The sequence below is a fragment of the Scophthalmus maximus genome, chromosome 4 (assembly GCF_022379125.1).
Source record: "Scophthalmus maximus strain ysfricsl-2021 chromosome 4, ASM2237912v1, whole genome shotgun sequence".
NCBI classification, from domain to species: Eukaryota; Metazoa; Chordata; class Actinopteri; order Pleuronectiformes; family Scophthalmidae; genus Scophthalmus; species Scophthalmus maximus.
Window position 1 is genome coordinate 11,982,665 of NC_061518.1, and position 106,593 is coordinate 12,089,257.

Here is a 106,593-nt window from a genome sequence, read left to right on the forward strand (position 1 = left end):
CTTGACAGCCCCAGCTTTGTTTCCTGATGTGTTTAGCTTCACTGGCACAGCGCATTGATTACTCATGTGTGGATCTTCCTGACAAACACATGATCCCATTCTTCCCCGGCTGGAACAGCATCCTGCTATCTGGAATGCACTGTTTAATTTTTCTCTCATAGCTTTACAAACACCACGAGACCGACGTGCAGCGCGACATGTCATGTTATGGCCACTTGAGTCAATCCATCAAGTCATACAATTAAAATGCATTCTTTCATCTCTCTGTGGTGACTAACCAAGGCTGTGGATTGTGAGCAATGCAGTTAAGCTTTGTCATGATTTGCCTACCAGCTCTCAGAACAGAGGCCAGATGAATGACTCTCAATGCGAGTGAACTGAACCAGGCCTAACCCCAGAGGCTCAGGTCCTCCTGGAGTCAGGTCTTCAACTTCTTTTCCGGAAACAATGTGTATAAAGAAGTCACTCCTAAAATGTCTGTTCCAATTTTTCCACCCCAGCAATAAACTATCCAAATGACACTAGCAGTTTACAAATCTTCTGGACAAATTGAACATCCTTCCTGGAAGGACAAGCCACGTTCCTCATTACAGCGGGGCTTTGGGGAAAGAGGAGGAGTTCAAGACAAGAGAAACGAAACCATCCAGCGTTTTAAGTTTGTTCAAGTTAGGCCAATTCCTTCATAAGAGGAAGTTTAGCCTATTTATAATATTACTAATGTTGCAACCATCTGAAGAAGATATTTATATCACGATTAAAAGAATGTACTCCTCCCTACTTTGAAATGATAGATTGTTAAAGAGTATATTGGGGTAGCGTCTGTGCTGAAGTATTGTTGGGTCCAGTGTTTCCCCTGGGATGGAGTTGAAGAAGCGGAGGTGAAGCACGTGTGCGGGCAAAAAGAATTGTGAGCCGGTACTCTTATCGAAACTGCTTATAGACTTTTTATACTAGGTCTTTCACTATGAACCTGGTTACAGAGAAGTAGAACTCATTCGACCTCTCCTCAGTCATCCTCCCACCGGCTACAGCTGTGAGGGGCTTCGGGCTTAGATGTACTTTCATTTTCACAAAATGTTTTCGACATAGCACTCAACTCCCAACCATCCCTGCACCCTCCACCACCCTGCTCAACCAGTTCATGACTCACATCTACAACCGACCTTGAATTGCCCCTCGGGGACAAATAACGTTTCTTGATTGATTGATTGACACTGCAAATTAAATAAGCTATTATATTGAATTATGTCTTTAATTTGGCTTTAGCTTTTGGCCACTGTGGTTGTCATTTATATAAATGTCTTTCACTCAGTAACAATCATGGCTACCAGCATACTGTATGTCTGTATGAGTTAGCAGCAGTGGGACATAAAAAGCAAATGACCGACATGGTATGTGTTCAGGGAAACAAGTCAGCTTGCTTAGCTGACTCGGTGGAACAGAAAACCCACATCGCAAAATGTGTGATGGACTAGACGAGTACAGGACAACTATTGTTCAGCGCTGCAGCATCTCGCCCACAGCCACAACATGTGGGATTACGTAGAGATGGAGCCAACTGAATTTTAGGGTAAAACTCCCACTGTTTTTACTCTTGCACACCAAAGGCTAAATGACACGCACCTTTAAAGGTGAGTTGGAGAGAGGTCACCCAGCAGACTTTGGAAACAAACGAGGAAGTAGTCAAGGAGGGACAACATGCGACAAATGGAAGGTCAAGGTTTTTGAATCAACAAATCCTTTCACAATGTTTCAGCTGCTGTGTTGAGAGGTCAACCTCAAACTGCTGACCAAGGCCATTTAAAAAAATGTCTGACCCACATAAGTATTTGTTTTTAAGGGGCAATAAAAAAAACATAAATATGATAATTATTGCATGCACCAATTAAATCAAATTATGGCTGAGAGACACCAAAATGTACTTTGTTATATTAGAGCAGTTACAAAGTATCATTTTAATTACTGATGAATAAACAATATATTTTTGTATCAATTATTTCATTCAAAGTGCTCATTGAAAGTTCCTGTAGCTAAGAACGGTGTAAAGAATAGCTGCTTGTATTATGTATTTAAAAAAATCAAATAATATATCAACTTTGCATACTTTCATATTGGAGAGATGGAGCGAGCAAATTTGTATCTTACTGTTTAGTAATTGATTTCAAAGACTATTTAAGAGGGTAAAAATGTCTGTCAAGATCGACTGATAAACTGATTGAGAGTTTCCAATCTTTGACGTGCTCTATAGATGGAGGTCCTCTTCCCTTACGCTGTGACTTCGTCTTAAAAATGTAGAGCTGATCGAAGCTGACTGTGCCGCGGCACCTCAAATCAGATTTTCCTTTGTTTTGACTGATTTGCACCTACGTATTCAGAGGAGACAGCAGGAATAAGTCTGTTGACAGAACATCGTCTGTGTGGACTGACCCTCATGTTCAATGCTGAACTTTGTGGTGCTTTGAAATGTGTTTGACCTCTCAGGTATTGTTGTCAAGACATCTCCCTCACAACACACACACACGCACCGAGCACACACACACACACACACACACACAAACACAAACACACACACACACACACACACACACACACACACACACACACACACACACACACACACACACACACACAGAGAGAGAGAGTAAGGGTCAAACAAAATCATAACAAGCTATCCTTAAGTAGGGGCTCCTACTGAGCTACTTTTTGGCTGGATTCGACTGACAGAGTAATGACATTACATCATTGGTCAGTTTAATATCAACCTTAAGTTACAGAGTAATGGCCTTTGGGCATCAATGGCAACGTAAATAAATGACACAATATTGAGAATAACTCAGAGACGAATTTCGACGCACCTGGTGATTTACATTAAGTACGGCGAGATTTGGCGAATGAATTATAAGGATTGAAGATCTCACATGGGGAAAAGAATGATAAAAATCAACATCAAGGGATGATGATCTGATGCTTCTTTTACTTAATAAAAAGAAAAAAACACAAAATACCTGGGTGCACCCAATATTGACAAAGAGGGGATAACGTCAAGATGTCAGTCGGACAGTTTGAAGAACTGTCAAGAACAGCTGGCACCAAGTTTGAAGAAGCAGAGGAGTAATTTCAGAGAGCCGATTGATCCGGAGCAGCAACTAGGCTTATGTCTGAGGTCATCCCAAAAAACAAAAAACTTTGTCATGAAAATACACAACATGCGTCCTCACGCTACAGTCATCTTGCTTTTTTACTAATGCAACACAACGCCGTGACGCCGTTGGCAAAGGATGTAGTTACTTTTCAATTTGCCAGATTCTGTCACAATGACGACCGCGGGTTGATCCAGTTTGCAGGAGCCGTATAACTGCGAATTGACCGAACTCTATCGGTTGAATGAGAACGCAAAGAGGGAGCAAGAAAGAAAAATTAAACTGCATCTTGTAATCCTCTCACAGCTACCCTGTCGTCTCCGTCCATTCAACACAACCACGTGATGATGGAACGGATAATCAATCCATCTAAAGTCAAACTCAATCCGTCTTATGTACCTCTATCATTTAACACAACAAACAGCAGTAAACATGAACCTTCCTGTCATAAACTGGAGGCCTATTACTTCCACTGTGTTAAAGTGCAAAGCATGAAGATTTGATTTAGTCGGAGTTAGCAGTAAAAATTTACAACTCTGGCAAAATGCTACCCACAAAAGCGGTCTTGGACAAGATTTGGTATTTGTTACTTCAAACGCTCACTAACGCTTAGATTAGATAGATTTAGAGAGTTTACTGTTCATCTGGTTCTCTCACAATTCAGACTTTACACCTACAATTAGTATTATAGTAAAAGATAACATTAATAATAAATTACATTAGGTTAAAGTTCAAGTAAAGCTAATTGTGATTGTGTGATTTCATGATCAATGAAATGAGAACAAAATGAGTTAGAATCAAGGAAATGCTGAGTGAATACTAAATACTCCGACTACTGTTCAGAGAACAATGGGCTCACACCAGCCTGATAGAAGAAAACGCTATGCCCATTTCGGTGGCAGTGACTAATACATTTTGAGGAAGCGATCACGGCACCTTCTGAAATTTGAAGGTTTTGTACATGGAAATCCTCCGACATGATCCTACTACCACATCCAGAACCTCTGTCCTTGGGGCTGGGCAGTACGACCTCAAATTTACATGAAGCCTTTGTTCGTCTGAAAAATCGCTACAACTACAGTCTTCCGACATAATGTGCAGATGATCAGTTCCGGCTCATTGTCCCACTTTTTAAACCAGAGCCATTTCCATATACAATGGAAGTTACAGCACCAACTATGCCATTTCTTTAGCCTCCTTCACACAGCGTGTCCAAGGTGGGAAAGTTGCATAATTATTCTGCCTTGCTGTTCTGTATAAAAGGTACAAATAAAGAATGGGGGGCTTTGTTGTGTCACTGTTAAGCCACAGGGGAGGTAGTCAAGGAGTCTCATTTGACATTTGTGTAAAAGGGACAGCCGGCATGGCGGGACTGACGCCAACCCTGTTGTGTTTAATGTTATGCCTCTGATTCCAGAACGCCATCTATAATCACACTCTGAGTCGGCATTATGCCGGCTTCATTTTCAAACAAAGCAGCGTGTGTCCTTACGTTTCCAGGGGATTCACTCACGCAGGCTGATGATGGCGAAGCTTGCGTGATGCCTCTGTCCGTTTACAGTACACCATGTGGACTGTGTCTTGACACTTGAGGGCAACACTGTGGAAATGTACTAGGTGCTCAACTTGCTGACCTCCAGCTACACGCCCAGCTCATCCATAACAGATGAGGATTTGAGCTGGTTCCTATCATCATCACTTGCCTGAAAAGATGAGAAACACATTTTTCCAAGCACAAGTTGTAAATGCTTTTTCTTGGTGCATTCCTCATCTGTGGTCATTTAGTTTGCTGGGGGCCTGTTGTGACCGCAAAATGCTTTTCGTGCTCAGCTTCATCCACTGTTTTCTACAGATGTGCTCCTTAGTGTTTGTAAATGAGTCATTTTCGTTTTTTTCATGGAGTAGAGAAAATCTGCAAATAATAATGGTTTACATACCAGCCCAAAACAGAGCCAAAATGCAAATTGCTTAGTGGGTCTGTTAAACACTATGGTGTATCTTCATTAAAGCTTCAAAGCTGGAATTTCAGTCATTTGGCTCTTGAGTTTGTCACACACCACGTACGAGGAAAGGACATTTCTGGAACAAACCCCTCTTTCCCGTTCTTTCTCACTCCTCTGGGTGTTGTTTCATATATGAATCTTATTCAGCGAGTTATTCAATACCATACTTGTCCATATGGTTGTATCTCAAAAGAACATATTGTGTGTAAATTTCAGCAAATATGCTGGGTATTTGCCAGGAGGCACTTGAATGCATCCTTGGGCGGAATGACTTCAATGAGAAACATCATGCTTTATCCTTCTTTACACACATGGGATCGCAGTGTGTCTCAATTTCAGTCCACGCTGACACATAATGAAGAAGCATTGGAACGAACACTTCAGCATGATGGAACACAAAAATTTCACACACACACACACACACACACACACACACACACACACACACACACACACACACACACACACACACACACACACACACACACACACACACACACACACACACACACACACACACACACACACACACACACACACACACACACACACACACACACACACACAAATGGTATGCAGGTCCTGATGACATCTGGAAACACTAAGATAATAGATTTAGCTAAACTTGTGGCAGTGTTTCTATATTTAAACTATGAAACCACGAAAGGATACTTCATCATGCAGAGTCAGTGCAAGGTTAATATCAATATAAGGGTTCAAGCCTCATTTCAACAAAGTTTCAACTTCTAAAATTACTTTATCTGGATATGGCATTCTTTCATTTTTTTTATAGCTTTAGCAGTCACAATTTACATTTGTTGGTGGCTGTGACAAATCATGGTTTGTCTCAAACCGATAACTCACAATCAGACCGACTCTTGATGGCCGCCAACAGACTGTGAGTTACACAGGAAGCACTCGCATGCCATTTAAAGCACCACCACTTCTAAAATGTCTATTTGTGCTCACGTTTTTCTCAATTGCCTTATTAATACCTCTGCATAAACAAGTGTTTGCGTACAACAGTATCTCTGTGACATGTCTGCACAGAGCCAAAGATTTCAGCTGCAACTATAAGACTCTTTGCCATCACTTATCAATCATCAAGTGTAGATTATATTTGTGTTTCTGCAAAGGATTCTGTCCTTGTGAAAAAGTGACTTCATCTAAATATGAGATGTTGAGAAATGTCCAATGTTTAGTGTAACCCTCTCCATTTGTCTTGGCTGAGATTTTTGACCCCTTATTATGCAACTTGTAGGCCTCAACACCTGCTGCTCTGCTCTCACTTAGGTCCTAAATGAAATACATCTTGTTCATGATCTCTGACCCGCATGACATCTACCAAACACAAAATATACTTTCAAATGTGGGGTAGGAATTATGCAACATTTATTTTAGCACAGCACGTCTGATTGTCAGCAGCAATGGATCCTGTAGTCTGGAAGCATAATCTTTATGGTGGTACAGCTGATGGAATGCCAATAAAAAAAAATGGAATAAGAAATCTTCACCCACAGATGCAGCTGAGATGTTAACTGTTCTTAGTGATGTCTACATTGCAGTTGAGTTGTCCGCTGAGAAGAAAAAACATTTGAAATCTGTTTTGCTGGCTGTAATTTATGGCGTTGTTTTGAAGAGACCAGAAAAAGTAGCATTACAAAAGTATGTGATGGATAATTATTTCAAAGGTTTAAGTGCTGTGTTGGGATCTAGAGTCATTTTGCTGTTTTCTCTCCTTGTCGAGTGCCAAAACCTTTCTGCTTGGTCATTAAACTATCTGCAGTAGCCAATATAAATGAACAAAACAGATATAACACAGGCGTAATGTCCTGTGCAGTTTGATACTGTTAACTGCTAATGTTACCCGAGAGAGCAACTGTTTTCCCAGTTCTGATAAGCAAATAGTCGTCCATTGCATTTTCCATATAAGGATAACAGACCCCCTGTCACGGACCCCTTAAATTGGCCACGGAGAGTGGGAAAGAACAAACTATTCCCTTAATTTTCCTGAAGAGGAAGATGGAGACAGACTGAAACGAGGGAAGCACATACTGTACAAGGATTGACAGTATTTGAAAAAGGATTCTGAGGGATGAGGTTTCCAAATTACTGAACATCGATAGGTGTTTCACAGAAACCTTTGAATTAATAAATATTATGAATTCATCTGACAGGAAATGCCAACATCTTCTGCACAACCTCCAAAGGACAGATGTGCTTTTACAATGTGAAGGCTCCAGGGGGGTGTAATCTTTTACTTTGCAACACACAAAACCCTGAAGACAAAATTGTCTTGTATCACAATATTTGAAACGTTTTTTGCCATTTCAGGAAATTGACAGTGGGTAAAGGGCATAAGAACAAGGACGCTCACTAACTAGAAACAAAACACAGTACAACCCGTGACATGACACATTAACTCACAACTGTTGCAGAGATGGTGCTGTCTTGTTATGATCTATCAAACTCTGATAGTGGTCGGCAATGTTCTCAATAATGATGCAACCATTCAGAAACCTGTCATAAATGATTCATCACTGATTTCTCCTCATCAAACCAAGCAAAACCACAGGAGAGGGGAAGACATTTTATTATAAGGTTTGCACTGTAGTATATGTAGAATCAAAACAGACACAAGCGTGATATTTTTGGACGCTCTTCCAACTGTCTCTGTAAAATGCTGTCCAAATACTGTCACATCATCTTTCAACACTGTCAGGTATTCCTGATTCATCAAGTTCTTCTATATTGATTGAAGTAACAGTATTTGTACTTTTCTATTGATAAAAAGCTGCAGCGATGTCAGGTAAAGTCAGAGTTGAGTTTTATGAGTCGGTCTGAATCCTTGACTACCAAACCTTTTTTTTTTTTTATGTCAAATGTTAAAAGAGAACAACATCTCAGTCCCAGCACTAATTAGTTTTAACCTTGGGTAGTGTACTTGAGATACTCAGGTGATTCGGTTCCGTTCAGTTTGAGTTTGAGGAGACTGTTTTCACTCACCATCTCCACCCCCTGAGGAAAGGCAGTTCCCTCCCAGTCCTTCTTGGGGAATCGCTGAATGATCTTCCCACATCCCTCTCCTGAACCTGCAGATAAGAAGATGGAGACCTGTCAGTGCATTGAATGCTCATATGCATATCACAAGATGATCATATTTTTTGCCTGTTGAGTCATCCAATTAACATACATCACATAGGCCTGGTCAACATAGACAAGAATAAATGTGAGGAAATACAATTTGAGTCAAATCTATTAAAAAGATTTGACTCAACATAAAGAGCAATCAACAGAACAAAATACAGAATCAGAATAAAATCAGCCTCTCCGTGAATGTGCACAGAAGTCTTCACAGTATGGAAAACTAAAATAAAATTAAAAACTGTTAAATGAAACTATATGATTTATGTTCATCTTTACCTTTGTGGCAAATTATGGTTGGCTAACACCAGGTTAGTGAAATGCCCTGAAACATTGTACGTGCATTGAAAAATAATTAAAATAAATGCATTGTCCATTATATCAAAAAGACAATTTGTGTGGCAACCGTAATTACAAAAAGACATACTGCTAGTAGAGTCCTGGTGGGACTGATCAAGTCAAGATGTTTCACAAGGAATGTGGTCCAATGTGGTGTGAGATAAAGAACTTACACCACTAACACAAAGCAGATCACAGGAGCCAGAAGACCATTAATTTCTTTTAGATGTCAGATAAAGCTCTGACAAGGAACACTAGGGAGGAGATGTAATGAAACCAAGATACACAACAAGGGGCTAAATTGAATTCTTTGCAGTTCAATCACAAAACCAAGCTGCCACTTGAACAGTATGTACAGTATGTAGTGTACCACAAGAAGGCGTACGCACATACAGTCATGAGTTTTTTGCTGGTATCATGCATAATTGTCTGCTAGGTAAAAAAAAATCAATGACCGAAATGTCTGGTGGGAAATATGCCACTAGGCTTGACTGAAAAAATATGATGGTGCAAGTATAGCAGCCATGGACAGTAAGGCCAAAAAAAAGTGTCAAGCTCCAAAATAGAAGATGTGACAGCCAAAAAAGCCAAACGATAATAAACCAGGATGCCGGGAAAAGTTTAAAGGGTTGATGGACATGATGAAGTGGATGGAACAGACAAATTATTCTGCACAGTGGGAGGGAGGGCACATAAAACAGATGGCTTTACCAGAGGGCAAACTGACAACCACTCATAATTGAACTGAAAGTGGCAGTTCCCAGTGTTTTGCACTTCTTGGTGAGATTCAATTCAAGGCCCTGACCTCAACACATTCAGCTGGTATCTGGCAGTATTAAGTGATAATAGCAATCATTTTCTGTGACTAGGCTAAAAGACAGATTAGTGTTGACAAGGTGACAGGGTTGATGAGAATTATGAGTTGTGCCAGGGGGGTTGGATGACTTCCACTTTGCACAAGCAGCAGAGAACTTCTGTTCAATTAAGTTGTGCTGCATATAAACAGAACATTTACAAAGGGTTTCAGAATTTGGACCGACCGGTCTAATGTTTCATTTAAGATCCAATTCTTCATTTTGCCTATTTTAAGTTATTCAATTTGATGGGCCTGAACTGCAAATGGACACACATTTAATGTAGGCTAATGTCTTTATTTAATTAACAATAGCAAGGCAATTAGATTTATATTATTGTTTTGGCCTATAGGCTATGTTCCTTTCACAAGGTGAGCCAAGAGTTGGAAGAGTTCAGTCATGCATGCTGACTACTTTCAATAAAATACAACTGTTGGATGATCATGTTTGTGTTTTATTACAGTTTAAATGTACACTAATATATGGCTATTTCAAACATATGTCTGGTAGTTGTTCTATATGGCCAGATCTCTGGCTTATTTACAGTCGTATTAAAAAAATTCTGCTCACAGTATGTAGTTAATTCTGCAAGGGAGAAGGATGCTGGATACTGATCTATAGCAGGTGTAGTGACCTTCACATTCAACCACACAGACATGCAAGGTTGACCATCAAAAGCTTCACCAGTCAAATAACAATCTAGAAACCTAATAAATGGACAATTTTTTTCTAATTAAAGAAAACTCCCTCATTTAACATGCCAAAAACAGCATTTTGAAGTCTCTTTCACAATATCCACTTTGTCATTTTGAGTTGTCGGACCCCATGACCTCACCCCGACGTTATATTAAACCCTTAGTCACTCTTTGACAGTTAGGACACTCTTTCTATTCATCAGCCAGCAAAAAAAATGTCCTATCAAGAGACAGAAATGTAATACACGTGGCCCGTTTCTAAGAATTCACTTAACTACAAAGGATAAACAGACATACACAGAGAGTCTTTATGCAATAGATCAATGCAAAATATATATCTATTTTCTTTAAGCAGCGTGTTGTCGACTCCACAGTGCTCCGTTGTTGTGTCTTGTCATGACAAAATAAAAGCCCTCACAGAGTCGTCTAATTGTGACTTCATGACATTTCATAAAATTCTGTAGGAGCGGCGGCAATAATTTTTGCGCAAAATTTGAAGTGGTTAATGTATTGTTACCTGTGTTTCAGCAGAGTGTTTCTTTTATATGAGAGGCCATCCAGATGCGAGGGTGTATGTCATTGGGAAGTGCCAGCACATAGTCATGGACCAGCTGTTTATTGTGGGTAAGTTCTGTTCGTTATATGTATAAATCACTGTAATCAGCAGGCCCATGTGTTATTTTACTATCACAGAAGAGGAATGAACATCTCATTTATGTATGTCATCTCTCGCCAGTGCTAGTGAAGACTCGCAAACATTACCAGCTGCTATGTTACTATTCAGTGGGGGTCCAGCTTGGCCATTTAAAATTCAGATCACATCCCAAAACATTTCGATATAAGCCACCCCGACATCGTTATAGTCCCTCCCCAAAAAAAGTGGTGGAATTAGATCCATTTTGCCCCTCGGGGCATTTTAACAGTCTTATCTGAACACAGGCAAATGTCATGACTCAGCAAACTACTTTTGAAGCCTGCTTATGAACCCCCTATGTCACAGTTTGGCCTGAGGTCAGATGCCATTCACAAGGAAAGCAAACTGCTTCAACAAGCAGAAGAAAGACGTACCACACATCATCACAATGACATGAGGTCCTCAGTGGCTGAGCGCCTCAAGCCTGCTGTCAACAACTTGACCGATGCCGAAGATTAAGGAGTGAGGCTTTTGAGTATACGTACAGAAAGGGAGCTGGATACTGATGGTACATTTGCTTTTGTTCACCTGCGAGTGTCCAGACACTGCATGGAGACCGGCGCTAGCGGAGCACCAGTCTGTCTGACCGTTACGTGTCTTCAGGTCTTTACGGCTCGTCTAATTGAAATCACATGCTCCGAGTGCTCCACGTTCTAATTTTCAGCCACAGATGAAAATAAATGACAGAATTCCTCACATTCCAAGAGGCTGCGCTCTGGTATTAAAACAAGCCGTGCTTTCATATACGACCCCCCGAACAGCTATAAAGAACTCCATCACCGCGGATAATAGAAACCAGGCCTGAAAAAGGAACATGCTAATTTGAACATCCACGAGCAAGACACAAGGGGGGGAATCCAAAAATCAAGTTTATTTATTTATTTTTGCCAGAAAGAGTGTTGAAACAACAAGAATAAAACCTTTCCATGGATGTGGCACACGTGTGCATGTTTAAGAGTAAAGGCTCATTTCCAGTTCGATGCAGCGGAGCCTGTGTGTGGCAGAGCTAGGACGGTTAAACAAAATCATAAAAGTGTTTCATCTTTCTGATGAAACATAATATATATATATAATATTTCTGATGAAACATAATAAATATATATATACTGTATGCTGTATATAGATATATATATACTATATATCTACATATTGAAGTTTTCCTGTAATGGCTTCAGGGTCGTGTTTATTCAGAACAGTAATTACACAGTTATTGCATAGTCCAGTACAAACAGGCCTCTGCCTTATGCACAGATTTTTATCTTAATTTGTGCCAAAACAAAACTTATTGTCAGTGTGTGAGATCCATCAAAAATGTTCTTGGTGCCAAAGTAAAAAGAACAACTAATTTTATGAACTAATACCATGGTATCCACAAGTTCTAACTGAGGTTTGGGCCTTGTTCCAGGCAATAAAACAGCTCATAAAACACAACCAATTGGAAATATCAATCGGAAATAAAATGTTCTAACTGCATTTCATGGTTCCTAACATTATTTTTAATCAGGTTTCCTTGCAGCCCAGTTGTTTACATCATGTAAACAACTGGGCTAACCCTAACCCTTGCCCCTTACCCTAATCTTTATCCTCACCCTAACATAAAACCAATTGTAACCTGAAACCTAAAATCAAGTCTTAACTTTCAAAAATCAGGACCCCTACTTTGTCCCCATGAAAGACACAAGGGATAGTGTGTATTAAGTTTAACGTCCCCACTGGGATATAACACACACACACACACACACACACACACACACACACACACACACACACACACACACACACACACACACACACACACACACACACACTTCAGCAACACTTAGGAAGATGGAATGTACCTAATAAATTTATACCAAGTTGCGTGTTTTAAAATTGTTAGTCATTCTTGATTAGAGCAGATGTTTCTCCTCTTGGGGAAAAAAAAATCTCCATTCATCTTTCTGATTTATCTCGCCGCTGTTACTGTTGATTGAATGAGCCAAATGGTTATTTTACCATGTATGGACACTTCCACCAGTGGACTCTGCCAGTTTGCATAGTATTCAAGTCAGCCTGTAACCTGATTTTGGCCCAGTCGTGCACACAGGTGGAATGTTCTGGAATCAGTTCACAGGTCGCACTAGCACCAATATCATGAACTGAATTTAAAGGGAAAATGCACCCAAAACTAATTTACCCATAACTATTTCAGGTATTAAAATATTGAGGTCCATTATACTTTATCAGTGACTGGCTCCATGAGATCATACGAGTTTTGTTGGACATTTTATGCTTTCATATTGCCTTATTCTTTATTCCAGCAACAGTGTTTATGGAGCAGTTACATGAGTCTGAATATTCTCATACTTTCTTGACTCCTTCATTATGCTGTTTAGCTTGAGAATGGACCGGTTTCAAATACAGTAAGTAAAACTGAGCTATGCAGTATGACAAAGTTCATACGTATAACATTTAAATTAAATCAGATTGTTTCCTTTGAGATTATTAGTGAAGCTTAGGAAAACACAGTTTGGCGTCACGGGTGACCGTCACCCCGGAAACTAATCTGTTTTGAATGTTCTATGTGGACGATATGCAAAAAAATTGGCTGGGGTTGGTTTGCATAGCAAAAAGGCATCAGAGATTGGCAAACTGATGTCATCACAAATATCAAATACAGTAAGGTTCCCAGGTTCCTAAGGCAGCTGTAGAGCAGGAAATATATACGTGACAAAAAAAGCAAGTTCTTGGGGTCATGCCGAGGTCAAAATGTTTAGAGAAAAAAAACATAAATGCCAGGAGAGGAGCTTAAAACAATCAAAAAATAAGCATGTAGTAGTGTCAGTATACCCCCTTTGCTGATGGCCAGAAATATGCAGCACTGTTTTTCATAGACGTTAATAGTTGAGACATACCTCAGACTAATGTTGCAGAGAATAACAATACTAGAAAAATATAGCAATACCCTGCAGTTAAAAACGGTACAATACCACATTTTATGAGTACCTGGACTAGGCCCTTATTTTATATAAGTTGTGTTGTGCGACAACGGGGCTGTGTGTGTGTGTGTGTGTGTGTGTGTGTGTGTGTGTGTGTGTGTGTGTGTGTGTGTGTGTGTGTGTGTGTGTGTGTGCAATGCTGTTTCCACTCCTTGCGGGCAGGGAGTGTGCCACCATTTTCTCTTAACCCTGGTTAAGCGAAAGGGATAACCGATTATCCCCCCCCCCAACTATATTCCACCATGCAATTTCAGCTGTCATATTTAATCTATTCCTCAAATGTCATGCGCAGCCTCGTGCTCCTTTACGACCAGTTCGTTCCTCCAAGGAAAGACGTCTGGCATTGTCATCCCTGCACAAAAGATAGCCACAGTCCAGACTGTTCTCGTTCTTTTGGTTCCTCATGGCGGAATGAGTTGCCAGATGCTACCAGAATAGGGGTGTCCCTCACTATCTTTAAGAACCTCTTGTAGACTCTTTCAAGAGCACCTCCTCTCTTAACACTTCAATCACACTAACTAGCAATTTTATGCACTTCCATACCTGATTTTCCACACTTTCTTACTGAACAGATTTAGCACTTATTTCTTACCTCATGATCACTTGTGTACTGAAGCTTAGGGATGTCCCTCAGTTATTAGTCACTGTGGATAAAGGCCTCTCGAAAGGCCAATAGAGTAAATGCATGTATTATGTCACGTCTACAATGTTTCCTGACATGAACTTTGGCCTAATTTGCATGGCCACAGAAGTCACAAAGCTCTGACTGTATCGCACTTTATCCACAGGCTGACTTTAGTGTAACAGTGGCCGGTGGAGTGCCACCACATATCACTTGTAAACTCTACAACAGAGAGGAAGGAACTCCTCCATTGTGGTCGGGAGGCCTCTCACCACAGAGTCTGAATCCAAACGAGGAGCTGCCAGATGCAGCGTTGAAAAGAACACAATCGATGGAGGCAACAAATCCAAGATGCAAAATAAAAGTGAAAACAATTCCACACCAGCCGTCAATCCTGACTTACAACATTTATGTGTCACCTACGTTGACCACAAGCAGATATAATAGAAAAACTGAAGTATGAAATTTTTCTGATGAATCCCTATAAACATTTCTAGGTAACAGGACAAATCTGAATAAGTTAAAGTGGATATTCTCTTTCAACAGAAAACCTCTGGATAATTTAAATAAATGAATGGTCACAGGAACTTTGTTATTGCAGCTTTTACTGTGCGATTGCAAAGAGAACACAGGTACTCACTCAAATGGTAGATATTATAGGTGTGGTTTCCTATGACAATTTCTCAATTTTTGAGATTATCTCATTATCTATCACCAGCAACCAAGTGAAAAATTAAACAGTTTGTAGAATAGATGATAAAGACATATAGGTTGTTTTGGGGATTTTGGATTCAACGTACAATTATTAATATTTTACTATCAATAATATCCAACAACATTGTCCATTAACATGTGATTCTTTTTTTATCTTAAATAGTAATTACAGAATGCCTCTCAGAAAAAAATATTTAGATTTTAGGGCTGATATCACCTAACTACAAGAAATAAAGAGAAAGCAATTGTAAACTGCTCATTTTGAAGTCAATTATTTTTCCTCATGACATTCTGCAAATTTAGTTACAACTAGGTATACTAATTAATAATCCATACAGTATGCACTGAGCAGACCGTAACGTGTCTATGCTACTGCAAACGAAACAGACTACACGACCTGACTTGACTTTAATAACGATTGAGAAAAACAACCACGACATATGGCATCACTTCAAGATCTGGCATCTATGGATCAACATCTGCAGCTGTCGGAAGAGATACTCTCTAAAGTCAATGTATCCAAACAATATTTAATAAATTCAGGTCTGGCTTTTTTTCTTCTTCCATCTCCTTCAAACAAATAAACACCTTTGTTGCGCTTTGCTGCAGCATATTTCTAGACAAATAATCAGGGGTTATGAATATGAAAAGCCCACATCTTGTTACAGGGTTAGGGTTAGGGATGTGTGACTTGTAAGTCAAGTTTTAGAAAAAAGCTCAACTGTGCAGGAATTTAAAAAAACGGGGTGACAGACTCAAGACAACACACAGGCACAGCAACGTTCACTATTCAATACTATTTCAACAAGATGAAATAATTAAGCAAGTATATATATTTATATATTTATTTTTGCAAAGCACTTTCCTTGTGGATCAGCCAAGAGAGCCAGTACAAAAACAAATACTCTTGGAAAAATGGTAACAGAAAGTGAATTCACCAAAGTTTAGCAGAATAAAATATGAGCTCAATCTTGGTAATAACTCTCAAAATAATGCTTTGAATAATACTTATGAAAATTGAGTCACACAACATTACCATGCAGGCTGATAAAGAAACTATTCCACATCTAAAGCTCACTTGCATCTCTACAGATACACATCTTATGACACATACGCAGTATCACACAGTCGAAAGATATCAGCAGATGGAAGTATTTTGCTTTTGGTCATTTGGAACTAGTTTATGTTATTTTTCTGAATTTGTGCTTTGTTACATGAGCTGTTCCCCAGGTCCAGACCAGCAAATCCAGACCATAAAGTCACATAGAGTGGAGATCGGGCATAGTGTCTGTGAAACACATTCCCAAAACAGTTTGATTCAATAAAGAGGGATGATGTCCATCCAATAAGGTTTTTGAGAAAAGCAGCTGGGGAAAATCTTTCTTTTTCACTAATGCAAATTTGAATTTATGGTCACATCAAACCGTCCCATTGCCAATAAAGAGAAGTTCCTCTGCAAAATAGCACACAGAATGCAGAGCAGGTTCAATACGGTCTGCATCCATCTAAACCAGGAATTTCACATTCCAACATTATTCATGAAAATATGTCCAGGGTTTGTGGCTCGTGACATGGTCCACCAGGGAAACAGACTCTGGTCGGATTTCTGATGGAGGAATCTGCCTCTGGGTCGGGTTGCTTTTTATCACACTCACCACTGCATAACATTTTTCACATATGTGACGCACTAAAATGACAGTGTACCTGCGATAAGGTTTTAAAGTGTTTTAAATGATTTAAGTCTGCTCCAGCAAGCACGACAATTAGTTATGTGATGTTCAATAAATATTTCTATATAGGTCACCCGTCTCGCAAAGAAAATATTCTTGCTGGAGACGTTCACCCTGGATTTATATTTATTCCCAAGGGGCAAAGAAAAGAAAGAAAAGTTCAACAAAGGTAAAATGTAAAACTGGATCGCTGTGATCGCAAAAATAATAATCCAAACAGAATCTAGTCAGGTTTTTTACTACATAGCAATTTATGCGTTAGTTTTTTGCAATGCTTTGTGCTTTTTAGTGATTATCTTTACCATTCAACACCTTCAAGCTTTGTGTTCTGTCTCCGTCTGTATTCCTACCACCACACCACCATGTGTCACCCACAGAGAAGCCTCATCCCCACTAACACAGTTACTTCTGACTGTAGCTACACACCAGGTTTGTCCTACTTTATAAGCAAAGCCTTCTGTTTATTGCACATGGTCAACAATGCTCCCATTCCCTGTTGACAATTTAAGTTGTTGTTTATTTTTTTTTAGCTATAGATTCCGTCAGTTCAGAGACGGGTTTAGTTTTTACAGTGTAATTCTGACTCACTACAACTCACTACAACTCTGCCTATTCCTCAACAGATTGCACGCCTTAGCATTATTTCCAACTGATCCATCCATAGTAAACGAACAAGGAGAACTGGGTCAGGCCAGTGGAGCAAAACCCAGCACGGTGCACGAGGCTTGGTGATGATGGGATCCCTGGTTTGTCTTCACAAGCAAGGTGTTGTCTAGACAACGTACTGCACCACAACCAAACTGGTTTCTATAAGTCAACTTCACTGGGCAACGGCACTCGACAATAAACAGCCATCGCTTTATCTTCCTTCTCTATTTCAAATCAAAAAGCCGTCTTAATTCTGCAGTTCTGAGAAAATCACTCCCACTCGCGTACGAGGGCTTCTCTGGTGGGCTGCGGCCCAGACCAACATACGACGCGCTTCATTACACTGAGCAAAACACAATGAAAGCAGACAAACACAATACAATAAGAAGAGGGGGGGATCATCTCTGTCCTCCAGAGGCTTCCGTGTGGACGGGACATACTGTAAGCCTGTCACAGCGTCCTAATCAGCATCAATCTGCGATGGCAGATTTTCTGTGGCTTGCTCTCTCCACAGACACCTTCATCACCCTCATCCTCCTCATCATCAGCATCATCATCATCATCAGTGGCCAGTGGAGAAAGAAACTAGAGTCTTGGTCCCCGTGTCCTCTTGCGGTGAGGCGGTTTGAATGTGAATCGATTCCGACTCGCTGCTTGTGACGCCAGGAACATTTTATTCCCAGGGCACCACAAGAAAAATTCATTTGTCAGTTGGCCGATTCACAGAGCTAATGACAGACTCTGTTTACCTATTGTGCACTGCAAGCTATGGCGACTAAGAGGTTTCAGCTGCTCTGGCCGCCTCTTCGACACACACATGGTGCTGGGTGGACGCCACGGGAAAGAGGCAAGGAACTTCAATTTGTTCCTCTGTGGCTGAATAGTTCTTACGTTCTGCATGCTGGGCCCTTGCTGGATCCTCACAAGAAGATAGGTGGAAATAAAAATGCTGCTATTTTGGAGATTTTTGGGGGAAATGTGAGCATCTGTGCAAACGCCAGCCGGAGGGCTTTCATCTAGTTCTGTATCAATGTTTAGAAATGCGCGCAAAGCAGTTGCCTGCGTTGGATGAAAAGAATGCGAGGCTGGACCTTCAGGCTCAACGTGTGAGAGGAACTTCCTGCTCCCAGATGTATAACGTTACGCCCATCGTTTGGAGAAAAAAAAAAAAAAAAAAAAGTTGCACACTCTTCCGGCAAAAACAAAAATTAACACAACAAATCACTGACAAAGTGCGCGTAAAAATAGAGCCGAGACAAGCGGGCGTGCAGGGCGGAGGGCCGGTGCACGGCCGCCGTTACGCAACACGAAAACGCCAAACGTGGATGTAAACACTGAGTATCAGCAACAACAGTCGACGATGTCCGACGTGCGATCCTTTGTGTGCTCGGTCGGTGGGCTGTGCGTCCGGGCACCGGGACCTGGCAGGAGCGCGTCCGCAGCGACAGGATGTGACACGAAAATCCCATGAAAAACTTTCGATTGATTAAAGTCAAACATCGTAGCGCGTCGCGCGGACAAATAGCCGGCGATAACTCGCCCCCGGCCGCGCGTGTGCGTCATCCGCGAACACACACACACACACACACACACACACACACCGGGTCGTATCGAGCATCGGGCCGGTCCATGAGACAACAACAAAATAATGAGGACAATGTTCCCCGTTTAGCCTGGTGTTAGCCACACAGCTAACACCAGGCTAAACGCAGAGCTAGTAGCATCAACATCAGCTTGCGCTCGCGCGCGCGCACACACACACACACACACACACTGACTGGCGGCCTGGACACAAGCCCCAGCCTCGCAGTTCAATCTGCGCGCCGCCCCGGACGCCGAACTTACCGGCTTTCTCATGATCGTATCCCACCACAATGAAATAGTCGGCAAATCTCGCCATGTCTGCTGCTTTTCCCGACAAATACCGACACAATTCAGCATTTTCCCCTCTTCCAAGGCACAGCCATGTTTGACAGAAGGAGTGTCAGTGCGCTTGCGCGCAGGAGCGGCAGACATCCATGGGCGTGGGCCCCTCGAGTTTACAAACACAGCACTGTGTCTCAACAGAGGCTCTTTTTGGCCCTAAAGCTCCGGGGCCCCCTCCTCTTTTCTTTTTTTTTTACACCAGAGACAACCAAACAGCCAGAAATATAATACTGTATGTTATTGTGACTATGGGCAATTTATCGATAGAGATCATGCATTTTGGGGATTTGGTGGAGACCTGGTACTTTCTGGGGAACTCTGTAGGTCCACGGACCCTAATTAAAAAAGTAGGGCTGCTAAATACCAGGGCTGCAACTAACGATTATTTTCATTATCGATTAAACTGTCGATTATTTTCATTATCGATTAATCTGTCGATTATTTTTCTCAATTAATCGATTAGCTGTTTGATTCACAAAATGGTGAAAAACGTCGACCGCGTTTCCCAAAACTCCAAGATGATGTTTTGTTTTGTCTCCAGAAACCAAACATATTCAGTTTACTGTCACAGAGGAGCAAAGTCTGCAAAGTAAGGCCATTGCAGTAGTTCCAGAAGCCTGTATTCTCTGCGATGACCAGCAGAGGGCGACTCCACAGGTTGCAAAAATATGAGAAAATGACTCTTATTTCTGACTTGATTTATAACATCAATAAACATTTTTCTGAGTAGTTTATGGTCTCACTCACTATAGTTTCGAGTCTTCTTCAATACAACATGTTCATTTAGTAAATTCTGCTCCCATTTGGAGTAAAATAAACGATAAACCACAATATGCAATGGAGCATGGCCACAGCTTGTACCTTACAATGGGTGCATGGTTGCACGTGTAGATGGACGTGCAGTATACAAGCTCTCAGTCAGGCCCCACCCCCACTCAAATATGGTTGCCTCTGGTTTCAAAAAACCAATATGGCGCTGGTCAAAATTCAGAACTTTAGGTCTTCAAAGCGGAAGCTCACGAGCCAGTGGGTGACGTCAAGGTGTATTGCGACTTTCTTAAATCCAAAGAGCTGAGATTCTTTTCTCCCCTTAATACGAAAGAGCTGTTGAATTTAAACTGGTGGGGGGAATTATTCCATGAATCAAAACTTTTTGTGGCTACAATAGAATTTCTTTTGTTTTAAAAGTTGCTCTATTGAGCTCAAATCTGTTGTGAATTAACACACAGAGTGAGGCACGGGGCTAACTCTTGCGGTCAGTGCATAATCGGGAATATTTATGAAAACGGGAAAAACTGTCACGGGGAATAATTGCACATGTCAACCAGTACTTTTACTAATGTGTGTGAGGAAAACATACAAATCACACAACCATCGTCAACAATAGCAGGAACACACCAAGCAATTTCTACAGCATTTTCTCTCGCTCTTCATCCCATTTTGAATGTATCTTTGATTTGATTATTTCTGTTTCCCTTGGGTCTTTCTCGAGCATACTTATTGCTTTTGCTTGCTTGAAAAAAAGGGAAGATGAAGGCGGAGGTGGTAAAATACTTAAATCATCATATGAGAGAATACAGACCAGGTGTTGACATACAGTGTTCATTGTCACACAGCGGTGATGGGAAAGTCATGGTATGTTTCTAGGTTAATCGTAGCGTTATTAAAATAATGAATCATCTGTCAAATTTGTGCCTTTAACGTTCACACCCTCTTCTTCCTGGCACATAAGACATGAGTTGCTCAGGTTTCCTGCTCATACGTGAAGTACAACACATACACCCTACGGTGGCAACTTCATGGAGGACAACCAAAATATTGCTATATAAGGAGTCAAAAAAGCAACAGCAGGATTTTGTTGTCATTATTGCACAATCTCTTGTTGTAAACTCTGAATAGGGGATTACTTGTCTGCCGGAGGCAATTATCATTATAAAGCGCTTACAAAACATTTGCTGGTTTACAGCACATGTGTTTGTCATTTGTTTGTTTTTTTTGTTGTTTTTTTTGCTGACAATATGACACCATGTGGGGATTGGGGTCGCTAGAGATATAAATAAACTCAGAAAGGTTTCAGAAAGTCCCCCCCAAAAAGTAGTAATAAAAATATGAGAATTACAGGATGCTGGTATGTGAGAGTGGAATGTCAAGAGTTAAGTATGCTGAAAAGTTGAAAGAACTCCGACACCGTATTTCCCCTGATCCGAAACTGAAACCAAAAGGACTACATAGAACTATTCAATTACTGATTTACACCATAACCCATGGAAATATCTACTCTGGAATTTCTATGCTGATAAAATTTCTGGCATTTACAACATTTCGTACGGTGAATGTGAGCATGAGTTCAGTCTTTTTGAATCACATACTCTGAGGTGTAGATGATCTCTTCATAACAATATGCTCATTTCAGACACAGACACCTACACTAGTTATGGGACAAGTAAAAAAAAGCTTCATGCCGCTTTAGAATGACACAGTACTGACCATCTCATGAAGTCAATGATGTCTTCTAAGACATACTGGCAAAGTTGATCATCCACCATTATCACCTGACAGATTCCTAAGGTGAAAAATGAAGTCATATAAGCTATAATCCTTTAGGGCAACAAACCAGCAGCGAATATTTTTCACTGTTTAATTCAGTTTATTGTTGAAGTAAATGCTCTGAGTCCTGATTTATTTTTAGATAATTGTAAAATTCCATTTCGCATTTAACAAAATAAAGAATATGAAGTCCAAATTTCTGGCAAATATTTGCCTTGTACAAACAAATACATTGAGTATATTGCGTTTACAGTTGGGCATTCTTACTATATTTAATCAGTTACTCAATGTTGTTTCTTTCCAAATCTCAAATTCATCACCCAGGGTACTTTCAAGCTGACATGGAAGTTCACTGTGACAGGGAGTGCCCTGAAAAGCGGACTGTGGAGACATTCCTTAAATTTGACTTCATACAATTAGTCAGTTGGACTGAAAGGAAAGTTAACAGGAAAGGTATATGTGACTGACCTTGAGGTTCAAACATAACAAGATGAATGTTTGAGCCTTTTTCTTCTGCAATTCTAAGAGCCACCTATAGAAAGCATTCAGCCGAGATGAACATACTGTACTCTTACTGGTACCGGTGAATCCATTTTTTTGATTTATTTGACTTCTGACAGCGACTTGTTGTCACTAAAAACACACGTAAAACACACACTGGAATAAAACAATGTTCATTAAATGAGAATTTCAAACTTTGTTGTTTCATCATATCACAATGAGCAGTGAAAAAGGTTCATGTTTTATAACTGACAACAGGATACAATGGCTGCACTACGCTTATGAGCACGAAAAAACTGTTCCCCATTTACCACTTTAACTTTGGATTTTAATTCCGAGTGGGTTTTTTTTTACTGTGTTGCGTTGTTGTACCACATGCGTAGCAGCACCGCAGCACTGCAGTGGGTAGGGTGGGGGGAAAGGATGAGAGAGTGTGTGGTGTCAGTCCCTGAGCCCCTCCCACCTCCTGTATAAAGGCTCCCGGTCTGGTGTGTAGGAGCTATTAGCAGAGTGACACAGCTGTCTCACAGAACCAGTGGCAATCTCAAGAAACCTGTGGAGTACTCTTTTACAGCTGATTCTACGAGAGGAGCGCTCCCATCCAAGTGAATTACCAGAGAACTACAGGTATGTGCACTTTTCTCTAGAAAGAAGATGTTATTGTGCTTTATCCTTGCTTTTATGAGGTCAGGGCACAAGTGTAGGGACAAGGACAGGTTATCGGTCCGTCTTTATAAGTAGTTCAGCTCCTAATGTGTGTGAAGCATCCACAAGTGGCAGAACATCATATATTGTTCACTTGCTGCAATTGCTTTTGCATTGTTCTATTGATTCCAGTGACTGAGGGCACTTTTAGTTTTTGTTTAACAATCGAGCAGAGTCTATTTTGCACCCCTCATTAACAAACATTGTCCTTCGACTTATTGGCCGGAGGCCCAAAGCATAGTTGTAGGTTTACTTAACCAAGCAAGATCTGACCTTAGCTTAACTTTTTAAATAAATGAATGATAAGTGCAAATAACTTGGCTTTTGGACTCTTGTGTAAGCAAGTGTTGCACTATTGGGACTACTGTATGAGCAAGTTTTACATGCATAGACGGACAGTAGGAAATCAGTGCAGTTAAATATTAATTTGGAGCATGAATAATTTGCTAAAAAAGAATGTTTTCTCTGCTCTCCATAGGAGCCACAATGAAAGTGATCGTCCAGTCCTTCCTCTATTGCTGCCTTCTGGCGACAGTAGCACACTGTGTGGAACTTGAAGTGAATTCACAGTTGAAAAAAAGGTGAGTCATTCATTCAATAATGAAAATGTTTTTTTCCATGTGATGCAAGATGTGACAGCAGTTACCTGTCCCCTGAATTTTCTTGACTAATGGACGTGTTTTTCTCCTCTACCAGGCTCAGCATATGGCTAGAGAGCAGAATGAGATGGAATCTCAACAGTGTGTCGGTAGGGAAGACAGCAGAGTCTGAGCACCTTGTCAGACCAGAAGATATCAGGGAAACCTTGCTGCCGCATTCCAGGTAAGACACTGACCATGCTACCCTGAAAACAATGTCTGTTTGGTTTTCATATCCTTTTTCTCATCTAAATGCGCTCGTGCAAAAGGAATACTCAGCCATTAACAACTTGGGAACGAACGGCATCAATTAACGTCCTCTTGTCTCCCTCTCTGTCCTCCAGCACTGACATCAGTGTTCGAACCAAGAGGTCGAAAAACTCAGCCAACCAGTCAAGAAGGCAAGGTTGTTCACTGGGCACCTGCACAGTGCACGACCTGGCACACCGCCTGCACCAGCTCAATAACAAGTTCAAGATTGGGAGTGCCCCCGTTGACAAGATCAGCCCGCAGGGATACGGCCGCAGGCGTCGATCTCTTCCAGCGCAGAGGCAGAGGCAGGAGCAGGACCGGCCCGAGTGGAGAATAACTGACTCACAGGTTCACAAGCTTATGGCTCTCCTCAAACGGACATGAGTGGGACTTTGCAAAAGGGGAGTTGCGAAGAAAAAGCAGGGGAGTAGCAGAGAGTTAGTGTTCTCTCTGCTGTGTTCCGAAATACTCAAAATGGCTGAGACACTTGCCAAGTATTCTCCAGCACATTTTTTTTTTCCAGGCATGGGGACTGAGTCAGAGCAATACTGGCTGCACTGAGTTTCTCTGAGGGCTGAGCCTTGCAGCTCAGCGATGTAGAGCGCACAGACAGCTGCAGCAAGCTTACAGACACTGGATGGCACGGCGTGGAGAAAAACTACAGGTGCTGCTCTCTGCTCGGCAGAGGGAAGGGAAGAGTGCTGATACCTGGCAAAGTGCACACACACGTCCTCTGGCTTCAAGAGGGAACTCTCTTCTAACATTCTGGGACTTTACACACTTATTCCTCAAGGCCAGGACTTATATAAGTGCTATCCTCTTAGGATTATACCAACATGTTCCAAACTGTCAGTTCTTGTCAGCACTTTTCCATTTGGACTGAGGGTCAAATGAATCATCAGGAAAAGACATCTTCACCGAAATGCCAAACAGGCTACAGAGCTCTGAAGCTCTCAGTTCATATAAAGTTTTGGACACTGTATAATGGAAAATGCCTTAGATTCTGTGAGATTTGTGCCAGTCCGTGATGGATTGAAATATACTTGAAAATTGTTATTGTTTGTACAAACACATGTGCAATCTATATTTGTTTTTTAATGCAGGTATATGTATATATGAATTCCTTATTTAAATATTATATAGAGGTGACATTAAAATACTTATGCAGATAGAACTATTTTTGTACAGGAAGAAATATATATGGGCATTGTAGCTATTTGTCATTACTCTTTTGCAAACTGTGGTAATAGGAAATCTGTTTTAAAAAAGGTATATTATATATTTGTAAATGTGTTCTATTTTATTTGTGTCAATGCAATAACGTTGTCATTCAATAAACATTTTGCATACAAAATCGAGACCTTGTCCAGACCTTTGCTCCGGGCTCTTGTAAACTGAAAGTGACATTCTATTGTCTGGAGAGCGCGGCTGCACAGACACAGAGCACCTGGTCTCTGTTAAGTGATTATAGGGTCTCATTAGAGCCTCCCCTCCTCTCACTACATTCCCTTGGTTATGATGCCCCCCCATCAAAAAAAAAAAAGAAAAAAGAAAAGGGCAGACAGGGTGCCAGGCACATTCCTGCTTGGTTAAGCTCGTATTTGTTGGCTCACCCCACACCACAGAGCAGCCCTAAAGCCATCGGAGGAGGCTGAGGCTTTAGTTCCATCTGTGTTCAATGGTAGATGATTGGGACATGAGAAGGCCGATGCAGGGGGTTCCGGTCTCACATTCCTGCGAGTGCATCGCAAAAAAAACGTTCCAACAAAGCTCTGACCTTCACATTCAAACAGACCCCCAAGACTGAGCGGCACTGAAAGGCTGCAGACCTCTTTGCTTGACACATTATCACCCCTCGTTTCACTGGCTACATCACCCTACACACACGACGGTAAATCACAGATTTCTCTTTTGGCTGGATGCCTTTTATCTCCTTTTATTCAGACCAGTTCCAGAATGTATAGGGTCAACTTTACGCTCTTGCCAGTCAGGAAATGTTGTAGCGGGGAACATGTGGGGTGAACACTACACAGAGAAATGGACCTTGATGACAGTGTGGCTAGTCCAGATGTTAACAACGTGGCATCTTATCGTCCAGCTTTGCCCATTTGCTACAATGGAAGTTCACAGCGCAGCACACACTATATCAAATACGTAGTTTTACGACAGATCAAATCAGGAATTCAAACTAACCGGATAAGATATTCCTTTCTACCAGCTTTTCCTTGAGGCAACTAACTAACTATCAAAAGCAAATATATCTTTAACACATAGGAGAAATTATAGCCTGTGACAGAATTTTTTTTTTCATCACTTCACAACTAATTTAAGTCTGATAATGAATAATTAGAAACATTTGCTGGAGACAGTTTCCACTTTTATTTTACTTCACCGGAAAAGACAATTACAGGTACTGAAAACTTTTTTTCAGTTTTACTCTTTTTTTTGTAATAATATGTGTGTACGAACTATTAAATATATTAATAAACTATGAATTAAATATATATATTAACTCAGTAAAGCATACAGAACTGTGAAATTTAAGAGACATATAAAAGCAGCATGCTCTTGTTTGCTTGGAACCTTTTCTTTTGCGTCAAGGGATTTATACTGACAATGTCACTTAGATAAAAGATGATTATTCCGGGGGCCTGAGTCTTAATTTGTATTTTTATCTGTTCCTGAAGAATAGCTTATGGCTTAATCAAATCAGTACAATGTACAGTAGCAACCCTGAGTGCGTAACACAACACCTGTCCAAGAAATGACTGAATGGCAGGAGGCTATTAACAAACATGAGGAACAAAACTAAAACAAAGCGAATCTGCCATCTAGTGGTTGATGAAGCCACTTGTATTGTAACATCGTTAATGGATTTCTCTACCAAACACTGATGGTAAAAAAATGAAAATAAAAAACATTTACAGTCTTTCTTGTCCGACAGCATAAGCTAAGAATAGACTGATTTAGATCCAGCCCACTGAGTGAACTCTAACTACTCTAACTATGTGAACATGTCACTCCTTCAGTAAGCCAATCAGCTAGTGACGCCAGTGATGTGATGATGGCAACGAGAAACCGTCAGTGTGTGTCAACAGGTAAACAATAATGCCCAGTTCCCAGGACGTACTGTATTTTATTTTTTTCCTCTGTTGGGTTTAAGACAGCTATTGTTAATATTATTTTTAGGATGTGCTCTTTTCCAGCTGGATGGCTCCAGACAAACTGCAATTTTATCAATAAAGACATGTCCAAACCACTGGAAGATAAAGAGCCAAGGAATGACTAAGATCACCTTTTTACACTGTTTGATGTACTGGGCAGAGGAGAGGAGAGGAGAGGAGAGGAGGAAACAGATAAATAATCAGTCTGACAATACTGCTGACAATCAAAATGATACAGGCCCAGGGGGAAGTGTCAGTCCTCTAAAGTCAACTCTAAAAGTACCCTGATAACCTGAGCTGAGAGGATTAGCCTTGTAATCTCAAACACTGTCAGGCTAAATCAGGGACAGTGGGCCCTCCCGCTGTTTATTACCACATCAGTAAATCTGGGTCCTAAAGCAGTGTGAGGAGTTCACACACGCTGCAGACTGTGCAGAAGGCTGCTTCGTCTGCACTGAGGGGAATCAGAGAACCTGCTGTCTGATCTGTTGCCATGCAGTGATACAGACAGGTTCGAGTTTTAGCCTCTAAGCCACATACCCACAATACACACAACAACACTGACATCTACCCTTGCAATGATGTACGCTGATGAGTAAACTGTACTTTGTGGGAGCTGAGGAACTGTAGTTAAAGAGACAGAAGTAAAAGCAGGGTTTTAAAGCTATGAAACAAATTAGTCTTCCTATAGGGAGAACTGTTACATTATATATTAATTTATTGTTTATCGAATCAAAACCCTCATATGGCTGTTATTACTTACATGTCAGCTCCTGCCGCCTGTCAGCAAAATGCCATATGAGTGAACAATAACAATGAATGAACACATTCACAACAGTTCATAAAAAGGAAGGGAGAAAACAGGGGAAAACATTGATATTTTACATATCAACCCATTGTGAACATAATTCCTACAACAGACTACTGACAAAGCACCATGAGAGCTGACTTTGGCATTTGTTCAGCCGATATCCTTGCACTAAGCTGCAGCAATGAATGAGTTAAGGATGGAGTGATGTGCACCGCAGGGTGGAGGATGAGAAATCATACACTCGAGCCACAGCAAATGCACAGCATGACTTAGATGTTTCTCTGAGGCAAATTCTGCCCAGTTTGTACACTTCAGAGACAACCGAGCCCGAACAGGTGAGTGGACTTATTTGACATGTTGACAGATCATCTAGGACGAGTGATGAGCACTGATTTATGACAATGACAAGCCAAACATCACTCAAAGAATCTATTCTATGTCTCCAAATTTCCTTTAAAGAAAATATTGATTTATATAAGTGGAGATTCTCATTCATCCAGGTCAAAGTTATCCACGAGGGTGTTGAATCAGGAGCAATTGGACTTGGCTGTAGTCCTAAGAATCAGGAGCAGGTCCAGTTGCTCGTGATTCAACACCCTCTTGGATAACTATGACTTGGATGAATGAGAATCTTGTATAACTGTATATATACTGTATGTCAGACTTAGTAACAGCTAAGTGGTCTTTATGTATCCTTATCCAAACACATTTATCAGTGCAATGAAAAACTACACGTATGGTCCTACTGGAATGATTCCAATAAGTATGAGAGATTCAAAGTAAGGGAGGCGGCTTTACATTCATGGGTGAGTGCACTTCCTCTGTTGTTCTTTATTCTCCCCCAGGCCCTAGCCACTGAGAAAGATGAGAAGAGGAGACACATTTCCTTTTAGGAGCGAGCTTCTCTACTTTCCCTCTCTAATTCTCTCATTATCTCTCTCTGTAATGTGGTAAATGCAGCTTTCCCCTTGCGCTGTTGACCTCTCTCTTAGATATCACATTGACAGTGAGGTGTCTGGGAAAAGCCCAAAAAAGACAAGATAAGGACAGCGCAGAACGGGTCTGAGAGATAGGGCTGAGTGGTCCAGTGACGGTCGCAGGAAGCCTCCCATGGCAATTACACAGCTAATGGGAAATAATGAACGATGACACATATTCTCCAAAGCAACTGTGGAGATGATATATGGTCAACTCCTCATTTACAGTTCATTTATGCAGACTCAAGGACGCACACGCACCCACACAGCGAGCAGCATTAAGCTTCACCCCACATTAGTGCCTAACGATTTTCTCTGCAAAGCTACACAGATAACACGGTTTGTCAGCCCTCAGATCTGATGCTTCCTAAATCAGACACTTCAATATGAGAAAGGTTCCTACAATGATGAATAAATGTTTAATCTCATGCGTTATTAGAGTGCTAATTTGAGAAGTCCTCACAAGAGACACAAAGACACAAAGACACAAGTTATCATTTACGGATTGATGGATCACCCTGCAGTGGTTGGGTGAGAATCAGGGAGTGCATTACCATGTTTTTTGACAAATATTGAGGATCAATCGATCAGATTATTAAAGGAGTTATTCCTTAAATGTGAAAACTGCAAAAGGAAATAAACACCAGTGCATGTTTGCACCCAAGAATTGAAAATGCACGAAAAGTGTGGAAATGTGTACATTTTGAACATTCCGTCCATTCATTTCAATGGAGCAAAAATCTTGGTTATTAAAAAAGTTGTATACAAGCTGAAATGTCCCAATCAAGCTGAACGTTTTGATGTTTTAATTAAGTTTCCAGTTTAAAAAATGTGGAAGGAGAAGAGGGACAAATAAACAGGCTGATTTTTTTGGGGGGGGTAACATGTTGTGAATGCACCAACAATAAACACAAATTTAAAAAAATCTAAACATTCCATTATGGTGCAAATGTGACGTCATCCCCGTTGATGCAATGATCAAAGGATCAAAGGCATTCACTCTCCTGTCTTCTGTGATCTCATGGCATATAACAGGTAGTGAGAACTGTCAGAATCCCATTGGAATTATAGCAGACACACATGCAAGACCCTGAGTTACTTTACCACATTTGCAATTACAAAACCGGACCGAGACCACCACCCAGAAAGACAAGCACAATTTTCTTGAGGAACTCTTGCTCTTAAAACCTATCGGGTCAGGGATCAGCTGCAGCTGAAGGTGAGGGAGAAGTGAAATAGCTCAGGTTAGGTTAAAGGTTACAAAATGTTAAAGGAGAAGAGGGACAAAAAAAACAGACAGATTTTTTTTAAAAATAGAATATCATCTGTTGTGAATGCTGGAACTACATTACCCTGTAACCAAAACTTCTTCAGTTGCTGAACTGTTAGAATAAGTTAACTGTTACGGATGTCAGGTACTGTAACTTCCCAAGGTTCTACCTTACCAGTTAGGTCACGTCATGACGTCAATTGTTCCTAAAAGATTTTATATCAATTTGGTGAGTAGGCTTTTCTTTATAGGCCTATATATTTATTTCCAATGTATGGATGCATAATTTTTTTTTTTTACAGTTTTGTGGTGAAACAAACGAAGAAACAACTTATGGACCATGGACAATAAAGTTCATAATCTAACCATGGGGCGGTGCTCTCTCCCTTACTGGATTTGTTTGTTTGCTTTGTACCTGACTGTGTGAAAAGCGGTGATGAGCGGGCAGTTAGTGGACAGTTAATAATTCATAAAGCCATCATCTCCAAATCAATACAGCCCCTGATGCACACAGCTGTTGTCAGGCTTGTGTTGTGTGAGTGTGTGTCCAGAATGATAAGCTTCCTGGAAGCACCCCGGCGGAGTGGAAAGTTGGCTTACATGACACCACGTAGCATGGGCCTTTCTCTGTTCCTTCCACCAGCAGCCCACTGACCAAACTGCATTCTGAATATCAGGGAATCAACCAGACACCGTCAGTTCAGACAGGTTACCTTCTTGCAGAGATAGACAGTTCTCTAATGCGAATTATGAGAGTAAGCTGAGTGTTATTTGATAAAGCTTCAACAGAACTACTGTCATTAATTGGATTAAGGGGAGAAAATGACTGCAACAATAACACATGTTAAGAATAGCCCAGGAAGACTTTCATTCCTAGAAACCACAATTAATCTCAGCATGAGACAAGACAGGTAATACAAGTTATTAGTTTGGTGAAGGAAAAAAACTATTTCCTTTGGGCTAGGAGTTTAAAACATGAACAACTGCAGCAACTTACAGTAATGTTACTTCAGTCAACATGAGCAATTCCCACAGAGCTCTCCAGGTGGTGACACTGTGCAGCAGTTACAGTAGATCATGCATGTCCTGCAACCATGCAAATCCTTCCACAGGCATATCACACATGTGTTGTTTACAAAACAGCACAAACTAGTCAGAGCAAGTACAGTTCTACTGCGGGACGCAGGTTGTCTTTGTGCCCTGTGATCACACGGTACCGCCACCAGTCATTTTTACTGCGGCTTCTACCTTCCTGCAGACATGCCTCGCCAATTCCCAAAGGTAACCCTGAGTGAGGCCGAGGAGGAGACCCAGTTGCAAGCGGAGAAATTGTACGCGTCTGCGTTAAAGGAGGAGGACAGCCAGGATGCCTTATCAATGTTCACCGTGTCTGAGGACTGCCCGATTGGCCTCAAGCAAGCAATGGAACATGAGCTGCTCCGGGAGCTGGCCGAGCAACAGTCAGAGGAGACTACCAAAAGGTGGGTCCTGCTGTTTGTGTTGGCTCCAAATCACACACAATAATCTTAATCGCCATCGAGCAGGTCAATGTCATAAATGATCCTGACGTGGGGCGATTTCGTCATTTCTGCTTGTAATAATATACGTTGCTAATTTTGCAGGAAGAAAAGCTTGAAGATGATTCGTTCCCAGTCAATGGGCCTGCAGATCCCAGTGAATACAGATTGGCCACGGCAGGTGGCTGCTACGCCCTTCCACTCTCCCAGCTCCACCTGTTCATCAGTGCCAGAAAACTGTCCAGATTTCCAGAGGGTCACCATCAGTGGTGATTACTGTGCTGGCGTAAGTTCTACAAACAGGAGCATTGACTCCTGTTCATCACGCTCAAAGAAATGACTGGCATTGGAGCTTTGCACGTTGTATGTTTACTATTTGTTCACACACTTGCCTGATGAATTTGTGTGTCGTGGCCTATCCCCATTCAGATCACAGTGGAGGACTATGAGCAGGCTGCCAAAAGTCTGTTGAAGGCCCTGCTCATTCGTGAGAAATACTCAAAGCTGGCCTATCATCGATTCTGCAGGACAACAGCCCAGTTCCTCTGCAACGCCGGGAATATGAGATGGACCGAGGAAGATGAGGTTCTACCAGGTGCGAAGCGTTTGAAGCTACACTCACTCATGTCTCCTTGTAGTTTCACATGACAGTGACGGAGCAATGTTGTGGCCTCCAGATATGTGCCCGTGTCCATCCGATGAGGAGGATCCCTACAGCATGCAGAACATCCCTGAGAACCTCAACTATGAACTGAAGATGAGGGATGGGATAGTGAATGTGTATGACAACACAGAGGCCCTGAGACAAAACCAGCCCCACGACCTTCCTTATCCAGACTTGGAAACCTTTGCCATCGACCTCAGCCATGTGCTGGTGATGATTGCAGATGGACCCACGTAAGTTGCCCAACATAAAAAAGCCAGTACAGTTATGATGGTTGAACAGCCCTGGACAACATGGATTGTTTCTGCCTATGTAGCACTAAATTACACCTGTAAGGTCCACTCAAATTTTCAGGAAGACCTACTGTTACAGACGACTAAATTTCCTGAGTTCGAAGTTCTACCTCCACGAGATGCTCAACGAGATGGCCGAGCTAAAGGAGCTGAAAAGTGTGCCTCACAGAGACTTTTACAACGTCCGGAAGGTAGGTCTGTACCTACAGCTGTTATAAAGAGTGTTGGAATCCAATCTCACAGACGGCCTCTGTGAAAACACTTAAACACGCAGTATGACGTTAGCACACGCCGTCACTTCTTCCTTAATTATCTGTTTGAAGAAAAAAAAACGAAAAAGAAAGAAAGGAAGAAAAAAGCCATGTGCGCACTTTGAAAGTCCTCACTTTGCCCTGTGGACTCAACATATTGCTCATTCCTCTCAGGTGGACACGCACATTCACGCAGCTTCCTGCATGTCCCAGAAACACCTGTTGACCTTCATCAAGAAAACATATAAAACTGACGCAGACTGCGTGGTGCTGGACAAGGCTGGCCAAAAGATGACGCTCCAGCAGGTTTTCCACAGCCTCAATAAGGACCCATATGACCTTACTGTGGACTCGCTGGATGTACACGCGGTAAGAAAAGAAGAAAATGACACATTGTGCTCTCATTACGTTTTCATCAAACCCTTTGCTGTATGTTAAATGTTAAATATGGTGAAACGGGGAGCACAATTAAGTTTCTCAATTTTGTCATACTGTAGCCATGAATAGATTTTTATGTTCCAGTCAAGACAATTTCATGTAAATAAAAATCTCTCTGCTACGCACAATTATTCCACCATCTTTTATATGAAGGTCAATACCAGAATCAGCACTTTTCATGATTGACCTTTCTGGGCTCACCATTATCCCTCTGTAATTCACACGCTTCATTCACAGGGCAGACAAACCTTCCACCGCTTTGACAAGTTCAATACCATGTACAACCCAGTGGGAGCCAGTGAACTTCGAGAAATCTTCCTGAAAACGGACAACTTCATTAATGGAGAGTACTTTGCCCGCATCATAAAGGTATGACATCGCCTCATCCCACATTTGAGGTCAGAAAGGATGCAGAGACACAGTCTTCTTCTCACCTTTAATAGGAAGTGGCCCATGACCTGAAGGAGAGTAAGTACCAGCATGCGGAGCCACGTCTGTCCATCTACGGACGCTCTCCGGACGAGTGGGAAAATCTGTCCAAGTGGTTCATTCATCACAAAGTACATTCTCCAAACATGAGGTGGATCATTCAAGTGCCCAGAATATAGTGAGTGCCACAGCCTCAAGTCATATTCATGCTTTTGATTTAAAACAAAGTCTCGATATATGAAATGTCCATTTTACCTAAACGGCTTCATGTTTTTCAGTGACATTTTCAAGTCGAAGAAGCTGATACCTAATTTTGCCAAGATGCTGGAGAACATATTCCTTCCTCTATTTGAGGCCACTGTAAACCCACAGAAGCACCCAGAACTTCACGTTTTCCTCAAATATGTAAGATGTTGTACTCTTCATGGTCAAAAATACCAAAAGCTTCGGAGCTCATCAGGTATTAGGGGTTACGTTTAAAAAAAAATGCCTTTAAATTGTTAACTTGTGCTCGCAAAAAATAGTGAATAATTCCTTCCCTTACAGTATGATGCTTGAATTAAATAATCCACCAGTACTACATATGTATTTGTGTTTAGATATTAAGCAATTGATGTTTTAAGAATCATCCGTTTGAGGGAAAAATTTAAGAAATTTGTTACATCATTCCAAAATCTTTGGCCCTTGAATTTTGCCAGACATTTCTATTTGTGTGTGTGCAGGTGTCAGGCTTTGACAGCGTCGACGATGAGTCCAAACACAGCGATCACATGTTCTCCTTCAGGAGCCCAAAACCGGAGCAGTGGACTACAGACGATAACCCCCCCTATAGCTACTACATCTTCCACATGTATGCAAACACCATGGTCCTCAACAACCTCAGAAAGTAAGAGCTGATAGCCTCTTCCTCCTCTTAAAACATGCGCACACACACACACACACACACACACACACACACACACACACACACCTCATTAAAGGAGAGGGATTTGACATCACAGGCTAGTTTTACCTTGTATGGCTCTCAGGAAAGTAGTGATTAATACCACGACAGCAAAAAGTTTCCAAGTATCAAACTTCTGAACGCTCACGGCTGACATTGAACATCACGGTGTACTGTACAGCTGATTTCTATAAATACAAGGATGAACAGAATTGCACCCTCTTCTAAGATTTGCTTGTGTATTGAATGACATATTTATTATGTCCTTGTGTGTCCTCTACAGAGAGCGGGGACTCAGCACCTTCCAATTCCGTCCGCACTGCGGAGAAGCTGGATCAATCACTCATTTGGTCTCTGCCTTTCTCACTGCCGACAACATCTCACATGGACTCAACTTGAAGAAGGTACTTAGAAGTTTGTTGACAGGGTCATTTTTCAATCTACTGTTAAAGTAATACTAGTTTAGAATTCAGATGCAGTCTGCAGAATTCACAGGGATCACAGAGTAATCCTTCCCAGAGCAGGGGTGGAAACAGCGCCCCCTCCTGGACAACTAGTAATAATAGTATCAAGTTTTTATTACCAACAGTTGTGTTGGGTGGAGTACTGAGTAAAAAGCATGCAGTATAAATACATTTTTAATGTAATTATTCATTTACTTCCTTATTCTGCTCATTGTTCTGTTTTTGTTGACTCGTTTTTTCTATTTAATTCCTTTTATAATATGTAATCATATAATCATTAATATAACCAGTAATATGACTAGGCTTTTAACTATCCTCTTTGCATTTTGGATCTCTTCAACATCCAAACAATACCAAAATAGTTACTAAAATTTGATAACACCAAAGAGCAATTGTTTCAGTGCCTATTTATTTTAGACCTTTACTATAATCCACACTCAAATTAACCTGTATTCCTTCTTATTGTTTTTTAAGTCTTTGTTGGTTTTAATTTTTTTATAGCTTATGTATCTAAAATGTCTCGCCTGTAAAATTTGAGAGCTGTAGGTGACTATCCATCTGATGGTTGGACTGTATTTTCCAAAAACAGGCAACAAAGTGAGTCTTGAAGAAAGAAACAATGACTCACTGATATAAATTTACAACTTAAACTTTACATATATACAGCAGTTTACATATGTACACACGTGTGCCCATTTGTTGCCCCAGAGTCCTGTGCTGCAGTACCTGTACTACCTGGCCCAGGTCCCAATCGCCATGTCTCCGCTCAGCAACAACAGTCTCTTCCTGGAATACTCCAAAAATCCTCTCAGAGAGTTTCTGCACAAGGGCCTGTGTGTGTCCTTATCCACGGATGATCCGCTGCAGTTCCACTACACCAAGGTTAACTGCAACAAATATCCAAGGCACACAGTGTTTCCAGGCTGCAGTTCAGCATCTCACAATTATCATGCAGTACAATGCTTAAGTTCTGCGGTGTAAGTAATTCTTATCCATTGTTCTTGTGCCCTGATTCTAGGAACCACTGATGGAGGAGTACGCCATAGCAGCTCAGCTGTGGAAGCTCAGCCCCTGTGATGTTTGTGAAATAGCCAGGAACAGTGTGCTGCAAAGTGGACTGTCTCACCAGGTACAGTGAGACTTTCAATCCACCAGCTGGGTCATTTGACAACAACGTTACATTAAATCAACATTGATCCCCTAATGTATTGAATGTTTGCAGGAGAAGAAGCACTTCATAGGTGTGAACTATCTGAAGGATGGACACGAAGGAAACGATATCCGTCGGACCAATGTCGCACAGATCCGCATGGCCTACAGACACGAGACACTGTGCAATGAACTTAGCTTCATCATCGACGCAGTGAAGTCTGAACCCATGAATTCGCAAATTAACTAAAATGGACCTCCTCTCATTCAACAGAATCCAAGCATGTTGAGCATAGAGTTATCACTATTTACTTTTATCATGAAAAGTTCCATTGAGTGCCTCTGATGATTAAATAATGACAATAAAAAAACCCATTAAACACTATCCTGTCAATCAAAGTGAAATGTTTAGCTGGTCACAGGTTGATAACAAGGGAGTTGGATGACTAATAGCACTTTGGTGCTCAAAGGTTTAGACAAAGGCTGTGGAGTGCGGGACATGTTTACTAAATTCACATGCTTGTCATTACACAAAACCACTGTGTATAAACAATTGCCCTTTACACTCCATTTGGTGATAGGGGTATGTCAGAGAAACAGTTTTATACTTGAAGTTTTTCAGGTACTGCATACAATGCACCTCGGACATAAGAACACTTGTCGAGAGCTTTGCACAATGTTAGTTCAGACAACTCTGATAAGAGAGATGGATGATGTCTGGGGCATTTCCCTCGTCTCTCCCTTAAATAGCTTGTTTTAAAGAGGTTTCCGTTCTTTCTTTTTTTTGGAAAGATATTGACAGGTACCTAAACTATTTTAAAAAGTACTTGCAATTGTTGTAGATCAGTTTCTTTTACATGTATGTTGAGTGTCCTGAGCAGCAAACAGTGTATTGAATTCATATTCTTTATTCTTTAAAACGATTGTACAGCAAACATCGCCATCTAGTGGCTCAACTGCAGCAATAATCACATCAGAAGACTACATGTGATGAACACAGTGCAACATTTGCAAAATTAAATGTACTTTACAGTCATTCTGTTACATTAATTTCAGACACATCTAGGGACACATCTTTCGCGTTAATAATAATATTACTCAGTCGATATCCACAGTGTGTTTCTTCACCATATCTCAGCAGAAACATGCTCAGCTCGCGTTGTCATCAACTTCTATCTTCTCATCCTGAACATCTTCCTTTATTTGATTTACTGTCTTCCCACACGTCCAATCTTCTGTCTCGATGTACTCCTGCTGCTGCTGCTGCTGCTTCATGTAAGAGCTCTGAGAGCTCATCCTTTTCCTTTTCACAGAGAGAGAAAAAAATCTTACTATGTACATTAAAAAAATAAAATCATAACCAAAGGAAACCATAATATGCTTTGTCTTATCTGTATCTATTGTCTGTTTTCCCACAGCCCACTATCATTCAGCTCACCATGCAGCTCCTTTAAGTAGTACTATCTTATGTACATATTTCCCAGATACTGGTTCTATGAAGCATAATTTAAACAACCAAAGATGTTGGTAGACCTCAGTGTTATTTATAGTATTTCCATATGGAAAACCACTCACGTCTTAAGATAGACAATGATGATTGCTGCAGAAAGGAGAAGGGCACAGGTTGAGGTGATGATTGCAACCTTTCCTGGAACAATAAAATGAACAAAGGAAAAAAAAGCATTAATAACATCCAAACACTCTGATAAAAGGCCTTTACTTGTATTTTCTGTACAGTTTGAAATGCATATGAGAAGATCCTCTGCAGCTTCAATTCTGTTGTCAACAGGATCCTCATACCTCCAGCAAAGCCCTGGTCACTGCCGACGTAGGGGGCTGCTTCTGCCTTGGTGTCTATGGTTTTTGGGGCTGAGGAAGACGAAGGATGAGGGGAGGAGGAAGACGTAAAATGTGTTGTCTGGTTGGACTTTGTTTGCTCTGGATAATCTCTGCTGCTCACAGGGCTGAGTGTTGTATCCGTCAACTGTGACGCAGCATCTGTGCACATATATGAAGATTAGATTAGTGTACAGTTCATTATTCTTTATTAGTTTTGACTTTGCTATAGAGGGAAACATTCTACGTGTCTCCCATTGCAACTATGTACTGATACTGATATTCTTGTACAGTTGTACTGACATAGTGCAGGAAAAATGTATTTCTGAATGATTGTGATAGTGTCACAAAATCATGTTAAAGAAACATCACAACTGTGGCATTTAAAAACAGACCCTTTATGTTCTCTTAAATTTCAGTCCCACTTTAATGTAGATATAGTTTCTCATAGATTTTGGAGCAAAAATATTTCCATTCAAAGTTATGTGGGATTTACTAAGACTGGACTGAATTAAAATTGAGTCCAAATGTATATGCAATGAAACAGGCTATGTCAGCAGTGTTCTTTCAACATGATCAAATTGAATCCCATTGACGTCTTTCAGCTTTGTTTGTTTTTATGAACAAAAACCTGGACTGTGTAAAGAAAAGCATGCATGATATCTTCAATTAACTGTCGTCATTTAGAGAGGAGGGTAATGCGCTTGAGAGAATGAATACAAACAGTTCCATACCTGACTCATTGAAGCAAAAGACATCAAAACTTTTTGTCACAGAGGCTCGCCATGTCACCAAGCCCGTCTGGTTTTGGCCACAGTTATAAAGTGGCGTGTTGCGGGGAATGACTGCAAAATGTTCGTCAATCCATCCAAACCTGAACAAAATGAAACGAAACATCACACCAGGACCTTTCGTTGAAGTCTACCCAGAGGACTGAGCTGATCTTGTGCATTTCTTCTCTGGCCCCACCTGCATGTCTCTAAGCCTCTGGTGAGGGCTCGCCACACTTGTGCTTTCGAGGCCATGTCCACTCCGAGGGACAAGCAGAGCCCCCGGGCTTCAGAGGCGTTGAAGGCATACTGAGGCTGGTTGAGGTCATTTAAGAGGGTAACCTGGAATACGCCAGCAATACTTTGGTTCACTGCTGGGAAAACTGGGACAAAAGAGCATATACAACATTTACAGATTCAAGCTTTCAGTGTTTGCAGAAACAGTGATATGGTGAAACAATACCTTTCACTGTTACATATTCACAATGAGGCACAGGAAAGGAACAATAAAAACAAATTGACAGCTGATAGTTACTTACCTCTGATGTTCCTGGAGCCAATATTTTCGCCAGAAATGACTGAAGTAATCGACAACACTGAAGCGATGCAAAGCCAGATCACATTCATGACTGCTCAGCGTGGAGACGGATGATGTACCGGGGTTGACAAGTGTTGCACAGTCAATGTGTCTCTGAGCCAAATGACAGGGTTAAATAGAGTTGATTCAATTCACTGGGGCCCGTGGACTCTCGTTGCCAGAAAGTAAAGGAAAAGGAAGAGGGAAATGCTGCACACAAGTCAGATTATGAGCCATCATTTGTCCTCAGTGCAGGGCCCAGGAGAAAAGGAGATAAGACCAATGTCAACAGGGGACAAAGCTACGATAAAATATTGAGGAAGGAGGATGAGAGGAACTTTTAATACCAGAAGTTATCAGAGGAACTATCAATAAAGACACCTTCATGAAGTAATTCTAATATTTTCAAAGCTTGGATCTATTTGGAGAATGTGAAGCGAACCAAGGAAAAAGAAAAAAATTGTTGACTCTTGTTAGTTACAGTATCTTTGACTTAACAATAAAAAGACAAATTGAATGCAGGTAGTATGAACTCCTCCTGTTAAAGGCTTCTTATAGTGTGGAGGGAATTCATATTTTGGAAATAATTAAATGAGGATTTAAAACAGACATTTTCTCTGCCTTCAACAATTTCTAATATATTTGTGGGATTGAATTATAATATTCAGAACAGAACACATAAAAATCTAGTAAAAAGGCTTATGTAGGTCATGATTTTCAGCATGTGATCAAAGTCTGCACTCAGAGTAAGTGATTCGCCCTGTTACTGACATCCGACTGTGGGCGCCCTGTCCAAATGATTTCCTCCCTTGGGGCGTTAGTCAGTCATGAACACACTTATGATCTCTGATGTCCTCTGATGAGCTTTGGGCACATGACGACATCCCACTTCCACAAAAACATCTCTTCACAAGCCCTGACGGCAGGAAATGACGCAGAGCGTGCTGACGAACTGACGAAGGGGACATATCAGGACCTCATATTGTTAAATTACAGCGCACTGGATGGTTTCCTTAGTTAATTAAGTTGCTCCTGTGAGAATATTTTCAATGTGTTGGGAAGTGAGCAAAAGCATGTTGTTGTGTTATTGGCTGCTTACATGTGTGACAGTGGGCCGACATGAACAATGCCAGGACCCTGAAATTGAAGCTGCTAAAATGGAATTCAACCATTAGTTGAATCTTTTACAACTGGGCTTTTCCAGCTGCGGCACGTCATAATGTTGTCCCTCATAAAGACCCACTGATGACATCATTCATAGGAATACTTTGACGTATTTGGAGGGAATTTTGCTTATTTGCTTTCTTGTCCAAAGTTAAATGAGAACATTGATGCCATGTGGTTAGCTCATGGCTTAACCTTGGCGTGAAGACCAAAAACATGGGACTCCAATAGTTATCCCTGTTTGTTTTTTATTAGGATTATCAGACAAGACATAACATGTTCATTAGTGATCTCTAAAGCTGCTGCGAGGCAGATATTATTATCTTTGTAGAGTGGTATACTGTATCGTCTTTCTCAGTTCACTCTGAACAACTACAATAAAAATGTCACAGAAGAGGGATTACAGCACCAGTTTCCTTTCATGCACCTTTATTCCAAGGCGAAGTGGCAGAGCATAAAATCAACTAAGAACAAACAACACAGGCAAAAAACTGATGTGCAAAAAGGATAAAAATAAGTCTCATGCCATCTAAACAGTGCTCTCACACAAGAAGGAAATCTCTCGGGTGCAAGGACACAATCCGAAATGACAGAAACGAGAACCATTTAATGCAAATTATTGCACTTAAGGAACTACACTGGAATGTGCTTATAACTAAAGTCTTTAAATACACATGATAAAACTTAAACAACAGATATAACAATTTCTTCAATTTCTCTATCTTTAAATATAGAATGCAGAATTCCTCAGGGTCTTTATTATTTATTGGACATCAAAGATTAGACTTAATGGCTGGTGTGGGGGACTTTTACATATAATTGAATGTTCATCACATTCAAGATCTTGTCAAAAAGGTTCACACAATGCTGATTAAGCCTATTAGCCCCCTGGTAATTCTCTCTGTATTCTGTATTTGTAGATCTTAAATCGGGTGTCTGTGGCAAAATCCCTGTGACGTGTATCAGCAGTGATGTAGTGATTGGATTTGTTCAACATAAATAACTAATTATCGCCTTAGAAATGTCGAAATGTCTCTGTATTGTTTGTGTAATTACTCTCACTGCCAGAGGGGGGCCACTACAGTTACGCACTGCATGTTTAACATTAGTGTAGATAAATAAACTTTTCTTTTCTTTCAAAGTACCAGAACAAGAATCAGAATCATTATGTATGGATCTAATTTAAATACACATATTTCTTCACACTATATAGTTGGTCCCTAAATAGAAATAATCTTTTTATTTTCTCACTGCAGAAGACAGTGTGTTGACTTTTCAATCTGAACAAAACTCATAACTTAACGCTGTCAACCATGACAAAGGCAGAAGAAGCCGCCTAGAATGTCTCTGACCCTCCAGAACCTGGGTCATGGATTCAAGTGAGTCCGGGGGTGTGATGATAACGGTGAATCGACAGAGACAAAGAAAGACTGCAGTCCCTGCTATTCTGTGGTAGGTTTCTTTGGTTGTGGCACTGCACAGTTCAAAGATCTTCATCTCGTCTGTCCCAAAGTCCCTCTCTCCTTACGTGTCCTCACCTCTGTTGTAGTAGCCACTGAAGAATGAAAAAGTACTGATGACCAGACACATCACGACAAACAGTGTCAGGGCCATCCAGAGAAGTCGCCGACTCAAAGAAATCTTGGGACAAAACCGACCAAGTCGAGCCAGGACCTCCTTCATCCTCCTGCGAAGACAAGGGCTGCATAAAGTGTACAGTACTGTACATATCAGATATTTAAATTGCCGTCTACTTTTTTTTCGGTTCCCATTTTATATGTTTACCTGCTTGTCTTCATTTTCCTTCCACTCTCCTCGTCTTTATTGTTTGATTCCAACAGTTTCTCCACAGTGTTTTCCTCCTCCTGCTTCTCTTCTTGCTGAGCTTTGCTTTGCTTCAGTCCCTCTTGGTAGCTGCAATTTGAAACGCATGTCCTATAATCTTCTGTTGTATTCTGTTTTTACTGTAAATATCTCAATACATTCCTTTCAATATATAAGATTCACCTGTGCCATAAGTGTCATCGTACAATGTGTGCTTGTGTAGAGTTAAGGAGCAGGAGAGAAATGCCTCACCCTTTATCGTACGCCTCCACCTCAATCTTTGCCTTGAGCTCGGCTCTGATCTGCGCTCTGATCTCCTCTAAGTTGACTGGAGGCTTGGCCGGCTCACTTTCCTGCTCCAACACACTCTTTCCACTGCATTGTTTCAGATAGGAAAGAACAATCAGCCTTGGACACCATCACAGCAGTCATTATAAAAACTCCAATGAGTGTACAGTTCCATCACAACACCGTGGCCTTACAAACTGCAGCGCTCGAGTGGTAGTGAGCATTAGACAACCATCACAGGCATGGCGAATACAAACAGAATAAGTGGAGCTGGCACTTGCAATTCCATCTCCTTCACAGAAATTCCAGCTCAGACACTTGAGAGCTTACACTCAGTCTCACTTTGTAACCAGGATATGATTGACGTCAGTGTCTGGACTTTGTCAAACTCTTGTACATATGTTTAGATTATGGCCCACTATAGCACCCACAGCATGGTTTCATTATTTTTCTCTACGCTTTCAGGGTTATTTTTTTTCACATCACTGATGCTTTCTCTGCAACATGAAGCACATCCTGAAGGCCAAACAAACAAGTCAAAGGTCCCGCCACAGCAGAAAATGCTTTTGATAAGAATGATTAGAAGTTCTGGGCTTTTCTCAGCCCATTGTTTCAAGGACTCTGGGGTGACCTTGGGGATCAAGCAGTGGTATGCATGCATACTGTACATGCAGTGTGGGTGCATGTGTGTGTGTATAAGTAAAACACCACCCGAACACAAAACATACCATTCTGCTGCTGGTTGTGCTGCCTCTGAGGAAGTGCTGACTTTCATATTGTTCGCTTCACACTACAAGGAGAATATTTTAGAATGTTGTTTTTTTGTAACACATACACAATAAGCAAGTATGAAAGAAGTATTCATATCCTTCACCTAAGTAAAAGTACCAATACAACAAAGTAAAAATATTTAATTACAAGTTGAAGCCCTGTATTTACTGTAAGATCTTTTGTATCCTATCCTCCTAAGTACCATCAGTACTATATTTTAATTTAGAACATTTCACCGATGTTTAAATTGTTTTTGGAGCACTGGATAATTCTACATCTTTGGGTCTCAAACTGTGATTTAAACGAAACAATCTCAGAGTTTTAGATGAGTATCGTCTCTTTGGTGGAACTGCTAACAACTCAAAGACATTTAAAACATGAAGTGTCACAACCAGGCTCTTTTATAAACCAGGTCACAAGGCCAAAAAATCTTGATCTTGAAGAATATATTGTATTTTAGATTATAGGAGATGATCTTGTGATTTTAGAAAGACAAGTTTTAATCTCCAAAGTAACTAGAAACTGTAGTTGTAAGATAACTGCTGTGGAGTAAAAAGTACAGTATTTGCCTCTAAAATATATTAAAGCACATGGGCAGTGCCATCACCAGATATGTGTCTTTGGGCATAATCTAATCCTTATAGCCAGTAAATTACAGCAATTCAGGACAGGTTTACAGCCCACCACACTGTTAATTCATTTGGCAAAAGAAGATAATGTTTGAAAAACAATAAATGATTCTGCCTCAAAAAAGAACTAGGTCATAAGTAAATGTACTTACATAAACCTATTCTACAAAACTTGAATCCAGCAGTCACATTCAGAGAGTGGGTGTCACTTCATTAAATGCTTGATATGTCATTTCCCATAATTTCCCGACAGGACAGGAAGACTTACCAGCACAGGAAGAGCAGCACCAGTGGTGGGTCCCACGTTGGGGCCTGAAGCTAGGATGGGGCCTGACGACGGGATGGGGCCTGAGGCTAGGTTGGGGCCTGGACCAGCTGTGGCTGGAGTCTGACCTGGGATGTTCAGGAGGTTAAACTTAGGCACCACTGCCACACTCACCCTGCGTCTGGGCAGAGCCTAAAGAGGGCCGATGAAAAGAAGACAGAACAAACAACAGGGTTGATGGTAAGAAGAGAAAATTAGATTATCAAGTAAATTCAATTTTTGGATAGGAGTAATGTTGTACATTTCGTACAGACATTCGTGTTCCCCAGAGGATGAATTCCCAGTAATGTTTCCCAGGATAGTAATAATGTTGGAGACAATGACGTTCACATTTGTGGTTCTGAGTGAACTGTCTAAACATTTACTGAATTGTTTGCCATCAAATTTGGTGCATACATTCATGTTCCCCTCAGAATGGATTTCTCAAAACTTTGGTGAACACATGAGCTTTTCATCGAGCCCCGCCATTGGGTCATTATTTTAAAATTAATCACTTTACCATCAGCTTAATCTGATTGTTTGGTCCTAATCAGGGTTTAGCAAAGCGTTTAGCACCACTGTGAGAACCCCTTCACGGAGTTCATTGAAGGGTCGACCACCCTTGTCATTTTCAAAAGTATTATTATTTTACACATTTTTTTGAATCTTTTTATTGATGATTTTATGGGAATGCTTCTTTTGTCCAAAATAAGATTGACAAACACATGAACCTGCTAGATACAGTTAATGTCAAACAATCAACCAGTTATCAAAATGCATTTACCAAAAACTTCAGAGCTTACCTTTCCAAGGGTAAGGGACATTGATCTTGACGACCGTGCGACTCCATCATCTTTATAAAGACAGATAAAGAAACGCAGAATACAGCGTTACCTAAGTTCATACAGACCACTATTTTCATGCTGCAGTGAAGCTGCTCAGTGACACATAACAAAAGTGCAGTTACGGTTCAACATACAATATGTTGTACTATGCAAACCACCAGCGCCACATGATAACACACAGATAATGAAGTCTTTAAAAACTTTCCATTTACAAGCATAAATCCCCTAGTGGAGAAAAAGACATGATGTCTGTTCATTCCTTGTGTTTTCCTACGCTTTAACTGAATGTTTTCATCAGTCTTTCATTGTCTTACCTCCAGTGTCTACGGAGCCTCCATAACAGCGATTAGAGTTCTGGTTGGCCAGCTTCTTAAACTCCATGAGCTCAGCATGGTCCTTCTCATACGTCCTCTTCAGATTTTCCACATATTGCATCATGACCTCAGTGGCCTTGTTCATACGTTTCTCCTGTTGCACAATGAAGAAGTTTGTCAATACAAACCTACATCACAATGTAGGAGCAGCAAGGACCCTACACTGAAAAAACTTTGCATGTCGTAAAAAAGCAGTGAAAGTGAAAGTTCTAAGATTATTTCCAGAACAAGGACATAGATCTTTAGTTTGACTCCATGGCTGACATGAGGTTTGACATACATCAGCTAACTGGCTTTTTTCATGTTGCAGTAATATCTCGATCAATATCTGGATGTGCATTAGAGCTTGTTTTCTGAAAACAAATGGTAACAGGCTTGATAAAAAGACAAGGAGACTTTATCATACCATAAAACGTTCCATAAAACCAAAACGATAAGTTAAAATGAGTTTAACTTATCGTTTTATTTATCAATATATAATTGTCCTGCCACATGGAGGAAACACAACCCTTTCTCTCTGGTGAGATGTTAAAATGGAAAACGAAATATGTAAAGGGCTCATATATAGCAATATTTTGGAAATTGAAGACATTCAAATTATGGTAACCATATGATTGTCTTTACTTTGATACAACAAGCGATCCTGTGACATGAAGGTAAATATCATTTCTGTACAATTATGGCTAAGTTGCCACTAATAGATGGGCAGCTGCACAAAGAAAGAGGTTTTAATTTTGTAAAGTGGTTTGAGGAGATAAATAGCTAAAGAAGTTAATACTGACAAAACAGTAAATTTGCATGTATGCCATATTCGTCCCGGCCCACACAAGGTCAGATAAAAATCTTTATTTCATAATTTTTTGAAAGGTGCTCCAGCAGCCCCAACACATCCTAAAGAAGGCAGCATCTTACAAACAATAAGCTTTGCTGTACACACTGCAGCGATACCTAAACTGCCCTGCATTGTCTCGGTCTGTACTGTCATTTGCATATGTTTGCACAACTGCACCTGTCGAACTGATCCAACTATCTCTGCTCGGCTGGAGAGCCGCGTGGCCAGGCGGTGCAGCACTGCGAGTGTCTCTATGAGGCGCTGGTAGGCTTCGCGCTGCTCCAGGTTCTGCAACTGCGGTGCAGTCATCTGCAAGAAACACGCAACAACAACATAATGTTAAAAGTATCTCAGGCAAACACAGTGTACATCACTTTCTCTTTTGTACCTGGGATCGGACTCTTTCTCAGGCTAGTTAAACATTTACTGTGGGACACACACTTCCAGGAAACTTGAGATGATGGAACACATAAAAGCCAGAGGGGATGCTTCCTTTCTAGCAAGTTGATCTGATATCAGCTGTTTTTCGAGGACCGACCTTCAGTGCTCCTTTGAACTCTTCGAGTTCTTTCTCTGTGTCTTCCTCAGTCAGGTTCCTCTCCCTCTCTGCCTGTTTGAGCCGAGTCTCCAGAGTGTAGTTGTCGTTACGGAAAGCCAGTGACAGCTGGATGAATGCGTTCTGTGGGGAGGAAGTTGTTGCATTATAACACTCAGAATGGCACATTAAACAACACATTAAACACAGATGAGCTGTTGCTGGTGGCAACACACCAACACAGTGAAAATAACTCAGAGGAATCCGTTTAAGACTCTCCCATACACACCCACACATGCCAAATGAGAGTCAGTGTGGCTGTTTGTGTGAAACTGGTGTATTGCGATGCATAACAGTTGGTTAACGTGTGAGGGAGAATTGAGCAGCCCTGAGAAGAGCCTGGGGAACAGGCTGTGATTCTGACATTTGACCCCCTGATGTTTTGCTGTGTTGATCAAAGCCAGTCTGCACAGTTTTCCAACATACATGGGCCACAGCTGAGAGGAAATATATGACCTCTGACTGTCCTGATCCAGACATGTCCCTGAGGGATCAGCGAGAGGGGCCACAGCCTGAGCCCGACAGCGTCACTAATGTTTGCATTTTCTCCACAGGAAATCACTCTTGAGTCTCTTTGGCCTGATCACGAACAGAAAAACACTTTCCTGTTGACAGAACACCGCCGAATCCAGGCAGCCAATTTTTACGACTGCGTAATTAACTATTTTGGTAACAAAACAGGTTGTTATAAACACAGGTCTGCAAGTGGGAAACGTTCAGCAGTGAGTGGAACAATACATCTGCCCTCAGTGTTTGAGTTTTCTGCTCAAAGCAAACAGATAACTGTTGCCAGTCAATTTTATTACGTGTATTATGCGTATGTATTATTACTCATAAACTATAAATTGCAGGCGAGCAAGAGCAAAGCACCACAGGAAAACAAAATCATTAACACAAAATTGACTGTGGCAGCATGCTTGGATGAAGTACTCAACTTTCAATGCTTCATCATGACTGGGAATACTTTTGATGTGTTTGTCTATTGTCATTTTTACATTTGTGTGTGTGTGTGTGTGTGTGTGTGTTAAAATCGCTTGCAACAACCTGCACAGATCAGATACCAACCTCAACTTCCTTTTCAGTGAGTGGGGGTGCACTGGAATGAAATTCCAAAAACATTAACTGTTAGCAAAGTCATATAACATATTTAATCACACAGTAACTCAAATGCTAGACAGAGTATGTTTGAGCTTTAAGGCAAAAAAAAAAGAAAAAGAAAACTCAAGCAGCAATGGTTTGTTACACACCAGCCCGGCAGACCCCGATGGAGTTTGAGTTTTCTCAGCATTACATCTGAGATGTTCGGCATTGCATCAGACTTCTCCTTCATCTCCAAGTTACTGGCTGAGTTTAGAGAGGGCTGAGGACCTGCAGACACATAATGAATCAGAACTCAGACTAACTATCATGTCTCAAATAATTTGAGACATGATAGTTGAAGGGGCAGTTAACCAGTGTTGATCCAATACACTTTTGTAATATTTCCTCACGGCTAGCTGTCGGTTCTGGCTCTGTAAATTGAGAACAAAACAAAAAGCAAAAGTGCCAGATACAGTTCAAAGATAAATACTGAAAAGTACCACGATAGACGCATAAGAAAATATGAGTCACTCAGTAACGTCTGTTATAGAATGTAATATTACCCATCATAAGCTACTGTACATACCGGACCAAGTTCAAACTGTAAGACCCATGGGTGTGTTGCACTGAGGAAGGATGTCTTTTATTAATAAATATTATAACACTCTTAGAAAAACAGCCTGGACAGTGACAAAAAAGTAAAAAAGGCTCTAAAGACGCAAAAGAGTACATTTATTTTGGACAAAGAACCATTGTCCACATTGTCCTAATTTTTGCAATTCAAAGTCTGAGTCAGATCGTCGTTTCAAGTCAACAACATTGTCTCTTTCCAAAACATAAAAAAAACATTAGATAATTTCCTCATTTTATCAGACAGTCTTTGGCGCTCATCCTTTACCAACCATGCCACCTGCTGATGGAAACTGAAAACAGCATCTCTTTCTCTGTTGTGAGGCCAGTAAATGGGTGGCACAAAGGAAAAAAACACAAGAACAGATCATCATCATTTTCTGACTGGAACAAATATTTTCCCTGAGATCCAGGAAGTGCACACCCTTGGTGATATTGCTGACTGTACTGTTCAAATACTTTCTGTCTTACGTGGACAAAGGGGCACACGAGGACTGTTACCTTTTTCCTGTTCAGCAGCTTCACTCAAGTCTGGTAACTTCAATCCCACTATGCTTTGGTTACGCATCAGCTTGTGCTCCTATATACATAAACGCACAAAAACAAAGCATTTATATTTTATTCTCTTTTGACAATAAAAGAGTGAATAATGGCAAGTATTGCAATCTTTTGTACCAATGCTTTACCTCTCTGAGTTTAGACAGTTTCTGTACACCCCCCGGCTGTACAGGGAGGTCCTTGTATCCTGAAGACTTGAAAACATCTCTGGGTTTGTCTGAGAAAGTGTCCTCCGCTGTAGGAGGGAAACCTGAGGCTCCATTTCTAGAATTAAGGCTGCCTACAGCATCCCAGGAAACAGCTCTCATTAGTGGAGGGAAGGCCCCAATTGTCTTGATCTCTGCTGTACAGGGGGCCTGTTGAGTGGGGGGTCGGGGGACGGGCTTGGCCACTCCTGTGGCCGGGGCCTGGTTGGGGTTTTGGCCTGAACCAGCTCCCTCATCTGCTTTATTGACCGCTGCGGGACTCTTGGGTACAGCAGGATCACAGTTCTCCTTCTGAACAGCTAAACGGGGCTTTAGAGTCCCTGACGACACTTTCCTTTTCTCAGTGGGCTTCCAATCCAGCAGCAGCCTGCCCTAAGGTCAGCAAGATAATGATTATTGTTAATACATTTAGCATCTGTGATGTGTGAATTAAACTTAAAGATGTTGAAAGAAGCCATAAAAGACCTGGAAGGCTGTATGATTACATGAATTTGGCCATAAACTAAATGAATGATCTAATTAAGATTTTTTACAAAAAAAAAAGTCAAAAGTTCACCAGAGTGATTACAAAATTATCCTGAGGCAAATATTAACGTGTGAAGCAAATTTCATGGCAACTTATTTAACAGCTCTCGAGACATTACACTGAAAAGCAAGTCAGGAGTCGAACAAAGCAAAAGGGATGCATCCTCTTGGAGCCATGAATGTCTATAACCAATTCTTTGCTCCATCTTGTCGTACTGTGTGTTAAGTTATTTCTTGGGTTAAGTGAAAAGTTTGACATACTGGTGTTGCAAGACGTAAAATTAGGGGATTAAAGTGACTTCATCCTCTCAGGAGCATAAATGTCTGTTCCAACAATTGATATTTCAGCTGGGACCGATCAACACTGGCATCCTCAGAGCCAAGCAAAGAAAATCTTTATCTTAATGACATCTTTATATTCAAGAAACTGAATATAAAGAAACTCAAAATGTGTTTAATAAGTTAATTAAACTACTTTCTTATTGTGAGTTCAACAAGTCCAACTAAAAATACCACATAGATCACTTGTCCCTGCCCTCAGACATCACCCATAGGGGTGTACCAGTGGTAGGTGTGTCGAACATTTGTTGGTTTGGTTTGGGCTATAAAACTTCTTGGTAGGATATAGGAAAAGATTGTGTTTCGGGTTGAAATAAGTACTTCCTTGCTGGAGCTGTCTTTTTGGTTATGCATGAAATTTCACTCTTTCTGTCAGATGTGAATTTAACAACAGTGTGTTTGTGTCAATAGAAGAAAATGCAGTGAGATAAATCTGTTAATCTGACCTCCTGATCCTGGGTCGTTACTTCAGGCTTTCCTCTCACTGAGGAAACATCTAGATTCTACAAGAGTTCAACACATAGCAAGTTTTCTCATGTTAATTGATATTTGCGGGACCAATACTGTGCCATCAGTTAAAATCAGGGAGGTCCTAATTTTAATCATTAAGGAAAGACACATTTGTATTGGTAAAGTGTTTTAAATGAGGAGAGAAATTATAGTAACATTTAAAAGTACAATAAAGAGGAAAATAAATGAACACCAACAGTTTAAATGGGGACACATGAGCATTTGACACGTCACACCACCATGGTGTTTTTATTAACGGTTTCTTTACCTGACCAACAGACTGTGAGCTGAACGGGGTCGACTCTGAGGGCCCTGCAGCTGAAAAAGCACAAAACAACAAAATCATTCTCAAAAAAAATCCAATGGACAGTTTCTAAAAGAACCAGTGTTTAGGATTTAGTGGTATTTTGTGGTGAGGTTGGAGATTGGAGATCCAGCTGAATACCTCTCCCCACAGATATGGAGGGCTAAAAAAGAAAAGCTTTAAATAAACCAAAAACAGAATGATTTTAAGTGTAGGATAATTATATTTTTATGAAAACACAGTTATACAGATGATATTCCAATAATGAATATACAATGATATACCAATAAATCACCCTAAATCCTACACATTAGCTCTTTCCCAGCTTGGGATAAATAAAGTATTTATCTATCTATCTATCTTTAAATGATAGAAAACAGAAGTTATAAATGAATAGTAAATAGAATAGAAAATAATCTGTGTATAATTTCATCCTTAAAATGAGGTACAGTACACACCAGATTGTGGGGCCACAGTGAGGGAGCTGCTTTTAGATGAGCATGGTGAGGATGATGGAGTCGGAGGTGGAGAAAGCCCTGTGAAAAAACAGCAACTAATTAACCATATTCAGTTAGTTCCACTCAGTTAGTTCAGTGAGAACTTTATAAAGTAAACAAAAAAAATATATATACATAATGTTCTTCAGTGCCTCCTCAGAAAACCTAAAAAATGTGACTTCTCATCATTCAACCCATTTGTAAGAAATCTTATGCTACATTCAGAGTTGTCTGTGTGCACATGTGTGTGTTTGTGCATGCCGTACTTGTGGGTGAGTCGGTGAGGCTGCTCGTGGAGCGGCGGCCACGACGCGTCAGGAAGCGGTCGCTGACCTTCTTGGCCTGTTCAAGCAGCTCCAGGTTCTTCTGTCGATCCTCCTCTGAGAGCTGCAGCTCCGGCAGCTGATCTTTCACCAGGTCAATCACATTACCTGTACTGTCTGAGGAGTGACACGTACACGTACTCGTACACACACACATGTACACACGTACACACACGTACACACACGTACACACGTGTACACACACACACACACACACACACACACACACACAGTCACGTCGCCAGAAGGGAGGGGACATCATTTTGACTGACATTCATTTCCTGGAGATTTTTAAACTTAAAACACATCTTCAACCTAAAATTTAAAGCTCTATGTTATGAGGACTTGCTTTGTCCCCATAAGGTTGACACGTCCCTATAATGTGTAAACTGATTTAGGTCCCCACAGCATGAATTAAACCTGTAACATTTGTAGGAAAAAAATAGCAACACATTTGTACATATTTTTCTATTTTTAAATGTTTTTACGTTTATAAAGTCTGTGAGAGCTGCGGTATTGGACTCAGTTGGAGAGCTCTTGTGTCTGAAAGACATTGAAGTGTGATTCCTCAGTTTAATGGCAACGAATAATTCACTGATGGATGTGAGCCAAAAAATCAGGTGACCGAGTCATGGATGTTTTTATCTCCTCCTCTCCTCAGAAAAGGGCATTGAGCTAAATATCAAAAGTAATCAAAACAGCAAAAGCATTTCAGGCACGTGGGAGGACACAATATTGTGTTTTTATTCATCCAAAATAGAAATCAAAGCTATTTTGAAATCAGTGTTTGACAGGCATAACTATGTTAACAGTGTTACAAATATCCACTTTAAAACGGTAAAAAAGCTAATCCCAACTGCACAATCTTTTAATTTCAATGTTTATATTGCACAGCAGCTGTAATGCAAATTAATGCATATAGTATTTGTTATTGTATATAGTATCTGTTATTGTACATAGTGTTTGTTATTGATATTGCAAAGTATTTCTATTTTGTCGTATTTACCTTATATTCTGTTGTTATTCTACTTTACTTTATTATTAAATTTCCCTATGCTGCTACACTTATGTGCTGTTGTGTCAATTTTGAATTTTCCCTATGGGGTATCAATAAAGGTACATCTTATCTTATCTGAAAAAGAACACACTCAGTAACGACAGTTTGTTGCTGGACAAATGTTGCTGGTGATAATAGTTCTCATGGTGCTGTGTTTATTTTTAGGTAATTGCATCCGCAGTGTGTATGTGTGTGTACAGGGTTTGCCCACCGACTGTGGTGATGGGTCCTCCAGAGGATATTCTGTTCAGGCGAGCTCTGGGACTGTGTGGCCTGAGAGAGGAAACCATAATGACCCAGTCACATTGTGCTTGTTTACAGCTGAAGTACAAGAAAAACGATAGTGGATGATTACCTGGCCTGTTCCAGAGGACGTCCATCTTGTTGGACCAGAATTGCCTGCTGTGGGTAGACGATGGTGGGGGCAGTCATGACAACAGCTCGGGTCTCGCAAGGTGTAGACTGTGCAAAAGAAAAACACAAGTGTTCAAACAAGGTTGCAGATATGACTGGCAGGCATCTACAAAGAGAGGGAGCTTTTTGCGACACAGTGTCAAGTTCTGATATTTGTTAGATCTATGACCTGTGATGTTCAAGTTGAAAAGTGATCATGAACTGCAATGTCCCCGGTTTGACTCCCCCCATTTCCAGTCATCTCTAAATTGCCTGGTGAGTATGAGCACAAATAAAAATAATTAAATTAAATTATGTTAAATATGAATGTAAATGTATTTTAAATCAGTACAACAACTTCACTGTTCAAACATGAAAGCCCTGTTTTATATCTAGCTTCTGCAATGATAGCTCATTCAATTACGTACTGCAGAATAAAATTCATGTCCACCTATTAAAAGAGATTAAACACAAAATGAAATCAAACAGTAATTCCTTTAGAGCTCCTCTCAGAGCTGATCTTTGAGGTAGAATCCTGGTAATAGGAATCCCTCTGATGGTAATAGTACAGACAGGCCACAGAAAGGCTATGGCTGTGCTGTAACAAAGGTGGGTGCTTTTATTGTGTTGTTATATGAACCGAGGATGAGATTATATGGCTTCATTGCCTTCTGCAGAGATGTCTTATCTAGCCTGTGTTTATTAGCCACTGCAGCGGAAGACAAACTCAGAGAGCCAACTGTTTAACACTTTGTTGTGAGCAGGATCAGAACAACAAACGTAACCCTTCAAGATTATGTTCATCATGCTGTTGTTGTTGTTGTTGTTGTGACACACTGAAACTGAAACTGTATCTCTAATCTTGTGGATGTTAATGGTTTAAAAGGATTATTCCTAAATAAAAATTTAATTTAATTCCCATTTACTACTGGCATCTAGTCAAGCATCTAGTTTTGGTTTTTGATCTACAAGACACTTTACTTAAATGAGTAAGGTTTATGGATTATCCTATGTAGAATAGTTACTTTAAGGAGCAAAATCAAATCAGGAGTTGCAGAGGTGAACGTTTATTAATAAATGGAATTACCTGTAAGGGCAGACAGCACTGCAGTAGAAAAAGACAATTTGATAAAATATTTAGTATACATTAGTAAATCTGATATTCCTCCTGGAAGGGCTGCCAAGGTTAATTGACCCTTTTCGAACCAGTCTGATCATCTTAGAAATGATCATCTAGTAATTAAGTTATTTTTATTAGTGAATTTATTTAAAGAAAATTGTATTCCAAAAAGTTGACATTTCATGTATTTATTAGACAAAAGAGAATAAACAAAAGACTCCAACAAGCTCAATTGAATCTATTGAATATTTTTAAGCGACCACAGTGGGTCAACTATGGGTAATTCAATGTATAAGCCAAGAAAAGTAACCTTCACAGACACATAAAACATCCATGAATCTGTGGAATTGAGATTAATTGAAACTAAGTAGAGAGAGAAAAAGTAAAAGACAAATGCTTTGTCAAATGCTAATATTTTAGTTAGAATTGGTAGCACCTCTGTTACTCTCTGCACAGCTCAGTCTCAGTTCAATAACCACAAAGAACGCTTGTATCAGAAGAGTAATCCTCATTTATGAGCATTAATCAAATGCTTCAACTGATTGAGAGCAGCATATTGAAAAAGGTAGCATGTGCACTCACAGTACTGGGCGAGCTGGAGGAACTGTCAAGCTCCTCAGGGGAGTCCTCCTCTTCCTCGGGCAAGGTGGGCATCGTGGGGAGCAGTGAGGGGCGAGAGCGGGTGTGGGGGAAAACAAAAGATCCCTCAGCGGGACGAGCGCTGTCACAGGACTCGTTGGAGTTATGGTCACTTTGCTCAAAAGGAGATTCCTGCGGTAAGTGTCTCTCCACTTCCTGGAGCTGAGAGATCATAAACACACGACGACACAAAAACATGTATGTTATGCAGCGGTAGAGATCTATACATAAGATGAGTGAATTTACATTCAATGCTGATCCTTTTTGTCTGAGAAAATGGGATACTGTATACATGAATGGTGATATGCAGAGGAAAATCCTTTCTGTCTAACCACAGCTAAAAAAAACCATTCCTATTATAAACAAATCCTAAAATAGCTTCATTCTCCACTGCCATGCAACAGCAGTATTAAACATCAGAAACAAAACCTCCTCCTTGAAACTTTTACTGAATTCATGTGTGACTTGAGTGTTTTGGGTTTTTAACTGTCACAAGTTCAAGAAGATAGCAAGCTTCACAAGAGTAGCAACTTCGCCAGAGAATCAAGAACAAGAATGTGTATACCTTATATTCTTATTTCTTTTCCAGTAAAAACACAAAGCAGGTATTCAACACTAAACCTCCTCCTCTTTATAGTAAGAAGCAACCCTGACTTTACCTATTGGTTTGTAAACTGCTGTTTTGAGGCCTGGAGTTTGAGTATATTTGAGCTAAATAGGATGACAATTTACGGCGATTGAGAACATAAAATCCTCAGGAAGATGTTTACTGACGTCATCAATCAAGTGAGAAGTGCAGTGCTTTTTGCTTTTTTTGAGTCAACCTCTGCTGTTCATTGAAGAGAATACAGGTCATGGGCTCTTCCGCATCACTCCACTTTCCCTACCCAGTGACTATTTCCATTTTTATATATAGTCTGCTAATAGTACAGCGCCTCACCAGTTGAGTGGAGCAATATCGTAAAACAGCAACACTCACTTAGGGATCAAAAGGGCAAATAAATTCTATTCATGACTGAGCATGACAAGTTAAAGTTACATGTTCTTGTTCCCACACTGTGACTTCCATCAGCCAGAGACTGTTTTGACCAGAAGTTGTCAGAGTGACTGGGATGTTATCAACTCTGCTACATTCGGTGTAACTTGTTCTTACAGGCTTACTGAGGCAATGAGCTGCTGAGGGACAGAGTAAAACAAACAGAGGATAGATTCTGAAAATAATACAATTATGAGAACAAGCATAGAAGATAACTGAAGGGAGAAATTATTACTCTACACTAAAAAACATTTCCTCACTTAAAGTGAATCAATGGCGTGACTCAAATATTTTTTATTTATGAAAGTTAAAGGTGAAAGACGCCAACAGCAAAAAATATGATTTTTGGTTTTTATTACTGTTATCGTCTTTATTCATTGTGTTTGTTGCAGATGTACATAGTAGTTGGTTGTGTCAGTAAGCATTAAGTCCATCATGAAATCTTGGCAATATTCTAATGTTGAAGACCTAACATAGTACAACATGTAAATAAAATTTATAATCAGCCAAAGTGATATGCCATATGTACAAGTTAAAAAATCAAAAACCCAAAGCAGATGTGGAAATAATTCGTATTTTAATTTTTAGACACAGTGTGGGGTGAGTATATTGGAAGCTATTGTTCACCCTATCAGTCTTTGTCCAACCAAAAATAGATAGATTTCCATATCTATGACGAGCACAGGTGGAGCTGTCCTTTTACTGCCCGTGTTTGTCGTCACACTCACCAGCTGATGAATAAAGCCATGGGAAAGGTTTTGATGAATTATTGGTTTCTTCAGGGGTATGGCATGAACTTTACACAGGACAAATCTGTGCTGTTCAGTGTCATCGCAAATATGACAAGCTCTTGGGAACATACAGTATATAGGGACAGAAAGGCTGTGAGTCACTGGGGAGGAAATGGGTTGTTTAACTGTCTTCCAGAGAGTCTCCTCACATTTCCTGACCACACAAATACTGTCATATTTGTCTTTCTCAGGCTGCAGAAGCATTTAGTACAGAAGTATTGATACTTCAAAGAGAAGTTTTACTACACGACTCTTGAAAATTAAAAAATGTTGAAAGATTGCAGTTGATGAAAGCGACAACATGTGCCTGTTGCTGATGTCTTGATTTAGATAGAAAGAGTTCAGCTTTAAGGTTCTACTGCACATGAATATGAGAGTCAATATTTCCAACATGATTATGCAATTGCCCATGAAGCTCAGGGCAGCTTTGGTAACAACCACCGGCATTTCCAGGGACTGACTTAACAAATGGACCTTAATTTCCCCCTTTTTTTATTCATTTATGAATTATTAATATTTTATACTTTTTCCACAGCTGCAACAGTTGTTTAATGTTTTCCAAATATGCCGATTAAGGGGAATACGTCGACAAAGAACAATAACTGTTAATGGATCATTCTAAGAGTTTGCATCTTTACAAATCTCATCTGAGAACACCATATCTGTTAAGTCCATTTCACTTCTTACAGTGCAACCAAACCCAGTTTAAAGAATCCTGCTTTCAAGCAAAAATGTGGAACCAGACTGTGTTTCTTTGCTGGTGAAGGCATAAGAAACTATTACTTCTTGTGAAAAAGACCAAGCCCAAACAAAGATGCCAACCTGCACTGCGATTGTGCAGCGTGTTTCCCTGGCAGACGATGAGATTGAGATAAACATTGCAAGGTAATTAAATCACTCCTGATTATTTCCTGTGGGGGGGGCAGGACAACAACATACAAGCCTGAGCACAGAGCCCATGCACCACAACTCCACAGGAACATGTATATCTTTTTCTAACAGCATATACACTCGTGCTCTTAAAGAAAACTTCATTGTCCATCAGAGTCAGATCTGACTCCTCGCTGCATCCAGGCCTCCTCGCTGCCTGTTACCTCAGAGGGAGACGAGGGGACCGTGATCCTCCTCCCCTCCGTTACATAAATCCCAATCCCTCTTGCCAGATTTGTTTAAAATTTGGTTTTGCGAAGCAATGAGTACGGGGACCGCAGAGGAAGTGGTTGCCACGGAGCCACAATCCGAGATAACATGGCAGAGGAAGTGTGAGAAAGATGAAGAAGTGGATGGACAAAGAGATAAACAGTCAGGTGGGAGAGAAGATACATTTCACTGATTTAAAAATGCAAGCACACAAGGAAAAGTGTTACTTTCAGACAAACACTAGGTCGCCAGAACGACACCACTGTCAAAACACAGAGCTGAAAGAGCTGAAATAGCATGTCCTGCAGAGTTATCCACCTGAAACCATGACAAACTAAGACCCCACAGCTCCACAGAGCCCACACCATCCAAACCTATCCACAGACAACACGCACATTACCTGAGTCACACTGCTGTAGTACTGTAGACACACTACCGCTGATCCCTCCAACTAAGACCGACTTCCCACAGTCAAACTGTCACCCTCAGCCTTTTCCTCAGAAAACTCCTCTATCCTCGGGGCTTCTCCTTCCTCCTCCCGTCCCCTCTGTTCCCTGTCTTTTTTCAGCAGCAGCCTTTCTTTCACTCCTGGGAGCTTTGACCATTTAAGGAGAAGGGCTCTGTATGCTTCTTTGGGCTGCTGCGGTGTGTGTGTGTGTGTGTGTGTGTGTGTGTGCACGCATGTGTGTGTGTGTGTGTGTGTGTATTCTCCACTGATCATCCCTCAACTTTACCCTGAAGAAAGTAAAAAAAAAGGTGTTTTTTTCGGGGCTTGTTTTGGTTTCTGTAATCATGGTGTGGGATCAGTAGGAGACTATTTTGTGTGTTGTTGCATGTGAGAATATGTTTGTCTGAGACTGATAGATAGACAGACAGATAAATTGCATCCATCTGATCTGTGTTTACTCTGCAGCCTAAGAAGAAATCCATCCGTCCACTCCTGGTCTCTTGAAGTTCAAAACTGTTTAGTGAGCTGCACCATTTGTGCTGGTTTTTAGTGTGAGGTTTTAAGGGGCTGTAATAATTTTGAGGAGGAAAAAAAGAGCACAGCAGTCACGTTGTTCAGAGGAAGACAGCTGATGTTCACAGCGAATTACAGCATCACAGTTTGAACTAACGTGAGATGATAAGTCTACAGTGTGAAGGAAATTGATTATCAAAGGACTAATTTGTGCAAAAACAGTCATATGTTCTTCTTATCTAATTCAACTTGGGTGCAACTCTGCTTTTAATTATAAGTCAGGGGTAGAAGTATTCAGATTCTTTACTAATGTAAAAGCACAAATAAAACATTCTGTTACAGGTTAAAGTCCAGCACAGTTTAAGTATCAAGTATTATCTTAAAAAACGTACTCTAAATATTAGAATTAAAAGTGTTTTTTCAGACAAATGCATCAATAATGCATCAGTGTGTCAATGGCATGCAGATATTGCAGAATTAATGTTAATAGATGTCAGATAATAATTTTCCTCTGAACTGAAGTGAAGAAGAAGTAGAAGTACAAGTGCCTCAGAATTGTACTAGTTAATGTACAAAGTTACTTTCCACAACTGCCCAAAGCACAAAGTTGAAAAGATCTGTTTCACTTTATCTTTTCATTGCAAGCTTGAAAGAAAGTGGTGTAGTGGTATCAAAAAATATCCTCTTTTGAAAATAACATTTCCAAAACCAAAAATACACACTGAACATGCAGTTCACCCTCTACAAACAGAAACACTATTGTAGTTTACAGTAATAAAGCAGCAGAGTCTCACCTTGCTGCAGCTGCCTCGTCCTGTGCTGCCTGTTGGAGCCAGAGCACAGACAGACAGTGAAAAGAGTTGATTTGCATTTGACAGGAACCATGTGCAATGCAAATGTCATGAGACCACTGAAAAAAGAAAAAAGCCGCAAGAGGGAGTGTGAGAGAGAAACAGAAAGAGGGGACAAACAGGGAAGAGGTAAATTGAGTAAACTATCCAGTTAGGCTGACGCTGGTGATCTGATATTAACCTTATTGGTACAAACTACTTTAATTCTTATTTCCGGAAGTGTCTCAACCCCCCCCCCCCCAGACACACACACACACACACACACACACGCACGCACACGCGCACACACACGCACACACGCACACACGCACACACGCACACACGCACACACACACACACACACCCTCCTACCTCTATAACTAGTAGCAACAATAACCTGGCAACCATCTCGAGTTCATGAGGTGCTTGAAGCCAAGAGCTTTCAACCAGCCGAAGGTTGGTAGTAGTGTGATACCAGCAACTTATGTGGAGCACCATCAGAACTGAACAGTAGCATGTTAGTATTATTCACATATGAGAGGATGCAGATGAAAAAACAACACTTTTGATTATTTTAAAATATCAACCAGATTATTAAACTATTATAAAACTATTATTTATTGCAGCATTTCCCAGCCAGATTACATGTCATTACTCACACAAATCAGTAAATAAATGATGGGAATAATTAATCGTAGTAGACAGTGTACAGCGACATGGAGGAAGTTAATGGTGTAGGCTACCAGATATACTGGGAATATCTTGGCAGCTGTGTTAACTAACCACACATTCTTCCTAATCTAACTCATTTACACTTGCCACAAGTTGATTTATTATCTCACGTTAATGACTATGTATGTGCCATGCAGCCTAAGCATTTGCTGGTCCTACTACATTTTTGTAGTCCTTTGTTATGTTTTTGTAAAGTTTTGATTATTACTGTATACGCCACTGAAAGCATGGGTTTCATTACAGCTTTTTATTTTCTTTTAATTTACGGTGTATCCCAAAATATGTTTCTATTCTACTCTTGTTTAGCTTGTTTGTTTCTTCTTAACATTTTCAATGATTGAAGATGAAAAGTTCATCTTTTTTGCCATATGAAGTCAGGTTTGTGATGAATAATTTGAGCTTTCTCTGATTTAAAAAAAAAAAAAGAAGTCACGTATTCTTGAGGCAGTGCTCACATCTATAGTTTGATGTGTGGGTAGAGCGCCAAGTAAGAGGTCATCTTCTGTACATTGACATTTACTCGATTGTATTTCACACCATCCACATCTCAACGTAAAGGCAGTGCACATACCAACTTGAGATGGCACTGGACAATTTAAACTTTAGACAGAAGGCTATAGAATAAACATACAAGAAGACATGCGGGAGACGACTGCTGCCTGTTCATTTAAAATATAATTTCCCCCTCTGAGGCCACCAACTATGGTTCTCAGCAACCCCCACATGTTCCCAACTGATCTCTACATCACAAATAAACAATTAGATGTAAGACTTGGCCCCTTTAGCCATCAAGAGACTGTTTCTTAGAGAAGAAAAAGGGGAGGAAATATTTGTCATTACCCATCATGGTTTGGAGGAAGAGACAATCACTTTGGCCAAAAACTTATTGCAAAGAAAGTATTGGAAAATAAGTGATAAAATGAAAAATATTTTTGTGCTCAAGCAGCAGATTTCAGTTATATGAACAGATTAAGAATTCATGAAGTGTTTTCCTTCAGTTTTGTAGCTACAGACAAGTTTGCACTGTGTCGCTGGGGACAGAGGCTGGTCAGCTAAGCTTATAGGATGTACAAACATAACAACACATTTTAATTTGGAAACTTTGGTAAAGAGCCAGGCTAGATGTTTCTAGCCCTTTGTTTCTCATTTCTTTTTCTTCATTAGCAGTCATGATTTATGTGCTTCAAGTTTTTTTTCAATTCTGTTGAAGAAAGTAAGTAGTTTCCTTTATTTACATGTCAGTTCTTTGTACAGATCCTGGATGTCTCAGGATCTTTAGAAATATTTGCTCAAAGCACTTCAGAGCAAATCAAACAACAGGGAGCAGTAGTTCATAATAATAACAGTGATTTGGGTTTAGATAACTATAAGTTTAAATGTGCTGCCATTTCAAACTGAGATGTAGCTAAAAATACTTGACCCTCTGTATGTTTACATAAAAAAATCATTCTGACCGCCCCTAATTTCCCCCATGCTCCCCTTTGATAGATAGCACACTCCCTACGAGCTTATTCTCTGTTCCTCCTTGCCGTACCAGCTGTTGTGTGCAATATAAATATCTGCACTGTCTATTTTCAGACATCCTCACGGTCTCTCATTTGAAACGGAAGTGGCTTTAATTCATCTGTGTCTCACAGTGTACAGGACAACCGTGACAGCACTGGAGCTGTATTTGTGTAATTCAGCCATCATACCATTCTCGAGTAGCTGCGGAGGCTCAATCATTTCTGGGAATGTGGGAGACAAAGGAGGAATCTCTGTTCTCTCTCGGTTTTCAGGCTCCACGTCGGACTCAGTCGCGGAGCATGTTGCATCTCGTGCAGGATCAGCCGACAGACTGGGACCTGGACACTTCAGAAAAGTACACGGACAAACCTGATAAGGAACTGCCCTACAGTAGAGAGACAGCAAATTAACTTTACATAATTGTGAAGTCAAAAGTTAGACAACTACAATATGAATACTACTGGTGCTACTACTATAACTATAGTGCAGGTTATATCAGTGAGGAGTTTAAAGGCCTTATATCTATACCCATGATTTTGCCTGAGAACGTGAACATTGCCAAAAAATGTGAGATTCTTTTCCTGTTTCACAAAAGAATAGTGTTGATGGTTCAACTTTTTCTGCCAAATTGCAGATTGTGTTATAAAATTAGGGCACAAAATAAACACAAACATTACTTGCTTCAACCATTGTGAGCTTTCAAAATCAAGATCATTAAAAGGCTTTAAATTGAATTAAATGTTTACCTTCACTCTTATGTCAAGAAAATTAAGGTTTGTAACAAACCTGATTTGGAGCTCTTTCTGTGATCCTGGCTTCCAGTACATGCAGCTGCTCGTCAGTGTTGCTTGCTCGGCCCAGAGCTTCCTCCACCCTCCGGGTGATGCTCTCCATCCTCACCCTCACCTGGCTCACCCTCTGCTCGCTCTCTCTCACCAGCTCGGCAGTCTTCAGGGCATTGGTGACCATGGCCTCCATCCTTCTGAGGGTTGCCAGAAGTCCGTCTGCAGTCACCTGAAGCTGGATTTGCTCCTGCTGTGAGGCTGCTCCACCTGTTATCTCCGTGGTCACCGCCACATCCCGCTGATCCCTTACCACCTTCTCCACAGCTCTGTCTGCTTCTTCTCTCTCAGTGTTTGTCCCCTTGTCAATATGACAAACTCTGTGTTTTTGCTCTGAGACACACTCCAGTGCAGATTTGAGGGAGACTTGCAGGTTGCTGACCTGCTCCCTCATATCAGTGATTGTCTTCTCTGCTTGCTGGAGCTTCTCTTGTGTCTCAGAGAGCTCCTGGATCGACTGGGTTTCTTTTGTCCGGGCCTTAGCCTGCTCTACGCTGAGGGCTTTCCACCAGTTCACCACGGCCACCTTCTTGCCATCCCGGTTCTGAGTCTGGCTCACAGGCTGACTTTGCTTTTGCCCCTTCTCCCAGGCTCTCCGCTGCTCCTCCACCTTCTCCCCCCTCTCCTCCCCCACACACTTCTGCAGCTCCTGTAGCCTAAAACCACCAGCACTGCTTTATAAACATCTCCTTTACACACTGTTAAGTCTGTAGATACCAAGGGGTACTAAAAGTGCACTTATGCCTTTTGCAGTCTTACACACATTAGATAGTGACTCCTATGGGTTGCATAACGACAGTGCCTATAAAAACATTGTCAAAACCAGATACCCCTTTTTATTAGCTAGAGGAAGCATCAGAGAACAGAGACTAACATCAACCAAATCCAGTCTGTTACCATAACAGGAGAAAGGGAGGTAAAATCTCACATACACATTGACAAGCTGCTGCTTGATGCTTGCCTGCTGCTGCTGTCGATGAGGGAAAGGCCTCTCCTGTGTTTCTACAGGAGCAGAGTCCTGTGTGTGGGAGATGAAACCAGAGAGATAAGACAGAATCATACGCGCACATGATACTGCACATAATAATTATCATCCTCTGGTTGATGTCCTGCACCCTCCTCACCTTCTCTGGATACTTATTCTGCAGAAAATTTGCTATCTCTGTGCTCTTGATCCTGTGAATGATGCTCTGAATATCATCACTGTGTGTGTGGAGGGACGGGAGGCTTATGTCGTCCAGAGCTCTGTGATGCTGTGGCAGAGAAAGAAAGCAGAGCAGTAACACAGCCAACATTAAATACAGATCATCAGTACCATGATAAGACATAACCTGTGGAAGGCGAGAATTTCCTACTTTCTGCATATCCTGCATCTCACTTTGCAGAGAGCGGTGGTTTGGAGGGTCTCGACCATAGAGACTCTGAGGACCGATACAGTGTCGGTCATACCTGTCAGAAACCAGCAGGAGAAATCAAGACTGAGCACATTCAATAACATTTTCAAATTGTTAAGAGCAAAAAACATTTATTTCAAATCATCTTTAACTTCCCTAAATGACTACGACAGATGACACATCCCTCTTTTAAAGGGGCACTCCACTGTTTGGACTTAAATAAATAATAAAGCATCATAAAATTGGAGATGTGCTGTTCAAACAATTGGATATTTAAGAGGCAGAGGCGGCTTTATGAAAAATGCTACTGAGTTGCATTATGAGAAATGCAGGATCCAGTTTTTCATGTATTTCTTGGTCTCTGGTGTTCATTATTTTGTCAACGTTAGTTCCCCAACGTTATGGCAGTAAATGCTAAATTGCTAAAGTAGCATTCTAAAACACAATTTTGTCAAGAACAACTGGTGGATAGAGATAACTTTGTGATTCGTCCAGACAAATGCACATGGGTAGCATTTAGACGTAGAAATGTAGATTTAATCATTTTCAATAACATTCATTCTTTTGGCAGAAACTTTTTTATCTTTATGTAAAGTAGGTACTATCTGAGTGCCATTTATCAAGAATACCTCAGAAGAACTTGCTGTGAATGTTCCTGTAACCTCATCAGCTCTGACTGCAGATCCTGCAATATCAGAACAGACTTATTGTGTTGAATATCAGCCAAAATGCATTTTTTAAAGCCATGTAAAAAAAATATAAACACATTTCAACTTTCAATTTTTAATTGTCACATCTTCTGAAAATTATGAAGCTGGTTGTTATGCTTGATATCAGTGTATTCACATTTCATTTGAAATTGGATTCTTTTTGTGATTTCACATGATGTACTGTGGCCTTTCTAGCTTCCACATGTTTCCTACGCTATGTGACAATGCAACACATACCATAATCATGTTGTGATTCTCCACATGAGAGTTCTTCATCTTATCCGTTAGAATGTCTTTCTGTACAGGAACATTGAAAAGTAAAGTTAAAAGCCAAAATTAAAATTTGAACGGACAACTTTCTTCATTACTGTGACGGACCAACCTTTGTGATTTCTCTGTCTCTCAGTGTCAACATAACGAGGGTTTCCTCAAGTTCGGCCTGTGAACATTTGGTTGTTTAAAGCTCAGTAGTTAAAACTCATCATGGAGAGACAAACACATAACAAGTGTTTCAGTGATCTGTTCCTACCCTCAACTCAGCATTGACCTTCCTAAGTTTGTTGATGCCCTCTTCCCAACACGTCCTTTCAAATGTGAGTTTTTCATTCTGTGTGGACACAAGAAAAATGTTGTTGAATGAACTGAATCATTGTTTTTCGACAGCAAACGCATTAAGGTCTACATTACCTTGTCTTCAATCCTCCTGATGTGAACCTTCAGGCATTCAATCTCATTGCTCTGAAGACCAAAGAGATCTACTGTTAGTGTAAATAGTCACCATAATGAATGCATTAAACTTTCAAGGTTCAATGTTGAATGTACCAGTTTTGTGTAGCTGGTCTGGGAGCGAGTGGCTTTCTCCTGGGCCTCTTTAAACGCATGACGGGTCTCCTCCAGTTCCTCTGTCATGGATCTGACTCTCACTGCTGACCGCTGTGCACTGCACATACACATTAAAAACATTGTTTCAGTTATTTGGATGGACCCACTTCTACTCTCATTCAAAATAATATGAATAGAGTTTTAATCTGCTTTAACTTGCTAAATGAAAATAAATGCTAAATCTGCATTACCTGAACTGCTGTAGTGCAGTTTTCTATAACCAAAAAAATACCTTCACTAAACTAGTTAACTTTTGGTCTGACTCGTTAACAAATATTTTTCGATGTTTCCATGAATGAATGTTACAAATGAATAGATAAAAAATATAACAATAATATATATATTTTTATTAATCCAACATTATCTATGCTGCGCATTCCAATGATAAACCAAATAAAATAAATTATAATAAATTAGCTATGACAGTTGTACTTGAGTCCAAGTTTAAAATATCAGTATTACAGGCCCAGCCTAATTTTAATTTAATTTACAATAATTCTGTTGGGACTACTTCATCTGGTGGGTTTTGACCTCTGAACTCTGGGGTCAAAATTTCTGAAAATGGGCCTATTTCTTGCTCAGGCTTGAACTTGCTTCATCTTTATTTGAATCAGGTAGTTTTTAACATGTTTTTTTTAAACATTTTTTTAATATAAGTTTCTACCTTTGATAATGCTCCTGTTAACTGTGGCTACTAGCAGCAAAAAAGTAGATGCAAGTGAGGTGACATGATAGAAATGTGTCACCTTTCAAATTGGATTTAAGTTGTATTTTGGTCTGAATCTGCACCTGAGTCGCCTATTGAGTATGTGGGATCTAAGATTTGTACTATTTGATCATTAAACGTGTATTATTTTGTGACAGAAATATCACAGGATATAATGACATTAAATGAGATTATGATTTGCTTTGTGAGGATTTAGAATAACAGCATCATCTCACATACTATGACTGGAGTTAATCCCTCACCTGGCCACTTTTGCTCGCAGCTCAGTGATCTCCAGAGTGAGCTGCAGGTTCACGTCTTCACACTGAGCCACCGTCCTCAGCAGGCTGCTGTTCTGCTCGCTCAGCTTGTGGTGAGCGTGCTTCAGTTCAGCCACAGTGCCCAGCAGGTCTTTTCCATCACTGAAACCCAAACAAACGGTTAGTGGTGAAGAATGACAACACATTGATTACAAGAGGCAAACCCATGCTGTGATTAACGGAGCAAAATAACAAACCAGGAACATTGGGGGCTTTCTGATGAGGCTGCTTTGCTTTGAGAACTTGAGTAATCCAGTGCTGAAAGGAAATGGGGTTCAGTGAATTATTTTTAAAAAAAATTGGATTTAGACATTTCTGAAGATTTTGACCAAAATGGTGGCAGCCTACCATTTACTGGTCCTTTAGATGAATCTGACCAAGATACATCACTGCCATCCACATCAACGCTGAAAGACAGGGGGAGTCAGTGCGTTATTAATGAAAGGAGAGGGTTTCATGCAGATCATCTTTCCTTCTCTAATTTTGAGGGGAAAAAATCCACATTGAAACTATTGCTCCCTCAAAATCCCTGTTAAGTATTGAGATCTTGTGCTTTAGTAAAAATAGATATAAAACAGTACAAAAATACTTTCTATTCATTAGGTATACATACCATGTAATTTAAAAATATACCAGTACATGTCCTGCATTCACCATTCATGTGCTATTCAGTCTTTCATATATTATTTGACTGTTTTTAACAATGGATTTACATCAAAGAGTCATTCACTGTTGTCAAGGTGGAGTTTTAACCACTCAATATTCTGTTTAATCTATAGAAATACATCTTTATTGCTTTATTGCTTGGCTGCTTGGCTTTATTGCTTGGCTGCATTATTAATTATTACAGTTTCTATAAAAATGTGACACTGCAAATACTTTGTAGACATCTGGATTTGCAAATTAATTAAGGCAAAACAAACATCTGGTTATGATGTCTTTAAACACCAAATGAAACCCAGAATACTGGTGACCTGGAGTTTAATCTCACCTGTCCTGGCTGCACTGGGCGATCCACTCTCTCATGGTGACGTGGAAAGTCTCTCTGCTCACATGTGGGTCGTGACAGTCCGGGTCTAGCAGCCGTTGCAGGGCAGCCAGTCTGTCCTGCTCCGTACTCTGCGCTGTCATGGTCTTCAGGTACTGGACGATGGTGGAGGCCAACACCTCTCCTGAGGGCGAGAGAGAAGCAGGAATAAATAATTACTAATTACATTTTTTATGTGATTATTTTAATGTCCTGCTGAGCACAACATACAGTAAACCTGTGTACCTGAGTTGGATGTATTACATGCATTATACATGATGTCAAGGAGTTCATGTTCAGAGAATCCTCTTGGGTCATTCTTGTCCTCAAGCATGTCCATAGTCCCACTGCCGGGTGACTCCCACACTTCACGTGTAAAGATGGACAAAATTAGTCAGACACAGGAAGAGAGCAAGTTAATATACTGTAAATAGTGTATGTATTTGATGCTGTATAAAAGGGCAAAGTAACTGCAACGTGTACCATTGTTGCTGTCCGACATTGTGCTTGTTTCCTCCTGAGCCTCTGCACAGTCACGAATCTATATCACCTGATATTTAAATAAACATCAAATACATAATTTCCCCTGTTACACAGTCTCATGATGTACAGTAGAAATACAGACAAAAAGTAAACCACACATTAAAATGAACAAATATCTAGGATGTGAAGTGAAACATCTATGACATGAGTGACTCCTCTCCAGTTTGGACTGCTGTTAATGCTTACATGTACGCAGTGGGGTTACCCATCCTCTTATTTTCGTCCTACACTGAGGAAGAAAATGTGACATTAATTTGCTCTGATAGAAAATAATGACGGCAACACTATGCTCCAATTATAAGACATTTTATGAAACCACAAAAGCAATAATCCAATACTACTACTAGAAAAACATCCAGCAAATATACAGTGGAAATAGTGTTCCATTTAATGTTGTGTAAAATTAGGTGATCAAATATGTTTTTAGTCTTACTTCTCAGTCCTGGACAGTTCTTCTGGAAAAACAAAACAAAACAAACCCACCAACAATTGTAAAATGTTAAATAGGGAGCTTCATTTTCACCGTTATTTTTCCTGTCCTCCTCTGACATTAGTCGCACAAGACGTCCTCAAGATGCCCTTATGCTTTTTTTCTTCCGCTTCACATCAAAACCAGCTGACATCCTGCAGCCCCCTCTCCCACCCATAATTCCCCACCTCATTACACTTCTTTGCTGCCCTGCAGAGGTCTGTAACAATGATGCTGTAAATGGATTTCCATTTAAATTCACGAGTTTTTGCATATCAAATGCCAAGCATGTCCGTATATTGAACTTTAAATTCAGCAAATACAGGGGGGGGCTTTCCTTTGCCAGGAAGTGTGTGGTAAGGGACACGATCCTCAGTACATAAAAAAAAATGCAATGCAATTGAAACTGATGTTTTTTTCCAATCTTTTCGACATTTCATGACACATTCACTTCTTGTTTGTAAGCAAATTGATACCAAATCCCATTAGGTTTACTGAAAACCCACTAAAGGTGTTTCTGGAGATCTTTTTTTGTAAATTTTTGTTTGCTGTTATTATCATTGTGTACCAGCAGTGTAAAGCAACAAAGAACATTTACTCAAATACTGTACATGAGTTGACATTTGAGGTACTTGTACTTTCCTGCGGTATTTTATTTTTATGCCACTTCCTACTTCTACTCCACAACATTTCAGAAGGAAATAGGCTACTTACCCCACTGCCTTCATGAAAGATTACAACTTTAGTAACTGGTTAATTTATTAACTTAGGAGTTTGAAAAGCTTTTACAGTATGACGCTTTGTTACGAATTAAACTACCCAACAGTATATACAAGCACACAACGATTAGCTCATATGTTGATTAGTAGATTGACAGAAGGTTGAGGCAAATATTTTGTCATCGTCTTTAAAATTACTTCCGGCATTTTTCATTTAATTTCCCCCCAGAAAAAATTCACAATTCCAGCTTCCAGTCTTTATCCTTGACGAAAACTATCATTAGTTGCAGTCTTCTTTCAATATTATGCAAAATGGTCGTCGTGTGTTCAGCCCCCGGAGGAACCAAACCCGTGTGATGTCCATGAATCTGCCCGGACACATTTTCCAGTTGCTCTCTCGCTTTATTTGTTTCCTATCGGAAGCATGAAGTAGCAACCAATCAGACAACGGACAGGAGACAGTTTTGTTTTTTAATAACTCTAACTTCTGGTGGATTTGTCGTTGGCCAAGATGTCTCGCGGCTCTATTGAGATCCCTTTGCGGGACACGGATGAGGTAAGACTAATTTCTAGTCATTGTTTGAGGCGAATCTCGCCGTGCTAACGCTGCTAGCCTCCAATGCTAACGCTAGCTTGAATTAGCTACGGGTCTGTAGATCTCCTCGGCATGTGTGATACTGTAGATATCTGAAAGGTAAACACCGGTGATGCTCGGAGCAGACAGAGCAGACTTATTAACGCTACGAAACATCACATCTGTGTGCAGGACGTGTGAGATCTGACTGTGGTTCAAGTTATTGACATGGTTTTCTGTCACTAGTTTTCACTGGAGTGCTGCACATTCAATTCTCTCGTTAATCCCAGAGTCTGCCACCTGTGTGTTAAGTTACAGCAGCATCTCCACATATTTAAATTAATGAAGCGTCATAAGTGCTCACACGTCTGGATCTTAATTCATGTCACTATAATATACTGTTCGGCACAAAGGCTTTTAGGCACTAAAAGTTGTGAAGCTTAAAATACATGATGCAATGAATTGTTTCATTTATTAATTTACTTCCAAAAGAGTGCAGTAATCAAAGCAGCATTTGGAGTGAACCACACTTTGACTTTCAAGCTACAGTGATCTTTGAGGATTGTTCATTAAACCTGTGGCTTTATGTTTGGGGTCGTTGACGTGCTGCAGGATAAATGATAAATTCAACAATACTGAACAGCATAACCTTCATTAAGGTAGAAAGTATTGCAGCAGGACTGTTGTATTAGACTGAGTAGTTAAAGTGAAGTATGATATTATATGTTTCCTTTTGAAATCAATGGACAAAAATCTTAATACCTGATTACCAAGACAGGGGTGTCAGTTTACTCCCTGTGAAGTGTATACAAAACAAGACATTTTGTCATGTTGGTCTAAAGTGATCTATATATCCAGTAAATGCCATCAAACAGCCATGCAAATTGATTTGCAACATCACCAAGAGTGGCCTTTGAAGTTATCTTACGTGCTAAAAATAAATAAACCTAAATAATACACGTTTTCACATGATGATGCTTGATAACTTGTATAAACTGCACCCTGCAGGTTATCGAGCTTGACTTCGACCAGCTGCCAGAAGGAGATGAGGTCATCAGTATCCTGAAGCAGGAGCATACACAGCTGCACATATGGATCGCTTTGGCGGTGAGTCAGCGGAGCTGCTCCAGACTGTTTTCACATTTCTTATTGTAATTTAAGGATGCTGGCTTCATGAAGAAACTGAACACATGTCAAAGATGAGCTTTGTAAAGGAGTGTTTAAGTCTGCCTGTATGTCCTTTTTTCAGCTGGAGTACTACAAGCAGGGCAAAACAGAGGATTTTGTCAAGCTTTTGGAGGCAGCTCGTATCGATGGAAACCTCGACTACAGAGATCATGAGAAAGACCAGATGACCTGCCTGGACACGTTGGCAGCTTATTATGTCCAGCAAGCACGCAAAGAGAAAAACAAAGATGCCAAGAAAGAGCTCATCACGCAGGCCACGCTGCTGTATACTATGGCAGACAAGATCATCATGTATGATCAGGTAAGAAAAATGTCTTTCAGAGCAACGGATAATCAGCAGAGAACTGTCATCGCGCATGTACTTTTACATTTTAAGGAAACATAACATTCTCTTGTGTCAATCAGAACCATTTGTTGGGAAGAGCCTGTTTCTGCCTGCTGGAAGGAGACAAGATGGACCAAGCTGATGCTCAGTTCCACTTTGTCCTCAACCAGTCCACCAATAACATCCCTGCTTTGCTTGGCAAGTTCAATATAAAGGAGACTTAGATTGACTCTGACTTCTGTTATTGACTGAAATAATCACACAGATGTCATTCAACAGGTAAGGCTTGTATCTCCTTCAATAAAAAGGATTACAGAGGAGCACTGGCATACTACAAAAAGGCTCTACGTACAAACCCCGGCTGTCCAGGTAAAGAAGTTGCAAGTTAGTAATTGTGATTATTTGACTGCTATGATCATTTAAAAAATACTTCATTGCAAAACACACTGCAGAAACCCCTATTGAATGAAGTGAATAGAGGTAAACATACGGACTAGCGATTGATTATTTTCCTGCAAATCCAAATACTTCACTAAACTCTCTGAAAATGGTGCAAAATGACCAGTTAATGTTCCCAGAGCGTTCGCTTCAATATAAAAAAATACTTTTTTACTATTGTGGCACTTTTATTTGAAAAATGATATTTTTGATGTGGAGGGATTTTATTATGATCAGCTACTTGATTAATTGCTTCAGCTATAGACTAAATATTTCTGGATTGTATTTGTTTTTTTCTATCTAATACTACAGGTGATCATTTATTTCTCATACAAAGAGATGTGTTACACATGATTCTTAATCTGTCCCTTACCTTGTTGTGTGTCTGACCAGCGGAGGTACGGCTGGGGATGGGTCACTGTTTCGTCAAGCTCAGCAAACTGGAGAAGGCTCGTTTGGCTTTCGGTCGAGCCTTAGAGCTCAATTCAAAGTGCGTGGGAGCTCTTGTTGGCTTGGCTGTGCTTGAGCTCAACAGCAAGGAGGCCGACTCCATTAAGAACGGAGTGCAGCTCCTGTCGCGGGCCTACACCATCGACCCCAGCAACCCCATGGTGCTCAACCACCTTGCTAACCACTTCTTCTTCAAAAAGGTAATCACTAGTCTTTGAAATCCTGACACAAACCTTAAAACTTTGTCATTTAGCTCTTATTCATGCCCACATGGTTTATGCCTCCTCTCAGGATTACAGCAAAGTGCAGCATCTGGCCCTCCATGCGTTCCATAACACAGAAGTTGAAGCCATGCAGGCTGAAAGTTGCTACCAGTTGGCTCGCTCGTTTCACGTGCAGGTAAGATCCAGGCCGTCGCTGTGCCTGCGCACTGATTGTTTACTGTGTTAACAATTTACGTCTCTTAATATCTTTGCTTTTTTTTCTCCAGGAGGATTACGACCAAGCGTTTCAGTACTATTACCAGGCCACTCAGTTTGCCTCGTCCACCTTTGTGTTGCCCTTCTTTGGGTTGGGACAGATGTACGTGTATCGAAGAGACAAAGAAAATGCAGCACAGTGCTTTGAGAAGGTTTTAAAGGCCTACCCTAACAACTATGAAACTATGAAAATCCTGGGGTCTCTCTATGCAACATCCGACGATCAGGAAAAGAGAGACATCGCCAAAGTACGCATCCTCTGATTTATCGTATGTTTTGAGGTATTTGTTAAATTGTCATTTGAGGGTTATTTTTTTTTAACTTGGGTGTGTGTCACTGTTTGTGTTCTCCAGGGTCACTTGAAGAAGGTAACGGAGCAGTACCCAGATGATGTGGAGGCGTGGATCGAGCTTGCCCAGATCTTGGAGCAGACTGACATCCAAGGAGCACTGTCCGCTTACGGCACAGCCACACGCATCCTGCAGGAGAAGGTGCAGGCCGATGTTCCCCCTGAGATCCTCAACAACCTGGGGGCTCTTCACTTCAGACTGGGCAACCTGGGAGAGGCCAAGGTAGCTGACAACATACGGCCCTATGTCCTAAAAGAATTCACTCAGGAATTCAGTGACTAATATCTAATTTATAATGATAAATATAAATTAAACAGACGGCCCAATAAAAAACATTTCAATGTGATATTGAACACTGTATATTTAGCGTCATCACTAGTGCTTTTTCAAGGTTGGCGACTTGTCTTCTTTCCTATAGAAATATTTTCTGGCATCTCTGGAGCGGGCCAAGGCTGAGGGAGAGCATGACGAGCATTACTATAATGCCATTTCTGTCACCACCTCCTACAACCTGGCCCGTCTGTATGAGGCCATGTGTGAATTCCACGAAGCCGAGAAACTCTACAAAAACATCCTCCGAGAGCATCCTAACTATGTGGACTGTAAGGACGACATGGAGTTAAAGTTGTGAGACCGCGAAGTCTATAATGGTTTGTACTCTAAAATGTCATAAATGTTTTTCCTCGCAGGTTATTTGCGTCTTGGGGCGATGGCTCGTGACAAAGGAAACTTCTACGAAGCCTCTGACTGGTTCAAAGAAGCCCTGCAGATTAATCAGGTACTATGTTGTCTGCTTTTGTGTTATTGTTGGCTTGGCTTCCCTGCGCAGGTATGTGAATATTGTAACATTGATAGAGACATTCTGATGCAAAACTGTCATTATCGGATGTTTGGTGCAGGATCACCCAGACGCCTGGTCGCTGATAGGAAACCTTCACTTGGCCAAGCAGGAGTGGGGACCAGGCCAGAAGAAGTTTGAGCGTATTCTGAAGCAGCCGTCGACACAGAACGACACCTACTCCATGCTGGCTCTGGGCAACGTGTGGCTGCAGACGCTGCACCAGCCAACCAGAGACCGGGAAAAGGTGCAGACAACTTACATATAACAAATTGAAAGAGAGAAATGACAAAGTGCAGTTGGAAATGTTTTTGGAAAATATTGGGTACGGGTAACTTCTGGAGATCTTCTTTGGGGGCTGGCAGGAAAAGTTCCAGAAAATGTCCAGAGCAACAGTTGCACCCTCCCTCAAGTTGAGGAAAGTGTCCGGACTTCTCTGTATGTCTGAAAACATTGTGTTTGAAGGGGAACAAATGCGGTGTTTTTTTGTATTGACAGGAAAAGAGACACCAGGATCGAGCCCTCGCGATTTACAAACAAGTCCTGCGAAATGATGCCAAGAACCTCTACGCTGCCAATGGAATCGGTCTGCACAGCTTAATCATTTTCTATCATTTGTTTTTTTTTCTTTCCATTGTATGTTTATGACACATTAAAACGTGAAATTGTTTTGTCTAGGTGCCGTCCTTGCCCACAAAGGCTACTTCAGAGAGGCCCGTGATGTGTTTGCGCAGGTGAGGGAGGCCACCGCAGACATCAGTGACGTTTGGCTCAACCTGGCTCACATCTATGTCGAACAGAAGCAGTACATCAGCGCTGTGCAGATGGTGAGGGCCTCGTTTTTTGGAAAACCTTCTGAAAGGAATTGTCTTTGTTCGGTAAAGTAGAAGTATTTTAATCTTCTCCACAGTATGAGAACTGCCTGAAGAAGTTTTACAAATATCAGAACACTGAGGTGCTGCTGTACCTTGCGAGGGCACTCTTTAAATGTGGAAAACTCCAAGATTGCAAGCAGATGCTACTGAAGGTAACATGAAAGAAAGAAAGAAAAATAAATTATATTTTATTATGCAAAATGAGAGGATAACCTTGTCTTTGTCATACGTTTAATAAGGCCCGTCACGTGGCGCCCAGCGACACGGTGCTGATGTTCAATGTGGCCCTGGTGCTTCAGAGACTGGCCACTCTTGTGCTGAAAGATGAGAAGAGCAACTTGAAAGCTGTGCTCAGTGCTGTCAAAGAGCTGGAGCTGGCTCACAGGTATTGGCATAAGACTCAATTAAGACTACCAGCCTGATGCTCCTGGTTGTCCTCTGCCCAATCTCCTGCATCCTCAACCACCTCACCCTCCTCCTCCTTCTCCTCACACAGGTATTTCAGCTACCTCAGCAAAGCCGGAGACAAGATGAGGTTTGACCTCGCTCTTGCTGCGTCTGAGGCGAGGTCAGTATGACTTTATCCTTGTGTTATATTAGTTACAAATGTATCTCCAAAAGTAGTTTTGTATTGTCAGATACTGATTGCTACTGATAGATATATTTTCACTTATTTCTAAATTTAAATTACAGTGTTGGGCTTGTGTTGGTACTTTGTTCATTTATTGTGGGTTATAATCTCAGCGGGGGTATGGGTGTGTTGTGGCATTACAGGCAGTGCTCTGACCTGCTGAGTCAGGCTCAGTACCATGTGGCTAGAGCCAGAAAGCAGGATGAGGAGGAGAAGGAGCTTCGGGCCAAACAGGAGCAGGAGAGGGACCTGCTGCGCCAGCAGATGAAGAAAGAACAGGTAAATTTTTCTGCTAGCACCATGACTAGGTTTCTTGTTTTGCATGTGTAAACAGTGATGTGCTTCTCATTAATTGGTTGGCTTGTCGCCCCTCAAACCTGGTTAGGAGGACAAGCGGAGCAGAGTGGCAGAGGAACAGAAGAAGCTCCTCGAGCAGAGAGCTTTGTATGTGGAGAAGACCAAGAATCTGCTTACCTTCGCAGAAGGCTCGAAGGAAATGTCCAAAGACAAGAAGAAGGGAGGCGGCGGTGGAGGACGTGTGAGTGTTCGCTCTGATATCGGAGGCATTAGACTCTTAAATTGCATTGAATGCATTGTGGGTAACATACACATTTTTTTTTATCTCAAAGCGTAAGAAAGGTGACATTGATGAGTTTGTCAACGACGACTCTGATGAGGACCTGCCACTGAGGAAAAAGAAGAAGAGAAAGGGTGTAAGCGACAGCGAGCAGGAGGACGGGGAGGACGGGAAGAAGAAGAAGAGGAGGAGGTGAGTCTGCTGCGTTGAATACCAGATGTGGTTGATTTTGACTGCAGTATGTAGATTGTAGACACTGAGAACACTTTGTCCTGTGTTGCAGACCTGCTAAAACAGGCGGAGATGACGACAGTGATGATGAGGAAGGAGGATCATCCCGACCCAAGAAGCAGCGTAAACCCAAAGAACGCAAGAGGATCGAAAAGGTGCGTTTAGATCTTCCTTCATTGGGCTTTTTTGAAGATTGTAAATAAATAAATAAATTCAGGCCTAATGTCTAGCATTTTAACATCTTCATTTCCAGCACCAGCCAGAGCGTTTGCCACCATCTCTCAAAGGAAAGATCAAGTCTAAGGCGATAATCTCCTCCTCTGAGTCATCCTCCGATGAGGACGGACTGAAAATAGCTGAAGATAGGTAAATGCATTGTCCTCAAAGTCACGAGTCTACACTCAAGCAAACGGTAAATCAACAGAAAACTGATTGTTGCGCTTTCTTCCAGACACCAACGGGACAGCGGTTCGGGATCTGATGAGGGAGGCCACAGGAAGCGCATTGCATCTGACAGTGATTCGGATGGAGGAAGGAACCACTCCGGCAGCGAGGCGGGCAGCCCCCGGCGCTCTGTGGGCAGCCCTCAGCGCTCTGTGGGCAGCCCTCAGCGCTCTGCGGGGTCTGAGGACGACGACTCTGGCAGCGACCGCCCAGTGAAGAAGAGAAGGGTGCAGCGGCAGTCCGACTCGGAGCAGTCAGATAACGAGAGCAAGAGGAGTCAATCGGGATCAGACAACGAGTCCCGACGCGGTTCACCTGTTGCGGCGTCAGACCGAGGATCAGAAGTGGGATCGGACAACGAGGGCTCCCCACGCCGCTCCGACAACGGCTCTGAACCTGGAGGCTCTAACAACGACGACGACAGCGATTAAATCTCAAGACTTTTTCTACGTAAAAACTCTCCACATCTGCATAATTTCCTATTAGAAGCAGCGATTTCTGGCGATAAATGTAGTAATTAGCTTAGAAAAGTGAATTTTTGGGGGGGGCACAGCAGCCCATTTGTTATGTTTTACTGTAAATGTCTGTTCACAGATTTTGAGTTTTGTGGGAGATAAATCAAGATGTTTGAAGTGAACTAAAAGGTGTAAACATATATTTTCTATCTCAGCCCAGACACGTGCCAGCAGTGTCAAATAAAGAGGACAAAGAATTGTGTACGATGTGCAGTCATTCTGCTCCTGTCTTTCCAAGTTTTACCCAACAAAGTAACAATGATCTTTACCCATATCTTGTAATAATGTCTCAGACACTTAATCAAAAATCATAGCCACTGAGACCCTAACTCATTTGTCCTGTAACCAAACTGGAAGTGTGACACTAACAATGATATAACATTAATTTCAGTCTGCAACTACTTATTGAAAGTTGTAATAGATTTTTATTTATACTGCAATACAATTTAGTGACCAACATGAAGGCAGCACAAAACCACACTTAATGCAGTAAAACGTGAAAGTAATAAAAAGGGGCATCATGTTTGGCTTGGATTATTTTATTCTGTATGTGTGGATTAACTGTGTAGAAGACATAGGGTAGACGGTGACAATCGGAGACAAAATGACAATATATCCAAATGGAGAAAGAAAAGCAAAGCATGTAAGCCATTTGTTAAGTTTGCATTCACCCATTCATTCACAAAGACATAAGTGAAACAGAGATTTGGTGACAAACTAAAACATTTTAGTTTTCCTCCCAACATCTGCCACTAAGCGAGCATCTTATTTAACCCAGCTACCCTAAATATTTGGACCATGTTGAGAACAATGTGCTACATTTGTCGACTACATTTCAGGATGTCAGCGCAATTCCACCGCAAAACATCTATTTCAGAATCAAATGTAGTGAGTTAAGAATTGAAAGTTAATAAATGGCAAAACTACTTATGATTTTAATGAGCTTCAAGATAAATGTAGGAAAGTTGAAAACTACCAGGACAGGGATTTGAAAAAAAAAGAAAAAAAGAAAAGAAAATTCTTCAGGACAACAGGATGGACTGTTAACTTTATTCAACCTTGATCTGTAGTTGTACACTTAACATATTACTCTTAAAATTCTGGTGTCACTCCAAAACTTTTAAGTGTACACATACAGTACATTCTTTGTAATGTGAAGATAAAAAGACCAGTTAAAAACTTGACAAATATGGCAGACTATAAATGTCCACACATGGTGGTGAACAGCTAGTACAGGAAACTAAGCTTTGGCTGCCTCAGCGTAGAAACCGAGACGTTCAAGTATAGTCTGAGATCCGTTAGAGGTATATCCATATTAATTGATAAATTAAAAAAAGTGAAGGCCACACAGATTCATTCCTAACAGCACAACAGTTCCATACATTAAAAAAAACCTCTCGATTTATTTAACCTAATGTGGGTAGCTGAATTCATACTATGCAAATAAAAACAGGCCACTGTTGTTAAAAGTCATTAGATCCTGAAGATTTGGATTTGAGACAAAATGGTCTGCTTTTCAAGCACAGGAAACCCATTAGAATCAAGGGAGCCAAAACTCAAAAGTATATTTTACTATTGCAACGACTCAAGATGGGTGAGCAAAGTGCATCTAAAAACGGATAAACCAAAGCTGATAAAACACTGAGGAAAGTCTCTTTGCTGTACGTCAGAGCCTTTTCTCTTTAGTAAACTGTTTCGGCAGCACTTGGCGACTCCCGATAAAACGGTGTCAGGTTTTGTGTCAATGTTTTTTCCTGCACAACACTGCCTGCTGCAAAAGAAAACATGACCCAAGATGACTGAAATGTGTAAAAAAAAAACAAAAAAAAAAACTTCTGCTGCAGGACATCAAATACGAAAGAAAATTTAAGAGGAATTATAATTAGATGGTGACGCTGGCTGGATTTGTCAAATTATTTCATAGTGTAATGAATTGTAACAGTGGTTGAAAAATACAAAACAAGGAGAGGGAAGGAGTTCAGTTGAGACGGGGGAAGGGAACATGGAGACAAAAAAAAAATATTACAAAAGTAAAAAAAAAAAAATTAATTGCATCCTGATAACACATGGCTTTGGCCTGTTCCTTAGTATTCTTCATCCTCCGACTCCTCTTCTTCTGCGGTCTCCAGCCAGGTCAGCCACTGGTTCACCTGCGATGGAACAACAACATTAGCCACAACAAACTTTGGAGCAGCCTCAGACAATGTAAGACAAAGTACATTTGCGCAAAAACATTCTTGTAAAAACTTGATGACCAGAATAAAATGGATCATGTACCTGAAACAATGCTTTCCCCTTCCCTGGATACTCTTGGGTGACGTCTTCTTTCCATGAAAGGAAGGCTTCCTCTTCAATTATTTCCATGTCATAAAAGTTTACAAAGTAGCGCAGCAGCATGCCTAAAACAGGAGGGTAACCGTTACACTCGTGAAAACTTACATACCAGTGTCAGCAGACACCTCTTCACTTAAAACCAAAAACATCTGAGCTGCTACTTTAAACTATGAGCGTACGCACCTTTGGGGAAACCTTTAGCATTGCATTGGACTTGCAGGGCGTACAGTGCACCAACTTGCAAGTCGATGTGATCGTGCAGGAACTTTTGCATCACCGGCTTGAAAGACAGCATCAGCTGCTTCTCCTCGTCCAACTGTTCCTTGCTTGGCGATGAAAGCTGCTCTTCGTCGTCGTTGGGGTTGATCTCATACGCAATGTACTGCAAGAAGCTGGAAGACGATAAGACAGTCAATACCAGAAGTGACAAAACAAGTCGAGATCGGTTTCACCTGGTGCACTGCTGTACCTGGTTATGAGGATGTTGACAAAGCCTTTGTCAGTGTGTAGTTTAGCAGAGATGTTGTCCTTGATCCACTTGTAGATGGACTGTGGAGAGGGATCAACTTGGATCTGTTTCAGCAGCTCTTTTTCCAGTTTCATCAGGGGGAACAAGAAGCTGAGACCTTTGTCCTCCAGAATCTCCAGCATCCTGTCCTTGTTCTGATCAATTTCTACAGTAGTATATAAAACAAACCCATCAGTTGAAGCAAAGCTGATTGAGATTCACAGTCACATTCTTTGAAATGACCTTCTCAATACATAAAGAGTCTAATTAGTAACATTAGATCTTAACAAAGTCAGAGTGACTGGACATACCAGGCAGCATCTTCTGCATGTTGACTTTGCTCAGCTGGAAAAGGTCGGCCAGCCAGTCACGGTCCTTCAGTTTGACCATCTGCTGCAGGCAGAGCAGGAAAAGTGGGAAATGTGCACCGTTCTCCAGCTGATGGGCCAAATCTGCAAGGCTGACCAGATCAGCAACGATCGCATGTGCTGCAAACTGGGCCAGGTAAGACTTCACTAGTGGGACTTCTTCCTCGATCTTGGGACACTGGTCCAGAACACTCAGGAAGGCCTGTTTAAAAAAACAAAAAAAAAAACACAACAGCTTGTACTGAAAAACACCCCGACAGTGAAAACGTGAATATTCATTAACTTGAAAAATGTAATTATTAAAAAAAACAAAAAAACAAACAACTTAGACTTAAGGGGCTGAACACTGACCTGCATTAGGTTTTCACTAGTGACAAGGCCCTCAGTGGAAAGTGCATGGATCAGGGTGCTCGCTTGTTCTTTATCCTCGTCTGAACGGTCGAGGGAATGAACCACGATCTTGTTCAGCATCTCAGACAAAAAGTACTTGGGCGCTTTCATCTCCCTCACGGCGTTCACTGCCTCGTCGATGTTCTTGTTGTTCAGGTAGTCGGTTATCAGTGTCTCCTGAAAAGAAAAGGACCAGTCAGATTGAATGTGCTACACATTGTCTAGATAGGAAGTAAAGTGTGAACAGGGAGGAACTTACTGTCATTTTGTGCAACTCTTCCTTTGTAGGAGGAGCTTTCTTAACGGACTTTGAAGGTTTTTCTTGAATTGGAAGAGGATTGGTCTTCAAGCCAAGCTGTGGAGACTACACAAAGAAAGCATAAATTAGTGCACGTTTCCTGGGACCTTTACATACTATATCACTTGAATACATTTGTTTTAAAAGTAAAAATGTTACCTGTCCTAGTGGTAAACCTTGGGCATTTGAAGGGATCATAGTCATCTGTGGCTGCAGCTTCGGCACTTGTTTTTTATTTAAGATGAAAGACTGTGCCGGCCTCAGGCTTATCTGTAAGAGAGAAGGCAGCAGGTTTAGAACAATGCTACACTATTAAAGAGTAGTACTCCTCATCTTGACCAAAGGCCTTTAAAATAATCATAATGCTCCGGATTCAAATATATTCTTTGCTCATTAGAGGAAGTGGCTATACCTCATCAGCATTCAGTTTTCCTTTCTTGCTGAATCGTGAAGCCATGTCCTTGGACTGCATCTGCCCTGAGTGATTCTGTTTGTGGTTGAAAACGGGCGAATTCTGCCCCTTTTCAAAAAAAGATTTACAAGACGAGTTAGTAATTTTGGCCGTAACAAATTCTCCATGTCAAAAAAATCTGAATAACAATTACAATCTTGTATGTACCTGGTTTGGTTTTATGAAAGGCTTGCTTCCCGCTTCAAACTGAGGCTGGTGTGAACCATTGCTATTTCCAACATGGCCATTGAAGTGTGGGATTGTGCGGTGACGTCCCATGGTAGGGGAATAGTGGTCCTGAATGACACCTGGACCTGTACCAATGCCACTTCCTACCAAAATCAAGACAACATAAAACCACTGACAGATCGGAAACCAACCATCCTTAATTAATGTGTCAGGAAAGTAGTGTCAATCAAGAAACATACCAGGCATTTGTCCAAACATATCTGCCAGCCCACCAAGAGTTTCCCTGTCGAACTTGATCCTCGTTGGCAGGAAGGAAGAGTTCTCCATGAAGAACTCGTTCCTCATTCCATCAGTTGGCGGTGGAATAAAAACACCTAAATCCTGCAAAGACAAAATACGATTGTAAGGCTACAGGCAGACTATAGACAACTAAACCAGTACCCTGATATTATTGAGTGGCTTGTGATAAATGTACAGAAATACATATACAAAAATATATAGAATGCACATATTATGTACATCCCGAAATGGACTTGGAGGACTAACCTTTACTGCATCCTGACGAACTTGGTTGATCGTCTTTGGTCCGTTGTCAACATACGCCTTGCGAGGGACCCAGTTGTTGGCTCGCAGCTCCACCATGTTCTGCAGCAGGAAACGAATCCTCGCAGGAAGTTCCTTGTTGTTCGTTAAGGATCGCATGCGGCCATAGTACTGATCCATCAGAGACTGGGGGGAAAGGTTTTTTTCATTAATAAATGGAGCAAAGGGATTTTAAGACGAGACCATCATTTGGATGTTTCCCCCCATTCTCACCTTAGCCTTGTCATGATCGAGTTTAGGTCCCACCGTTTTCATTATCTGACAGAGGCATTCCAAATCTTCACACATATCCTTGAGTTGGACTCTCTTCCTCTTTTCCAAAAGCTTAAAAAAAGAAATAAGTAAGATTTAACACAATCCGATTTAATTTCTTTCACAGCTGTTGAGGTGAATTTGGACATTTAATTGTCAGCGTGCTTTCACAGTGGGAGCTTGGTCATATTATAATTACACAAGTGATACAAATGGGGTTTATGTTCACACCTAATCATGTCAATCTTATTCAACAAAACTTACTGTTTTGATGCACTTATGAAGGATAGATTCGTGGATAAGGCCGAGTTTGCCAAGTTCCCCGATAAATTTGATGTTGCCCAGCATCTTGATCTTTGCAATGGCGCGCTGCTCCTCTTCCTCGGAAGTGAGTGGGTTGTCATGTTTGTCAAAGACTACAGGGGGAAATAACATAATAAGGAACAATTGACCAAGACATTGGTAAATTTTCGCATGTTTTTTTAAACTCTAATCTTTATTTGTTTTTTGTACATATTACCAAACATTTGTTCAATCGACATTTGTATAATTTAACTGAAAACATCTTATTCACTCACGTTCAACATTTCTGGCACGGTTCTCAAACTCATCTTGAAGCTTGGAAATCAGAAGCCGTCGGAAGGTCTGTAAAAGAGAATTTGTTCAAATCCAGACATCTAGAATTCCTTACGTTCGAGTAAATAATATTCTAAACAAACTTACAGTATTCTGCTTTTGTGTTGCTTGACTTTCTGTTGATGGTTCTTCAAAGTTTGGTGCATCTTCAGCCAAGCGTCGACATAGTTGAGCATACAACTGGCTGTACTTGGGCTCTTCGAGGGCTTTGTCAACAATCTAAAGACAAAGAAACAATAAAAGAAACAATAAAAATGATGTGCCCAATTTAATAGGTTAAGGCAATTAACAGTTGAGCATAGTTAAATAGACTACTCACCAACAAGATGATTCCTTTGAGGACGTGTTTGGAATCTACACCCACATTGAGGAGCTCCAGACATAATTTGTCAAACTTCTCTGGAGTCAGCTTATTAAGTATGCTAATGCAAAAGGACAAATTGATAAAAAAAACGTCACACTAATGCCAATAATTCACCAACAGTCAGTCTCCAATGAATCATTAAGGCCCTAGATTACTATTTAAGTGAGACTAGATCATCTGTGTGCCTAAACTGAAAATGGATCTAAATGGAATCTTACCCTCTCACTTTCCTGAAGATTGCATCATTTTGCCCTTTCTCTTTGGGGGGGTTGGCATCTCGTCTAGTGTTTCGAGAAGGTATCCATCTCTGAACGCTAGAACCTGGGGTTTTCCCCAGGAACTCGCTGTAATGCACACAAAACATAGCTACCGTTAAAATACAGAAATATTAATCAAGAAAAGGTAAACAGATCCATGGTTTCAGTATGAGATGACATCAGCTGCTCTACTTTAACACACTCCTTGGATAGATATATAGATATATATATATATATACACACACACACACACTAAATTATCTTGAACAAATGTGGTTTTAGTGACGAAATCTATTTTAGAATCGGTGGTAATAACACGTTTGGGGCTATGAGCAGCTTAATTGCGGGATTCTTTCAAGCTTGTGTGAATTCATGCATCCGGACCAATGATCGAGATGCATCATAGGTCGGGAGACGCCCACAAACTGCTGATTGTGGGCGTCTATTCATTTCAAATTCACATTCACAAAACATGCTGCTTTCCAAAAGGTTGCTTACATGCTGTCAACTCTAATTTCAAAATATTAGAAATGGCCAAATTAAAGCAGTAACATTTTTTTTTTCAATTAAGCCGTCACATTTTTTTGATCATTTGATTAAGTGGGTCACAAATAATAAGAGGACTGGTGTCAATCCTAACTTTGTCTGGTTTTGTCAGAACAAAAGTCCACAACACTAACATGTTCACTTCAGTATTACAAGTGACAAAGAAGCAGCAAATCCTGCCATGTGAGAAGTTGAAACCTAAGAATGTGTTTAATGTTTTTCAATATTTTGCTTGAAAATAACTCAAACAATTAACTGATACACCAACATAGATGCTAATTATTCTTCTGTCGACCAGCTATATTAATTGACTTATAATTTCAGCTCTACACTGAATCAACTTGAACCACTGCCAAAGTGAGTTAAGGAAATTTCAAAAATAAAATCTAGAAAATGTCAATCGTCCAATTGAGAAGCCTAATCATCGAATCAGGAAACTACCGTCCAGTCAGGTTGTAGAGTCACATACCAGTATATTCAGAGGGTACAGGCAATTATTAGAGAGAGACCCAGGTGTGCTTAGATGAAATAACATATGTGGGGATGCAATTTAAGGCCAGTGAAGAGGCTTATGGATTTAATATCTATCTACCAAAGATAAGTGACCAAGTGTTCCAAGTGAAAGGAAAATTTGGAAAATCACCTGTTGCCGACAGTCTTGGGACAGTGCTGAGGTGCACCCCCACCTCCTCCCCCTACACTGCGATACCAAAAAAATAAAAATAAATAAGAAAAGGAAAACTGTTTTAACTCAGCATCTGAAAATGTGAGCCCAAGTGTTTGTGAGCTGATTGAGAGGATTGTTGGTGGCCCAGTGTGATTGTGTTTAATACCTGAAACGAGAAGGACCCCCTTTTGCAACGACACTCTCCACTTTGGCGGCTTGACTAAGTATATCTGAAAAGAATAAAGGTATAGGAGTGGGGCAGGAAAGAGGCTCCTGGAAGTAGACAAAGACATTCAACAACAGATTAGCAGACGGCGAACAGTGGTCAAATTAAACATTACATTGGACACAGCCAGTGCAAGTTAACTCAATTAAACCCAGGAAGTTAAAGACATTTTTACACCATGCAAAAGGTTATAATAGGTTATTATATAAGTGATCAATGTTTGAAAGATATGGGCAAAATTCCGCAGGGACCAATTTCTCTAAGCGAATTAGTTGAACAATTTTATTTCTCCCTCGCAGTTGCAGGTGAAAACAGAATGATAACAACCAGGAAACATTTGACCGGCGGCAGATAGCGGGCGGATAAATGGGTCAACCCTTTTAAAAATAACTTCAAAGTCCACGTGAATTTCACAAACACACCCGAGGCCTGGGAGCAGTGATGGAGATGGTTTCACATTTTTGGCCAAAATAACAAACTACAACGAACTACAATTGGAGTAACAGCACTGCGATGGGGCGGCTAAAGAAAAGACGAGTATTCGTGACATTTGAACATGATAACGGAAACGAATCGAGTGTTTCACTTCGACCGACTGTTCGATCGGCGGATTTTTGAAACAAATCGCCGAGCGCGTGAGCGGCAACACGTGCCCGTCAAAGTGAAGCGGCTAGCTTAGCAGACAGCGGCGGACATTGTGTGTCGACGTCTGTTTCCCAGTCGCGTTGCGCCTCTCGTCACGTTTACTCAACATTAAACTCCAATCGCTCTTCTCCCTCCTCCTCCTCCTCCTCCCTCTAACCCAAACGCCAAGGTTGAACCGAGTTACCTAAGCGTCCACCATCTCACCTAAACCTAACCTCGATCATGGAGGGTAGTCGTGAAAGGGGGCTACAGGAAACACTATTCGAGGGATAAGCCGATGTCGACACAGGACTGTGATCAAATGTGTGCTTTCCCCCCGATGTATCCAGAGCCATCGTGGTCGCTATATCATGTCCGCTTGATATTTTCCAGATACGTCCTGTATCACAAACACCTCCATTTGCTCGTAGCTGCGCGTGACCTACTTACAGTAACGGTCGCGTTAATTCAACAAAAGACACTTTTCGGGACCATCCGCGTATTTCTTGTTTTCCCATCGCCCACACGAATCGATATGACTTCGAACATTATAAAGGACCCCGGTGTATACCGAGGAAAAGAAACAGCTGATTTCATGGGGTCTTTGTTCAGACACCGGAAGTCCACACTGCGACGTCAGGATGGGTTTTTTTCTGTAGGCCGCTGGTAAGCTAACGGCTAACAGGCTGTAAACAGCTCTCACAAACCTGGTGTTTTTATTTTCTTTTACACGAAACAATTACGTCGGAGTGGAACGAGGGCAGGTGACGCAACATATTTTAAAACGTAGATTCGTATTTCGCCGCTTCGTAAATCAACCCGAAACAAACCACCTGCCCGGCCGGGCGGTTAGCTAACGTTAGCCCGGCACGGGGGAGAAAGGAAAAAAAAAACAGGGAAATGTCATACCTTTACAAAAGGAACGTCAGCTTTGTTGTCGTCTTGGTTAACCAAGAGAAAAAATAAAGATGACAGAGAAGAGAGCGGTGAGGAAAAAAAAGGGGGGTCGCGTTAAAACCCGTGAGGTTTTTTGCTTTAAAACATCAAAGATAACGACGACTCCGATGTGGCACCGACCGGCTTCGGAGGAGAAAGAATGTCGACTGGTCGCCTACGTCATGTGAGGCAGCGCTTTGTATGGCTGCTGCCTCGGACGTCATCATCCCGCCCCGCTGACGTCACCGACATTTTCGCAATTCAGACGAAAACCTGCAGTCGGATTTTGTCAGATGTGCTAAGACCTGATCACACAACACGAAACAGAGTTCATCCATTTTTTTTTTTTCCAAGCCACTTTCAATTCGCGCATCTTTGGCCGGATTGACCTTCTCAGGGGCCCGGGGCCTAAACGCCAGAGGGCTGCTCCGCAGAGGACATGATTAGATGGTTAACTGATTAGATGAAAGGAAATAAATTGGCATCAATTTTGATAATCTACAATCATCAGCTCATCAAATACAAGTGTTTGACAGTTTCTCGAGTTTTCTGTTCATGTAAACTGAACATTTTTGGTGTTGTTGGTCAGAAAACAGGGAATTTAAATGTGCACTTATGCTTCAGGGAGCAGTGATGGGATTTTCACTTCATTTTTTAATGTATTTTTTTATGAAGTCAACAGTGAGTTAATAAAGGTAATAACTGTCACGTGTAATGAAAACAGATACGACCCCCCATGGATGACTTGCCTCAATTAACATCTGTTTTTTTTCTTCTTTTCCTGGTGGAAATGGTTTTCCAAAGGAAGGAGTCCCCCACCATAACAGCACAAAACCAACTAACATGGCTGATTCCACCCTCATCCCGCCTGTTTTTGCCCACTACTGTTGAGTAATTTGAAAATATCGGGTACTTCATCAGTGGCAGACTCGGTTGTTTTTTCAAAAGTCGCTTTTCTCTGTGTCATGGTATAAACTCCGCCCATTATCAGATAATCGGTTTTGATTGGACCGGCAAAATGTCTGCCGGAGGAGGGAAATCACTTTCCAATGGAGGGGTTCCAGGCGCAGTCTGGCAGAGCAATGAAATGAGATCCCATAATTCATCTTGGTCCCCAGCTAAAATATTAATACTCCCCAGAGGATTATTATTTTGGTGACTATACCTGACCTTTCAAAAACAAACTGCAAACTTTCCATGAATTCTTCAGTGGGTATCTATTGTCCCAAAGTGGATGAATCCTAATGTCAATAGTGATAATCTGACCTTTCCTGGAGCACCACATTAGGACACAATGACAATCAGTTTCCCTTTTCTTTCCGAGCAGTCTTCAGGCTCTGTGTTCATTTGATGCAGTGTGCACTTTATGTCATGACCTCATTTTGTTTTCCTCAGGCCTCTGTTTACAGTGGAGTTGAAAGGGAGGGGCATAACAGTTTCACAAGAAGTTCTGGGCATTATGTTGAGAATATGACACGTATTCATGTTCACATTGGCTTGTTGAGATGAGTCACTTCCTCCATCTGCCAGTAAATGACTACAGGGATTGATAACACCCTTTTTGTGGCTAAGGTTTCACTGTGCCACCCATTGTGCAAGATAAGGGCATTTGGAACATCTGCTGTCATGATGATGAAAATAATGACGATAAGTCACTGATATTAGTGTGAACTCATGAGTTTGTATTGTGCTTAAAGGCAACTGTAGTGAAAAGATAATACATCTACATAGTAATGATAATAAGCTGATTCTTGCTGTGACATGGCCATACCTAGCCTACACCTCCAGATTGTGTGGGACACTTAAATTAAATTAGTTTAGGTAGTTACTCAAATTAGTTTGGCACTCACCCCCCCCCCCCCCCCCCCCCCCCCCCCCGTGAGACAGAAATCACTTTTTCTTTTCTTATTTCAAATCTTTTTATTAATCTCACAACTCCTCATATTTGTGTTGTGACCATGTGTGGTGTCTCTATTTGAGCTTGAAAAATCTTTATATGTCATCAAACCCTGAAATCCACAAAGAAAGACGCCTCTTGGTCTGATGAATACATCGGAATGTCAGTTGACAACTGGAAGAGTAGCACAATAACACAAACTGTTTACTCAGCTATATTATCTAATCATGGAGTGAAGATTAAAATTCTTTCTCTCTGCAGGCGTTCTTATTGACACATATTGATATAACTAATCCCATCCCTTTCAAATTTGTTTGTTTCATGCAGTTTATTTTATAATTTCTCCTGTTTGTCAAGGGAGAGTTAGAACTTTTTCGTTGCCTTTGCCCGTTTGCTGTTTTACCCCCGAGGGGCATCAATCATTCATCCAAAGCTAAATTAAGCCAGTTGTCTGACAGTTAACACTCCACTGCAAGTTAATTAAGCCCAGTGTACCAATAAAGTCAGCAAAGGGTTTGCACTCGAGGAAAAACAGTGCAGTGTCAGTCAGAGTTGGTGTGAAGTTACCACTGCACTCAGCAGTTTGCATTGTTTCTCTTCGATGTGGCCGAAACAGATCCGACTGATATTCTTTGAACCTTGTTTGGTTAGTATCAAGAAGAATGATGCTTTATGTAAACGATATCATGACACACTAGTCTTGTTTACAATTATAATAATGTACAGAAGACTTAAAAGTTATAGAGATTTTAAACATTAATATCTCAGCCAACAACTACTTTCTGTGTATAGATGTAGTAGAGTAATGGTGTCCTGAGCAGAGAATGAAATCAAATTCTCCAATTTTTCTTCTCCTTCCACATATTTCAAACCTAGAAACTTAATTCAGACATCAAAACGTTCAGCTCAATTAGGATATAGTATTCACCTTCTTCATAAATGTCACACTTTCCAAAATATTCAACGTTTTCCGTGGTTTTTGCTCCATTGAAATGAATGGAGGGGAATTTTCAAAATGTTCACTCTTTTCATGCATTGTCTATTCTTATCTACTCATTCATACTTTCAGCTACAAACTCCGTTCAATCTTAAAATGTGCGCACATGAGTTAAGCAGACACAATTCACAGAAAAACACTTTTAAACTGGTTTCGAAAAGCAATACTTTGCATAAAGCGAGACACTATTCATGTGTAGCCCATTTATTCCTATTTTAGTCCTGGAAGGCCCAAGATTTTTTTTAATCCAGTAAACTTAATTCGCAATATGATACTTTAGAAAAGGTTATCTGAGTTCCTGTATTCACCTTAAATGAACTGTAACTTCACTGTAATAAGTACACAATATTTAAGCAAAACTGTTCTACAAACACTTAAAAAAATAAAATACAGCACAGACATTTTTTTAAATCATTTTGTCAACGATCACAAATATCACCAGTTCTTGAATATTTCTAATCAAATGAATAACCTCAAATCACACAGGTATCCATTTTAGAATTAATAACCTTCTTCTTTACTTTTGAACATTTAAAATAAACAGAAATTAAATAATATTCAGTCTTTTTATTTAGTCTTCTCTCTAACCAGGTCACAAGCATGACTGACTTTCAGATCACCTGTAACTCAAATACAAACAAAACTCAGTGGGCCCACACTGCAGCACATCGATGAAGAGATCTTCAGTGAGTCACTGAATCTCAGTCACCGGTGAGATCTCAAGCAAAACTTTTGTTTTGAAATACATTTTTTAAAAGGACTGTTAAGGACTGTAATGTAAAGCAGCCCCATAAGTCAATTAACCAATTATTTGATCAACAGAAAATTAATCAGCAACTATTTTGATAATCAAATCAAACATTTTCTTTAAGCAAAAAGACCAAACATCTGCAGGTTCCAGCTTCCGAAAAGTGATGACTTGATGTTTTTTCTTTCTCGTACATGCATTATAATATATGTTCCTCTATTTCTCTCACACTGTCCTGTGAGTCCCGTTGCTTTGCTATTGAATAAATCCTTTGCAATAAAATAAAAGATTTATATTTATTTAAAAAAAAATCTTTTCTAGTTGGTGTGAATAGTGCAGCCAGTTTTTTGGGCTCTCTTCTCCTTCCACATTTTGAAACCTAGAAACTTTAATCAAAATGTTCAACTCAATTAGGACATCCCTGCTTGTATTAAATTTTTTCATAACTTCCATACTGTCCAAAATATTCAACTTTTTTCGTTATCATTATAGTAATTACACATTAACTCCCCATTTCCCACTTTTCTAACTTTTCATACTCCCTCAACTTTTCCATCCAAATTCAAGCCAGCAATCCAGTTCAGCATCAGCCTTTCAGCAGCCAGTATTCAGTTGAGTTTAATACTCATGAAGTCTCCTTGTATTTTATTATATATTTTCTGTGGGTTTGAATTATAAATACATTTTTAGCCATCATTGTATGCGCCTATTAAAAGTTGAAGTTGGTTTCCAGGGAAGGACACAACAGCATTTCCCCCCCTTTTTTTAATTTGGAAAATAACAACTTAACTTAATATGAAGTAATGAAGGAGCTCAAAAAATTATTAATTAAAACTGAACACTAAATTTGATTCTCAATCTATGTGCTTGATACATTTTGCAGCCAGTAGATGGCGCTACAGTGCTTCCTACTGTCCAAGTGGAAGCCAAAGGTATCACTGTCGCCAGCCTATCGCAGGGCCACACACAGAGACAAACAACCATTCATTCTCACATTCACACCTACGGTCAATTTAGAGTCTCCAATTAGCCTAACCCCATTCTGCATGTCTTTGGACTATGGGAGGAATCCAGAGAACCTGGAGAGAACCCATGCAGAACATGAAAACTGCACCCAGAAAGGCCCTGGTTAGTTTGAACCGGGATTCGAACCCAGGCCCTGTAGGATTTAGATAAAACTGTGTTGCTATACAGTATACACTAATTCAAACCACTTACTGGTTGCAATGTTGTGCCTGGGCTGGGTATTTGTTGGGCAGTAGTCAAAAGTACATTTGATTTCCCCATCTTGTGTTGCTATTCTCCAGATGTGTAGATGAATTTCTGCAGTTAAAATTTCAGGCATTGCTACAATATGTCTCTGATCTGTGGTGACAGACAGACTTACAGACGGACAGACAGGGGCACAGCTCAGCACTCCCTGCGAACACGTCCCAGGCCCGGTCACATTACCTCAACCTGAATGGAGTTTGACTCCCAGCTGCTCAGCCGAGTCGTCCCCCTGTCACTCCTCTCTACTGGGATCTGTCACTGACTGAGTCTATGCTCGGAGACATCTGTCAACACATGTAACGTGCTCCAGGAACAGAACCAAAGCCTGTACCATGTGGGAGTTAGCTATCAGTGTCAATACATCTCAACCTGCACCGAGAAACAAGGTTGTTGATAGGGAGAAAGCAAAAGGCATTTCCTTAAATAATCTAATTATTCATAAAAGCTAATTAAGATAAAATAAAGTCCCATATAGAATAATAAATGCCATAATCGCAGTGCTTTGTGATATATAATACACTATATGATCATATACGTTTAAGCTTCTTAGAAGGCGAACATCATTTCCATAATTTGATGCAAATTAACATAATACATGTTGATGCAATGTACAATAAACAGTATTATGTAGCACAACAGCTACTGTACAATTTCAATGAAAGAGAGACTGGCTAACGTAGCATAAATTGTGTCCTGTCAAAATCCATGCAGGGCTATTTCCATCCTGCCATAAACCAGCGCCAGCAATATTGATGACTACAGTATAAACAGTACGGATTATGACTATTCAGCAGTTTGGTCAAAAGACGTTCCAACAGAGGGGAGTAAGTGATTGAGTGATGGTCGGAGCCATTTAACAGGTTGAGATCTCAGTGCTTTTTTCTTAAACTTCAGTCTGGTTCAGTTTATTAGTAAATGCTGAGTGGCTTCCATGGCCTGTTCCAGCAAGTAGAACAACTGACAAAGCACCCAATCGAAATGTATACTAATATAGCTTCTAATGTGTCTATGCAGTACACTCACCTGTACCTTTCTACTCAGAGGTTAAAAATGAAGACCAGGATCTAAGCAATTCCTCCACACAGGGTTTAGTTAATTTTAGGAACTTTAAAACTTGCTGAAAGACAGAAAGACAGTTTCATTTTCAACAGGACGCCACAGAGAGGCATCGTGTGCAGAAATACAAATGTCAAATCATATAAAGTAAGTGAAACTAATTAAGCAAGTCTATAAGAATACATGTTCTTCATGCATACTCAATAGGGGACCCATGACTGATGCCTCAGGGTAACATCCTCTATGTCTGAGTGAAAGTCATTTATTTGTTTATTTATTCACATATTTATTATTGAATAGACTTAAGCTTGTGGTTTCAAGGATATAAGTGAAATGACATTGCTCTAAGGTATTTAGTTGTTTTTTTTCCATCAAGAAATCACAGAAATGTTTAACTTTTTTTCTGTATAACAGTCCTTGATATGGTAAAATTCCATAATTCTTATTCATATTTCATGCTCTTAATACTCAAATTATTATTTGCTTAACAGCACCCTATGGTATCCAGTCCATAAAAAACACAATACTGATTTGTGCACTGAGCAGCAAACCTAACATTATATGCCAATAGATGGATAGATGAATGGATGGATAGATAGATAGATAGATAGATAGATAGATAGATAGATAGATAGATAGATAGATAGAGCACAGAGCATCAGTGCTGCTGCCACAGAGTGATTCTGATAAATTACTTGTTTGGCTGTTGAGGGACGATGTTTTTCTGCCGCCCAGTTTATTAGTTCTTTGTCCTTACAGAACGATGCCAGTATACTTCACCCAAGGCAGACGGTACATTATGCTGACTGATTCCATACAGAGGAAGACACACCTTCTCAACCTTTTTAGGAGATGGTCTGTCCCACAATGAGGCCTTAGGGCTTTATACAGTGCATTGTCACCTGGATTATGGGTTGGGCTATTTTGGGAATGAGCACTTGGCCACCCAGTGGCTGCAAGATGGCTTGATGTGTAAGGACACTAAGCAAGGTCACAGGTAGTGTGCACATTATAAGTGCCCATCCTACTCAATATTCCCACCAATCTCAAGATCTTTGTCAGTATCTATGTTGGGGAACTCTCTGTCCTGCTTGTTAGAATGTTCTTGTCTTCAGCTTAGGCGCCTTTGGCATGTTGCAAAGTGAGGATGTCCTATGTTGTAGATTATATTCATACAGAGACAGAGTTTCTGTGGAGATAGTCATTCAGTCTATGAGATGCCGACACATGATTTTCGAGAGAGTTAAATGCACCACCAAGACCGGGACAGGAGAGTTTTATATATATACAGTATATACTGTATATTAAAAACTTCTAACTCTTAGGACCAACATTCGTAAAATATTGTGAGAGGCGGCCATGCTTTTTTTCGCTTATAGTAAGTTTAGTGTATGTAAGTACAAAGCCAGCAACTTGAGCTCTGGGGATTTATACAGCACATGAACCGTTCTGGTATTGTATCAGTTTCACTGAACTCCAAACAACATTATTGGAGCTGTTTCACTTTAAAACCAAAAATGTCAACCTTATGGTGGCGCTAAGAGGAAAAGTCAGGATCACCAGAATCATAAGAATTCCTCCTCCGGTGGACCGTGATTAACCATCCAATAGTTATTGAGATATTTCAGCCTGGAACAAAATAGTGGATCAGCTGACCAACAAAGCCATCATTGGTCTCTTTTCCCACTTTTGACTTATTACAGAGAAAATACTAACTTCTCCCAGGGAGAGCTCTCTTCTCCAGCAAATCTCATGCTAATGCTGTCAGGCCCCCAGGTAGAACCAGGCCAGAGTATAAGCATAGCTGGAATCAGACACAGGGTTTGTCACTGATGACTCAGACAGTCCCTCAAGCCCAACTCAATTTGGCTCACAGGACAGCCGCCATTGCTCTACCTCAGCATATTCATGCAGTGTGTGCTCAGAATATCAAAGACATCACAAGCAAGTTTGGGAGTCCAGTATGTTAATTTACAATTTCTGCCATGTATGAGCCACTCCATAGGCTTTAAATAAAAGCCAATTAGATGGTACGAATGGAAACCCTCGTGTACATAAAGGAGAGGCGTGTCTTTCATAAACCTTGAGTACGAGAATAACAACAGCAGGAGCAAGTCAGAGAGGTGTTTTTAAGTTTTTGACACAACCTATACTGTGTTGTAGGGTGGAGGTGCCTGGAGGAGGAGATTCAATAGGCCAGTATGCATGAATAATTCAGCCGAGTTATAGTTGTTCTTAATGTGATTCATGTTCTACATGCCAAGAGTTCAGTCAATTAAATTTGCATTCCAAAAGGATTTCTTCCCTGGTATCTCGAATCCGTAATGGATGATTTTTCTAAACTTGTTGACCTATTCACTGCTATGGTTACAGAACTGTAGCAATCCTGAAAGATTTATATGTGCCTGTACTGTAGTTTATTAATGCTCACGTGTGCCCATTAGGTGATATTAAGACAAAACTAAACTGTAAACACAAAGACAAGGGGATATAAATCTATGGATGTAAGACTTTCACTGACATGTGTTTTTGCATATATGTGTGTGCATCAGCACATGAGCACATGAATATGTACAGCATACCCACCTTCCAGCTTCATATGAAATGATTTTCTGTCATCTTTAAATGTGTGACCAATGACAGGCTTGTTAGGATTGGCACATAGGCAATAATCAATATGAAAAATTCAAGGAGACTCTGGCAATCAATTCCTCATCTTGAAGCTGGAAGATCAGGGCCCCTTCAGAATTCTCATTCACGTTCAGTTTCATGGGAAGAGGTTGGAACTTAATTATTTCCCTGCAAAGTGACGAGTCAACATCACTGGGAGACAAGAAAGACTTTTGCATTTAAGATTATTTGCTTTTAAATCTGTAGCCATGTAATTCAAAGAATAACGACATTAGTTGTCATCTCAGAACCTCAAGGTTATGAATGACCCACTTCCCTGTATTTATCTGCATGTGTTTGAGCAATAGTCAGCAAGTGGAATAAGTGTTAAAGAGTTCAAAAAGACATGAAGCACAGTTACAGTAAGGCCCTTGCAGATAATGTGATCATAATTTTTTCTGACAAGCTGGTGACATCTCAAGTCATAGGACATTGCTGTTGATATAATTCCCTCTTCTAAATATGCAGGAATTAGCGATAACATCTTGACTAGTGCGATGAAAAATTTGAGCTGGTCATGAAACCGCTGCAGTTATAATGAATGACAAACATGTTATGTGAAGCAACAAATGAATCCATTATAGAGGATGCTGTGGTGGTGTCACACAACATGTAGCATCTCTCAGATCAGTGTGATTACTATGTGTTGGCTTCACAATGACACAATTTCGAGGCAAGAAGACTGTGTGTCACTTTTGCTACCTATCATGTAAAACGCACCAGACTCTGCCCCACTGAGGCTGTTGTCCCAGGCACTGTTATGCTGTTGGTGTGGTATGGCGCCGACCTGTCATATCACTCGTGGTCTGATTTTTGTGGATGTTCTAGGCGTGCAGATATCCACACGGTGCAACATGGGAGGAAAAAGAAAGATTGCTGTGATTCTGCTGTGAAAAGGGGAGAGCAGGGGGGGGAGGGTGTAAGAGAGCGAAGACAAAGGAACTAAATGTTGCATGGCTGTGCGAACAGTACAGATCACTGCCTGTAGCACTTGAGACGTACCCAAAGCGCTATAACCTTAACTCTGTGGGCCTGATGGACCGCGATCCTGCTGTTTCGAGAGAAAAAATGGTTCTTGAATGGTGTTTTCCACCACAATAAAAGTCAAATCATTATTGGAACAAGTTGTACTTTAATTTTTAACTTCTCTCAATCTGTTTTTTTTTTATTATCACTAACATATCCCAGGAAAAAACAAAAACCAACAACGAATTGATCCTATACCCCAACATATCGTCTGTGTAGTCAGAACCTGATATAGCTGTCTCCTCCAAGTCATAAAACTGTCGTGAAACTATTAAAAACACATCAGCGAGCCAGACTTCATTACAGTTGATGTGGGCATTGTAGTTTTTTGTGAGTTGATCCAATATACACATCCCACTGCAATAGGTGCTCAACCTGTGGCACCATCACGTTCCTTTTTTAAATAAAAAATTACAGTTCCTGGCTTTTTTTTTTTTTGCTTTCTCAAAAAATGAGGCTATATAAAAAGTTGACCCGTGATCTTCTAAAGGAACAAATTGTCTGGGAGCTAGAGTAAGTGCCATAAACAGGGCATTTTACATCACTGTGAAATAAATGAGACCAAACATTATGGTTCAGAAAGTGTCTCACATTTGGACTCACGACACCCACCCCCCTCGGTGAAGAATTGTGTGATTAAATGTCTCCTTTGTTCTTCCTCTGTTATACTAAACATAACTGTGAGGCTTGACGCTAGCCGTCCTGTCATTTTTAGTTTTTCTCAGCAGCCCTTCGCAACTTTGTGATTTTCTGTTCTCGTTTTGGCGTGATATCTTCTTTGGAGCCTGTTCTTACGTTTAAACACCAGCAGGCATTTCACATGGGATGAAAGCAGTGTTTTCCAACAAAAGGGTTCTAGGTGTTGGACTTTTTAATTGTGACATCTCATGCGATATGTATGACAAGCAAGAAAGTCGAGTGATATTTTAACATCTGCATGTTTTTCCAATTCACGGTTGCTCCCTTGATGGATTTGTACACATACTAACAGGGTAGCTCCACCAGATCAGGCAGCTCTTCTCAGAAATGTTGTTTGAAAACTTATTTTGAAATTTTGGTAGATTAGCAAATTTCTCATTTTGATTTGTTTTGTGGAAATGTGGAATCATTACTGTACGTGACCTTACATTCAACAACAACAAAGTACATTTGTCATTATTTCCCTTTGTTTTGCGACAAATTGATCAACATTCAAGGCGCAGGTTTTGGAGTTCCCCAAATAGAAGGTATTGTTTGAATGAGAAGAAATCAGTATCGAAAATGCAGAGTTGTCAGAGTTATTAAACTGGTCACTCGTTACTAAATGCTCACCTCCCTGTAACCTTTAGTTGGACTCCATGTTTACTCTATCCTGTCCCATAATCAATTTTAATATACTCATTCTAATGAATATTCAGTGAAATGTCCATGAATATTTCCTCTGCTGCAATAAAAACATTATCATTGTGAGACAACCTCTAATTTCTGCCATAAAGCAAGAAGCACATAAAAAAAACAACATAAGCATTGTTTTGTCCTTCAGGAGAGGATTAGAGTTTAATTGAGCTGAAGGCCTCAAGCTCCAGGGGCAGCAGTGAGAAAATCATTCTACGATATCACTAACAGACCAATTGGATGCACTGACAGGTTTGAGGGGAACCTTGGCAAGAAGGAAGAAAATCATTGCCCCATCAAGAATTAGACCTTGGTAGTTTTTCTTTCATTGAGGCACATTTACCTCGGGCCCTCCACAGGTCTCATGTGTGATTTGTACGGCATTAGGACAAAAGCTGCAACCTAAACTCAATCTGTTTCAGTTTCCCCCCACGCATATTTCTGTTGTGACTAAATCAGCCTCCATCGATTCGGAGCTCATGAGTCTGTTGCGCTTCATTAAATCTCTAATGATCCTCTTCAGTTTGAATTAAGAATACATAATTGTAAAAAACAGATGTTAGAGGATAAAAGGCAGTCACAGGGGATATTGTACTGAACACTTCTACATTTAGATGAAAAAACTTTACTTGTAAAGGAGTATTTTACATTGCAGTTGGACTTGTACTTGAGTAAAAGATCTGAATACCTTTTCCACCATTGGCTGTCTGACATGTTGATTGGCCTGTGTAACTGGACTGGATAGTGTTAACAAAATGGAAACTAAAAAGAATGTGGATATTGTAATGAGATGAGAAGTTCATATCATGTATCATTCTAAAATATAACTCACCTCACTTTTACTCACTTGACCATGAGAGGGTGCATGCTGAAAGGTAGAATGTATGTTTGCTTTGCTGCATTTATTCTGTCTCAGCAGAGACTGTTTCCAGTCGGCCCATTCGTGACACAAAGCTGCACCAGGTTTCAATCTGTAACAGATTAGACAATCTGCTTCATATCAGCATCCTACAACCTGGCTCTGTGTCAAAAAGGTGCCTGCCACTGTTGAAGTTTATTTATTCAGATACTCACTCTCGCCTCTGAACACAACGGGCACGTTACTGACTGCAGCATCACTTTGCAACCTCGTCTCATAAAAGTTACATCTGATCAAGCCACCGTCCTGTCTTTCAGTCACTTTTTAGGGAAACGTTATTGCTGCAAGGATCAAAAACTGTGGCAACAACAAATGTTGCCACAGTTTTGTTCTGCACAGAAGTTGTGTAGCGCAGGACTTTATTTCCTTGCAGCAGTCAGTGATGACATTGAGCTGCATCACTGGAAATGGTAAGTTGTTCCAGTTGAATGGTGTGGATGGTTTATGTGGAGCATATGGATGATGGTGAAGCTGTAGCTAAACATTATTGTCATGACTAATTTGTCTGCCAGTGTAGTCTTGATTGATCATTTATTGTATTTAACAGCAAAATCGTGATTTCCTATTGCTGGATTTCTTCAAATACTTTCTTTTTGTCCAAATAAAAGTTCAAAAAACTAAAATATTAAACTCCCTACAAGGAAAATTCTCACAAGTAGTAATTATCAAATGTTTGACATTTTTGTTGAAAAAAATCCAATTCATGTTGTGATTAATGATGAATCCATTAATTGCAGCAGCACTACTGATTTTACGTATATATTTTTAGATAGTTTAATCTATAACACTGCTTCATATTTTATAAGCTCTTAATGTGTCTGAAATGGAACTGCACCAGTCAGATAAATGTAGTGGAGTGGAATAAATGTACAATATTTCCCTCTGAAGTGCAATGGAATAGAAAAGCACAGCAAAGTAGCATGAAGTGGAAATACTCAAGTTTAGTACATGTGCATTAAAGTTGTACTTAATTTCAGTAAATATACTTATTTACTTTCCACCACTGGTTTTCAGAGTCAAGTGCATTTGTTAATTCAATTCTTACTTGATGTAGCCTCAACTGCAGAGACTCTGTGATGCTGAATATTGTCGGGCCGATCCTGGAAAAACAGGTGAATCTGTCCATTTTCTAGCCATTAATCCAGGTCAGAGCAAAGGTGAAGTGAGAACAATGAGATATTGTCCGCTCAGCGTGTCTTGACTGAGTCTGCCCGGTTGTGTCCTTCCACCATGGGTGATTTTATTTGGAGCTCAAACCACCGAGTGCTGGTTCATCTCAGTGTGTAGGAACACTGGCCAGATGCCAAGGTCCCCTGAAATTGCAAATTACTCATCCTGTCACTCAGAATATGACCAGCTCCTGTTCAGAGGTATCTCATTCCAGGTGCTTGTGTAGGTGATGGTCATAAAAAGGACCGGTCAGTTAATCTAGACCTTTGATTTATGGTTTGGTTTCTCCTCCACTACCAAGGTCTGATACCAGGGTGTGAGGTGCTTGAGTTGCAAAACAGTCATACAACCAAGGCCATCAATCAAACCATTCCTCTTTACCCTTGTTCATGACCCACGGTGACTCCTCTTGCCGTGCAAATACAACCCTTATCTGCAGCCTTACCTGTGAGTCGAAGAGTAGGGTTCAGTGGAAGTTTATCGTGCAGGCAGTAGAGGATGATGCACATCTCTGCTCTCTGGAGTCACCGCGGTCTGACAGTACCACACAGCACTGACCATCCGTCATGTACACCCCCCCCCATCATGTTTATTATTTACTGAAACAGTTTATTAGCATTTCAAACAGTTTCAGCATCTGAAAATCTGTCACATCTCCAATTTCGGGCAGAATGAGATCAGAGTTGCTCACCCCTCTGTCTCATGCCGCTCAGGTCATTTGTTTTCATTGAGGATGGCAGTGTGCGAAGAATTTTAAAGAAGTGATTGTTAGCAAACTGTTTCGAGTGCTCCCAAATGAGTCTCTGGTCTTGTTTACAAATGGAGCAAGAGTGTCATCCTACATGACCAAATGTGTTTCCTGGGAATTGATCAGTCGGTGCACAGCCCTATACTTTTGTAAATAGTATTTTGATAATCTGTAGTCTGCATCTTAAATCTCTGCTTTGTCATTCATTATTGGCTCCTTCATTCTGTGTGCAGTTCGTAAATAGTGTACATCAGGCATGAAACACACATTTCTAGTCAATTAGCACAGCCATATAATAGGCATGGTAAGGTAAGAAACATTCATTCAAGGGGAAAGGGGAGAAGAGCCACATAGAACAGAATATAACAACCAACATCTCCTATTCTTATTATTTCCATGCTTTATTTATTTATTTATGTATTCTTCCTCCTCTTTCATGGCCTTGTTTTCTTCCACTGTACCTACATTTAAGTATCATTTGGCTACTTAAACATCATCAGTATCTTGTGAGTATCCGATTCACAAAACAGAATAACATTGAAACTCGGAGGCTCATGCCACATCTCACACGTTCTTCACGGTTAGGAATAATTTTACCTGGAATAACTACATCAGCAACATAAGAGCAATTTTATTTTCCATCCCTCAAAACAAATGTAACCTCTGTTTTGTGAACCAGGAAATTGATTTTTTAAAGTCTGTGTACGACAGCTGCTCGGGGGTTGCCGTTTCGTGATCATGAATATCACAATCGTAAGATAGAAATTCTGTTCCCGAGTTTCAGCATGGAAACCAATCTGTTTTCCAAGGCTCATCTTGATTGAGTTCGGTAAGGACATTCAGGAATAGACTATTGATGGGTTTTCTCTTGCAATATACTGAGGATTATAGCTTATTGTGTTGTGTGTACCCTTGATAAGTTTAGAACCAGGTGGCCGTAGAAATGAGCTGCTCTTGTTCTAAAGCTCATACCATTAGATCATTCTCCGCTTGACAGATGCTGTTTGCCAACAAATTATTAATTTTGCATTGAGGTCAGCATGTTTGTTCGGAGCTTCAAACATCAAACAAACGATAATGTGAAAATATTATGTACAGTATGAGTGACACAGATGGAAGCAGCCTTTGAGGTGTGATTAAATTTTGATTAACCCATGCGGTCCCACACTCTCCTTGTTCCCGTGTGACAAAGGGGCCTTCACGGAGCCACATGTTTCCATAACTTAAGTAAACATACACTATAAAAATGTATTCAACATTAATGTATTTAACTTAAAACACAGTTGTAGTGATATAAAATGTGTCTTCTAAGAGAAGTTATTCTTTCTGATAAATGTCACCAAACAACTACATTAGTGTCAGAAACCGTTCAGTAAATGTTCGTGTAGTAGGGATTGGATGCTTAATATGGGGACTTAAAATTAAATGTTTACCAAATAAAATTTCCTTAAACAACTGAAAATTTCACCATTACCTTCAAAGAAAGTTAAAGGTCAGAAAAACATGCCTATAACCAATGTTTGACGATAGCAATGTATCAAATGATATTGAAACACAGCAACAATATGACAAGAGCCTGTAATGATGACAAATTACATATGCAGCTTCGCTTGGCTTCATAGCAAACTTCAAATAATTGTTTAACTGTCTGGATGGCAACTTCACTATTTTAGTCACACTTGTAGTGTTACCTTCGACCACATTAGCCAGCGGTTTTCAGTCGACCTACTGCCTTCAATCTACTTAGCACTAAACAGCAGACAAACAAAGGTGGTAGCTCAGGGGTTGGTAGAGACCAAAATCAGAGCAAGGGAATATTGGGATTTACTAAATTTAAGTGTCATTCAACATCATGTTGGTACTCTTTTGTTAAACAACCAAAGCTGCCGATGTAGCACCCATCACCCATAATATGAAACGTCAGAACCTGTAAACGGAGTGGCTGTATTCAGCAACAGATAAAAATTAATGAGGCCTACATTTAGTATAACTGAATTAATTTCCAACATCCAAAACAAGTGATTTAATTAGGAGAAATGAGTTTGAGAGTAGGTCCAAAGGGGAGCATGAGGTCACGAGTTACAGTCTGTCACCGTCCTTAACCTGAGGTATGAGCAACACAAGTTGCAGCGGAGGTTTTAATCAGGCATGATATATTCAGCAGACTCAGCTTTTATTTGAATTCAATAAATCAATTTTATGATCAGTGGAAGTGTGATGAACACTCAGACACTGTGGATTTTCTGTGTTGTTGTCACTTCCTGGTGTCCCTGCTCTGCTCCGTGTCCTCTGCTGACTTTGCTTGCCTGTCTGCCTGAACTAACTGTTGTGATTTTGCATGCATCCACGATCACCTGCCAGCCCCGCCATTGCCGTCACGCTCAGCCAGCCACCACCGCTGCATGTACTCACTCAGATACCAGTCAGCCTCTCAGTCTGGATGTGGATCTGCTGAATGCACTTGCCGGATCGACAAGCCTGCTGGAATCAGAGACTCTTTCCCAGTATCTGACTTATTCATTCTGTGTTCACCTTTCCTCTGAATCTAACAGATCGATTCAATGGCAGAGGAATAATACTAACAAAGACTTTCAACAGAGGAAGACAGCTTTAACTTCAGGAAGAACCAAAAGCTAAAAGTACATAGACTTTAGATAATACTGTCAATAGCAATTTACACAGTTAAATCGGATTTAGAGTCTTCCCCGTGGAGCCTCATCTATCACTGTCAAAACAAGTTAAATTGCAATAGATAAGATGCCACAATATCTACATCCTCTCACTTGTTAACACTTAGTGAATACAACAAGAGTTGTATAGTGGGATTCCAGCTGCTCAGTAAATGAGCATATAACTTATTCATGTAAGTAAACATTTTAAAGCTCCATCAATCGTTATTTTACAGTACATAATCAATCAATCCAATGACTATGTGAAATGCGAAATATCTTGCTGCTTTGTCTCAATTTGCATACTTCCATACTCACACTTGTTATTTTGAATGCGTGCATTCACACAGACAAGTATGGTAACATGCAGGACATGATAAGCACCCGGGTGTTGCAAAATGGTCAAATAGTTAAGTGTAAAACAACGGACACTTCTTACCCTTAATGGTCGACATCTCTCCCAGATAGCATCATATGTGTTAAAATGATGAAGAACACGTCATTGGTGCCATTGTAATGTCTGAAAGGTATAGGGCATATATCCAAAAGGGTTTGTTAACATGTGAGACATATGGCATCAGAAACTGCGATCGAGAATTTTATTTCCACTGAAAATCCCTTATTTCCTCTTTTACCTCACGCACAGCACAGGCAGGTATGCACAAACACAAATAGATTTGTCAGCTGGTTCATTTGCATAGGTCAAAGCATTCAAGTGCACATAAAAAACGCAAAGATTAAAGTTACATATGCCTCTGCGGGCAATTACACCCTGTCGAGTCTTTCCAGATGATATGCTCACCTATGGTCTGACACCTGGGGATATCCAAGAATATGCAGCGTAGGAACTGTAGCCTTGGCAACACAGCCACAGCTGAGATTCACTCTTACAGAAAAACAATTAACAGTGACATTTATCCCACATGTGAAGCGTTTTGGCTTCACACCCACACGCGTTTTTCTGTTTCAACATTCCAGTGTTGGCTTGCTTTAGACTGTACGTGAAGACTCATTCCATCTTTGGCAGGATTTATGTTTATTTTTAACTGCTTTCTTCCAGTGTATGTTGTCCCATACACCCCGCTGCACTGACAGCTTCCCCTCAGCTACCTGTGGGGTTCACCTGCGATTTAATAGACACAGCCGCCTCTCTGGGTCCTGGGGAGCATTCAGATGTTCTCCTTCCTGACAACCTGCTCCCTTTTGCTATGGTATTCAAAACCCAGCTGATCCCCCTGATCACTGCAACTCCTGCCAGGAACATATTCCGCTGTGTTTTAATGTCTCCGCGTCGGGGACAGAAAATAATGACAGAACATGATAGGTTGCTTCTCAGAGTTTTCTGCCACAAAAAGATGAATTGTGGAGGTATACAATACAAAGACACATGGAGTGAGATATAAACATAAATATAAATATATATATATATTTACTACTAAGCTCAGCTTAGCATAAACTTTGGCAACAGTAAGCCGTGTTCTGGTTCTAACAAATTTGTGTTTAAATGAACAAATAAAGCATGTTCATCTGTACAAAAACTAAGGTGTAATTCAAAATTTTTATGGGGACATTACATGTGCTGTACTATTTCTTGCCATGGGACCAGTAACTTAACATTTAATGTGTAAAACCACACATTTCCATTTTTACACTTTGTTTTTTTTGTAACTGTAAAATAAAAAAAATATCTATAACCTGTTAATAATGAACTTTAGACATGCTGGTAAATGGATTTTGTTACTTTTGAACAGGATAATGCACATTTCTTTTTTTTACACAGGGAGGGATTTCTTTTATCCAGCAGTAAACATCGTGTTCCCGCAAATAGCTCACAGTGCCGTTATTACACATTTCGGTTATATACAAGGCAGAAATCATTTTGGTTTATTCCTGGCAATGTCTGACTGAAAGGGGCCTCGGCATAAGAAAGCTGTCTCCTGTGACATATTGCTGATGTGAATACAATTTTCATGACAGTTGTTCCAGGAAGGAAGGAGATGTACCTGTTAAAAGTCAGAATTTAATTTCCATAACAAGGAAAATGATTGTAATTTTGAAAATGCCAGATCTCAAAGGCGAGACAGACATATTATCAGCTCGGCTTCATCGCAATCAGGACAGCGCTTTTCTGAGCTATTGCATGTGAGTCATGCTCAGATAGAAACAGCTCTACATCTCAATCACCATGGGATTCAGTCTTTTAGTCCAGATTTACTGGGAATTTAAGTCTCTGCAGTGTACTTTGTGCCTTTGTACCTAAAAAAACAACCTCTTTTTTTAAGTCATTTACGGCACAAGAAGACGTGCTAAATCACCAAGGGTGATGAATGTATGTATGACAGTAGAATATCAAGCAAATGTACACACACAGATTATCTACAGTCA

General features: G+C 40.5%; 7 protein-coding genes across 11 annotated transcripts in view; 3 read left to right on the top strand and 4 right to left on the bottom strand.

Moving 5' to 3' along the window:
- The window catches only part of sbf2 (SET binding factor 2), an 81,279-nt gene extending 61,705 nt beyond the window's left edge, over positions 1 to 19,574 (bottom strand). For both annotated transcript variants that reach the window (XM_035627956.2, XM_035627955.2), the window contains exons 1-2: positions 19,407 to 19,574; positions 8,150 to 8,235 (exon numbers count right to left, since the gene is read on the bottom strand). In XM_035627956.2, coding sequence (XP_035483849.2) covers positions 8,150 to 8,235; positions 19,407 to 19,461 — 141 coding nt within the window. In that variant the 5' untranslated portion in view covers positions 19,462 to 19,574. The remainder of the gene's footprint in view (positions 1 to 8,149; positions 8,236 to 19,406) is intronic.
- Positions 19,575 to 23,021: 3,447 nt separating this feature from the next.
- On the top strand, positions 23,022 to 25,488 carry adma (adrenomedullin a). The gene is made up of 4 exons (XM_035629119.1): positions 23,022 to 23,162; positions 23,719 to 23,821; positions 23,937 to 24,062; positions 24,223 to 25,488. Exons 2-4 carry the CDS (start codon positions 23,727 to 23,729, stop codon positions 24,512 to 24,514), a joined length of 513 nt encoding a protein of 170 aa, XP_035485012.1. The 5' UTR covers positions 23,022 to 23,162; positions 23,719 to 23,726; the 3' UTR covers positions 24,515 to 25,488.
- Positions 25,489 to 30,130: 4,642 nt separating this feature from the next.
- On the top strand, positions 30,131 to 36,883 carry ampd3a (adenosine monophosphate deaminase 3a). Its single transcript, XM_035629531.2, has 15 exons — positions 30,131 to 30,301; positions 31,611 to 31,833; positions 31,975 to 32,155; positions 32,299 to 32,464; positions 32,547 to 32,766; positions 32,888 to 33,017; positions 33,252 to 33,446; positions 33,753 to 33,884; positions 33,959 to 34,122; positions 34,223 to 34,349; positions 34,667 to 34,830; positions 35,171 to 35,291; positions 36,060 to 36,233; positions 36,370 to 36,480; positions 36,574 to 36,883. Exons 2-15 carry the CDS (start codon positions 31,613 to 31,615, stop codon positions 36,748 to 36,750), a joined length of 2,283 nt encoding a protein of 760 aa, XP_035485424.1. The 5' UTR covers positions 30,131 to 30,301; positions 31,611 to 31,612; the 3' UTR covers positions 36,751 to 36,883.
- A 509-nt stretch (positions 36,884 to 37,392) lies between these two features.
- On the bottom strand, positions 37,393 to 39,928 carry lyve1a (lymphatic vessel endothelial hyaluronic receptor 1a). Its single transcript, XM_035629532.2, has 6 exons — positions 39,646 to 39,928; positions 39,306 to 39,489; positions 39,071 to 39,210; positions 38,301 to 38,498; positions 38,076 to 38,148; positions 37,393 to 37,803 (listed from the first exon to the last, which is right to left on the bottom strand). Exons 1-6 carry the CDS (start codon positions 39,731 to 39,733, stop codon positions 37,650 to 37,652), a joined length of 837 nt encoding a protein of 278 aa, XP_035485425.2. The 5' UTR covers positions 39,734 to 39,928; the 3' UTR covers positions 37,393 to 37,649.
- Positions 39,929 to 41,259: 1,331 nt separating this feature from the next.
- mrvi1 (murine retrovirus integration site 1 homolog) lies at positions 41,260 to 70,403 on the bottom strand. 4 transcript variants are annotated; one of them, XM_047331715.1, is made up of 41 exons: positions 70,094 to 70,403; positions 69,344 to 69,365; positions 69,097 to 69,139; positions 68,851 to 68,917; positions 68,614 to 68,733; positions 68,332 to 68,512; positions 67,689 to 67,747; positions 67,538 to 67,598; positions 67,284 to 67,442; positions 66,255 to 66,372; positions 66,120 to 66,170; positions 65,962 to 66,039; positions 65,815 to 65,871; positions 65,670 to 65,729; positions 65,352 to 65,407; positions 64,684 to 64,777; positions 64,453 to 64,581; positions 64,261 to 64,346; positions 63,273 to 63,984; positions 62,675 to 62,831; positions 60,213 to 60,241; positions 55,434 to 55,652; positions 53,694 to 53,800; positions 53,550 to 53,611; positions 52,225 to 52,398; positions 51,920 to 51,997; positions 51,426 to 51,475; positions 51,094 to 51,150; positions 49,706 to 50,155; positions 49,521 to 49,599; positions 48,557 to 48,677; positions 48,375 to 48,405; positions 47,253 to 47,393; positions 46,892 to 47,023; positions 45,823 to 45,976; positions 45,467 to 45,516; positions 44,628 to 44,816; positions 43,688 to 43,749; positions 42,924 to 43,046; positions 42,633 to 42,761; positions 41,260 to 42,549 (listed from the first exon to the last, which is right to left on the bottom strand). In XM_047331715.1, exons 4-41 carry the CDS (start codon positions 68,867 to 68,869, stop codon positions 42,372 to 42,374), a joined length of 4,812 nt encoding a protein of 1,603 aa, XP_047187671.1. In that variant the 5' UTR covers positions 68,870 to 68,917; positions 69,097 to 69,139; positions 69,344 to 69,365; positions 70,094 to 70,403; the 3' UTR covers positions 41,260 to 42,371. The 4 variants fall into 4 exon arrangements, with proteins under 4 accessions (XP_047187671.1, XP_035485421.2, XP_047187672.1 ...); XM_035629528.2 differs by lacking the exon at positions 70,094 to 70,403 and having other exon boundaries at positions 41,260 to 42,534; positions 69,344 to 69,517; XM_047331716.1 differs by lacking the exons at positions 51,094 to 51,150; positions 70,094 to 70,403 and having other exon boundaries at positions 69,344 to 69,521.
- Positions 70,404 to 70,493: 90 nt separating this feature from the next.
- Positions 70,494 to 78,215, top strand: ctr9 (CTR9 homolog, Paf1/RNA polymerase II complex component). Its single transcript, XM_035629529.2, has 23 exons — positions 70,494 to 70,654; positions 71,681 to 71,779; positions 71,922 to 72,161; positions 72,266 to 72,383; positions 72,465 to 72,554; positions 73,017 to 73,273; positions 73,365 to 73,472; positions 73,564 to 73,800; positions 73,906 to 74,124; positions 74,321 to 74,504; positions 74,592 to 74,680; positions 74,802 to 74,987; positions 75,239 to 75,326; positions 75,419 to 75,567; positions 75,651 to 75,767; positions 75,855 to 76,000; positions 76,112 to 76,183; positions 76,390 to 76,525; positions 76,632 to 76,784; positions 76,876 to 77,015; positions 77,107 to 77,209; positions 77,308 to 77,420; positions 77,506 to 78,215. Exons 1-23 carry the CDS (start codon positions 70,610 to 70,612, stop codon positions 77,927 to 77,929), a joined length of 3,513 nt encoding a protein of 1,170 aa, XP_035485422.2. The 5' UTR covers positions 70,494 to 70,609; the 3' UTR covers positions 77,930 to 78,215.
- A 321-nt stretch (positions 78,216 to 78,536) lies between these two features.
- eif4g2a (eukaryotic translation initiation factor 4, gamma 2a) lies at positions 78,537 to 86,149 on the bottom strand. The gene is made up of 19 exons (XM_035629530.2): positions 86,043 to 86,149; positions 84,625 to 84,750; positions 84,362 to 84,464; positions 84,130 to 84,261; positions 83,985 to 84,051; positions 83,671 to 83,822; positions 83,368 to 83,478; positions 83,098 to 83,280; positions 82,791 to 82,932; positions 82,531 to 82,694; positions 82,324 to 82,431; positions 82,071 to 82,181; positions 81,873 to 81,977; positions 81,575 to 81,790; positions 81,167 to 81,425; positions 80,817 to 81,021; positions 80,531 to 80,739; positions 80,291 to 80,412; positions 78,537 to 80,163 (listed from the first exon to the last, which is right to left on the bottom strand). The coding sequence occupies exons 6-19, from the start codon at positions 83,752 to 83,754 to the stop codon at positions 80,098 to 80,100; spliced, it is 2,085 nt and encodes a 694-aa protein (XP_035485423.1). The 5' UTR covers positions 83,755 to 83,822; positions 83,985 to 84,051; positions 84,130 to 84,261; positions 84,362 to 84,464; positions 84,625 to 84,750; positions 86,043 to 86,149; the 3' UTR covers positions 78,537 to 80,097.
- Between the last annotated feature and the right edge of the window lie 20,444 nt (positions 86,150 to 106,593).

Bases quoted from the DNA above. Each gene is read 5' to 3' on its own strand.
- eif4g2a (XM_035629530.2), bottom strand. From the start codon at position 83,754: ATGCTGGGCAACATCAAATTTATCGGGGAACTTGGCAAACTCGGCCTT. The intron at 82,695-82,790 runs GTATGTTTCTTG...TGATTTTGGTAG, and splicing joins TATGTTTGGACAAATGCCTG to GAAGTGGCATTGGTACAGGT. The intron at 81,791-81,872 runs GTAAGTTCCTCC...TTTTCTTTTCAG, and splicing joins AAGAGTTGCACAAAATGACA to GAGACACTGATAACCGACTA.
- ctr9 (XM_035629529.2), top strand. From the start codon at position 70,610: ATGTCTCGCGGCTCTATTGAGATCCCTTTGCGGGACACGGATGAG. The intron at 72,162-72,265 runs GTAAGAAAAATG...TGTGTCAATCAG, and splicing joins AGATCATCATGTATGATCAG to AACCATTTGTTGGGAAGAGC. The intron at 75,568-75,650 runs GTGAGGGCCTCG...TCTTCTCCACAG, and splicing joins ACATCAGCGCTGTGCAGATG to TATGAGAACTGCCTGAAGAA.
- mrvi1 (XM_047331715.1), bottom strand. The intron at 67,443-67,537 runs GTTTGTTATTTT...TTTGGGTTTCAG, and splicing joins GAAAGCCCCCAATGTTCCTG to TGATGGAAAAGACCTGCTGG. The intron at 48,406-48,556 runs GTGTGTAACAAA...ATTTCATTCCAG, and splicing joins CATCGGGGTCTGCCGGGCTG to TGCACCCCCACTCACTGAAA.
- adma (XM_035629119.1), top strand. From the start codon at position 23,727: ATGAAAGTGATCGTCCAGTCCTTCCTCTATTGCTGCCTTCTGGCGACA. The intron at 23,822-23,936 runs GTGAGTCATTCA...CTCCTCTACCAG, and splicing joins AATTCACAGTTGAAAAAAAG to GCTCAGCATATGGCTAGAGA. The intron at 24,063-24,222 runs GTAAGACACTGA...TCTGTCCTCCAG, and splicing joins ACCTTGCTGCCGCATTCCAG to CACTGACATCAGTGTTCGAA.
- ampd3a (XM_035629531.2), top strand. From the start codon at position 31,613: ATGCCTCGCCAATTCCCAAAGGTAACCCTGAGTGAGGCCGAGGAGGAG. The intron at 32,465-32,546 runs GTGCGAAGCGTT...TGTGGCCTCCAG, and splicing joins GGAAGATGAGGTTCTACCAG to ATATGTGCCCGTGTCCATCC. The intron at 33,885-33,958 runs GTATGACATCGC...CACCTTTAATAG, and splicing joins ACTTTGCCCGCATCATAAAG to GAAGTGGCCCATGACCTGAA.
- lyve1a (XM_035629532.2), bottom strand. From the start codon at position 39,733: ATGAATGTGATCTGGCTTTGCATCGCTTCAGTGTTGTCGATTACTTCA. The intron at 39,211-39,305 runs GTGGGGCCAGAG...CATTTTGTTCAG, and splicing joins AGAGGCTTAGAGACATGCAG to GTTTGGATGGATTGACGAAC. The intron at 38,499-39,070 runs GTATGGAACTGT...ATATGTGCACAG, and splicing joins CTTTTGCTTCAATGAGTCAG to ATGCTGCGTCACAGTTGACG.